The sequence below is a fragment of the Lipophrys pholis genome, assembly GCF_963383615.2.
Source record: "Lipophrys pholis genome assembly, chromosome: 1".
In the NCBI taxonomy this organism is placed as follows: Eukaryota; Metazoa; Chordata; class Actinopteri; order Blenniiformes; family Blenniidae; genus Lipophrys; species Lipophrys pholis.
In genome coordinates this window covers 5,435,979-5,580,157 of record NC_137635.1, presented here as the reverse complement: position 1 = coordinate 5,580,157, position 144,179 = coordinate 5,435,979, and the positions used below count along the sequence as shown (strand labels likewise).

Sequence of the window (144,179 nt, the reverse complement as noted above, 5' to 3'; positions counted from 1 at the left end):
ATGAGAGTTAAAACGTTTCAGCTGGAAGAAATGTTGAAGGCACGCGCACAATGCAGATTGCATCACACCCATTTTAAGGTCTGAACGCAGCGCCTGGTTGAGCAACTGCTAATTAGTATTTACACAAGATGACAAACAGCACTTTGTTTCTGAGTGAGTTATTGCTCTATGTCAGAAGGTCCTCACCTTTTAACACATGCAAGAAGGTCCAGATGTTGACAGGACATCTAACGAGACTGAGCTGCAAGTAAAAAGCTCAATAAACGGGTAAATCCGAGGTGAGAATACATCCACCTCGACTCTAACATCTCTACTCTATTTCCTGCTGTTTGTTGTTGCATGACTGCATCTTGTGTGGTTTCTAGTCATGTCTGGACTTCAATGCATACCAGAGGAGTGTTGGAGCTTTTAATCAAAAAAAAAAAAAAAAGTTTCCAAATTTATTGTTTTGTTTAAAACGGATCCATTTCAGCTGACTCGCACTGGAACGAGGTTGCGGTGGTTCTCAGTGACTGACATCCAAGTACAGGTTAGGAGACCTGTGGATTTTCTATGAAGTTGGTCCAAAAACAAACACTCCTTACTAATTATAGACTACACAGGGGAAGCACACTTTCCAAAACAGACTGCACATCTGTGGTTTATTCTGTCCCCATTTATTAAGCTACTTTCTTTGCAACTGGCTCAGTCTTAAGTGTTTTTTTTTATGTGATTGCACTATTTGTTAAAGAAATTAACCATTCCTTTAATATGATAACTGATAGGAGAGTGTCATCCATTCTTAGAGCACAAAGGGGATCTGTACAGGTTTGTCCTTTTTACTGGAACCATGATTCCTGTGCAGACAGAGCAGAAAAGGTGTTCATTGGCAGACAGGTAGTGGAAAGACGGAGTGATGGTGGGTGGAAGGATCCAGAGGAATGCTTGTGAAGAAGCAGCCAATTTTGAGACAGGTGTGTGTTTGTGTGCGTGTGTGCGCGCATGCTTGCCCCCCCCCCCCCCCCTTACCTGCATGCTCTGAGCTGTAACCTCCCCGGACATTAATGAAATCTCTTGTCTGCAGGACGCACCAGGCGATGCACAAATAGAGCATCTATGGGCCCCGGTGATGTTTATCAGCCCAGCCGGTGTGTGTCGGCTCCGCAGATCCATATCATAGACTCGTATTAAATAAAGGCCCCGTGCTGCACACAATTCTATCTCCGTCTCTGAAACACACAGCTTTTACCTACACAAAGGGTTTTCTTCAGGCACGTCTGTCGTCTTTGCCCACCTCAACTCACAAACATCGACACCGGCAGAACAATGTGGACAAGCTGGAGCTAATCAGTACTTATCTGAAGTCTCTTAACATCTCGTGTGTCCTCAACAATGACCATCCAGAATACGGACAGTTGATAGATGAAGATCGCCAGAGACTAATAGAATGGTTAAGAAGAGGCCAGATTCTTAACTCTATTGGTGGTTTATCTGCGCACGGCATTTTAAAGTCAACACAATATTCAAACAAGTTTCATCATTAAGGAAACAACAGCTTTCTTGTACAGTTTCAGAATGACAATGTGCAAGAGCCCCCAATCTAATATGGTTAAAGTGCAGATCCTAGTTGTAATACCACCCTGTGCCACAAGATGGTGCAAAGAGTCACAGTTCAAGAACAAATGTAGGTAAAGCCAGTGTGCGCTGAAGTTCTTGACCACGACAAAAAGCATTGTTAATATTTACTGTGTTTTGTTCTCGTGAGCATGTGTGTAGTTTCATTACAAAAACAAACGGTAGCACTCATAGTGGCCCAACATGAAAAATAGATTTTCAGTTTTTCTGCTTTTCCCGTGTAATCGGACATCGTTTGCAGAAGGTTGTAAAAATCCCACTTTGCAATCAGAAGTCATATTTAGGGAAGCCGCTCCCCAGCTGAACATGCAGTGGATCCCCCCTCTAAACAATGACAACCCCCACTAACACACTCTGGTACAAACTGTTGTTTAAGTCATGCTTTATCCAACTTCCGCCTTCCAGCTGCACGCGTCAAAAAACAGTTGACGTGTGGCGATAAGAGCTTGTGACCCAGACAAAACACTGATAAGCGCTGGTGTCAAGTCAGTGCGTTGATCTGTGGCGACATCTTTCTCTCCTGAATGATGTTTTGTGGAGGCGAGCTGAGATGATAAGGGTGATTAAAAATGCTTGGGTGGTCAGGCTTATTTATTACTGAGTGCTGACTTCTATTTCCTGAAATCAGAACGTTAACCTGGGTGAAATTTGGGAAATGAATCTTTGGTAGACTGTCTTTTTTTTTTTTTTTTAAATGCTTGACCTGCACTCCACTGTAAGGAAACAGTACAAATTACAAATGTGGAAACGATATGTGAAACCTCAACCTCATGGCTGTAGTGAAAAGAATCTCGGAAAAGATGTGTATATGTAACTTTATTTTGAAGAGCCAATATTTTTCCACTTCTGTGCGTTTTGCAGCTTTCTGTTTAATATTCTCGCTGAACGCGTTTCTCTTCTTTCCTTATCATTCCAGGTGTCCCGACATGCACCCTGATATCGGTTTCTCCCTCCTCCTAACGCTGCTGCTCCTTCAAGGTCGGCCGATTGATTTCATTACTGTTTTGCCTTTTTCTCTGGTATTCGGCGCCATTAGAGCAAGCTCCGGTTCAAGGAATGTTTGGTTTCTCACAATCACAGGGTGCACCAGTGTGTCGGGATTAATATTACTGGCGAATGGCCCCTCCTGGTAGACGGCTGAGGCACCGTGTTGGACGCTCTTCTGGACAAACTAAACCAATTTACATGATGTTTTACTGCTCGACGCTGTCACGTCTTCTCCTCTGAAGACTTTCCTTCAAAGTAATTTCCTGCTCCTTGAACTCCAACTTGTTTCCAGGCACGGCCAAAATTTCTTTTTATTTTTTATAGCATATCATCAGTTGTACTCGTGGACCCGGGAGTATCGGTATTTGCCCAAGGGGAAGAGGCGGGGAGTCACTCGGCGATATAATCTCTTGAGTTGTTTTCAAAAATGACAGCTTTAGCACCGTCTTAAGTATTTACTACTGGCCATTTTAAAGACTTTGAACTTGAGCAAACCAGACTGTGTCGCCTCGTCAAGACGCCCCCTCTGTCGTCCTGTGCTGACAACACAGATAACATGCTGCAGTCCATAATCCAGCCGCTCCAATTCAATTTGACAGGTAGACGGGAGCGGATCCAAAGTTTTATCTCTGATTTGAAGGGAGTGTTGGTTATATCTACAAAGGGATTAATGCCAATTGGACATCAGCCCCTCAGCCAGAGGAATTTCTTCTTTTTTTTTTTTTCTTTATTATCTTGTTCCTCATTTCCCTGCTTCGGTTTCTTTCACAGACTTTAAAGATAGACGGTAATTTTGCTGGAGGCATTTGGCTGAACAGACGGACTTCTTGTTCAGAGCTGTGGGGCCCCGCTGGCCCGGGGAAAGCTGCTTGCCAAGACCCTAAACTTTCACCGTCGGGGGGGACTCCGGGGCAGGTTTGATGTTAGGGATTAGGGCGCAGGATGAAAGGGTTAGGGGTCAGATTGGAGGCCTTTCTTTAGATTTAAGTATGTAATCTTTGATATTTATTGATCTTACATAGCTCCTTCTGTCCACGGAATCCAAGTTGTGGAGGTTAAACTTTCATTGCCAGAGAAATCAGTGTTTGTTTTTTTATTTAATTTTTTTTATTTATTTATTCAAAATTATTTCGGGGGGAAAACCCACAAAATTCAATGCTGACAAACATATTTGTTTTGCTCCAACAGAGCCCCATCACCCCTTCTATGGTTTATCGATCCAACATTTGACAAATCATAACAAATACATACGAATAAACGTGATTGCGCAACAAAAAAAACTAAAACTGAGGATATCTGCATAAGAGAAAAGAAAAACAGATAAAGGATGAGAAGTCAAGTGACAAAAGAGGCAGTCGAGTTGCAATTAATGAATATGCACGCAGTAACATGCAGTCATTGTCACAGAACTCCAATATCAATAGTGTCCATGTTTTTCTACATAACATTTCATTTATTTTCTACAATTTCACACAAACAACCAGGGATTTGGACTTGCGCATGAATTATGCGAAATCATGAAAGCTAAAGCTCTGAGTTTATCATGCTGGGGTCCAACACACCACAAACGTATCTCCAATGACAAAAACAGAAAATATATACAACAAACATTTTCCTACAAGAATGGTCATAAACACAATACAAAACAATAAACGACTACATTTACATGAATGTAATATTAATATATTCTACCTTGAATTGACCCATGTTCAGAGAGAAAGCAGTTTAACCCTGTGAGTGCTAAGCCGCCTGTAACCCACCTGAATATTTCTCCAGTAGTTGATTCTTCAGTTTTCTTTTTAATGTAGATCATGTGGCAGGTTGTCTTAAGTTGCTTTTCAGCTCATTCCATAAGTTTGGACCTCGATGACATATACTGAAACGAGTACATTTTAGTACAACCAGTAACTTTTCTGATCACAGTCTTTTGTCGTGTCATGTTTCAATAGTACAGATAAGGTGAATGAGTTTTAAGTATTGTAGATGTAACGAGTTGAACACCTCCCCTTTGCGTTTGTCAAATAAGAGGATATAAAGCTTGATGTCTTTTTCTAAGAGCCCCAGAGCCAATGGGTAGTTTTCATGTTCAGGCACGACGACTCCTTCGTTTGGCAGCTTTATTTGCCCAGGAGTTGGATATTTTTATTTATATTATTTAATTTTCTATCCACACACAACTAGAACAGATTAGTTTTGTAATAGACCTGTAATATTTTCAGGTCGCAACATATCTTAGTATTGTGTTGGGTTTTTTTTTTGTTTTTTTTGTGTGTGATCTGTGACAAGGGTGTCAAACATAAAGTACTTGAGCCAAAGTCCCACACATCTCTTAAACCCGAGCTGAGATATCGGTGATGCTGCTAGAAAATTTATTTTGAAAAGAATTTCTCTGCATAAAGTTATTCTATTCTATTCTGATTTTGTTAAAGTGTCTCTGTACTTTGCACCAGAAAGTTTAATTAAATTTGACTTTAAATGGCGACTGTCGTCATTTTCAGTTGTGATTGTTTTGGTTTTTTATTTCTTTTTTTAAATAGACATTTTAATCATTTATTTTCTGCTCCACAACAAAGAAAAAACTTTAAAGTTTATATTTAAAGGTTATCATGGCACTATTTTGGCGGCTCAAGATGAAATTGGACTGTATGAGACCCCTGAACTAAAATGTGTTTGACACACCTGTGATAGAAACCACAACAAGAGAAATTACAAATATTTTGTCATTGCTGATATTTAAAAAAAGCTTTTAAGACAATAATAACGATTGTCAATCTGTACTTTATTCCCCCCCCCCCCCAATCCTCTGTTTACCCCACGTCTGTAAATTATGATGGGAGCGGAAATTAAAACCATCGAACTTGTATTTTCTTTCTCGTTACTTTGGTTTCTCCGCCTCTTTATTACTTCACTGGGTTTCGTTGCCACCAAATCTACACCAGGCAGATGGTCTGGAGCGTCACGGCAGCGTTGACGGGGGACAAACAAACCCTAATGTGTTCTGCTGGAAGAGACGCACTGTGCTTTTCAGAGGGTGGAATTCGTATAGTGTGGCGCTGCGCGTTTTTCTAAGATCACTCAAGTGATTCGTCTCTGGACAAATGCCTCTGTGACCTGTCGGGGGTTACCAGGGGCAACAAGGCACGGTCACGTACCCCCTCCCCTCATCTCCGGGCCGAACGTGTGCCTGAATGGAGGAACGTCCTCTCGGTGAATGGAGCCGAAGAATGGTGCTCCTCACTTGTCTGCTCACATTAGCTTTAAATTCTCAATTAGAAATCGCAGAGCGGGTCAGGTGGGAGTGCGCTTGGCTTTGGGAAGAGCGTCCAATTTATCATTTGATTTCACTTCGCCAGTGCCAGCTTCTGGACGACAATAATTAATAAACCATCACGTGAATGTGTTCACATTAAGGGCAATTTTCCTTTTTCTTATTATCGTCACACTGACGTTATGCAAACACACTAGATTTTTTTAGCCTTAAGCATTCATGTTTTCACAAACTGACCCCAAGGGTATGTTTTTCATGTTAATGCCGTTTCTGTAGAACATTTTTTTATAAAAAAATTTTCTCCAACTCTCTCCAAGGTCTTAATTCTTTTGGCTGGTTTTGACCACATGTCTGACGTCTCTGTTATAAGTCTATTAAGCCAGTTATTCCCAATCGGGGGGGGCGGGACTGTAGTGCAGCATTATGTAATAATGTGGTGAATTTTCACCTCATTATGTAATAACGCCGCATTCTGTAATAATCTGCCACATGTAAGAAAATTCTTCAACGCTTTTTGTTATAACTTGTTGCATATTGCAAGTTATTACAAAATATAGATGTTCATCCTTTCTTTTTTAGACAGTGTAATAATTTGGTGCATTATGTAATAACTTTTGCCCTTTACCTGTAGAAATGGTTCATTCTTTGCTTTTGCTCATGTCCTGCCAACATAGCGACGGTAGAACTTTTTAGATCAGCTGTCAATGTGGCTGGTAGATTTTTAAAGTCACAAGACAATCAGTATTTATTAAGAACGCAAACCAGATTGTAAGTGGCGCTGAGTGCATTTAATCATTTAACTTTTTGATAACTGTGTAACAAGTTATTACAAAATGCGTTCAAGAATTTTCTTACAAACTGTGGCGTTATTACATGAGTTAAATTTTTTTAATATTATTACATATTGCGGCACTACAGGGACATTTCATTAATATATGTCACAAAGCTATGAGAAGTGTTTTTTTTGGTTGTTTTTTTTAATAAAAAAAAAAATAAATCTATTTTCAAATATCTACAATATACACAAAGGTAAGCTTGCAAAGTCAGTAGTGGGAGAAATTAAAAGATAGATACGTTATTAATCCGAAGGGAAAATTAAGTTTTCAGCATCCCACATAAAACAATAAAAAGGACAGAAAACTAGAGGCAGGTTAGTACCAGATTAACAAAAACACTAATGGTTAGTGCAGAAAACACTTTTAATAATAATGTATAGAATCTACACGAGTAAAACCCTTATAATTTCAAAATGTAAAGACATACTAAATGTATTGAAAAGTAAATATTTACAGTATTTAGACATTTCAAGGGAGTAAGTAGAGTAAACTAATGGTCGCATGTCAGACTGAAGATAGAGATGAATTGGTCAAAAAGGAAGAAGAATTGTAGTGCACCAGGTGATTTACAGAGAAGATGGTTTCATTGGAGCGATGGGTGAAATTAGAGCTGAATGCCGCTTCTGTGGTGAAAATGTGGCAAAAGAAAGTTTCAAACTCTAAAGCTGAAACGGCACCAGACGGAGTGTAAACCCAAAGAAGTCATCGTGACCGAACACGAAGTAGAAAGTGTGTTTTCCTTTTCCTATTTTTGTTGCTCACAGTTTTGTGGTTATACCAACGTCTTTTGTCACATTATGATGACGTTATATTGGTCCGGATACTTGTTACAGGTACAATGATTGTAGACGTCTGACTGATCTCCACGTTGCCTTGTGTCCCTCCCAGTTCAGCAGAATGCCTCGGTGCAGGAAATCCAAACCAGCCATGAAAACATTGTGAAGATCAACACTGCGGGAGAAAGTAAGTCCCACCTGAAGCAATTCTGGAAAGCAACATTTATTTCCTACACAGTTGGAACAGAAACATTAAGGCACTGACGTGTCGGCCTGTAATTGTGAAGCTATAAAACCTACAGGTATGTAATTGGTTGTTAGTCAGCTAACAGGCGCTCAATAAAATACACCAGTAAACCTTGGATTTCATGGTTAACAGACAGTAAATAGTGAGGTTGGGCGGTGACGGGACCGGGGAGGAATCCTTTGAGGTTCTGCTGCATGCGGAGGCGACTTTCCATGTAAACGGACGGTCGACATGAATGACAGACAGGCTTCACCCCCCCCCACCCCACCCCCCACCCCCCGCCTCTAATGGCCCTCTTAACAATCAGCTGCACATTCTAACATGAAGGCAACACCCTCGATTATTTATGCTTCCAGCAAGTGCAAACATGAGAGGCTGAGGGTTTGGCTGTGGTGTTAAGTGTGTCCTCCATGGAAAGACTGATGGAGTTTGGGGTTTTTTCGCATGCTGAGCTGGTTTGGCTTCTTATGTTGAAGTATATATACAAGAACAATAACCTGGCATTTTTTAGTTTTTGTGCAATATTGTTCATGTGCAATACCCACTCTGACCTGTGCAATACTAAAAATCTGCTGCTTTTAAGATACTGGCTATTTTGTTTTATGTTTTTTTCTTTCTTTCTTTAAAGAAATATTTTATTTTTTAACTACTTCTTCTTCGTCTTCTTCTTCTAGTAATTCTAAATATTACAGTAATTATACTGTTCTTATTGTTATTAGAAATCTATATTTTAGATTTTTTTTAAATATTTCAAATTTTGAATTTATTGCTGCACACAACTGTTAAATTTACATTTATATGGTCATTATTTGCCTCTTTTGTGTTTTATGTGCCCCTCTGGGATAAATAAAGTTTTTTTATCTGATGACTTTCATCATTGGATAACCCAGTGCAGGGATGCAGTGAAGACGATGAGTTTGGGACCACGCCATTTCTCTCCATTGTGTCCACCCGTCTCATTCTGTGTCTTGTGAAGTGATGCAGTGCTCGGCGGCCATGGATGTTCTCTTCCTCGTGGACGGTTCCTACAGCGTGGGAAAGGGGAGCTTCGAGAGATCCAAACACTACGCCATCAAACTCTGTCAAGCCCTCGCCATTGGACCAGACAAGGTTCGTTTTGTTTTTTTTTCTTCTTCTTCTCTCTCCCTCCTCATCCTCTGTGTGTCACGTCGGTCAACACGCTGCGCCTCCTGCACAGGTGCGAGTCGGCATGATTCAGTTTGGTTCCACTCCACGTCTTGAGTTTTCCCTGGACTCGTTCCCCACCAAGCCGGAGCTGAAGAAGTACATGAAGAAGGTTTCTTTCAGGTAGGCTTTTTTGATTTATTTTTTTCTTCCCATCAATATGCAGCATTTGAGCAGGACAGATCGGTCCTACATGCATACAAGATTGTGCAAGTTATCAAAGCATAAAAACACGTGAGACAAGCATTCGGAGACAAAAGTTAATCCTACTTAACGAATAGATCCATTCATCCTTCTTCTAAACTGCTTGTGGTCGCTGACAGAGTTTTTCTTCCTTTCAAGTGGAATATTTGTGTTTTTGTCTGTAAAATTCCCTTGAGATTACAGTGTTGGCTTTGGTGATATTTGAATAGGATGATTTGAACTGAGCAGTTTAATTTTGTAAGGCGTGTGAGTTTCCCTCTGTGCAGCAGAAGAAATACCCCGAGTATTTCTAATTTGTTTAAAAAAATTTATTTTATTTAAAAATGCCATTTGAGTTTGTCTTTACAGCAGATTTGCAGGTTTAATTTATTATAAAGTTTAATATTAATCAGCTCTATTGGTAGTTTTCATTATTTTTTTGTAATTTTAGATGCAGGATTTAGAATTATTTATACAAAGTGTTCTATAATAAAAACTCAGGAAAAGATATGAATGAATCTTGATTTCCAAACATGAACAAAAGCAAAGAAACAAAGTAAAAAGAAGAACGACCAAATGAGTATAGATTAAAAAAATAATAATAATTTGAGAATAAACATTAATATTGATCCACCAATAAGCTAAAACTGCATCGCCATGAACAGAAAACACAAAAAGATTCTTGGCTTTTGGGTGAAATTTCAGGATGAATCTAAAATATCCTGTAACCTTTCCTGGTGAACTTGATATGACCTTCTCTAAACTCTCTTAATTGCTGCTTTCTAAGGCTTTTTAACGGCAAAATTCACAGCAGTTCTTAGATTGAGTCGATCTTCTGGTTCAATGAGAATCTTCTGGAGTGAAACCTCTGGGTTCAGCTCAGCAGAGATGTCGCGTTAAAATGTGATCGGTGCTGAAATGTCCCAACAAATTAACACATTTACATTTTATACTGTAGTATACCCTCCACTGTTGTTTGCTTTTGTTTCAATAAATTGATTTAGATGCGGAAATCACCATTCCTACTTATAAAATGTCCCACTTTCATGATGTCACTGTAGCATGAAGTTTTTCCAATCAATTTCATGCGAACGCTAGATATCTGTAGTTGAATGTGTAAAAATCCACATCATCGGACTGAAGACACTCCTAAGCATTAAAAGAAATCCATTCAACATACAAAAGGACAAACGGCTCTTTTAAAATACAGGAAACTCTGTTGCATTTACAACATGAAGTGAAAATGAATTAGACCCACAGACGCATCTTGATGTTAAATCAATTTTCTCTACAATCTCAGTTATTTCATCTTCGTTTCAGTTCAGTTTTTTTTTCTTTTTAATTGTGCGTTTTTTTCAATATTTATATATATTTTTTTTTTACTAGAATAACTTTGGTTCTTGGAAGTTTTAGGAACCGCATGCTCGACTTGAATAAACTGTGGTTCTTCAGGTTTTGAATCAAGACGTCCCCGTTCCAGCTTCATAACGAGCCACGTTTTAGATCTAGACGTGTTGCCGGGTTAAAAAAAAAAAAATCAATCAAGATCAGGATTTTCAATCACGACTTTCTCCTCAGGTTTCATCACTCCTGATGTGTTTACGGCCTGTTCATAATGGTGGCTTCACTTTAAACCCCGCTGGAAAGGAAAACAAATTAATTTCAGATTAGAGGCGCGCCACCGCTGGTCACTGGATGTTGGGTTAGTGTGTAATACCAGCAGGGAGAACGTAATCTGATCAGACGTGTTATTTGAAGAAATATTATGACTTGCTGACCGCTCTGACGTGGCCACCCACGTTTCAATTCTCCCACTGCCTCAAGTCAAACTGATGTAATAGTCCAAGTTTGCATGTGGTGAATTATTTTGATGACTTTTGTTTGATTTATATTTAAAAATTTGCCATCAGGTGGTGGAGGAGGTGTTTCTCGCTGCAGTTCAAAGTGGTTGGATGTAGAGTAACGCATAAATCTGCACATTCCTGAACGACTTCAGTCTTTTTGATATATTGTCTTGTTGTTTCACTACTTCATGCAGCATCTATATACAGTTGGTTAGTACCTCAGTAGATAAGAGATTTTTTTTTTTTTTTTGTCGGTTGGGAGAGTTTAGGGCCCTTTTACAGCACCTGGAAACAAAAACTTCACCTTGTTGTTGTTTTAGCTCATTTATTTTTAACTATTTGGTGGCTTTTAGAGTTTTGCTCTTGCTCTGACTGTGCTTTTTTATTGTTTTTCATGTACTTTATTTTTTCTTTTAAGAACATTTTAGTATTATTTTGACACTGTAAACTTGTTTTATGTACTCATGCCAGGACACGCTTGTAAAAGAGATTATTAATCTCAATGTGGTTCTCCTGAGTAAATGAAGCCTAATGAAATAAAAAAAATAAGTTTATCTCCTGCTCTCACTGACATTCTATCTATCTATCTATCTATCTATCTATCTATCTATCTATCTATCTATCTATCTATCTATCTATCTATCTATCTATCTATCTATCTATCTATCTATCTATCTATCTATCTATCTATCTATCTATCTATCTATCTATCTATCTATCTATCTATCTATCTATCTATCAGAAAAAAAATCATGTTTGGTTTTCCTTGGCAGTAGAATTGCTCCCTTTTAGTGTGTCTCCAACAACAATAATTGATATTCTGCTTGTCAACACTTTCCCAAATGAACTATCTGCAGGGGAGGCAGCACCCAGACCGGACTGGCTCTGAAGTATGTCCTGCGTAAAGGTTTTCCAGGCGGCCGTAACTCCTCCAGCGTGGCCCGCATTGCCATCCTGCTGTCGGACGGGAGGTCTCAGGGAAACGTGCTCCAGGCGGCTTCGCAGCTCAAAGCTGCAGGCGTGGTCTTGTTTGCTGTGGGCTTGCGCTACCCCAAGTATGTTCGACGGCTGGAAAATCACTCCGTGGCCGGTAATACTAGATATATTGCACGTGCACGGTTGTTCGCAAAGCGCTGCTTTGTTTTTCCAGGTGGGAAGAGCTGCACGCCCTGGCCAGCGAGCCGATGGAGAGTCACGTCTTCTTCGTCGAGCATTTCTACGATGCGGTCAACGGCCTGTACACGACACTGAGCACCTTCTCCGTCTGCAACGCTACGCCGCCAGGTTGGACGGCCGCTACCGTTCAAATCTTTAAAAGTCACGATCGTCTGTCTCTCTGACGCCGTCCTGTCGTGTTTCCCAGGCTGTCAGGTGGAAACCTTTCCCTGTGAGAGGAAGACCGTGGAGACTGTGAAAGAGCTGCAGGGGAACTTCATGTGTTGGAAAGGCTCCAAGGGTTATTCCCCGTACACATCGCTGTGTCCATTCTACAGGCAAGTCTTTGTGAATGAAAAAAGATTCACTTTCTATTCGTTTTATAACGGCAATATGTGTCCCCATAGCCTGTGTTTGAAAACCCAGAAGTCAAGAAGATCTTTCATCTTCCTCACTTGCTGGCTCCATTTTTTTATTTTTTATTTTTAGCAAATGTATGCTCATAACAGCCGATTTTGCAATTTTCCCTTAATGACATCATGCGGGGAAATAGCCACTCCCTTTGACCCCCACACAGGTGGATAAAAATTTACAAAGATTACTGATATCCTGAATTAATTCAGTATAAAATGAAATTACTTGCTGCCTATGAAATCCACCGTGAACATGAGCACATCGTACGGGTGTTTTGGATTAACTAGTATCCTTTATATGTTATGACCAGCTTCCTTTAGCGTCAGTCGTTGCTGCTCGTTACAGCATTTATCCATTAAGATCCAGAAAAGGTACGACGACACTTGGAAACTTCATTGCAAATGTTGTTAAACGGCGTTCGTCAGGACGGCTACGGATTCTGTCGGGTTTTTAAAATCCGTTATCAGACGCTAAAGCGTCACCGGTTACCAGGGAAACCACTTTATCAGAAAGTTGTCCTCCCTGACACGGACCTGGAGGAGGACTGGACAGACACAGACTGTTCTCAGTAGAGACACTAAGAGGCACTTTTAGACTGACTGCAAGACCAAGGATGGATTTGGAGGAATACACTTTGAAAACCGTGTTGTAGAACCTCTGACACCAATGTGAAATTCTTCAAAAGATTGTGTGATATGGGACCCATAACAGAACTGGGAAGCTTTGAGACACTGCCTGCTATTTAACCTTGAAATCATATGTCACAGGCACAGGTAGAACAGGAAAATTCCACACTGAAAAGCCCAATAATAAAACATTATTGCTCTGACCTGATACTTTGGGACGTTGTCATCGGCTGTGAATCAGTTCAAGTATGTTGGAGGGAGGCTACTGATTCACTCGCTCTATTTTCTACACTCACATGATGAAATGTGATTAATTCAAGTATAGGTGATAATATTGTGTCGCTGCTTCATTGATTTTTGGAGGAAAATGTTCATGTTGTTTTTTTTTATAATATGACAAAAATACACAAACACTTAAATGAAGTTAAAAAATTTTTTACTCTGTTGTAATTACAGAACGGAGCGAGAACTCGTCCAAGAGGACCAATCATATGTTGTGCCTGCAAATCATTCTCATTTGTTCTCCCTAATCAGTTGCTGTTGTTTACAGGTACAACAAGGTTTACAGGAGACACCAGACCGTCTGTCATCGGACTGTATGTCCAGGTAACACCCTCTTCCAGCCAGCTCATATTCCCAGATTGAGTTTGTGGAGGTAACTTTTCTTTTCGGTAGATCCCTGCGACTCTCAGCCGTGTCTGAACGGCGGAACGTGTGTGTCAGAGGGTCCGGATGGCTACCACTGCCTGTGTCCGCCCGGCTATGGAGGAGACCCCCACTGTGGTCAGCACGCCGCCCTGTTGAAGAGACTGTAAATGCAACACGCCAAACCCTGCTCTGGACAAACTAACCTCGACTTCTCCCGCCTCTCCTCAGCTCCCGCGCTGTCACTGGACTGCTCTGTAGACCTGCTCTTCCTGCTGGAGGGCTCGGACGCTCTCACTTTGGAAGGCTTCCTCCGCCTCAAGTCCTTCCTGAAGCGCTTCCTGCAGACCGTCATCGGCTCCAACAGCCCCAGCAAAGTCGGCCTGGCGGTGTTCGGCGCGGAGGCTCAGGTCGAGGCCGCCGTCGGGGCGCACAACGGGAACCTGAGGGCCCTCCTCCAGGCGGTCGAGGCGCTGAAGCCTTTCGGCGGCGAGACGCGGACGGGCCACGCGCTCCGCTACGTCACGCGCCACGGCTTCGTGAGCGAACCCATGTTCGCCGACGTAACGGACGACCTTCCCCGCGTGGTGGTGCTGCTCACCGCCACCGCCGCCGTCGACGAGGTGGTGGAGCCCTCTAAATATGCACGCGACAGAGAGATCTTCCTGATTGGGGTGGGACCCGATGACCTGAAGGGGCAGCTCAATAACATCACAGGGAATCCGCAGAGGACTGTCACCTACGCCGCGCCCGACAGGCTCACTGCCAAGATCCCCGAACTCAAGGCCAAAATCTGCAGCGTGGACACTCAAGGTAAGCAGCGCTGCAATACAGGTTAACCTCCTTGTAGCGCCGCATTATGTAACAACGCCGCATTATGTAATAACTTGTTACATATAGCAACAGTTGTTACAACATACAGGTGTGTAGAGCCGCATTATGTAATAAATGTTTGTTTTTGTTTTTAATGCTTTTTATCATCTATAATAATTACATGAAATAATGCAGATTGCGCGTGTTTATATCTTGCAAAATTTCAGTGCACCTGTAATTTGTTGTGTCAGTAATAATTAGTGTAGCTTTAGTTTCTAGCTTCCGAAAACATTCTCCATTACAATGAATACAGTAAATTTTGATTTAGTCTTGAGCAATAAAACTTCCTACTAGTCCTACTGTTATTTAAAAAATGCAGCAGATTATCACAAAATGCGGCATTATTCCATAATGAGTTGTACACGCCCCCTTGTGGCTGGAAGAGGTATTCATTTCATTTTCGGTAGGTCATTAGGGAGGAGCCTATCCCAGTGTCCGTCCACAGAAAGACATTCACCTTTAAAATCATCATTTAACGATCATGTCTTTGGATTGTGGGAGAAAATGGAATATAAATGCAGCTACAGGACGGAAATAGCAACTCTGCAATAAAGTTTAAAAAAACAGGCAAAACTGGGTCCTGTTGCTATGACTTGAAAGTTTAATTTTGAAAAGTTTCTGTGAGTAGAAACAGAAACTTTTTTTAAAAGAGAAAATTTCTTTTTGTTTTTTCAATACAAAGTGGAAACGTCCGTCCATCGCATGTCACTGCTTCTACAAAATGCATCGCAGCCAGTTTAATGAAGTGGTGAAACGGTGCTTCAGGCTTTCGCTCATAAACACAGTCAGTATTAGTATTTTTGAAGAGACGGTGCCGCCTGCAGCCTGCAGCGCTCCATCTCGTGCGAAAGGCCGAAGCACGGATCCCGGGTGCTTATAAAATGTATTATTATTAAACAAAAGGAAACCCTGTGTAAAATCATACGAAGTAAACCTATATAGTCAGAATTAAGGCATTTAATGTGATTTTTCATCGTCCACTCACAAATGATGAGAGATAGACGTCTCCAGTTTGTATTTAGAAAAATAATAAAAATGTTAACATTTCAACTTGTTTCGCGATGTGCATGAAGATTTTTTATTTTTTATTTTTACCTCCAATATTATTCTTTTTTTGCTTCAGTGACCCTGAAAAAATCTCCACATTGATTCTCGATTTTATTTTTTTTTCTCTTTCTGGAAAAAGAAAATCTTGGCATTAATTTTTGACTTTTTTCTCAAAGTGCATGAGGATTTTTTTTATTTTATTTTTATTTTACCTCCAAATAAATTTTTTTCTGCAGTGGCCCTAATAAGCCTCCATAGTTTCTAGGCTTTTTTAAAGATCACATTTTGAATTGAGTTGCGTGTCGTCATTTCAAACTGAACGCCGTCACGTTTTCCAGGTTGCCTCGGTCAGGCAGTGGACCTGGTCTTTGCCCTGGACGCGTCGATGGGCGTCGGCCGCGACAACTTCGGCAGCCTGCAGAGCTTCGTGCGCAGCCTCACCGTTCAGTTCGACATCAACCGCGACGTGGCCCAGGTGGCCCTGGTGACCTACGGCCGCAGACCCGCCACCGTCTTTGGCCTGGACGCGTACGACAGCGGCTCCGCCATCCTCAAGGCCGTGGGCGACGCCAAATACATGGGCGGAGTGGCGTCGACGGGCACGGCGTTACTCCACATCCAGTCGGACGTCCTGACCGTCGCCAAAGGGGCGCGGCCCGGCGTCAACAAGGCCGTGGTGGTGGTGACGGACGGCTCGGGCGGGGACGACGCCGTGGTGCCCGCTCAGAGGATAAGAGACGGCGGGGTTTCTGTTTTCGTGGTCGGCATCGGAGACGTTCAGAGAGAGAGGCTGCGGCAGATCGCCGCCTCAGAGGAGCGCATGATCTCGGTGCCGTCTTACGAGGATCTCAAGTACTTCGAGGACGTGCTGGTGCAGATGTTGTGCTCAGGTAAAACATCGCCGTCTCGTCTCTACATGTAGATTCAAACAAACACACCTCGTCATTCAGAGTCAACACGGGGGTAATTTTCTGTTCTCTGGTTGTTGTTTTTTTCTTTTTCAGAGGTGAAGAAACCCGTAAACCTGTGCAAGCCCAACCCGTGTATGAACGATGGGATCTGCATCCTGTCGGGGGGGAGCTTCCGCTGCCGCTGTCAAGGCTATGAAGGACCGCACTGCGAAACAAGTCGGTGCAATAAACCTTTTATCCCCCCCACCCCCCCCCCCCCCCGATTAAAATCTCCGCCCATTCTTTTATCGCCGGACAACCTGGACTCGAGCACATGCAGCTTCATATCGGCTTGGCGGTTGTTTTCCTGACGTGCTCTTGTGTTTTCGGTTTGCAGGAAGCAGCCGGACTCCGTCCAGAGGAGATCTTCCCAGACCGGCGGGTCTGAGGAAGAAGAGCAGGCAGAAGAAGAACCACCGGGAGCTTCTGCATCACTACAAACTTCACCGCCGGAGACACGCGAACTGACACTCCAAAACAAAGTCTCTACAGGCGCATATCATACGAACACTTATTATATATTTGGGGGTGCACATGGAGTAAAAAGAAACCTTATACTCGCGTTACTGTCTATTTTTTTTTTGTATTTAAAGATGCAGTCAAGTTCAACAAGAGCCTCTCTACTGCAGTCGGTGTGTGGTGCAGCTGGTTAAAGTATTATGTTACTGTGTATATCTTTATTATTAGAATATTGTATTTTAAAGTAAAAGTCCAACAACTTTCTTTAAAGCAACCAAAACATTTGTAACATGTTCTTTTATTGTGTTTTGATATTATCGCTGCGCAAGTTTTTTTTTTTTTTTAAATCTATGTATTTCATCGTTTGGTGTAACAGGCGGTTTGTCACACACATTAAAAGATGACTTTGTGTAGGGTTAGGGTTTTTTCTTTCGATCACATTTTCGTAAACGACTTCACACCCAAGTGTTTTTGTCCGTATATTTTTTTTATTTGATTTGAATAAAAAGTGCATTTTTAGCTAGCAATACAAGCCAACAGGCTGAATAATGGTGTAAATATATTTACATCTTGGCTACCAGCATATATGAACCAAGCTACAATCTATAGAGTGTGAGGGGACAATTTAGTAGAGGGGGGCGTCTCCAAACATCAGTGGTTTTTTTGCATTTGAAACTGGCCAAAATGCTACAACTTCCCCTCTTAATAGTCATTGAATGTGTCCAGTGGCTGAAGGTCGCGTGTCTCTGTGGGATCATGTTTTCATAGTCTTAACGACGAGGGCAAGGTTTCCAGGGACGGGACGAAGTGGATGTAACTGTCTTAGTCTGGTTTCCTGCAATAGCAGGATGTGATGGATCGACCAGCAGGAATCCTCCGCTTGAAGTTCCTAAGTGGTGGATTTCTTCTCCCATTCCTACAAAAAATAAATAAATAAATTGAAGCCATGTGAGGGATAATGAGTAATTTGTTTTAATGTTTTTTTTTTATTTTTTCCTGGTGATCAGACCGACAGCCTCACCTTGGCTTTCTGCAAGACGTTGCCTTTAGTGGTCATGATGGAGGCCGGCCTGTTTTTCAGAGAGGAGGCGGAGTTGACCGGAGAACTCGTGTCTGCACCGCTGCTGGACGGCTGGGGAGGTGATGAAGACGATGATACTTGGGGATTTGGCAGCGTCGTTGCCTTAACCTGAGGGTAAAATGCAGGTAAGTGGTTTCTTCAGCATCAAGGATTATTAAGTATATTTGATACAAAAAAACATGTTGGTGTATTAAGGTCGACAATATTGTGTATTTTCAGTGTCTTTAATTTTGCAAACAGGATTTGTTGAAGCAAAATAATAATCAGCGTCTAAAGGCCAAAAAGGATCAATGTTTGTTTTTATAATTATTTCCACACCATAACTCAGATATGGAAGAATGAGGGAGTTACATAAGTTGAGTTACTTTTGATCGAATACTGATCTGATTTTACACATTATGCCTATATATATATATATATATGTATTTCTTTTTTTGGCTAATTTTGACTTCAGGATATTTATATGTGGCTTCCAACTGAGCTTTTCATCAAAAGTAATTGTTTTTACATGCACTTGTTCAATTTGTTTACCATTAAGAGAATGGTAAACAAATAGAAACAAAGCCATATGATACGATGCTAAATATATATGGACATATACTAGATGTATGGAAAATATATAAAATCAATTGGAAATAATGTGTAGAAGTACATTGTGCAGGATTTATTTTCTCCCCAAAAAATTCAGAAATATCTTCCGTGGACGACGGGTGCTACCATCTCAACATGCAGTCCTTATTTGGACTGAAAACAAAAGAGATTTGAATTTCTATATCAGAATAAGCAAACCAACCATCTGTGCTTCCTGGAGGCTGCTGTCCAGTGTGGTTCCCAGTGTGAAAGGCCCTGCCTCCACTTTCTTCAGACTCTCTTTCACCTCCACCAGCCGGAGCTCCACCTCCACCCTGCGGCGCTCCGCCTCTCGACACGCCTCCTCCCTCTGCCTCAGACGGGCTTCTAAGGACGCCTGCTGCCTGGGATCTGGAGACATCAGGGCGTCCGTCAGCCCCGCTCGCCTGCTTCAAGGCTGACCACGGCGGTCATGTACCACGGCGGAGCACGGACGTACCTTGGCAGGCGCCGAGCTCCTCTTTGGTCTCCCTCCTCTCCTTCTTCAGGTTGGCCAGGCTGCTCCTCACCTCCTCCCTCTCTTTCTCCAGACGATCGCGCTCGTCGATGTAGCGCCGCAGGTCCGCCTCTGTGCGGTTCTTGCCCAGTTTCCCCTCGACTGCACTGGAACACCCTGAAAATAGCACTTATAATTTTAGTTTCACCACGAGGGAGACGGAAGGCGGCGCGAACGCAGGGCCTGTGGTGTACCTGGGAGGCCTCCGGGATGATGTGAGCAGAATTCTTTAAAAAAGCGGTTAGTTAGTGACTCCCTACTATCAAGTCAACAAAGTGATAATATATACAATATTGTAATCGGTGTGATTTCAGGAAAGCTTCAAGGTCCCACATTATAAAGTTTTTCTCCAATTTCACGACAGTGTCAGAGGACCAACAACGCTGTATTCAACATGTATTTCTCCAAATCCAGCCTCGATTCTGAATTTCTATAAGTCTCTCTGATCAGTGTTGCCAGATTGGGTGGTTTTCCAGGAGCGTGTTTGTTTTCCCATTTTTCGTCATGTAGTGCAGTTGTGTGTTTATGGCAAGGTCTTTAATATGCATGAGTTTTTACAACGGTCGAGATTCGGGCTGGCTTTTATCGAGGTGAGCAGGTTTTACGTTGTGTTTCAGCTGGAAACAGCGACTCGGATCTGGCAACACCGGAAAAACTTCTCGGCACCATGCATTAATGTTTAACGCTATGTAGCTGCTGTTGTGGTTTTTGATATTCTACTGAATTTATCTCGTATATCAGTAATCTTTGTAAGTTTTTATCTACCTGAGGGAGGGTGAAAGCGAGTATCCACTACCAGAGGGAGGGGTTATTTCCCCCAATGATGTCATGAAGGGAAAATATAAGAATCGCCTGTACACATTTGCGAAATAGTGTAACGAGCAAGTGAGGGAGATGACAGACTTTCTTCACTTCTGGGGTCTCATACACAGGCTATGGGGACACATATTAGAAATCCATTAGAAAGGGAATTTTGCATAATATGGGACTTTTAAAGTTGAAACATATTGAAATGGACAAGTGAATGATATTGCCTGTTTGAATTTATATGTTCTGTACCATACTAAATGCACTGACAGAAATAAAACAAAGAAAGAAAGCTAAAAACTCATCAAAACACACTAATTCAAATACAAGTTGCCCAGTTGTGCAGTTGGCTGCAGTAAATACAGATGAGCACTAGAGGGAGCCATAGTAACAGTATACAAAAAGGCTCAACTCATACAGGCGTCTTTGAAAAGAATATAGTGAACCCACCAAAGTGATCTTCTTACCTAGGACATGAGCTTTGGGCCGTGGAGGTTGTGGACTTTGAGGCTGCACAGCAGCAGGCTGAGTTATCGGGCTCTTATTGATCTGTCCAGCAGAGGAGTTGATTGGCTGCGGGAGTCCCAGGCTGGTCTTCTTGGGCGTCTCCTGGCTTTGAGAAGGAGCCTTGGCGGCCTGAGTTTGCAGCTGTGTCTGGGTAGGAGTCGGGGGTTGTTCTTGCTCTGGTTTACTCGGAGCATGACTCGAACTTGTCCCATTGAGGGAAGGTGTTGACTCCGGCTCAGTGTGGTTTGTTGAAATGACCTGAAATTAATCAAATATTGAGTTGAGCTGAAAGTCACAGGCTGAATTTAGTCGAATACATTTGTTTGTTGAAGGGATCCATCAGCTATGAAATACAATTACTATCCACCTCGTGAGTTTGACAGGAAGAGTCTTTGTGCTCCTCTGCGTGTGTCGTGGAATGCGTGGAAGTCTCTTTGGTGGGGGGAGTTTTAACCCCAGGGGATGTGTGGAGGAAGGAGCGCAAAGGGACGAGGTCCAAGTAAACCCTGTTCTCCATGTCCGCCTCTGTGCTGGAAGGCTCCTTGGCATCTTGTGAGGATGTTTCGTTGTGTTCCTGGAGATTGTTCTCCTCACAGTTTGGCAGGCTGGCGTCTTCAGCATCCTGTGTAACAAGGGGAGGTCAAAAGATAGGCGGTGGCCAAATGTGGAAATAAAAGTGGAACTAAACTTTGAGGAACAATAGAGCAACTATGCAGTCCTTGGACGTCTCACCTCCGGATCGGCGATCGACGCCACGTCGTCATACAGCTCCTCGGAGTCGTGAGGAATGGAAGGTGGCGTTTCTATATAAGTGTTCGGCTCCGAATATCTCCTCTGCATCAAGCTGAGGGAAACAAACAAGGACTCATGAATGGTGTTTCCGCAGGGACCCTTCAAAACGGGCGGAACTCACTATAAGGACGTTTTTGCAGCGTTGACGATGCAGGAGATCCTCTCGGCGTTGACGTAGTCGTACGTCAGTTCTTCGGGGTCCGTCTTGCTCCCCGTCTGCGACAGCAAGAGGCCGAGCCAGTGACCCATGTCTGCGGATGTTTTAGCCTGGGAGGGGGGAAGAGAAAGAACCAGAACACACACTCAGCAGAAATACTACGCTTTCGTTTGCAGCCTCAAGGTTATTAAGCACTTAACACACCACTTTAATACTGTGCAAACCAATAATATAAAAACCTAATTCGTCACCCATAATGTACAAATACTGTAGAAACAAACTTTTGGGGAATTCTATGTAAATAAACATGTTGCTTTCATTTATATTTCACGTGCATCTCACACTAATATTCAAAAATGATCTAACATACAGGGTAAAAATAGCTAAAACAGCTGGAATTTAAAAAAAACTAACTGATAAAATAGTACTCAATACTACTCAAAATAATACTATAGCAACAACAGCTAAAATGGCTAAAATAACAAAAAAAAAAGTTCAAATTGCTCATATAGCTAAAAAAGTTCTAACCAGAATGATATACACAGTGACTAGAAATGGAAAACATGGCTAAAATAACAAACAAAAATTAAAACAAATAAAAAGATAAAATAACAAATGGCTAAAGTGGGAAAAATCCATGAAAATAAAGATGAAAATTGGCAAACATTTGCTACAAGAGCAAAACAAATTCAAAGTTTTGAGGCTCCAGATGAATTTTATTTGGGGGGAAATCACAGAAAACACCTCTTTTTAACTATTTAGATAACATAATTGATTGTGTCTGAAATGTCCAGATGAGTAGATTTTAAATCCATCTTGCAGAAACGTCAAAAACTAAAACACACAAAAACATTGAAAGGTGGAGAATGTGATCGCACGATTGTGTCTGAGAAGCCTCTAAAAGAAAAACATGGAATTCCTTTGGCTATGACCAAATATCCAGTGCAGCTGGGTGGTACTGGAAGACTAATGAAAAAAGGGTGTAGCGTTACTCCACGGAATCCCAGATCTTCCCCACCCTGCCCTACACACACACACACACACACACACACACACACACACTTATACAGCCTTACTTGTGGGGTCACGCGGTGACATAATGCATTTAATCTTAATAATTATCTGGGTCAAATAAACTTGAATTCTGACTTTAACTTATTCCTTCCTAAGTCCCAAAAACGGCACGTCCTGACTCATTAAAAGACATTTGATCTCCTTCGTTTTAGTCTCGAGTGTCTGGACCCCAAAAACCAGGTTAAACCAAACACGCACACGCCGCTCTTTCTCTGTAGTCGTATGTTACACTTTGTCTGATGTCAGCAGAAAATGAGCTTTCAAAAAGCAGCCGCCCGTTTTCCCTCTCTCTCTCTCTTTTTGAGAAGCGCTGATCTGATATGTGTTTCTGCGTTTCCACACGTTTCACCTCGTTTGGTTTCTCAGCTTTCAACGACACAACCCTGGACATCTCGTCCACGACACACTTTGTTTTTTGTCGTTATTGATTTGAAGGATCATTAAGTATATTTGACACAAAAACATGCTTGTGTATTAAGATTTTTAGCGTCTTTGATTTGGTAAACGGAGGATTTGTTGGAGCGAAATAATAATCAACTTGATTATGAGTCTAATTCTTCTTCTGAAGTTAAATTCTTTTTTTTAAATTGGATCAATGTTTGTTTTTCATAGTTATTTCCCCATATTTCCACACCATAACTCAGATGTTGTAGAATGAGGGAGTTATATAATAAGTTGAGTGAATTTCGATCTAAAACTGATCTGATTTTACACATTAGGCCAATATTTATTGCAAATTTTGACTTCAGGATATTTATATGCGGCTTCCAACTGAGCTTTTCATCAAAAATGTATTTACATGCACTTGTTTGATTTGTTTACCATGAAGAGAATCAAAGCCATATGATACTATACTAAATATATATAGACATATACTAGATATATGAAGGAAATATCAACTAGAAATAAACAATGTGTAAAAGTTCACTGCACGGGATTTATGTTCTCGTCCCACAACCCTCCGCAGGGGTTCAGGACGTCCATTGAGAAGGTGGAAGAGGAAAAGCAAAGTGTAGGATGAAGCGGGTGGTTGACCTCCAAGGCGGCCAGCTGCGTTCCGTCCATGTGGATCCTGAAGGAGTAGAGGCGCTCGGGGCTGGGGTCGGGCAGAACGCTGCAGCCCTCCAGGGTCACGGCCGGCTGGCTCACTTTGTTCTTGCCCTTGTCCTGGTAGAACCACAGTTGTCCGTTCTTGATGAGGCACCAGCAGGTCCGCCACTGGCTGTTCACCAGCACGTTGAGGTAGCCTGAGGGAGGAGACGAGGGAAGACTGAGACTCTGGTCGACTCTGAATTCCAGATGCATTGACACCGTTTGACTTGCCTGACGTGTCCACACATTTCTCCGGGCTCTCCAGCGAGGAGGGTTTCTTCTTGCCGATGTTCATGAGGTTGCTGAACTTCAAGCCAGCGCCGTACCTTTTCTTTACTGCGGTGGAGAGATGACTTCTTTTTAAAGAAGAAGGTTAAACGAAGACATAAAGCGTCACGACGCGACTCACCATCTTTGATTTCGGGAGTCTCGGCGTGGCCGTCGGTGCTGCTGCCGCTCTCCGAGGCGCCCGAGTGTCTCTCACTCAGCTCCCCCTGTGAGTTCACATCTTCCTTTTTAGTCATTTGTAAATGTTTATTGAAGCTATGGATTCTCACAGTATTTGACAGGCCCATCACAGAGTTTAAAGGGGACATATCATGCTAAATCCACTTTTTTAGCCCTTAAATGCATGTTGTTGTATATTTAGAGTGTTTAGAAGTACAGAAAAGTTCAAAGTAGTCTCTTCAGGTGCTCCGTTGATATCTTTATATTCTGTTTTGGTCATATTTTGCGATCGGTTTCGATTTTTCTATTCTCTATTACGTTTTTTGAACAATGACGTCACAGTATTCTCAGCGGAACTGCCAAATTAGGACATCGACATTTCGAGCAATCCGCCATTTTTGTTTCTCGCTGCGATTTTGTAGTCCAACCGAAGTTATGAGAGGATAAGTCGAAATGTTCGGTTGTTGGATGTAGTAACCCACAAGCGTCGTTACACCATCTCCCAGCATCAGAACCTTTTCGAAGTGCCTGGTTGAGTTTTATTTTTCACAGAAATGTACCCACATCTGTGGGTAAGGTCATTTTTGTGTGCGCGAATCACTTCAAGAATGACTGCTTCAGCAACCTCTGCCAGTATAAAGAAGGATTTGCCGAAAGACTTGGTCTGATTGAGCGGTCAGTTCCTTCTATCTATGGAGACGACGAACAGAGCACTTCGGTAAGCTGTATAAAACGCTAAAAAGTGTGATGAGAAGACGTCCCTGTCATTGTTTTGTTAGCATTAGCAGTTGCACCGTCTTCATATGTTAGCGCTGTGTGCTCGTTTTAGATTATAATGTAACTTCTGTGTTAAATAGTCGTTGTAATACAGGCAGTATTGTAGTAGTGGGCATGGATGGAGAAGTTAGTGTAAATATAGTAACACACCATTGCGTTACATCCATATGAAGACGTTGTTCTGTAGGTGCATCATCGTCATTTTCATCTCGCTCCGCCGGGTCTGACTCTGGCTCCAACATGTATGGCTGGATGGACAAATCTTCCCTTGTTGACATTTTGTAAATAATGTGTGAATATAAAGTTTCTGCGCCGCTAGATAATTGTATCTGTTCTATCAAACTACAAAGATGGCCGAACAGGGTGTAGTTGAACCAAGTGTCACCTCTGCAACCTGGAGAGGAGGCGGGGTATGAAGTGTCTCATTTGCATTTGAAGAGACCGCCCCAAAACGAGTTGCTCTCAGAAGCACATCAGAAAAGGAGTTGAAAAGGGGCCTGTGGAGCTCTAATAATGAGGAATTCAGACCCAAGCATTGCAGTTCCGCGTTGTATAGACCACAACTGTATGATTTATATGTAAAAAGGAAGGATTTAAAAGCATGATATGTCTCCTTTAAAGCACCTCAATTCTTCACTGCAGATGCTTTTTGCAGTTTTGTTGTTTAAACAAAGTAAAGTTTCGAGCTTCACTGCTCAGATTGGAACTTTTAATCTAATACCAGAATCCGTTGATGACGAGTTGACAATTGATTTTTTTTAGTCATTCCAACCCTAACGTTCCTCACGCTGTGCTTTATCTAATGCTCTCTGGCGCCCCCCGGAGGAGGGAAACCTCCTCTCTTGGTAAGTGAATAATTTTGACGTTCACCTTAGTACAGATGAGCCTTGGCGAGTCGGACGCTGAGTGTTGAGGGTCACAGTTTTCAGGTGGTTTGGGGCTGATCTCTTGAATAACCTAAGCAGCAACAAGACATGCATGTCATTACTTTTATTTAAAATAAATAATAATTTTAAGTAGATGATTGAGAAGTGCTGTGAATCTGTCACCTTCAGCCACTGCTCAATCTGCTCTTTGCTCTGCAGGCCCAGCACGATGGCCTCGCCTCCCACCGGGATGATCTTCAGCTTGTGCTCTTTCCTCTTCAGCTGCTTCTCCTTGTAGGTCACACTGCAGCCCAGCAGGCTGACGTCCAGCAGGGGGGTCTGCTCCTTGGAGCTCTTATAGCACTGACAGGGAGACACAACCGGTGCCATGAGTAACCAATGGAGAAAAAATGGAGGTCGATCTCCCCCCCCCCCCCCTCCAACATGACCATTTTATGTCATTTTGGAAAACATTATGATTAATCCAATCACACTTCATCTATAAAGCATATTTAAAGAGTGCTGTACAAAGAATAAAAATAATAAATCAAAGATAAACAATTCAATAAAAAACAAACTAAAAGGGATAAAAACATGCACGCCATCGTCACTACCATGATGCAATGCAGAAGCTTGTATGTGACCATCGTTAATCGAGGTGGATGCATGCATCCACTAACTGCACCTTCTTTCTGAAACACTTTTCCTTCACCCACCAGCAGACGATGGTCTTTAATGACACACAGCTGTTTGGCCCACTGGCCGAGCCACTTCTTCCTCCACAGGAAGGCGCAGATGCGAGCGTCCTTCATCAGCTCGATCGACGCCTCGGCCGACGGCCACTGGTGCTGCGCCGACGGCGACTTCCCCCGGGTCACCTCCTCCTCGTCGTAGGATTCGTACGAGCTGCTGACGGCCTCGCCGTCATCTGAGGAGCGGGAAACCCAAGAGGCGGTGAGCACAGCGTTGCCGGGGCGACGGGAGACGATCAGTGAAAGCATGAACAAATGAGGTTAATGTCTGATTTCCTGTTTCTCAAGCAATTAATCGGATAAATTTGATGGGTGACAAGGAGGTGAAGAACACGTATTTTATGATGAAAGGGTTGTCCTTGCTGTGGAAAGGTTCTGGACATGCCGGCCATGCTGGTCGATGGACTCATTTTTTGGGACATGCCGGTTTCTTTCTTATTTTGGCGCAACAAACACACAAACACACGGGTCCGAGCTACCCCTGGTAATAACAGCATAGACCACACTGTCCGAGCTGTGCACTCGTATCCACGGCCCCGAGGGGAGGCCGCAACAGTCCACATCTACAAAACGTCAAAAAAGAGAGGAGGAAGAGGAAGAGGAGGACAGTACCAACATTGGAAAGTGGAAAATCACATCAAAAAAAACTTCATCCTTGTTCTTCTATTATCATGAGGGAAAATATAACGAGTAAAAATGCCACTTTAACTATTAACATTTAGACTATTTGAAATAAGTTATATTGACTGATTATGATTTTAATTTATTGTTGCAAATATCCCAATTCAGAATAAATACTTGCAGATATTTCAATGTGTTTAACCCTTCGGCCCCTAAAGGTCATTTTTGTCTGTTTTGACTATACCTTCATATTTCACAATTTAAAAAAAAAACTGTTTAACTTTACGGTTTTTCTTTTTTTTTTAGCACAACCTCACCTATGTGATTGTACAATTATTCATTTTGACATACTGGATGAACACACTGTACCTAAAATCGCAAGCAAACAAAAAAAAACAAATGGAAGAAAATATCTTAAAAATGTATTTAGAGACACAAGCATGTTTCTTTTCTTAGTTTCACAACTTAGAAAACATATTAGATTAATTGGTTTCACAAACCAATGCAGAAATTCATCAAAAAATATATACATAAAAACAACTTGTATACAATTGTATAAAGTCACAGTTTTATTATTATTATTATCATTTATTTTACCGTCATATTTTACAAATTTAAAGCTGCTAAAACCTGAATTTCTGGTATCATGTTATTTTATTCCATCACTGTTGAGAAACTGTATTAATTTGAGCTTTTAAAATAACATACTTCCTGCAGATCAACGTGTAAACAATGTGTACTCAATCAAGTTGAACTACTCTTTCCAAAGATTTCCAATAGCTCGTGTTCGAATATGGAATTTTGTTAAAAAACAACTAGTAGAAAGTAACAGATCAGCTTATAGTGGTAATAAACATGGAGCTTATTGATCAGCTAAAATAAACATCAAAGTTGATTCAAATATTCACCAGTGATTTACAAAAATGTACCTTTTTGTGTAATAAATGGTAAACAAACCATTTATCATCATAAGATGTTAATAAGTAAAGGTTTTGTGTGAGTATTACGGCACAAGGTAGACGATCAGTCTGACAGTTCTTCTGCTGGGTCTAGGAAACAGAAGAAATCTTCCACTGGGTGAGAACTCTTACCGTTAACAGTCTCTTCATAGGGCTGAGCTTCCTCATAGTAACTCTCTGTGGCGTTTATACAGGCTGGAGATGGAAGGACAGGGAAAGGGAACGGCTCTCGATTCACCGCGCCCTGGCCGATCAGACAAAGATGAGGTAGAGAGGACAGAGTTAACTAAATAAATACATGGAATATGATATATAAAACTCAACATTCTATCCGTTCTGTTTTCTAACTACTGTCCGTATTGCTTTTATACGAGGGAGCCTTCAGGAGGTCCAGCTCAGGAACACACACACTCATTCACACACACACACACGTAAACATGTGTCATCCCTTCAGGCTGAACATGTGGTTCGTCTGTCACTTCAGGAGTAAGTCGGGAATTCCTCGTGTAACCAATCCTCGTCTGACCCTGCGCACACGGGAGTAACATGTTTGCCAGACGTGTATAACAGACGTGTGTGTGGGCACATGTATGATGATGGAAAATAGTGTGTGTGTGTGTGTGGGGGGGGGGGGGGGGGGTCTGTGTGTGTGCGTGCGTGTGTGTGTGCGCGTGTGGGCTCAGTGGCTTTCCTGAAATCAGCCTGGCTTCACTTTAGTTTTTTACCACACAGGAGATGACAAAAAAAAAAAAAAAGAAAGAGACATTTTGGGGCAGACAGTCTACCTAACTACAGTTGGTCAATCAGCTGCTCGACTGCAGGTATATTTTGGAGCAGCACTTGGACTGTTTTTTGAATATTGTGCTCTTCTATATGTCTTGCAAGAAGTTAATCTTGAAGAATTGACATTAGTAAACCACTTTTACCCCCAACGGTTACACTCCAGATACTTTGGTCACTCATTGCCACGTTTCCTAATACTGTTGGGGTTTCTAAGTAACATGAAAACACAACTTTTCAACTGGCGTCCTGGTTTGACCCTTAAGTTTTCTCCATTTGATTGTCTTCATTATGTTTAAAACCAATTCCATTCTAAAAAAATTTTTTTAAAAAGTGTTTGTTCAAATAATCCATTCTTTGCCTGTGTTTTATGGCGTTTATGACATTTGATGGTTTGAATCCCACCTGGGTCTTTGAGCAAGGGCCTTAATACCCCTACAGCTCAGGTCCTGTACACACAAACTGAGTCGTGGATCATCGAGGGCCCTTGTTCAGGATTGTTTCAGGAATCATACCTCGGCTTACTGGATGACGCCTGGGAATAACAAGTATTCAAAGGAAAAACGAAAAACTAGCAGCGTGTCAAAGGTCAAAGGCAGCTTTTGTTTTTTCCTCTTTGATATTGTGAAACTCAATATTCTCTCGCCAGACAAGCACGTCTCCAGTCTGATCCAACTTGTTAGCTTATCAGCATTAGTTTTTTTTCTTTTTTCTTGCAGAGGTCACTTTGGAGTTATTTCATCACGAGTGTCTTTTAACAGGCATCGAAAGTTCAACCGTCTCACTCATTCTCTGCTGAGACGTCAGCCTCCCGCCCGCTGGATTTGTCTTCATCAGAAAACACTCTTCATCTGCACAACCTGTGAGGAGATGAAGTCTGGCGATATCAGGCGGCGGCGGCAGACGGGAGATGGGAGATATGCAAGTTTGGTCTTGGTGCATCATGGGAATGAAACGGAACCGGCAGTTGGAGAAGTGTCAGATGAAATCTCCGGTGTGACGCGAAGCGATGGATGGTGGGGACAAGACTTCCTCGCAGGGAGGCTTCTTCCGAGGCCAGCAGATAAAAGTCTGTGAAGTGACTTACGGACTGTTATACGAAAACATTTCGAAACATCCAGCAGCTTAAAAATCAAAAACATTTAGGATAAGCCTCCTGAGGACACAGCGCGTATATTCTCGTCGGTGGGAACTGGAAGAAAAGCCTGCAGAGTGAGATGGATGAGAACAAAGCGTCTGAAGTTTCCTCCCAACACAGATCTGCACAGACTTTTCTTTCCTCCTTCATTTCTCACTTAAACCTTTCACATTATCAGCAACGTCAGAGACTGTGCTTTCTCTTTGTCAACCCAAGAAATGAAGGTTAGTGGTATTGCAAAGTCCAAAAATTAGAAAATTAATGTTTATATTCTGCATCAAAACATCACTAAAATCCTTATTTGTGTCAAAAAACAAAAAACATTCCCTGCGACTCCCAATGAAGAGGGACTTCCCTTTTTGCGAGGTTTTCCCACCACATCATGTTAAGTGAACGAACCCACTTCCAGTAACGCGGCGCAGATGCTGCAAGCTGCCATAACAACTGGCGTCATGTCGCCGTGACGAAGACTTGCTTGTGTAATTCTGCTGCGTGCCGGAACGCGTGGGGAAGGATTGACAGGGAAACGTGTGGGGAGAGATGTTATCGCCTCCTCATTTTGAGGAGGGTAACATGAGGTCTGCATGATGAGGCTTTTAAAGTATTTCAAAATGCAAGTGTCAGCAGATGCAACAGCAAAAAAAAAAAAAAAAAGCATAATCCAAGTTGTAATTTGCTTTAGAATGATGTCATGTTGAGACAAATGTAGGTTAAAATGTAAAACTGTGAGGTGAACATTAAGGTCACTTGGCAGGATTGAACTTCTTCAAACTTGCGTAAATAATAATGATGAGCGGACGTCATTTAGGTGTGTCGGCCATGTTGGCTCTGGAGCGCCACTGGAACATCCAAGTGACCAAATGGAAATTCAGAGGAAACTGATGTCATGTCCAGTAGGCCAGCACACAGTCACAGAGGTTCCAGGGGCGTATTACTCCAAACCTTTTGTAGAGTTTGGAGTAATACGCATGTCGGATCACTTGATCCACAGCAAATGTGCTGAAACCTGGAAAATACTGCTCGTGGTGTCAAGTTCCACACAAGATTACAAGCCTCTAAACAGGATGTATTCATCGAGGAAAGCTCTTCTGGTGCGAGGTCTGTCTGAGTATGAAGACTTTACTCACCAATTCAAAGAACAACAAAACAATAACATGGCTGTTAAATATCATACGACACACAACTCGGTGTGTTTTCAAAAAGCTCCACCTGGTGAGCCATTTCCAGAAAGTTTTGTTTTCAGCGACTTTGAGCGCCGTCATCGTGTGAACGGACACCCAAAATGCCATGAAAACTTGAATTTGTCTCAAACGTATGATGGCTCGTCCGAGTCAGCAACAAGGGGGGGGCGGGGCTTAGCCAAAGGTCAATTGTGGCAGGTAGAGGTGTCCAATATTAAAAGTTTACCGTTAAAATTGCAAAGACAAATTTGAAAATGCTAAAAAAGAGTTGGAGTAAAAAAAAATACATTTAAATCATTATATGCCGTAATATCAAACTTCTTAAAAAGTAACTTGCAGTTATTTACTACATTTTGTACCATTAAGTCATGAAATAAAATCATAAAATGTTGGCCACAATTACTGATTTCATCGATGTGGAGATTGTATCTGTGTCAACAGATCAACAGTGTCAACAGGAAATTGTGTAAAATGCTCCTCGGTGGGAAAGAAAACAAAAACAAAAAAAAAACAGCAGTTCAAACATCTGTTAATAATTAAAACAAAAAAGCCAGGAATTCCTGAGCAGCAGAACAACCCCCCCCCCGCCTCCCACCCTTCATCTCTCTTCTCTATACTTTTTCCCCACATTTAACGCATCTCTAAAGCTAACTTGTTGTTTGGGTCACGGCCAAAACTGAGGAGGTCATTCCTGCAGGAACTGGACTGATGGAAAAATAAAAAATAGAAAATGGAGGGAGCCATGCCAGGTGTGTGTATATTGTCTCCCAGAGGACTTCAGTTCTTTAATAGTCACTTAAGCCACTTCTCTCTCTGACACACACACACACACACACACACACACACACACACACACACACACACACACACACACACACACACACACACACACACACACACACACACACCTTCACCAGAGAAACATGGACGTGAAGGAATGGATTGAGGAGCCAGAGCATAAATTACACAGCAAGAAGAGGGAGGGGGGGGGCGGCCAGGGAAAAAGAGTGGGAAAAAGAGCCCAAAAGACGAACAGTCGAAGGAACATGGAAAATCCCTGGTTCCTATGCCAAGAATCCAGCACAGCGAAAACACACACACACAATGTGTGTGTGTGTGTGTGTGTGTGTGTGTGTGTGTGTGTATCTCCAAGCCTGCTGGGAGCAAAAGAGAAGGTAGTGATAAAAAAAAAAAAAAAAAGTAATCAACAGAGTTTAGCTTTGGAAGGATTCTGGAGAAATCTTTTTACCCATCCAGTATTTGTTTCGTACGTTTCTGTGGTGAAAAATACCCAAATCTAAGAGCAGCTTGATATAAAAATAGGAAAATATGGAGCACATGTGTGGCAGGAGGGCCGCGAAAGAGAGAGAGAAATTCACACGACTCCTACCGAGCATACGCTGTGTTTATTTTCCTATTATTCTCGGGAACACTTGGACCCCCTCGAAACCTCTCACGGTTTCGACTCCAGATTGATCCTCGATTTGTAGGCATGAACTTTTACAAGCAACAAACAACATGGAATTTATAACTGAATAAGAAAATAAAAAAAAACAGCAAGTACAAAATCTAAATAAGCGTGAATTTACTGGGATTCCAAAATCATGAATAATTCAGCGGACACTGGCGGTCATGATAATGACCAGTTGCCGACAGCCGCGTTGCCGCTTCCAGTGTGTGTCAACAGTTTTCCTCTGTCCTGCCTGACGCTTGCGAGTGGCGCAGCTGCTATCTATAGTCCGGCTCTATTTTCAGATCGTGCAGACAGGACGCAATGGAACTCACACAAACCTTTATTTACCGCGCTCTCCAAGGGAAAAAATGGCTGATCCACACGCGAGTCACACACTGAATAGTCGCAGAGGTTCTGCTTTACGAGATCATGGAAGAACCGGAAGGCCTGGGAGTCGCCCGGGACATTCATGTGGAGAATTCGACCCTCGATCTGGACCGGGCGGTCTGGGTGACGGTGAGGGTGGAGGAGAGCTGCTTCACGGTGGAGCGGGATTTTCTCAGGCGGCACAGCGACTTTTTCCGTGCTCTTTTTGAATCGGGAATGAGAGACAGCCGGCAGGCCGAGCTCCACCTGAGGGGAGGGGTGCACGCGAGGGGTTTCCTCATGGCGCTGGCCGTCTGCAGGGGAGAGATTCCCACCCTCGGCGAACCGGAGGAGCTGCTGGAAGCCGTGGAGTGCGCGGCTTTCCTGCAGGTCGCGTGTTTGGTCCGCCACCTGTGCGACATTGTCGACTCAGACAACTGCCTCCTGCTTTACCAAGCGGCCGCCACGTTCGGCGTCCACGCACTGTTTCAGAGCGCCGCTCTCTTTCTCTGCGACGCTTTCGAGGACCTCAGAGAGGCGGCAGAGAGCACGATCCCAGAGGAGCTGCTGGGATACTCTCAAGCATTGTCCCCCAATGCCTACATTGCTTTAGGGACCCACTCCCCTTCAGTGGAGATGCTGCACGACTCTTTCAGGGTCGTTTGCTACCTTGATGAAGACGCAGCGGAGTGGAAGCATCTGACAAACCTTCCGACTCTCTGCAGCACCTCCATGGCCGGCGTTGCAGTGCTCGATAATCGGCTGTATATCGTCGGGGGCGTGTACGGTTACGGCAAGGACACGGTGGACAGCAGCTTCTGCTACGACCCTGAATCAGGGGTTTGGACGACTCTTCCGGGCCCCCAGCAACCGAGATATGATTTCACCTTGGTCGGACACGAGGGCCGACTGTACGCCGTCGGAGGGGAGGTCAATCGAAGAACCATTTCCGCAGCAGAGATGTACGATGCCGCAAAAGGCGAGTGGACATTTATACGACACGCACCAAGACCCGTGGCGTCTGCAGCCTGCGCCGTCGCACGTCGGCGGATATTCGTCTGCTTCTGGAAACCGCCGGACACCACGGACATCTTTGAATACGTGCCGGCCAGAGACGAGTGGAAGCTGGCCACCACGATGATCCGACGTCAAAGCTACGGCCACTGTATGGTGGCCCACAGGGACAATCTGTACGTGATGCGCAACGGGCCCAGCGACGACTTCCTGCGGTGCCTGATGGACTGCTACAACGTCACGACGGGCCAGTGGACAGCCATGGGGGGACACTACATCAACAGCAAGGGGGCACTGTTCACCGCCATGGTAAGGGGCGACTCGGTGTTCACGGTGAAACACATGCTGACTCTGGAATACACCATCGCCGGAGACGGATGGAAGCCCCGCAGGCAGATGAAGGGTTTTCCAAAAAGTGGCTCGCTGTGGACGTGTTTACTCAGACTTCCCAAGACGGGGCCAGCGATACCACAGCTGGATAAAGAAGAAGAAGAAGAAATGCATTCGCCAGAAGCGTCGGGGGGATTTGCGGAAGCTGAGCCACACCTGTGAAATCCACTGTTATAAACATCTTTTTTAGCTCTGAAGCTTAAACTTAAGTCTTGGGCCTTAATCTCAATGCGTTTGCTTCTACATCCACACACCAAACCCACGTGCTCACACTAACCATTTCCCCTGATTAACAACAGCTGCTACTGTAGTTTATATTAGGAGAGGAGACTCTGCATGTCTGAGAAGTGAGAAAGGTTCAAAGGGCCTGACGGGATGTGCTAAACCTCTCATTCTTTGCCTTTTTGTTTTGTTTTTTCTTCCTGAAGTCACACTGGGCCGATTCAGGAGCCTTCAGTCTTCCAGTCAACATAAAAACACACACCGCGGCACTCGCACACACACACTCCCGAGCAATCACTTCTCCAGCGCTGCTGCTCCCCGGAGATCTTAAGTACCTGTTTCTGTGGGAGAATACATTTCACACAGCCTCGAGCTTGTGACTCTGAGGGTTGTGGGAGTTTTTATTTATAATTTTTTTTTGCTCGACCGACCAAAGCTCGCATTTATTTTTGTCGTGAAAGACTGACATTCTATCTCGATACGTGACATCGACTCATCTCGAGAAGGTGCTTGAAGACCGTGTTGATGTTGTGACACAAGACAAGACAGGAAGAATCTAATTTGTCTGTGGCCTCCGTCTTTACACGGACGGCTATCGCTAAGCCTTCCCACGCAGTGGCAGAGGCTTGAGCCGAATCATCTGGCATGATGGGAATGAGCTGGTATTCACTCACGGTCCTGGGAGGAGGCAGGTCGGGCAGGCTCTTCTGCGGCACAGGGACGTGTTTTGCCGTCTTTCCATTCACCAGGGCGTCTGGTCTGTCGTCTGGAACGTAAAAGATTGAAACGTCAACGCATAACAAGACATTCAGCTTTTGCAAATAACAGAATTCATTAATTATGAACACATTTAGGATCTTGTTTGAATTGATATCAATCTTTCACAGCAGGAGGACTGGAAAAATAACTATTATGTCGACATGTTGTATTTATTGTGAAAGGTTCTCAGGCAGGCCACTTGTTTATAGATATAGAAAGTTTATCGCCTCTGAGTTTTGGGTTGAAACATCACCTTCACTGGGGATGATGATGTTAAAAATAATCTTGTTTAAGAAAACTGTGAAGTATATTTTAGAAAAACGTTTCTACACAAGGATGTAGTTTTATTTTGAAATAGTAATAGAAGTAGTAGTATTTTCTTGCATGTTATCTCAATTTCTTAGAAGGGAGCATATCAATATCAGTGACTGTGACTGTGCAGTACCTTCCTGATTATACTTATCTGATACTTGAATATTAATTTGTACAAATGCCAAATGCAAATGAAAGTAGTAAAACAGAAACACAAAATGTCTTCATTGTTTTAATGCTTCTATCTTAAATATCCAAATTGAACAGATTGTAGTTGACAAAATGACTAAAATTGAGGTGGAGGTGGAGGAGATGGTGCTATTGTTGGGTCTGTTAAAAATGTCACGTTTGCTCTCGTACTCATCTGGAGCTCAATGCATAAAAAAAGGTCATATTTAAGCTATTTCTTTTATTAAAAAAGGACATATATACTTAGTTGTGTATGGAATGTGGAAAAGACTTACACAACTTCATGGGAGTTTATTTAGTTTTTATATTTAGAGAATACTTAACATGTGTGTGATCTTGGTCAAGGTCGAGTTCAATGGGAAACATCATTCAATTAGTTTTTTCTTTCGAATCATGTCACTCTTTAGTATTTCTTATTTTCCCCAACAGAAACTGGAGCCTGGCTCCTTCTTTGCATCCTTTGGAAGGTTTCCTGGTGAGCTGAGCTAATAATTTGCAGACTGTTGATTTAAGGCCGTTATCGACCTTCTTAGGAATGTTTCTCTTTTTCGTTTTTTTTGCAATATCATGCTTGTTAGAGAGGATGTACCTTCGCACAGCTTGAGCACCAAAGTACACACAGGAAAGACATCAGTTTGTACGACTCTGTCACGTCCTCTACTTAACCTGCATGCAAAAGTTTACCATAAGGTCAGTGATTAGGAAACCGCAGCTCGGCGTTGGCCCCTGTGAAACGAAGCTTGCCGCTTCGCCGGCGTCGGTGCAGAAAATATGTGTTAGGTTTAACTGCTCTGCTCAAACCACATTCTTTATCACCGTCCAAACAAAACAGGTCTCAGCCTCAGATTGTGAGGAGCTTCGCAGAAACACACAGGAAGTGGTGGGCGAGAGGAGGCGGGGGAGGGGGAGGGTGCGAGGGGGCCATTTCTTGCAGCTTATCATGTCTGTAATTCAGTGGAATCTAAATTGAGCATGAGATGTAATAACACAACAAGTATGTACTATCTGACCCACTTGGACCAAGTCAGAACTTCAGAATGAAACTTCACTTGCACTGTTTTGTTGTACATGATAGGATTGGTTTCTTTTAACAAGTGGAATGCTGGGTAAATTCAAACTACCATAAACAGTGTTTTGTTAGAACGTATTGAAGGTGTAAGCAGCTTTCAGGTTAATTTGATCATTTAAAGATAGAATAAAATTTACTTTTTTGATGATAGATTTAATATAATAACAATAAATACTAAACTAAGATTAGAAATGTAATGCAAGGTGATGGAGGAGTGTTTCGACTATATATGGGGTTAGGGTTAAACTCCTGGGATTGCAATGAATGAATAAAAGATTTTCTGGATCGAATATTTAGTAAAATAATGATACAATATTCTGATAGACAAACATATTCACAAAGGAGTTGGAGGAATTTATGAAAATTCGTTATTGAAAATAGAAAGTGCAGAAGATGGATGAATATTATGTCAGTTTGCAAACAGCAAGTCACTGTGAAACCTGTTCAATAATTGTTGTTCTTCAATTTCATCCTTTTGATCAAAGAAGTAGAAAGAGAAGTTCATCCTCTGCAGATGTAAAACAAACATGGTGGAAACAATTGCTGAAGATTGTGGTTGAAGTATGACACTGTTATCGCTGAAATTTCCATATTGTTTCCGTATAATTTCCGGACTTAATTAAAAATAAATAATTTAACAATGTCTTCTCAAAGAAAGCGTCACAGTTCAAGAAACCTTGTAAAACTCACACCTTTCTCGTCTTTTTCCTTCCCAGGAACTAGGACTTTGTTCATGTAGATGTACTCCTCATCAGTACCTGCACGCAAACAGGAAAGAAATGTGGTCAACAGTTGACAAGAAATGCACTTCGGCACATATCATCTGACGTGGTGTGGCTCCACAAGATCAAACACCATCTTAAAGATCACCATGTCGGAGTATCTATTGAAACTAACAGGTTTTCCAACCAAACTGCACATGGGTGAATTTCCAGTAAAGGTCTAATGCCGGCATGTCTGCTTGATGTCTCACTGTCCAGGACAGAATCTGAGGCGTCGCATTGATTTTTAACTGCATACAACACGTGTAACAAATGCATGAAATCTCATTCAGGTCTTACACAGATTGGTTCAGTTAAAAATCCGAAAGAACCAGAATCTTTAAGAGAAATCCAAGATGTGCAAAAAGTGTAAAATGTTTTGATTGAATCATTGAAATGAATGCGTGATGTCTGAGGGAGACAAGGTCAAATGATAAGATACGTTTCAGTGCAGGAAAATGTAAACAGTTAAGACCGATGGAGACTACGTCTAAAGACTTATTTGATTTAAATTAAAGGCGTCTAACTAAGAAATAATGATTAGGCTTTTTTTGTGTGTGTTAGGATGATAACAGCTATTAACAATAATATGTTGAAGTTCAGCATTGTACTAAAAATGATTACTTAAGCAAATGTAACTTCACAAATGTGTAAGAATCGATGGCTGAGGGACATGGATGAGTTCTTCCTGACAACCAGTGAAAGTCTTCATTCCAGTGTGAAAATATTTATACTGGCACGCTGTAAACGCAATTGGGGTGGGGGGGGGTGGGGGGCAAACACATATTTTTGCTTCCTTTATCTGTGTGACATCTTTTGTACTTCAGATGAGAAAATCTGATGGTACCTCAGAGCCAAGCAAACTTTCATCACATTTGTCGAAAATCCAGGATTAAAGGGGAAATTCACCAAAACAAGAAAGCCATTGTGTGGAAAGAGACGGGACCATTATTGACACCCACTCCTGCCACGGTGAGCGTTCAACAGACATTAGTCAGAGGACTCCTTGCCCGCACAGTGGATCACTGTGCCACTGCTATCTAAATATACAATCTGTTCATTCCTGAAGAGGAGCATTATTCCGAAAGAGACCGTAGCTTAGACCCCGTTTACACGGCAACGTTTCAGGTGACAACACCTAATCCTTTAAAAAAAGAGGAGTGTGTTTACACTGCAGCAGCGGACACACTGACAATGATGTAGTTAGTATGCCAGGCCACAGGAGGGCGCTGTTGCTCTGTGTAGTGTAAACAGCCCCCCCCCCCCCCCAAAAGTGAAGAAAGTTTTGCAGAAACACTCGTATTCGTTGTCGTGTAAACGGGGCCTTAGATTGGAATTATGCTTCAACTTTTGAACTACTGATTTTCTTAACCACTCACTGAAGACCGGATTCAATCAATTAGTTTGAAAATGTATTGCAGGTTTTGGTATTAGTTGTAATTTTCAGGCTACATTTCAAGCAAACATTTGCCGTAATGAGAATTCGACAGATCTGGATCTGGCGTTCAAAAATTATCTAATCTCCAGATAACAAACAAAGGTCAGAATAACTGGAATTGTAAAAAATTGACAAAACTGCGCAAAAAATGATAAAGGAAAATGTAAAAAATATATATTAAAATTGAGAGAATAGTCATTTTTAGGGAAAGGGTTAGGAAAACATTTGAAAGATTAATAAAAAAGGAGTCATCCATCCATTTTCTCCTGCTTATCTGTTTCCGGGTGGCGGGGGTGTCAGTCTGAGCACTGTCACCCAGATCACATTGCACCCATTAAGAGCCTTTCCTGCAGGTGGTGAGCCCACGGGAAAGAAAAAAAAGAAAAACAAATTTCTTTTTGAAAATTAAAGAAGGAAAAAAGAACAAAGGAAAGGAAAAAAGGGATGACAATAAATTAAGAAGAAAAAAAAAAGAAAACAATAGTACAGCTCACAGCTCTGACACTGAGTGGCTACAAACAAGCTAAAATAACCAAGATGCTTAAAATGGCAAAAGCGGAAAAAAAAAATCTCTTCCTTTCAGAGGAATATTTTTAGTTTGATTTAATCAAATTACAGTTTTCAAATGACAGAAAACGTCCAGATAGGCTGGGATTTGGAGTCTTGGTGGTACCGCTGCATTGCTTTCACTTCCGGTTGAATTCATAACAGTTTTTCTTCTCACAAATTTACTATTTTGACAGAATTTCAACATGGTCAGAAATGTGAAATGTATTTCAACTTCATACTGGATCAGATATTAAATTTAAGCACTGTTTAAAAACTGGCTTGACGTTCAAAAATAGTTTTTAACCTTTCCTCATTTTAAAGGTTATTTAAAATGTAATTTGAAGTCAAATTGTAATTGAGATTGAGACGGGACAAACTGATTTAACGGGGCTTTTTCTTTGTGCTGAAATCTAAATATTGTTGGTGTTACATGAGAATGAATCGGAAATACAAAACCCTCACGACAGAAACCTCATGCTCCAGAGAGGAAAAGTGTTTGGATTGATGCTACTCTGGACGCGGTGCAGTAATTACAAGCTGGTGGAGACATCGCCATAACACCGCCACACAAACCCTCTGGATGGACGTCTTTTCTCCAACAATAAACTCTGAGCCTGTGCTGCAGCGGGCGCCAGCTGTACTGTAACCCGCTATGGGAAGTTGTTCCGGCGCAGCAGCCCACTTTTCAGAAAGGTTGCTTGATTGAATTAAATATTTTGGCTGACTAAGCTCATACCCCGAGAGGAAATCAAACACAAGTCCCACCTTGGGCGATACTCTGGAGATACTCTCCTTTGAAACTGATATCATGAGGTGAAACCAAACAGCAGCAGAATAAAACTGATGTTTTGCCTGTACAGTGAAAACAGATTTTCAGGGGGGGGGGGGGGGGGATGAGTTGAAACGCTATTTATAAACTGCTGCTCAAAGGAAGTGAGCATCCCCAGAGGACAAACGCAGCCTCGGAAAAATGATACTGCTTGGAGCCAGAAGAGGAAGTATGGGGAGATGAGTCCAGGACCTGAACATGGAAAAGCATGACTGCTGGTGTGTGTTAGTGCTGAGCTCTGTGAGAAAGACCCAGGGCATGTGAAATAGATGTTTCTTTTTTTTTTTCTTTATATTTTCTGTCAACTCAGAAGTGAATTAACTGCAAAACATCCCAAAGTCATAAAGGTCAGCCTAATGATTTTGCAGAGGAGGCTGGAAAACCTACAACATCGGTCTAATCCAAGTCCTCCTTAGCAACAATGATGGGATAATGTAAGTCAGATCTAATGGGAAGGGGAATCTGAGTGTAATTATTACGTTGTGGTTAGTCGGCGTTTTAAATAGCAAAATAATAGCAGAGTAGATGGCTTGATGGCTTCGCTCAGGCCAAACTGTGAGCCTGTTAAAGTGTGGGAAACACAAGGCATGACCACACGTTACATAAGGTGCTCCGCATAAAGGCAAGACTACGAGTCGGTCAGTCTAAACAGCTTTTCAATGAATGTAAACAGTTGTGGTTAACCTTCAAACATAGAAACTGGCCACACATTCACTTAAAACCACAGTATTAGGAATTTATGGAGACAGCATTAAAAGGTTTGGAACTGTTTATTCTATTGGTGTGTGCTGGTTCCTCTAATAAGACGGTTTTAATGGTTCTCTGTAACCGATCAGCTTTAGCTTAAAAAGTCCCTTTGGATCAGGGATGAAGTGGTGACTTAACATTGTTTTGTTAATGGAAATCTGATGTTTTACACACACAACCTTTTTCTGGGCAGAACCAGCTCTATCAAATCAGCAACCTGCGTCTCTGGAGCCACATGAGGCTCTTCAGACCCCCCCGTTGTTGCTCCCTGAAGCTTTCACTGAATCATTTGTTAATAAACACTTTGCTTGCATTTTATTCGCATTATTTTTTCATACCACACTGATGTTCATATATGGTCTAATCTCCAGGCTAAAAACAGATAAATAAACAAAACCAGCTCAAACAACCAGAATAGCAGGAATTACCTCAAAATAAAATTTAATTGAATACAATTAAATAAAAAATTTTATGAAAAATGTAATTACAAATTTAATTAAAAATGTAATTACAAATTTAATTAAAAATTTTATTAAATAATAATACCCAAAATTGCTAGTACCTTTTTCAGGAAAATATTATAAAAAAAGCAAAAAAGGAAAGTAGGTTAAACAAAAAGGAAAAAAGAAAAAAAAAAAAGTTAATAAAGCTAAAACTTCTCTAACCACGAGGAAATGCACAGCTGCAAACAGTTAATGTGGCTAAAATAGCCAAGATGCATAAAATAGCTAAAGTGGGAAAATCCATGAAAAGAGAAAAAGCAAACGTCTTTAATAATAGCAACAACAGCTAAAAATGTAATAAAATATTTAAAAACATTACATTTTTTTCAGAGAAGGTTTTTCGGCATCAGATGAATTTTATTTGGTGGAAAATTGACAAAACGGCTCTTTTGGTCATAAAGGTTGCAGACCTTTGATGTTGTCCAACTATTATAATCAGCGTGAGTCAGTTTACCTCCTCGTGATGACAGGATCTTTCTCACTACTTCTTTTTCTTTGTTTTTACTTGCACATGTCAAAATATATTCCAAAATAAAAATCCCCTAGAATCTATTCCTGAACAACAACTGGTTTCATATTGAGGCTTCCTTCTATATTTAAACGTTTTCAGTGGAGAATTGTTAGATGCCTCATGGCGAACATCAGTTGAGATCAGATGTTTTCTAGACTCAAACCTGGTGGTTCGATCTTCATGTAACTCTAATTACATCACATTAGTGTGGAAGCACTTTGCATGGTGGACACTGCCATTAGTGAGAAAATGCATGAATAAAAAAAGGTCTTCTGAAGTACATGATCTCTCTACTCCTTTATGTTTCTGAGTGTTTGTTCTCACCATTTGACGTTCTGTAGGACTGGAGGAGATCCGACAGCAAGCCCTTCTGGATGGTGGCGTTCCCACTCAGAGTCTCCTTGTCCAGGATGAGTAAGAAGCGGTGGAGCTCCAAGAGGAGCTGGTCCAGCGCTGGAAGCACAGACAGACAAAAAAAAAAAAAGAAGTTTTTCATATTCCCAGAGACATTCCTTTGCAGGGAAATGTTTAGAAGCAACTAAACAATGGCATGAGACCAACACCTTTACAGTTCCCACAGTCGAGGCAGAGAAAAGCCAAACGCTATTATACTTTAATCTATGGCGGCGATTCCCTCCAACACGCAGATGTGTATTTTCATGCTGATTCCGGTTCCTAGTTTGCGGGCTTTGCCAGAATCCTACACAGGAGACACTATTGGAGGTTTTCAGCTGACAAACGTCAATAAAAACAGTCAAACATGACGTTCGCTCACTTCGCTCATCCGGTTGACAGTTGCGGGCCTGTTTGAGGTTGCTTTTGGGGGAGTTTAGTGAAAGGTCAAGTTCAGAGGAGGGAGGGGCTCGCCGCTGAAGTCTGGGTGCAGCCCACACACATCCTTCAGGGGTCAGCGCTGAGCTCACAGGCCCCTCCGCTGTGTGGGGAGCTCTTTGTGTTTCCCCTCCGCCGTCTCTGGGACGCATGAATAGGCCTCTTGGCCGAGTGGGCCTCAGTGTGTGAGCGCTTTACAGACGGGGGAAGACGGGGGGGGGGGCAGAGAAGAAAGACTCTATTAATGGAAAAAGGTGGGGCAGGTATCCCATTGAAAGAAGAGACTGTCAACAACTATACGAAACAGAAACGTCTGCTGATGATACAGTAACATAAACACTACGAACCACGATGCCACCATACAGGCAGTAACACCTAATATCTGGCATAATACATTGTGTACATCAAATGTGAAATATGGAAGTGGCGAGACAGAGGTTAATGAACTCCGCTTGTACCCAGAAGGTTCAATTCCCGAGAGAGCAACACATTTTGAGCCATGACTTATTCGTGGGCCTCTGCATGCTTTAAAAAAGGTCAAACGCAGATGAGGGATGAAACGGCACTTAGATTTGTTCAGCAATGGCTTTTCTGTTGAAGGACAACCCGATGAACCTCGAATGGCATCAAGATCGGGAGCTACATTAATTATTTAGGTATTAATAAATTATTTAAAAGTGAATATAATAAGAATTTCTTTTTTTTTTTTGCTGAACATGTCCAATTTACAACATTGTGAAGTACTTCTTCATTTTTTACTATTTATCTGTGGAAAATGTCTGATCCTATTGCAAAACTAGACTCTGATGCAAACTAAAAAAAACTGCTCGTTACTGTTTTAACTCTATTAAAATCTTGTTATAATGGCTGCTTCCGGCTCAAACTGCTACCGAGCCTTGTGTGTGTGTGTGTGTGTGTGTGTGTGGGGGGGGGGGTCCTTCCTTGGAAATCACACATCAAAGGCCGTCTTAAAGAAAAAGGGTTGTTTTTTTTTTCTTCTTTATTTTGCAGCATAAGGTGTCCGACGCCGGTAAGCTTTGCCTTAACAGAGATGACGCGAGAGGCTTTTTCCCAAAGCTGCTGCAAGCTGAGTTGTTTTTAATGACTCCTACTCAAGCTGAGTCAACTTGTGCCGAGAGGCCCCATGTGAGGAGCTTCATCGTGGAAAACATCTCCGGTTTGAACGGACACACATGTAATACTAATATATTTTCTTTTTTTAAACGATTACAAACGACTGAAAGGCCTAAATTTGACCACTGTGGGCATAAATAATGTGAGTTAAATGATTAAAGCCAGAGTGGAGTCCTGTTGTGCCGCTGATGTTTGGCTGCTCGGTATGAAAGTAAACATTTGTCCTGCCTCTCTTCCCTGTGTGTTTGCAGAGATTGACTCAGATGGCCTTTTGGATTGGAGGACCCTGGGAAACAGAGTCAGCTGACGGGGCAGGGAGGTCTGTAACCGGCCTTCTCTGCGGGCTACGGGCTGGCCACACGCCCACTGCACATCCATGGAGTGACCGCGGCCTCCGCAGCATAAACAGTTCACTTCTGTGGAATGGCCAAGAGGAATCTCAGAGACCATCAAAGTTCAAGACTACCGCAGGGATGTTTTTACTGTGGAGAAATAAAACAGTGAAAAAAAGCAGGTAAGAGCTGACTCCCATCATACTTTGAGACAAAAGTCCCCAAACTCCTACACTGTGCAACATTGCATTTTCTCTCTCTCACCATTTCCTGATTTACTTCAATATAACAGAATAACTGAGCACTTCTTTGTTCGATTCCTCCACACGTCCACACTTCCGTGGTCTGGTTGCGCCTGCATGGGAGTCACCAATGTGCTGCAGAAGATACTCGGTAGGGAAAACATCCCACCCTAGATTACGCTCAGCAAGTGTTTCCTGCATTATCAGCTGTCACAAGCTCAATATTTACACTGCATGAACCTGCCTATGGTCAACAAAAAAAACTAGAAGGATGTATACAAGTGCATGGGAATCACTGCATTTGAACTTCAAATCATATCTCCTGTATTGATTATTCACAGGTATCAATGAAGTGATATCCAATCCGATATACGGTATAGAATCAAGCATTTGGGCATTCAGAATTTTTCTATGTAAAATAACGTGTCGCTCTCAGGAGCTCAGTGAATTCCAACCTGGTGCAGTGATAGGACGCCACCTGTGCTATAAGCCATGAAATCTCCTCACGACTAAATATTCCCCAATCAACTGTCAATAGCACTGGAACAAAGTGGAAGTGATTGGGAATTAACTGAGCCACGAGAAATCAACAGAGGTGACCAAGTTTCTACAGAGTCAAGATCTCAAGACCTAAACTCTTCATGTGATCTTCAGATTAGCTCCAGAACGGAGCGCAGAGCTGCAGCTTGTGATGCTGCTGCGTCCAAGCATCACATCACCGAGCGTCAGGTGCAGTGGTGTGAAGCTCACCGCCACTGGACTCCAGAACGGTGGCGACGTGTTCTCCGGCGTGGCCAGTCACACTTCTCTGTCTGGCGATCTGATGGACGAGTCTGGGGTTGGCTGTTGCCAGGAGGATGGGGGTGTGGGGTTGGTATGGTGGAGACTTGATTTTCAGACTTGGCCCCTTGGTTCCAGTGAAAGAAACTTTGAAAGCTTCAGCATACATAAGACATTTTGGATCATTTCATGCTCCCGATTTTGTGGGAACAGTTTGGAGGCGGCACCTTCTTCCTGTGCCAACATAGCTGCACAGCAGAGCACAAAGCAAAGGTCCATTAAGACCCGGAGGCGCCACTTTGACCGTCCTGACCCACTTCACCTTCAGGGTGAATTAGAGTGGAGACTGCGAGCCAGGCCTTCTCGTCCCACATGAGTGTCTGACCAAACAAAGGTCACAATATTCCCTTAAACACTCCTAATCCTTGTTTAAAATCGTCCTATAAGAGTGTGCTAACAAGACTTTTAGCCCCTAACCGATTCATATAGCACAAAGATGTTTTTATTATCATGTCTGATTTTCTTTGGCAGGTAATTCTAATGTACTCACGCTGGCTGCTTTTTAAAGTTTCTCCCAATTCCCCACAACGTCTCCCTCCATCCGTCCTACTTTTACAGAAACTCCTCAAGTTCTAGCATATCAATCCTCGCTCCAGGATATTTCCTGTGTCTCACTGATGCAAGATTTGTGCTGCTCTCGAGCATTTTTACGACGACTTTGATCTGAACGGCCAAAAATTCAAATGGGTATAAAGTTAAAGAAAACAAAAACAAGTGGAAATATGAAATTATGATATCGCTTCAATCGGATGATGCAATGAGGACGGCTGCGATGTAAGCTCGACTCGCTGCTTTCTCGGCCTGGAGCTGCTGGTTTAAGGTCTGTTTGGGTGACTTCCTCTACTGTGGTGCAGATGTTGGAAATAGCTGCAGATGTGCTTGTTTTTCTTAAATCTGGGTAACAAGCGAAAGCTACATAGAGTTGTGACTATTCATACACCTCGCATCTAATTACACTTTCATGACGTGGTGATTTATTTCTGCACAGGTGTATATGTAGAAACAGATTCTCAGTCCAAACAGCAGCCCAGGAGCCGGTGTCACTCTGTGCCATTCAGTCGTCTCCGTTGAGGCGACACACTTTGACTCATCCTGTGACTCACACTCACACTGAGCAGTATCACCGAAGCCTCTTCCTTTTTACTAACTCTGCTTTGACTCATGAATTCACCCCAAGCATTCCAAGATTTGTACATTTGGGTCTGTGGAAATGCAGTTCAACAGAGAGGAAGTGTTCATTTACGTCTTAATGTCTGAAGCATTCCTGCAGTATTTTGACAGTATTATGAGAGTACTGTTCGGTTATCCTCTGTGTGCCTGCATGTGTTTCTCCAGATCCTCCAACTTCCTCCCACATTTCAAAGACATATGTGTGTGCATGCATGCCCAATGTCAGATGGAGTATGCTCCTGCAGCCCAAGTGACCCCAACTAACTTTCTCTCTCTTTCTCCCTATAAAGGTTTTTCTCTCAAGTTCCAATCTGTGAGTAAAGACTCTCTACCTGATGCCGGCTATTTAAATTGACAAATTGCCCAAGTAGTCACTGATAGACTAAAGTGTAAACATGAATTTTAATGTAAAAACAAAACAAAAAGAGCAATTTTCTTTCAAATCTTGCAGATACTTGTACCATCCAGCAAAGTGAAGCTGCACCAAACAATCTGAATTTATGATAGTGGTTGACAGTAAGAACTACTGCTCCATCTAAAAGGGAAGTGGCGGCAATAAAGAGAATTGGAAGCAAGACCAAAAGTAAAGCCTCTCGGTTTTGTTTAGTGAACAAGTTTCCACTTCAACACACAAACATCTTCGTGATGATTCCACAACATCAACAGTTACTGATCATGATTGGCAGCCGTCGGTTGCTAGGTTCAGCCGAGGGGCAGGGACGGCAGCGACATGACCGGGATTAATACAAGCTGTGTTTGGGTGTTATTGCCATAGAAACCAGAGTGAGACAAAAAAAAAAAAGCAGGTGTCGACCAGATGACCGGAGAAAGAAAAACGGGCCGCTTGTGTCTGATAGTGCCACTGGAGCAACCTAGGACACTGAGACAGAAAGTGAAATAAAAAGTGGAAGCAAGATTACATGTATATCCTGTCTCACAAGTTCCACCATTTGGAGGAAGACAAACTGGTGGTTTTAATATGTCGGTGAGCGCAAATAAAAAACACAGTAAACAAATATTGAGCCAATATTGTTATCACTGATTTATCTGGAACAGAGATCACACAAAAACTAAAACTTTGGCCTTACAAAGAGCCAGGAGCAACTGATAAATCACTCAAAGCAGAAAAATGTCGACCTTGCAGTTGTGAAAATATTGATCCACTTACTTCCCCATCGACTATTTATCTCACACAATGACTCCTGACCAGTTCACGCTCTCACGTTCACGACAGCAGTGTTCTGGTTCGCGGTGTATTGCTGTATATAAAAACCACCGGAATGTGGTTTTTAAAAAATTTTTTTTTAGAGGGTCCTCCACAGTTTCTCACACAGTGTGAGCATCCAGCCAAAAGACTCACAGCACGGGTACTGAGAGCACCGCGGGTTTCAATTTGATTCATTCCGAAGAAACTGAAAGGAATAACAGTTCTCAGAACACCATCAATCCAGACAATAGGCAGCATAAACAAAAACAGCATGCAGTCAACATATTGATGAGATTTGATTTGCAGATATGCTTATGATCAGGGGGTAAATTGTTAAAAAAACAAAACAATAAACAGGATGTGACAGATATGTGTGTGATCCTTAAGTTGATATGGAGAATTCAACCCTTATGTGTGAGTGTTAACAGCTCTTCAACTTGGAGTTTTGCTCGATCTGCTTATGAAGTAGCTGTAATCCTGTTAGAGGGAGTGAGAGATGGATTTTCTTCTCCCTGTGATAAATGTGTGTGTGTGTCGGGGGGGGGGTTACTGGACAAACTAGTACAGTTGCGTGTCATTTAAAACTTCCAATAAAGCTTTGACTGGCGGCCTGTCCAGCGTCATAAAAATGAAGACCTGAAATTTCAAATGAAAGTCCGCAGTGTTGAAAGTGTATAATATAAGCGTCCCCATTTTGTAGGCACTTGTTTTATCTTTCATTTTGTTGGATGAAAAGTAACAGTTCCCACCAAGATATGCTCCAGGCTTTCAAATGTAATAGAATAGATTATCAAGCAGGTCTGATCAGTGTGATCAGTGCGAGCAAGGAGACACCGCGAGGGGAGACAGAAGCTCCAATATCAGAGGAAGAAAGTGATCAAAGACAGAAGAGAAAGCAGAGGCTTCAGAAAGTCTGAGTGAGACAGAAGAGGGAGGATCTGAGGGCAGAGCTGCAGCAAATGTTTGAACACTGGGATTTTCCTCATGGGAACGATCCACCCGGACATGTTGAACCGCAGATCGAGGTGCAAGGGCACAGATGCCGAAGACAAAAGCTGTAAAGGGAAAAGTCACTCATCAAGTACTTTCTTTTGTCAAGTTTGTCTTCTTTCATCTTCCCTCTGCCCTTACTATTGAATCCTGCATTTATTCAACCCACGCTTCAACTTCAACAGTCGTCTCTTTTTCCACCATTGTTCCTTCTGATCTGTGCAGGCTCAGTTAGATTGAGTCTTACAGCTTGGCCCTGGGAGAAATCAGGCAGATTTAACAGCTAAAACATGCTAATGAGCAAACACAAATCCAAGTTAATCTTTGCTGTTTATTGGAAGGGGGCCCTGGTTTAGTTGGGCAACTTGGGCTTGATTAGGATGCAGTGCAGGTCTCTGCAGGGTGTGCTAAAGCTGGAGATTCAACGCGCCGATCAAGTGGCCTTGCACACAATTTGATTGCGATGCAAACGCCACAGAAACAGAATAAATTCCCAGAATTATACACAAATACAGAAATCTCTCTTGTTACGTGAATGCATTTCATTTGTACGATGTGTGTATTTTTGCCACTTCAGCAGCTTTAAACTGTCATTTTCACCTTTTCACACATTGGCGGCAAAAGTGGCGACGCAAAGCACTTCACACCGATTGGTGTGAGCAATTAGGGGTTTAATGTCCAATCACACACTTCAACACATAGACGTACAAAGGCAGAGATGAGACAGACTTTGAATCGTAGATTGACCCCCTGTACCACCTGAGCCAAAGTGGTAAATCCATTTTTTTTAACTTTAGCAGTTTAATGACAACTTTTTGTGCCTAATGATCGATTACATTAAAAGTTTTATATTAACAAGGATGTAAGTTTCAGGTATCTTTTTAAAGCTTTATTTACCAATGTATTAAATTACTTTTTAAAATCAAAAAACAAAACAAAAAAAAACCACAGCCGAGGATCTGCAGGATGATTTTGTCCTCTGCAGAGGTGGAGAAAATTTGAGCCTATGCAACATATTCAACTAGAATCTACTTATCAACATAAATGGTCAATGAGATTTAATATATAGCAAGATTTCACCGTGTCAGTGTGTTGTTAGTCACATTTCCTTGTTCATGCACATGCTGACAGAGTCCTCAACATCCAACTGACCAACTTGTATCAGGAAAGGCAGCTAATGTAAAAACTAACATCAAATCAATCCTATGACTCACGTGAAATTACTGTTGGACGAATTAAATCCGACAAAATCTTAAAGCTGCTCTCTGCCATTTTAAATAAGAAGCTGTTTGATATACATGGAATTACGTCAGATATCTCCGTTGCTGCATAACGTTAGTGTTTCCAAAAACAAACGGGTTCTGACTCTCTGCCTCCCGCCGACTTTCCTCATAAAGCCTGTCACAAAGCGAAGTAATCTCACTGTGGTTCTTCTAAATCCACCACCCCGTCTGCGTCCTGCCACTCTTTCTCTACTCCGCATGTCAACACGCGACAGCAGCTCCGCAATGTGCACGATGTACATCTAACTCTGTGTGATCATTACCCGTCAGTCGTTTGTCAATTAAAACATACAGCATGGTGATTACCAAAGAAAGAGGAAGAGCTTTACGAGCCTATCCACTCTTTCCCAGATGAGAACGAAAGTGACAGACGAGAAGCAGCTGCCGACAAATAAAAGGTAACTGGCGATGCCGCCTCAGAGTCACCCACATGAAAGCCTCTCTGCTTACCTATTATCCCACAGAAAAGTGGCTGGAGGGGGGGGGTGGCATATGCGACCCTGCATATGTGTGCGATTACAAGTGTGTGTGAGCGTCTGTTCTACTGTACTAAGTACCATTTCCATCAAACGTGTACCTGGTGAGAAGCAAACACAATACCGGTCTGATCCAGCGCTCCGGCAGCCAATAAACAAAGACATGTTTGATGTGTTGAAAATGAACACGGGTAAGACCCCGAGGGCGAAAAGAGGGCCAAACTCACACTGGGCACCCCGTCGCCACAGAGCAGGAAGACCCGTCTTTCTTTTCATCATTTTTATAGCCCAGTCCGGCTTCCTGAATTACTCGCTCTCCACTTCACTCCCCCTTTGGCAACTTCATCCACTGACACACATGCGAGTGAACCGGAGGACCCTGACGGCCTACATCTAAGCCTGGCCACTGCTGGGCTTATGGCAGGTCAAACCCACCGTAAACCCGGTGACTCTGTCACATTGTCATGCTGCTGTGAAAAGCACCTTTGTCCCAGAGTAATGTTGATTGACGCGATCATTGCTGTTGACAGACTGCGGGCTATGCTGAAGTGGAGTTGGTCTAAAACGTTATAGAGCGCTAAATAAACACTAAGGTACATACGCGTCAGTGAATTCATCCCGTTCATCAAACTCTGGTTCATTTTTTGGTTTTGTTGAACTAAAAGAAACGTAATCAATATGTACCTGACTGACTGAGTGACCTGACCTATTGTTTTTCTGTTTTGGACAATTTATGAAACTAGTATTGTACGGTAAGTGTAATATTTGTTTACTGCTATATTATAGTATCACACATCTAGGTTTGAATTCCATTTCTGAATAATGTCCATTACTGTGGGTTATGTAACAACATACATAAAGTTTCTCATCTTCTCATTGAGGACCATATTGAATTGTAAACTGATTTTTATTGAAATTGCACATTTTCATTGTTTAAGCCAGGAGTGTCAAACATAAGGCCCGTTGGCCAAAACCACCAAATGAACTGTCAAAATTTCAAAGAAAATGTTGATTTAAAAAAAACTGGAAAGAAATATTTCTTAAGATTGGCAGACACAATTTGGTGCAACAAATTTAAAGTTTAAATTTAAAGGTTATTATGACACCTTGACTCAAGCAGTCGCAATACATTTAACATGACCAGTCACATTCACTCATTCTCACCCACAATCATTCACACACTGTTCGCACATTACTGGAGTGGTGCAGCGTCTTGCCAGAGTACAGTCTGACACAGGACAGGGAAAAAACAGGTAATAATACGGGAAGGAAAGCAAGCATGGGAACAAGGTGGAAGGCACTGACTGACGAGGGAAGAACGATAATAAACACTGAAGAGGATCTGACGGAAAATAAATAGTGGCTTCTATGCATTTTGTGGGAGAATTTGGGCAAATTACAGGTTCAATTATTTTGTTTAGGCTGGGTGCACATGTATGTCATTTAGACACTGTTTCTTTTATAAACTGCTATTGCGTATATATGAAAGTAGGTAATAACTTCATCAGCTGATCAGTGTAGACTTCACGACACAGCTCGTGTCAACAAGAAAAAGAGGACTGTATAAATACTTCTGCCAGTGGGATTATTTAATAGTTGGTATATTGAACCATCATCACGCTGTAATTAGGTGTTGGCAAAATAAGCAGTGGGCCGATAACCAAGTAAAAAGTGCTTTGATTATCTCTGAAATACGGATTCTACAGCAACAACAATGTCCCGTCGTCGTCCAAAGGTCACTCAATCCAAACAATGCTCCTGGTGGCTTCGCTAATTTGGTCTTTATGCGAATCAGTGACATGAGCCGCTGCGCTGGAGAGAAAAACCTCCATGAGACCCGTTTCAGAAACGCACAACATGTCCAGCATACTGAATAATGCCACTCCTCGGTTCCCCTCTACTGTATCCCCTCCACTGGCTGTATCTAATCCAATGTCCTGCATACATCTGCCAGGAAGAGGACACTCCTGCCCTTATTGAACTTGAACACACCAGCTCATTCACTGTAATCTGCCACTACCAGGTGCTGGTTTCCATACTTGCGTCACTCCAGCTGTCAGCCCTTCCCTTCTCTGATCTAATGCATTCCCAGTTCTCACTTGTTGCCCTTCGTGGATGACGTAAAAGCAGTCTTTGGACGTATGACGCTAAGTTCCAATTCATTATTGCTGGAAAGGCAAAGAAATATACCCTAATGCGTTAACACAAAGCATTACAAGGTTTGTGATGTGAAATCATTTAGAAATGTGTATAAATGTAAAGAACAGTTAATCAAAGATAAGTGATATAAGGTTTATTTGAGCCAACCGATGCACAAAATGTCAAAAATCAGCGATCAAACTGAAAACCACATCAGCAGTTTGCATGAAATAAAAAAAAAGAAATGGCACAGAGGGCACCTCTGCATTGACTGCCTGCAACACTGACTATTTACTCTCAGACTGTGGGAGTAAACAAGCTGAGCTGTCTAGTCAGCTGGTGACCAGGAATGTGGCAGTAAGACTGTTTTCTTTCAAACTGTGCTGATTCCATTCCAGTCTGACTCGTCGCCATTGTTCCCAGTCCGGCAACTTGCTCCTGTCGTCCATCCAGACCAGTGAAGGCGGTGCTGGGATCTGCAGCGTCCTGGTGGCTTCTAATCCTTCTCCCAACAGTTCCAAAGATAACTCCCAACAAACCTGCTAACTTGCCTTTGTGTAGGCTTTTTTTTTTCTCTCCCTGCGTTGGCAGGAAGTTAAAAACCCTCGTTATTTTCCCAGTTGACATTAAGCAGATTGGCTAAACACACAATGTTTATGTCAATCACAGAGCATTAAAAGTGGCCTCACTCATCCCTCATGAACAAATAACCACTGGAATGCAAGGAATGCTGTGAGAACAATGTTACAACTATTGGAAAGCATCAGTGGCCACAGTGTAAACTATTTAATAGACCCCATTTGGACGTTTGTGGACAAGCCATCTCCTGCAAACATCTGACTCTGGTTTTCAGTTTGATGCAATGTTGTGGGGCTGATTGGCAACAGATCAATGGAGCCACAGGTAGCCAATATTAAAAGAGACACTGATCAAAACAATGCATCCCACACGCACAGAAAAGCCACAAACAAATCAAATGTATGTGAGGATGCTTTAAAAGTCATATTCCAAAGTGCATATGATCACATCGGCATTGATTTTCTCATCATAAGCATCCACATGAATGTTTTCTAATAGTTCACTGAGAGCAGGAGGAAGCCCTTTCCACTGAAGTGTGGCTGTGAACTATCTTTTTTCTTCTTACAGTTAAAGAGCGCAGCAGTGTCAGCAGTCAGTGTATCGTGGAAGTGACACACATTGAAAACCAAAACCTCTCTCTCTTACCTTTGTGCTTCTCCATTCGCTGGCACGGACTCTCGCACTTTCACCCGCTTTCCCTCCTCACATAAAACCAAACAATCCCCCAAAAGTTTACGCACAAGTTTCTGAGTGATGGGACAGAAACCTCTGCGGAATGCAGCCCAGCCCTCCAGCTCCCGACGACACACTGAGCAGAGAGAGAGAGGGGGAGAGCGAGAGAGAGAGAGAGAGAGAGAGAGAAACAGACACGGCGCAACAGCGCTCTCCGCGTCTTCCTCGTGTGTGTGTGTGCATCCTCCTCCCCTTCACCATCCTCCTCCTCCTGATCCCTGTTTGCAGCATCCACACAGCAGAAAAGAACTGAAATAAAAAATGTATATATATCATGCAACAACTCTATAAAGTTCATGCATCACTGTGCTGAGCCATAATCTAGAAATATGTGACAACATCAACATATATAGTTTATATATATATATACATATATAATATGTATATATATGTTTTCATGGCTTTAAATGCCAAAATACTGTGTAAAGCGCTTTGGGGGCTACTCAAACGGTGGAAAAGTGAGACCAAATACGTTTATCCCACCCATTTTCAGATATGTTTAACTGGATATATTTGCTATATGTGCGTGTGTATATAAATGTATATATTCACATGGATTATGAAAAAAACCCGAGAAAAAAAACCACTTGTTCGGGGATCAAATCCGACCGCAGACGTTAACACTTTCCTATATAGCAAAGTGTTGAATGGCAAATAAAAAGCTGCCTTCAACCAAACTTGAAACATTACTATATAATAGGGCTCCAATTACGATTTCCTATTCGATTAAAGCAGCTACCGATTGAGTACTTTGAACACCTTACACCACCATTGAACCTTTCACAATCCCTATTTACTTTCAGTCCTTTTAAAATCACAGAACCATCCAGAAGCCAAGTGTTTATTGATGTTTTCTCAACCCATGTGCGGCAAGAATCCATAGAGGACTTGATGTGAATCTGAAAGCTTCTGATGCCAAATTACTGACACTTTGCTTTTGTGCACTCTTCAGGTTGGTCTGAGTCCTGCTCTCACCACAGCAGTGGGCTGAACGGCATCCTTTTCAGTAAGTCAGCAGTTCAACATCTCTTTTAGAATTTGCCTCTGGCTGCCAAGTTCACCTCCGCTTTACAGACTCGCTCATATTTTTTGATGTGGTATTGTGCAACAGCCAATGGTAACGGACACTCTGGCACAATACCCTCCCATGGGTTGTGTTCAGGTGATGGACAGGGTCCAGGGAACAGCTGGACTCCACTTCAGAGGTTGGCTGAAAAAAGAACACTTGAGCAGAATAAGAGTTAGGAATCAGAACGGTAAGGACAGAGGTTACATGGAAATGCTCAAAAAAGTAAAAAAAACAAAACAACAGCTGGATATTTGAAATGGCGTATTATCCAAGAAATATCGGCCACCGACGTAAAGCCTGCAGCACTGAGTTGGATTTGAACCAACAATCTGAACTACCTGAGAAAATCTAGAGTTCTCAGTGTCTTTGTCTTTGCTCAAATTTCAGAATAAGGTATTTTATTTTCCACCGGTTGGAAAATATGATAGAACTGAATACCCCCAAAGGCAAGACAATAAGAACGAGCGCAGAAGTCTTCAGGAGAAACAGCTGAGTGGGTTTTAGAGGCTCATGTTTACACTTTCAAGGTTGTGTGTACCTGCACTGCATCTTAAATCACAACGGATGCTTGTGTCTGTACTGCGCTTCACTCCAGAGCGAGAGCAGTTCGCTGTGATAGTTTTTCTGCTCTTGAATTCACCTTCGGCCTCCGCAGGAGACACGGGGAGTTAAATCTTGACCTTGAATGTTGCTGGTCGAGGATTAAATCCCAGTTGCACCAGAACACCCTCCCTTGATCCGCCAACTTCAGATGATGTCAGTATTTTCTGCTCCTCGCCTTGTGACCTTGAGAGAATATCAGATGTGCGACTGTGAGTCAGACATAATGGCTCAGCATGAACTCCAAACGAGGGTGGTCCTGCCATTTCCCCCTTTCACTTGTGTGTGTGTGTGTGGGTGTGTGTCCACAGCAAAGGGAAAAAAAAACCCAAACACTTCTTGTTAATCCATTGGGGGAATTCCTGTTGTGCAGCAGACCTTTGGCAGCGTCTGGCTCTATGGGACATTTGAGGCCTTGAACTTCAGATTTTCAAAGTTTTTAAGATCATCCCATGTGCTTGCATGTGTGTGTATATGAGGTTTCTGTAAATTTCACGAAGGATGCCAAAGAGTCTTGAACATAATGATGTTACATCTGTATGTCAAAGGTGCAACTGTATTGGCAGAGGCTCCGCTGCAAAAGTCCAGCTGGGTGAATCACAAAGAGCATTCCTCTGCTGTGAATCAGAGCTGACAAAGGTCAGTGACTCAAGTCCAAATTAGACCCCAGACCCTTTAATTCAGGGGGTCTTCCTCATGTTTGCACACATTTGTCCACACACACAAATCCTCTGAAAGGAGACCTGACACTGATTTCGTTGTTTTCACCGGTACTAGTCAAAACCATCTTCTCAGTCTTACGGTTATGTCTGGGAATTTTCCGATGAAAGCTGAACTCCGACTCTGCGGCAGGTCACTGTTTTGTAGAGACCTGGCTGCAGACACACTACACCTTGTAAAGTTTGTGCTTGTTTTCCCTACAATGGAGTGGTGTGTGCACCTGACCGAACGCCAGCAGGCCGTCCTGCAGCCTAAGTGGGGGAGTGTTAGGATGCAGCACAATAATATTGTTTTTAGCTCACGTGTGATTGTGCTAACAGAACCCCCTGTGGAACATAAGCAGTGGTTGTTCAGATGTCAAAGCGGGTGAATGACTCATGATTTAGAGGCTGAGAAAATCTTGAGGCTCAACCTCTGTGACATCTTAAATACAAACCAATAAATCAAATGAATAAAATAAAACATTGACATAAGAATCAAAGACCAAGTGGTTCAGTAATTAAGACCAAAATACATAATCATTGATTCACATTATTGTTATATCTTATTCATTTGTGGAGTTCATATCGAGCAATTATTTGAAATATACATAGACAACTTTACAGACTGACCTGCAGTTACAACAGAAGTAAGATTTAAAAAAATAATGTAAACCCCCCCCCCCCCCCCCCCCCCCCCCCCCCCCCCCCCACACACACACACACACATACACCCACCCATATTGAGTGACACAGTGCTTTCTGTCTGTGTTGATCTGTGGCACCATACATGATCACAGAGGGATGACAATTCTGAAAAATGTGTCCTTAATAGCGTTCATAACTGTGTGCAACACTGCCACCTGCAGGCGTGACTGTAGAAGTGTCCCAGTTCAGTAAAAGCAGGGTACACCTTGGACAGGTCACCAGTCTATAAAAACACAGAGGAAAGTACAATCACACAAACACCATGTACTGGTGCCAATTAAACTCAGCTGCATGTTTTTGGATCTGGATTGCAGAAAGAATCAGGAGAAAAGCCATGAGTGCAGAAGGAGAACATGCAAACCCCACATAGAAAGCCCCGCGAGCCCGGGGTTGCTCTCGCTCTAAGGTGAACGTGCTGTATTACATCATTCACGGGTTAACACAGCCTACCTGTACACAAAGCAGTATCAAAATTCAAGGTTACCATATAGCAATCCCAGTCAGGAAACATTCACTACTCGCTTAATCCCATTTGCACCACGGCAACTTGCCTGTCACTCTGCCAAAGTGTGTAATAAACCAAGCGGCAACTCAGAACTCCAGTCATATTAAGTGAGGATGTCGAGCTCTAGCGGCTGCCGAGAGGACTTCTGTATGATAGACAGAGAAAGGAAAGGTGTCTCCGATCTGAAAACCCTGCGGCGTCTTTGAGCTGCACGTTCCACTTTCTACATGTCAGCGTCTTCAGCTCAGCAACACTCTGCCGAGTCTCTGCTCCCCCAGAGAGACACGCTGGATCCCATGTAGGAAACCGTCACAATAGAGCCTCTTCAAACATCACGCTGATGAAAGACTTCATCAAAAGGCCTGTTGTGGAGGCTCAACCCTGTCGCTGACTTAATTTTCCCCAAAATATTGTGTGAAGCATCCACATTTCTTATCAATTATAGACGCTTCACTCACAAATTGACTGAACAGTACAGTACATGCACAACAAATGCAAATAGTTAAGCAATTGTGTGTTAACTAATTTCCCCAAAACAAATGAGAAGATTCCAAAAAAGCACCACTGATTTCCCCGACTAGTTAATAAAAACATCTTAACAATCAACAATGGGTTTTTTTCACTTCATTTTATGAGACGAATTGTATAAAAATAACCTGCAGCATAGTCATTCTTTGATCGACTGTGACTCAATGTGTTTTACTGAATTTAACTATCTATCTATCTATCTATCTATCTATCTATCTATCTATCTATCTATCTATCTATCTATCTATCTATCTATCTATCTATCTATCTATCTATCTATCTAGCCATCCATCCATCCATCCATCCATCCATCCATCCATCCATCTAATATATTGTTTAAAAAGAAGACAATGTTGACATAATTCATTTAACAACCTGTGAATTTCAGTTATAAAAAGTTTAACAAGATATCAAACTAAAATAATAAATCCAGACAAAAAGTCATATACACATTTTGACAGCTTCATGCATTCCTTTTTTTTTTTTTTTAATACAAACAATGTCACCTTGATATCTATTTCACACAACGTCCTCATTGCTGAGAGAATATATCAAAAACCGTTGGTGTTGGGTTAAATCCCAGGCAGCTCACACTTGACAGATTGAAATTGAAGAGCTCCTGGATCCATTTGAGGCTGAGACAAAGAACTTACCCAAAGCAATAACTTTGACTATGCAATGAGTTTTATGCATCTATAAGCTACAACCTGACATGTAAAGTCATGGACTGAAAAGTGAATAATGGTGAGTGCTCTCACTTCAGTGTGATTGGGTCGTGAGTTCAAGTCCAGTCTCTCTGTGGGGAGTTTGCATGTTCTCCCTTGTTGTTAGTTTCGTCCAGCAGTCCGAAAAAAAACCATGCATATGAGGCTGATTAGTGTGTGTCTGTGTACCCCAGCCATTATTATCCGGGATCAGCTTCAGCACCTCACGACCTTGATTTGGAGAAAGCAGTATAGGAGGATGAATGGGCGAGAAGGTGAGCGCATTTTTGTCCAAATGGGATTTGATTTTTGTGTTTGATGGTCGAGGTAGAGGGGGTCATGGTGACTTTATTTTAACAGCAGACTTGAGCTCCTGGATATCAGCAGGTTGAAGCTATTTCACAAACCAAAGATTTTCTTTCTGCAACGTGAGACTAAAAACCACCAGAGTGCTCAGGCACTTGGAATACGTAGATCTTTCTTACTCTGTTGGTTTTGCACCTTCAAACCCACAATAAACACTTCTAGAATGATGTGATTTATTACAGTAAACTGCTACACAGTTGGCCTATTGGTTTGCGTTCTCTTGCCTCAGAGTGAGAAGGTTGTGAGTCAGATTTCTGTGTGGAGTTTGCATGTTTTCTCTGCGCATGGCTGGATTTTCTACACCATTCAATTCAATTGTCTTTGTTTCTATAAATACCACAAAGTCATTTCAGGGCACTTTCATAGAGAAAAAACAACAATTTCACATGAGCAAGCATAAGCGACAATGGGAATGAAAAACTCAGTTTTAACGGGGAGAAACCTGCCGACCCAAGGTAAGAGAATTTCTTCTGTTATGGTTGGGGTTAGGGGATAAGAGGAGAGAAAAGGATAGGACAGACAGACAGAAATAATGTAGGAAGGAATTTAATCCCTGGTTCGTGTAGAGGTAGGGATTCTGGTGCAAGCCGCCATGATGTGGCTTCCCATGTTGCAATTATAATCCACTATACTGGTCTGATTATGTCAAAGCGTCCTTGATTAGAACTGAATGCTTAACTCCAATTTGCTTCCAATGGGTTAATTAATTTATCATTCACGACATGGTTAACGCAGTCAGTCACATCCACCCACTCTCATGGCCAAAAGAAGGTGGTTGCACATCATCAGAGCCTAAACTGATGTTCAGTGTCTTGCCCTAAGAACACTGCACTAGGCGATCGGACCACCGACCCAAACTTATATCAATTGGGCCGCACCGTGGAACGGTGGTTAGTGTCCTCATCATATTGCAAGAAAGTTTAGGTTGAAACAATGGCTGGTGCCTTTCTGTGTGGAGTTTGCATGTTCTCCCATGTGGTCCAAAAACATGCACATGATGTTATTGCCCTAGGTGTGAATGTGGTTGCCCATCTCTGTGTGTTTGTCCGGAATCTGTCCAGAGTGCATCACCTGTTCAAGGATAGCTGGGATTGGCTCCAGCACCCTGGACAGGATTGAGTGGTATAGAAGATGGATGGATGGTACTTTTGGAATTTTATTGCTTGAACATCATCTTTGGCAAACTGGGATTCAATGTCTTTCGATAAGACCACTGACACATGCTCAGGGCTACCGAATAGCTAACTTATTTCAACTGATCACGATTTCTTCTATAAATTATACAAAAAAAAATAAAAATCATTTTGGGAAAAGTTACCCCCCCCTCCCCCAAATCCCTAGATTGCTTAAATCTGAGCCTCTCTAGCGCCGCTCACAGAAGGCTCAACACACACCTTGATAACATGATTAGGACTAAAGGTGTGCCCTTAGGAGTAAGCATTTGAGAATTTTGGACCCAGATAAACCGGTCCGAGACGACCTGCGGGCGTTTTAATTGACGCATTGAAGAGCTCGCGCTTCGGCTGCTGAATTACTCTGTCCCTTTAAATAGACGCGGGGTCCAAGCGCGCATGCGCAGGCTGTGTTTAGTTTTTTCCAACCTGAGGAACTGTCTGCTGCTGTCGCTGCGCTAGCAAGCAACCAAGCGAACCCGCCGCGGCCACTTCTGCTCGTATCCCCGCAGAAACGACGCCGACTTTCCCCTCACCTTTATCGAAGACCCGGAAAGTACCCGGCGCTACCCGCGAGGTCGCCCCCTCCCTCCCCCCTCCGAGGATGTTCGTGTCGCTTCGGGGATAGAGGGCTCGGCGAGCAAGTCCAAAGTGTTTGCTCGATGCCCCCCGGTCGGCAGGAATCGCCCCCCGGTTGAGCCACACATCACCCCCACATCCATGTTGACTGCGGCAGGCTGCTGCTGCTGCTGCCGCTGCGGGGCTCCGGGGCGACGAAGCCTTTGTTCGTCCGAGGACCGGATCCCGGGGGAAGGAGCATCGTGAGAGCCCGAGCACATCCCTCTCTCGGTCCGGAGGATTGTTTACGCATTAAAATGGCTGCTGGAAAGGCATTTGGAAGAGAATGATCTTCTCGAATCAACGCGTTACGTTACCGGGCACAGGCCAAACTGCAAATCAGCTAATTGTGTATTAGCTGCTTCTTCTCAGCCTGAAAAGCTTTAGTCAGTTTTTTTTTTTTTTTTTAATTCTTATAAGATGAAGCTGAATTCCTCCCAGTCAGAATCTATGCATGCGGTTTGAAAACAGCTAAACATTGGAATTTCTCAGCCATTTCTCGCCAAAGCAAATTTACGCGCAGCCATAATCTTGAATTATGTACGACTCTCAAGGAAACATGCAGGACTTGTTTGTTGTAGTTGAAAGATCCCGAGTAGCTTTTCTCACAAAGTAGACCCCCAAAGCCCCCCCCCCCCCCCCCCCACCACCCCTGTTGTCTCTCACTCGCCCTGGAGAGGAAGAAAAATGGATCCAGGGGGGAAGTGTAGGAGTAAACTCTTTCTCCACGGACCCAGACTGTCCGTCCACAGCAGATACTTGGTGGTCTACGTGTTGTTCCACTTCGTGCTGCTCGCTCAAGCCTCTCCGGCCAAAGCCTGTGACAAGAGCTGCCTCTCGGGGAAGTGTGTCAACGGGTCGTGCGTCTGCGACCGGGGATGGGTCGGGGATCAGTGCCAGCACTGCCAGGGGAGGTTCAAGTAAGTCTCTGCCCTCAAAAAAACAATCACCCGCATGTCCCACAGCACTGATAGCAGCCAGTGAAAGTAGGTTAGTTTGACCCAGTAGCAGCTGGTTTTCTAGTAAAGATCACTGTGCAAACACTCTGTGAACCCTGCTTTTTTTTTTTTTTTAGGAGAAAAGTACTTGTGACTGAATGAAATGGGGATTGTTTTTCTAAAAGAAAACAAATAACAGGAGAAATATAGTCTACTAAACCCAAGCCCACCTGTTGAATTCTAAACAAGACTCAATATTTAAAAAAAAAAAAAAAAAAAAAAAGTTCTCGATTTTATCATTGAACATGTAAAAGAGACATCACATTGTTCCACTTGGATCTCGTCAGTTTTTCTACCAACATCAGTGCAAGTAAACATCATTGGCACTGGGCCAACAGTCCTCTATGTACCTTGCTTATTTATATATTTTTTAGGAAAAAGTACATCTGACGAAATGGAAAATGAAATGCTTGCAAGGTGAAATACAAGGCTGCTGATCAAAACTAAGTAACTCAGTTCTCGGCACACAGTGTTCTACTTCAAAAAGTACAAAACCCACCTTAAGTACCAACCCAATTTGGGCGATTTTCTTTTTTCTTCTTTTATTTATTTATCAGGACATATAATGGTTAAGTACAGTAAAACATGTAATTTTTTCCCGGTTTATAATCTATTTTTGTTTTAAGAAAGACAAAAAATTCACATTTTTCCATTGAATGTGATGCTGGTTTATTCAAATTATGAAGAGATCCAGTCAAGTCTTCCAAAATGCCTCTCAAAAGCATCACCTTCATAGTCAATTCCTTAAAAAAAGCAGGTGAATTTTCTTTGATTAACAGATTAAAAAAAAAAGCACATTTCCTCATTGAATGCATCAAAAACTGAGCGCAGTCCAGTCACATGACCTATAATGCCTTTTAAAACACCACAGTCTTACAATAAACACCGAGTTGGGTGACATTTTTCCCAGAAAGAAAATTCAAAAACATAAACTCGGTTACTGCAGATGTGTGCAGAATGACAATTATCACATGCTTTATGTGTACTGGTTTGATTTTCTCTCACACAAGAAGACAAATTGTTGAATGACTGCCTTGTTCACTGCGATCAGACCAGACAATGAAGACGCCGCCATCCACCGTCGTATTGACTCGGTGCCTCATGCGTTTCCATTGATTCCGGATCAATCCCCCCCCCCACCCCTCAAAATCTCTTTGCTTTTTGCTCAGAAAGGCCCCTGCGTCGTTCAGGAAACGTCATTATCCAACTTTGATTTTACACCTGTTGCTACAGTCCACCGATTGCTCTTAGTGGAGGAATATGTCTTCTGGCTGGAAGCCATGACAACACACGACAAGGGACAGCGTGTTATTGGTTGTCTGCAGCGTACAGAACGAGGAGGCTGGAATGCAGCGGCAAAACTAATGGTAATAACAATCTTCATCCTGAGGAGAGCATCCTAATGGCCTCGCGCTGCACCTGAGGAGCACTCTGCGGTGCCGAGGCGCCTCGATCACAGTAATTACCATCACCCCTGATGTGTCCTTGGTTTAGCATGGGTTGTCATCAGGACAACCTTTCATCACCCCCAAGACCAGCCGCTGAAATCAAACCTTAACATCTTTGCTGTATCGGAGACGTGCGTATTAATACTGCGCCACCCGGAACCAACGCGTCCAAAGGGGCTTCGCCGATTCATGGCTTGTTTACTGTGTGTTAAAGTTTAGCAGGAGCAGGCCAAACAGCTTTTTTTTTCTTTTAGGAGTATTGTGTTTCCCTGGGAGGTCCACGGTGCAGCATGAAAAATTCATCACTCTTGGATGTCTACACAGCCTTAACTCATTGCCAGTCGCTCGCTGCTGGCTGTTTATGTCACAGGTGTTAAGCTGTCGTGAGTGCAGGTTAACTTCAAATAAAGAGGAGCAGCACCGAGATGCTCCTGAATATTTAGGAACATAAGGCCCGCTTCAGGCAGGTTATAAACAACAGGTTTGTTTGTTGTTGTTTTTTTTTGTTTGTCTGGAGCTGAATGTTCAGGGTGAATTTTATGTGTAAACATTTTTAGACCATTAACTTGTCAAGACGTCTGACATTAGAATATTGTGTTGTTAAAAACATTTGCCAGAGACATCATTTATACCAGGGATGGGGAAGTTAATGACTGTTAGGGCTCATTACCAGAGGGCTAAATTGTAATGAAAGGCTTTTGTTTTTGCAACACCTCAATTTTTTTATTTATTTTTTTTATAGCTGATGAGTATAGTCGCTGGTAATTAACCCACCTATGACATTGTTGTATGTCATGCTGTCACTTTGTCTTGGTTTTGACCCCCCCCCCCCCTCCAAAAAAAAAGAGAAAGCTGTATCAGCCTGCATCTTGGAGTTAAACTTACACCCGGAGCTCCTTGTGATCCTGGCCCAGTAACTCATTACTGAGTTCCTTTCTGGGGATGACACTCTAGTTCAGTCTGACAAGCCCTCTCAGGAGACCGCGGATTGAATCCTTTGGATGGCACAAAGTGACCTTGAGCTTACTGTCGTCTTTTTTTCTTTTTCTCTTTTTTTTCTTTTGGGGGCTTCTTATCCGGGATCTTTTAATCCGCAAGGCAGTGTTATAATTGGACACTTTAGTCGACGCTTCTGGGGTAGTCTTCATCAAGAATAGAGGTCAGCTGATCGGATATGGAGTCGCAAACTATTCACTTTTGGGGAAATAACTTTGTTTAGAATTGTCACAAGCAGAAGACCTTCGCCTCTACAAAAGAAGAAACAGTAATTGGTTAACCGTGGAAGTGTTTATTCAGCTGCTCCTACGCTGGATGCTCTTCATACAAGCAACCCTGATTCAGCCGCGGTCAAGACTTAACCCGGTGCACCTGAAATACTATTGAACCCGCTCCAGCAACAGAAACTTTGGAGTTTTTGTTCACCACATGAACAATCTGGCACCAAATTGGCTGTTATACCTCACAATGACAGGTCGAGGGATATAAAACGAGGAAAGGAGAACAAGTAGAAATGATAAGCTCATTGTAGATAAGACCATATCAGCATATACTTGTCTGTCTACTGATAAGTAGTAACAATCAGCTGCACAGTTGTGATTTTCTAATCTTTGTTTTTTTTCCACGATTGTTTTTAATTTGAGATTTTTGGCTTAAAAATACTCCCACCCCTACACAGTTTATCTTGTATCAATTAAAGAATAATATACAGATTCCCAGCCTTTTTAAGATGAGTTTATTTTAAAGCATATCTTGAAACTCAAGACTGAACACATTCAACTGTTTGAATTAAAACCATGTTGAAAAGATCCATTCTCTTCAACCACAGCGGCGAGTTTATTGGTTGTGGTCAAAGATGCTTCTGTTTTCAACACGAATCAACTCTGATCAGTACGTTATGCCTCTTCCCACTATGCGAGCTGTGGTGAATAAGCTGCAGATTAGATGAAAAGGCTCATTGTTGCCTCACAATATGAGTCTAAACACACCACAACCAACGGCCATTTAAAATAGTCCAGTCTTTGCAGAAACTCAATTATGTCACTGAGACTCTATAAAGTGTTGGTACTCACTGTTTGGGTTCTGTGTTCAGGTTGACCGAGCCTTCGGGATACCTCACCGACGGGCCCATCAACTACAAGTACAAGACGAAGTGCACCTGGCTCATCGAGGGCTAGTAAGTAATTGGGAGAATTGTCAGCCGATAGTTCACCATTCCTTCTCTCTCTCTCTCTCTCTTGTTCTTAGCAGTTAGAGAAATACAGAGTCTTCCTTTATCGTTTCATGCTTTTAATTGTCGCGACCGCCACTGATAAGATGGAGCTGTTTCGAAAGTGCATTACCGAGATGGCGATAAACAAAGAGCGGCCCGTCGCTCCGGGATCCTGCTACATTTTAGAAATGGAGAACAATGCACAGAAGGTCCATTAAGAGTTAAATGAAATCGATCCTTTGAGAAGCACAGAAGTAATAAGATGACAATTTGAATTTTGCTAACTTCCAAGTAGCCAGCGGTAATCGAAAGGCTGTTGATTGAGTTTTGCATTCCGTTGAAGGAACGTAAGCTCATCGCTTTGTCGTCTCTTCCTCCTGCAGTCCAAACGCGGTTCTGCGGTTACGATTTAACCACTTTGCCACCGAATGCAGTTGGGACCACATGTATGTCTACGACGGAGACTCGATATATGCGCCGCTGGTCGCTGTTTTCAGGTGAGAAGGTCAAAGAGATGGAACCTTCATTTCATTAGTTAATACGCTCACTGATCTCTGGTGGCGTCTGGTTTCTTTCCGTCTTAAGTGCTTAAGGATAGTTTCCATTAGTGGGAAAAAACCAGCATGCTGTCAAATAAAAAAGTTCAGTCAGTAAATGAGTTTTAGTTTGTTTTGAGTAATGAGTATGTCTGAAAGCACTAAAAGGTTAATTCCTGTGTATTGATTCTAGAACAGAAGAAGCACTGACTGTTTGAAAAATGTAGACATTGACTCCAGTTTTATTGCCTTTGTTTGTAATTTAGTCTCCATTGATTGTCTACAGAGAGATTTAATGAGAAGTTGTTACTGTAAAACCAAGGATCGAGTTCTGATCAAATCCTTTTCTGGGTTTCCTCCCAGCGGCCTCATCGTGCCGGAGGTGCGGGGCAACGAGACGGTTCCGGAGGTGGAGACGACGTCGGGCTATGCACTATTACACTTTTTCAGCGACGCTGCCTACAACCTGACAGGATTTGAAATATTTTACTCGTAAGTACCGTGAGCGGTTCATGCGTTGGCTCAGATTTTGAAACAAGCCACAAGATGATGTACATTTTTTTTTTCCCATGGACCCCAATTTCTTAGCCACAAGTGTTGAGTATGGGATGATTTGTGTGCCATTATAACCCACAATAAGCCATTCCATGCTTCTTCTGAGTATTGCAAATAACAGAACAAGTATTAAGTCCTTCTCGGCAGCAGTCACTGTAATGACCACTGGCCTGCTCAGTGGTTTTTGTTTTTCCTGCATCAGAAGTCTTTTTAATCCTACTAACAATGGCTAAATGTTAAATGATAGTCATCAGTCATCCCCAGCTGTGCATTTATTATTCTACTACATAATGACAACACACTGTATTTCTATCCAGGATCAACTCTTGTCCCAATAACTGCTCCGGCCATGGCAAGTGCACTCCTGGGAACTCGGCCGCCAGCCGAGTGTATTGTGAATGTGACAAGTACTGGAAAGGCGAGGCCTGCGACATCCCCTACTGCAGGAACAACTGCGGCAGCCCCGACCACGGCTACTGCGACCTCACCGGGGAGAAGCTTTGTGTCTGCAACGACAGCTGGCAGGGTAGGAGCCCCGACGTGTTGCATCATTTTGATCAGGAAGCTTCAAAGTGTGGGAGGATGAAGCTTCAACCCCATTCCAACTCTCACTCTGCATGTGCTTCATCTCAGACCAGATAGTGAGGAGAATTGATCAGTTTTAATCTGGGCTTATTTCTTCATATCATAAATACCTCTCAATAAAGGTAAGAAATACAACAACTGATGGTTGGGAAAAGGAACCCCCCCCTGATTCCTGACTTTACTTTTTTTTCTGCTGCTGTAGCATAACCTGAACCAGGGGTGTCAAACACAATTTTAGTTCAGGGGACACATGCAGCCCAATATATGTGGTAAAAATGTCTATATTTTTGTAAAAAACAAACAATTTCTATGGTAAATTACTACAATCTTAACATGAAACTAAATTTAATGAAACCTTCAAGTGCAAAATACCGTGAAATGTATAGAAATCTTCCCTTATTGCTGTTTTGTCACAAACTCATCCTGGTATCACCGATATCTCAGCTCGGGTCTCGGTGTTGTGTTGAGTCCGCTACTCCTATGAATTTCTTAAATAAAAAAACCCCAATGTTTTCATATCAGCGTTTCAATCATATGTGGTCCTGACACCTAAACTTGTAACGATGCGTTCCCAGATTCAAAAGGTTTCCTCACGGTTCTACACAATGTTCATTTGCAGTCATTCAAAGTGCTGCCGCAGCTCCCGTGTCGTCTGTGGTGATTGTGAAGCCAGTTGTAATGAGCGACGCCATCGCAGACGAGTGCAAACAGCTGTGTTGTGTTGTGTTGAGTTGTGTTGTGCTGTGCTGTAATGCTGATTGGTAACATGTCGATAAGCCCTGTGACAGTGCGTTATTATGCGCCTCCAGCTGGAGCGAGCCAAACGCTTCTGCATGATGAAACTTGACAGGCTCATTAGCGGAGGCATGTGCCTTTCTAGCATGGTCGCCGTTCACGCGGCTTAACCTATACGCACCTTCCTGCTTGTCATGTTCGTTTAAGGGGCGACAGTGCCTCTGGAAGCAAGATGTTAATAATGATTATTTGTTGCTTTTGTTTCTTCAATTTCCTCTCTTTCCATCCTGTGTTCTCCCCCCACCGACAGGTCCAGATTGCTCTCTGACCGTACCTTCAACAGAGTCTTTCTGGGTCCTACCCAGCGTGAAGCCCTTCGGCACGTCTCTCGCCAGAGCGTCCCACAAGGCCGTGGTGCAGGAGAAGGTCATGTGGGTTGTGGGTGGCTACACCTTCAACTACAGCTCCTTCCAGATGATTCTTAAGTAAGTAACTTAAACCCAAATGATTGTCTTCAGGAAACTTTTCTCATCAAAATGTACCATCTGTTTATTTGCTTGCTCAATGAAATTCAACACCCTTTTTAGCCTGAAAGAAAAGTGGTTTTGTGCTACTCCGAGCAGTCAACCGTATGATAAGATCAACTGATGATGGGCTTACGCTTACTGTAGAGAAGTATCCAGTGCGGGGACAATCAGGGGGAACACCGGGCAATCTGTTGCTTTTGGAAAACTGAAGACAATGACAGATATTCAACATCTCTCACAAGACTGTAGCGTTCAGAGCCACCCATGCTTGTGCGTTTGATAAATTTTTTATCTTTTTTTATTAATTTTGATGCACTGATGAGAGCTGAATGCATCTGTCTTGTCATTACTGTGAATTCCCTTTGATCAAACAGCCACCTTTAGTCATGAATCATACACTTTTCGATTCTTTTCTTCATACATCCCATTGATCTGCCGAACAGCTCATATCCTCAGTTTGAAGGAGGCTTGTACTGTGTGAACAGTCTGGTCTGTGGCCTTTATCATAAGCTTTAGAAATACATCCTGCGCAGCTGTTGTGGTCTATATTCTGGAGCATAACTTCCACCAAGATGTTGTGGGCTGTGCTAAATGTAACACAATACTTGTTGGAAGCCTGTATTTGGTCCGTTCAGAGCAGGGACTGGGAACTTCTTAATGATATAGAAATACTTTGTGGCATTAAAACATAGACTTGATTCAGAGTTCTAGATATTTATACATGATAATGCTATTATTTAGTTGTCTGACTCACATCAGTCAATCTTACTCAAGTCTTCATTGGGAACTGCTTTTTTTAGATAAAGTTTCCTTTTCTGCAGCATGTTTTGGATGTTGGTGCTTAAATGCTTATAATGACATCCGGCTGATCTTCTTACTTTGAGCACCTTGTTGCACCAAGATATTTTTTTTGTTGCCTTTACACCAGTTTCCTGTTTCATTCCCACTACTGAAGCCTTTCTGGTTTGAAGCTGTGATCAAACTCAATGTGTGTAAACATACCCTCTGACAAACTGTATCAACAGATAACCTCGTAGCTTTAGCAACACAACATCAATGTGTTGTAGTTTATGTTCCATTTCTGCATATATAAAGTGACTGAATAAATCCAAAAAAAAGGTTTAATATTCGTAGACAACTCTTTGGATAAATTGGAAAACTAAAATCTACACTTAGCCGTGTCCTATTTCAGGTTTTCTAACCAATGTTTCTCATCCTCATTGCTCAGATAAGCTCTCTCCATCTGCTCTGTGTTTGCTCATCGCTATACGTCGTGATTCCTGATGCTCCAAAAGCATCTTGTACAGATTGCTAACGTGTGATGACGTGACCAGGTGTTCTCCTTCTTTGCCCACAGTTGCAAACATTAATTTCTCAGCAGATGTTCAGAATTTCCAGCTAAAAATAAAGAAGGAAACTATGAGCGTTTGTTTCCCTTTAATAATTCAGGAGGTTATGAGGTAAACATCAATTTGTGTGAAGTCAGAGAGACGCGTGCAGTGTTTTGGAAGCGCCGTAGGTAATGGGTACATTCTGTGCACGCTTTGGTTTGTGTGTGTTGGTGTAACTTTTTATGTTGCTTTGCCCCGCAGCTACAACCTGGAGAGTGGCATTTGGAACACGGTGCCCATCAATAGTGGCCCGGTGCCAAGATACGGCCACTCACTTGCACCCCACCAGGTAAACGCAATCCAGAAGGCTTGTAGAAAACAGAAAGTGACCATGGGAGGGAGAATTGGATGTTTTATCGAGCTTGTACTAGTCTCTGCACATCATATCATAGGATTTTGTTGACTTTTTGTCTTTCTGGGTGCATATATAAATGGTAGATGTGTGTGTGCATGTTTAAAATATCCTTCACAAATAGAATTTTGTTAATTGATTTAACACATGCCAACTTAAATAACTGATGGTGATATATTGTAGATGGGTCAGACATCCAGAGTGATGCAATCTGGTGATTTTCTGACCCAGATTTATTCAGATCTTTTAAAAATAATAATATAATTGAACCAATTTTCCCATAAAAAGTCCATCATAACCTGCCATTTTTCCCCTCATGTTTTATTTCCATGAGGCAAACAGGCTCTAATCATTTGGTCAGATTTAACTATGATGGAGTCTTTTCAATAAAGAAAAGTCCCAGACTATGTCGAGTATGAGCATTGTTGAACAAAAAACACAGTATCTGCTAAATTAATGAAATATTGTTTAATACCAGTTTCATGCCTTGATTCTATCAGTCATAGGGCTGTATTATTATAAAAGGAATAGAGTGGGTAATGGCCTAGAAATCTTGCCACTGTGACTGAACATATGTGTAGGTACGGGAATGTCAACTAAGGCTTTTCAGAAAGGCACATTCACCATTAGGTTTTGACATGTTTTCGATTTTTATGACGGTGTGTGTCAACTCCTCTCATGTGCTCTCGTCATCTGCTCAGGATGATATTTATATGTTCGGCGGGAAGCTGGAAGCCGGCTGGGGAAACGTGACAGACGAGCTGTGGGTGTTCAACGTACCCAGTCGGACGTGGCAGAAGAGGAACCCCGTGGTGAGCTCTCCAGCCACGGCTCAAATATACGCTGTGGAGGGACACTCGGCCCACTGCGTCCTTCTGGACAGCGGCGAGGCTATCATGCTGGTCATCTTTGGCTACTCCCCAATCTACAGCTACATCAGCAACGTTCAGGAGTACAATCTGAGTGAGTCAATTCTACTAAATGACACTTGTTTATCTCAAGTTTTCCCCAATGTTCACATTGTACTTATCACATTGTTGTAAAATGTGTTTATTTGCAACCTCATGTAGCTTAAAATGAGCTTTTCATTTTCATTTCATTCATAAATCTGAATAAATAGAATAATAAATCAGCAAAAAATATTGCTAAGATCTGTCTTGAGTCATAGATGACTCCACAAATAAAGGATTTCAAGTGCTGCGAAACCGTGAGACGTTTGGAGCAGCTTCAATTTGTAGTTTATGTCGTTTCTTTATAAAAGCTTGTGCTATTTCTTTCAATTGTTTCTTAATCTTAATACACAGCTCAATTAATCAGCCACAGCAGACAGTGTGGCTTTGAATACGAATGGCAGTAGTAATTAGGGATGTGTACAATTAGTCGGCTAAGTGATTAAATGTTCACTTGTCGGCACCTGAAATACCGGTATTAGAGTTTCAAGCCCGTTCACATGAAACCCGAAAGGTTTCACAGGTTCATTTACACAACAGGGCCAGGATGCACAGCATTTACGGCATTTGTGGCTTTTCTGTGTGTGTGATCATTTTCAAAATGTCTGAATCTGAAACTTTTCTGAAACGAAAACTAGAAATGATGCCTTCTTCAGTCTATCGTTGTGGTGTAAAAGGAACTTTATCCCAGTATGAGAAGCGCAACCGTCATGCGACTGCCTGCCACTAGTCGGAGCTACAGAGCTGTCGGACTGCGGTTTTTCCATCAACAGAGTTTGTCAGCACTTTTATCTACATAAATTAAAACAAAGTACTGTGTAGGCTTCTCTAAATGCACTCAGTATTCGTTGCTGCTGCGATTACCGGTATGTGTTTTCGTTTCAGAAATGATTTGTGTTTACACGGCAACATTCTGAAGATTATGTCCGTTTACACAGCAACGACCAACCCCAAAAAACGATGTAGTGAACATGCCTGGCTACAGGTTAGAGCTGTTGTTTGTTTTTGTAAAGAAACTGCACTCACATGTGCAGAGAGCAGTACTCTATAAACATTAACAATGGAAGAAAACACGGACATTCCTATGGACAGACAGTGGAGTTGGATTGTTATTCCGGGTGACTCTCAACTGTAGAACCACCAAGTCCCAGGAGAAAATGAACTGGGAGTCTTGACACTTTGGAGGCCGTGTAAACGTGGCTCCGAAGCAACTCAAAGGCAATTGATATCATTTACCCTGAGACGGTGTAATCCCACCTGGTCTTAGAAGATAACACGGCTCATCACAACATTGACCTTCTAAGATTTACCTTCCCTTTACCTTTGTGGAAAGTAAAGACTTTAAGCAGTTGATATAATACGTTGAGCCTGAACACACAGCACGACATTGACAGTTGACAGTAAGCTTAGTCGACAAGTATTAATTTGAATTTTGCTCAGTTACCTGAATATTATTCTCTAGGACCATGTCTTGTGGTCTCTTCTTTCATTTTTTATTTTTTTTAATTAAAAACCTGTGAGGGAAGTTGTTGAGGATCCACCAACTAAGATGATCTGCAGCCCGTTTCTCTTTTGTTGTGAACTGTAAGAAAGAAAAACAATGAGAAGAAATCAGAACATGAAGTGCACACAGCAAAATAATGTTAGCTCCCCTGACAGTCTATTTTTGAAAGAAAGCTAAAAAAAATTAAACGGATCAAGGATGTTTATATTCTAGTCTCTCAATGAGAAGAGATTGTGTTCTTCTTCAAGGATACTTTTCTTAAATCGCGTCACTACTGAGTGCTATTTGATTTGTGGTACTTTTAAAGTAGAGGGGGGCATGTTCCAGATTTGATTGACATTTTCAGGAGCCGGCCACGCTGCATGTCAGCTATAAACAACCGCCGCGTTATTATTGATGTAGAAGAGAGAAAATGCAAAGCTGCGTATGTATTTCTCATGAAATGCAGATTTGTGAAATGCCCTCGGTTTTGCAACGAGCCATCACACGTTTGATACCGTTTTTATAGGAAGATGGTGTCTTTAAAGCTCTCCCTTCATGCTTCATTAACAGGGTCCAACACGTGGTTGGTGCCGGAGACCAGAGGCGCCATTCCCCAGGGAGGCTACGGCCAAAGCAGCACCTACGACAGCGCCAGCGGCAGCGTCTATGTCCACGGCGGCTATAAAGCTCTGCCCGCAAACAAATACGGCCTCGTCGATGACCTCTACCGATACGACGTCAACACACGGACATGGTGAATCAACACCTTCCTGTTCTGCTCACCTCATTCATTATGCATCCCAGAGGCTGTGTGACACCCCGTATTACATGCCGCCGCTTTACAGTCGTCCTTGACACCCCCCCCCCCGTGCGTTCCAGGTTCATTCTGCGAGAAAGCGGCTTTCCACGGTACTTGCATTCAGCCGTGCTCCTCAGCGGCACCCTGCTCATCTTCGGTGGCAACACACACAACGACACGTCGCTCAGCAACGGGGCCAAGTGTTTCTCCGCCGACTTCCTCGCCTACGACATCGGTAGGCGTCGCCACGAGGGATGAATTATGTGTTCTTGTCACTTTGTCATCACATTTACAGATTAGTTGAAACAACAATGTTTTTGGGTGAAGCTGACAAGCGTCAGGATTTCCTTGGGAATTGTAAATTATTTACTCCATTAGCCTGAGGTCTTGTAGTTTTACTTATTCATTAATGTGTTATTGTGATTAGAATGTAATAATCACTGGAATACCTTCAAGTAATCACATTTTTCATTATCCTCTCTTTAACTCCAACTATGACAAGTATTAGAAACCTTTTACGTCATATGCTACAGAAAACATTAACTTATTAAAGGTGTTGATTTGGTGATGAATCAAATTTTTGGGCTATTTTCAGATGCAAAGTTTTGGCCAGTCATTTTTTATTTTAATTACATTGGATTTTAATCGTGCCACAATGCTTCTTTTTTTTTTTCTCCTATATAATCGTTATGAATTGATAACATTCACTGAAAATCAGACAGAAAAAAAACTGCTTGTCCTACTGCTTAATTTTTTAATTTATATTTTATGTGGTTTGTCAGTCTTTTATTTATAAATGGCACTTTTGTCAGAGCCTCAGTCCTGACGTGACCTGCTCGTACAGACGAACAAAAACAAGATGTCACATAAAGAACACTTTGTGTCTGAAATCAAATGTGGAAACCACCAAAGTCAATGTGTATTGATTGTTTTTCAAGTAGTTATTAGACTGAGAGGACTTGGAAAAAGACCAGAATTTCTGAGAAAAGTCATTTGTAAGGCAGTGGATGCACATGTTTGTGGTGTTGATTTATGCAGTGTGTCCAGTATGCAATTGGCTGGATTTTAGTTTTTATGTACATTGTATTGTAGTGATTTTTGGCCTCATTGATTTTCACCAACTCAGATGAATAGAAGAATTGGCCACATTGGAATTAATCAAACATTTATCAGATTTAGCAGAACATCAGTGTAGCCCAGATCTGATTTGTAATACAAATGCCTTTTGTCACGTGTGCTGTTTGACAGAAAAGTTGTGGAGAGACACCAAGGGACAAAAAATAATTAGATTTGGGCCACATTCTGCTGCAGTCTGGCTGTTTTTGTTCACAGTTTAGGATTTTAAAACAGTGGAAAACCAAGTCACTTACTCACACTGCCTTGTTTTTTTTCTTTTTTTTTCTCAGCGTGTGATGAGTGGAAAGTCTTGCCAAAACCGAATCTGCACCGGGATGTCAACCGCTTTGGTCACTCTGCTGTGGTCAGCAATGGGTGAGTGCTGGATGTGGAATTCTGCACACTGGACAGATGGTGGAATCTGCTTCCAAGTCTGTTTGTGGTCGTGTGTTGCTTTGTTTGATCTGGTGGTGATATTTCTGCTCTGTTGATGACGTCTGGAGCCGTAATATAAATAAATCAACACACCATATACAAGGAATAGCGACAGTGGTTTCAGCTCTTGCTTTTTCTTATTTGCTTTCCTCATCAGGTCCATGTATGTGTTTGGGGGCTTCTCCAGCGTGCTGCTCAACGATGTGCTGGTGTATCGACCTCCCAGCTGCCAGGCCTTCTTGGCACAGGACCGGTGCGAGAAGGCAGGGCCAGGGGTTCGCTGCATCTGGAGCAGGGGCCGCTGTGTCCCCTGGGAACCCAGCATGGCTGACGGCAGCCTCAATCCTGCCCCGTTCTGCCCTGCCAAAGCTGGTGAGGAAAAACATGAACAAGTTTCAAAGTTGACTTTCACATAAAGCTCCCCGCCTGCTAAATCTCTTACTTGTTATGTGTCCCAAGCTGGGTTTGTATTTTGACTATCTGTGCGCACAGACACTCCCTCCAACGCTGCTGCTTCTTCTGTGTTTGTAGTCACGGTGGACGAGTGGTGCTACAGGTTCTCGGACTGTGCCAGCTGCACAGCAAACACCAACGGCTGCCAGTGGTGTGATGACAAGAAATGCATCTCCGCCTCCAGCAACTGTACATCTGTGAGTTCTCCAACAGGGGGCACCAAAGCACTGCTGTTTAACATTAGTCTTTCAGAAACACACACACACAACCCCCCCCCCATGATTTTCCTGAGCTGAGGATTTTGGAGGGAAGAAGGATTTTTGTGCCGTATTTCTTTATACTCTCTGAATGAGTGGCTTCTTCAAAAATAACAGATTTTGCTTTTAACTTTTTTTTTCTTTGTGTCTTTCTGATGCGGTAGAACGTGAAGAACTTCACCGAGTGTCCAGTGCGGAACGAGCAGGTGTGCAGCAAGCTCGCCAACTGCAAGAGCTGCTCACTGAATCTCAACTGTCAGTGGGACCAGAACCACTCGCAGTGCCACGCTCTGCCTGGTAAGCTCCACCTCAGACCCAGCAAGGGTATTCTTATACGAAAGAATCACACTGAAGGCTTTGGATTTGGTTTTGAGTTTGACACACACATGCACACATACAGTCAAGGACGGGTGAAGGTAAAACAAATTTTTTTTTCTCTCTTTGTCGATGTCAATATGGTGCTTACATTTGGAGATAGACCTAACGTGGTTGGTTCCATAGCATCCACCCAGCTTCTATACTGCTTTAGGTTCTTGGGAGCAGGAAGTGGATCTTAACTGGAAATGGGTGAAAGCAGGGTTCAACCCTGCATAGGTTGCTGGTCCATCACAGAGAGATGAACAACCACACAGGAAGACCTTGCAAACTAGTCAAATTGGGAATAATCTCACTGTGACGCGATGTTAACTACTACACCAACTTCCATTTCAAAATATCCATTAAAAATGCTGGTATAATTTCTAAAGCGATGATGACTCCATGTCCAGTAAAAAAAAAAAAATTTGTGGGGTGCTTTAGAGTCCAGTATGCACATTAAGTGGAGAGAAAGAAAAGGCTTAACTTCCTACAATTATGCTTGAGTCTATAATTATTGCAGAAAATTCAAAGTAACAGTCAAGTTTAGAGCAATTAGCTGAAGAAATCCTTTTAGTCACGATCGACCAGTCTAAAAGCTTTTTCTCAATGTACATCTAATTTTGCTTGTTAAATTTCATTGATGTGACTCTGTCACTAGTTCATATTAAAAAATGTCTTAATCTTGAATAACACTGGTGTAAAGAACCGAAAAAAGATGTTTTAGGATTGTTGTTATTGCATTATACCAGAAGTTGTGAGATATTGTTTCAGGACTGGATCATTATGGAAACATAACGGAGGGAAATATTCACATTATTGACATGTTCACTGTAATGAACAGCTTCACTGACGTCTGAAGTAGAAGGGGATATTAAAACAGACATTCATTGATTTTCAGAGTTGTCCTTACTTGATCAATTTAAGAACAGAAAGTGAATCAAATCTTTTCGTGACTTTTGCTTTTGCTGATGTTAAAAATGATTTAACGTGGGAAGTTTTTGTTTCCTTCTTTGGCTGCAGTTTAAACACTATCTGCCGAGTGTAGAGATGCATTTTCAAGATGTCATCCTGATGTTGTTTATCAGACCTGGCAGTGCATTTAGTTTACCTCGCACCAACTTCCCCCCCACCCCCACCCCCGTTGTTGATGTTGACGCTGGCTGAATCTGGAGAAATAGTGCTGTCACTTTTTCCATAATTTTCAGTTCATGAAGTCTTGTCGCCTGAGGGGGGAGTGCAGTGGGAGCTGCAAATAATGTGTATATGCACCTGCTTGTGTGTGTGTGTGTGTGTGTGTGTGTGTGTGTATGTGTGTGTGTGTGGCCTGTACATAAATTTCTAATGCCTGAATGTAAGTTGCTCATCGCACACACACACAATGCGTACATTTAGAGCAAATCGGTGCCAAATACACACATGCAAAATCAGCTACACACACACACACACACACACCGCCCTAAATCTTTCGTCCCCTGTGATTTCTGATGCTTGCTTTGCTCTCCGTTTGCAGCCGTTTCACCCGGGGTATGGCGCTCCCCCTTCAGCAGTGTTTAACTAACAGTCTCAGTTAGTGATTTCAAATATTGACTTCAAAGAATTTCTCCTGCCGCCCTGTAAATGTTAAGAGAGTAATGATTTCACTACCACCTCTCTCTCTCTCTCTCTCTCTCTCTCTCTCTCTCTCTCTCTCTCTCTCTCTCTCTCTCTCTCTCTCTCTCTCTCTCTCTCTTCCACCCCCCACCCCCATTTCAGCCCAGCACTGTAGTGAGGGCTGGACCCAAGTGGGTGAGGCCTGCTTGAGGATAAACTCCAGCCGTGAGAGCTACGACAACGCCCAACACTACTGCAAGAACCTCAACGGCAACATCGCCTCGCTCACCACCTCCAAACAAGTGGACTTTGTGCTCGAGGAGCTCAAGAAGCTCCAGGAACAAGACAAGGTAAAGAAAAATGAGTACATGTTTCCCTGAGCTTGTGACCCCCCCCAGCTGCTCAGCTTGTTTCGAGTATCCCGAATAAAACTTGTTCACACCTGATCTGTTGTGTCCGAAACACATTCTCTCTCAAACAGATGATATTAAGTTACAGGTTTTATAATGTGCACACTGTGACAGGTCAAGTTTACAGCACCGTGTTTAAAAACGAGTCAGGAGTATTTATTTTCTACCCCCCCCCTTTTTTTTTACTGGTTCAGCCTGCAGAATTCTTTTGTCTGTCATTCGTCACTCTGTGCTCCAACCTATATGATTTACTCAGCTTTTATGATTTCTCTTCACTTCTGTCAGCAGTATAGAGCAGACTTTGCGGTAACGGTCATAAACATCATCGCCAGTGGTCTCTAACTCGGACCTTTACAGCCCAGGTTGAACAGGAGTGGGCTCAACCTGTAAAAAGTTAGCACATTGATCTATAAATAATGTTTTGCTTAGTAGTGCCATGAAGTATGAGTATGTTCTGAAATTCTCTTTTTTTGTTTTTATCGCCTGAAGAAATTTAAAAAAGCACCCCCCAAAAAAGCCAGTGGAAGCCCCAGTGGAGGAATGAGAAACAGCAGCTACTTTCATTGGAAAATTATCTAAGACTTGACAGCTGATTCTCTTCTGCTTATAGTTTTTACTTTGATTGGCACTTTTGCTGTAATGTCGAGCTTAGTTTACATTTCCTTATACAAATACATTTATACATGCAGACTGGACAGCTTGCAGTTCTATTTTGGACTCATAATTTGAATATATATTCTGCACCAGAAGATCTCAATTATGACTTTATTATTAAAATATAAATCCCAAATGACAGTAGCAGGCTCATCATTCAAGCCTTTTCAGTTTTAATGAAATTGTTGAATTGTGCTCTCGGACAAACACTCACCTTCTTGTCCCTCACAGATACAAACGTTTCCCGCAGTGACAGACGAATCTACTGATGGATTTTAGTTTGGTCATGCCTCCTGCATTCAGGAGAATACCATTTGTCGTCAGTCTGTTGAGTTGAAACTGGGCTGTTTGTTCTGAGCAGACCCTCGCCTTACCGTACTGCATCATTTTCCCATTACATTTAAAGTTGATTCCTGAAGGCAAATAAGTAATCATATCTGTGAAATTGTTTTTAGTAGACTTTTAATGACATCTTTGGCAGTGTAACTGCAGCAGCTATCCAGTGTTCTACTTCTTTTTTTTTTTAAATAGCACAATTGCAGAGAAAAAGGAGGCACACTTATTAACCTTTTTTAACTAATATTTGAATGCCAGTATGTGTTGAGCCTTTTGTTTTGTGTCCACAGCGGTTGTCTCCATGGGTGGGCTTGAGGAAGATCAATGTGTCATACTGGGGTTGGGAGGACATGTCTCCCTTCACCAACAGCAGCCTGCGCTGGCTGCCAGGCGAGCCCAGCGATTCTGGATTCTGTGCCTACCTGGAGGAGCCTCAGGTGTCGGGTCTGAGGGCCAATCCGTGCACGTCCACTGCACATGGCCTCATCTGTGAAAAAGCAACTGGTGAGACGCGCACCCTAACAACTACAGACACATTTCAGTGCTTTATGGCAACAATACATCCGTTTTTATACATTTCCTGCAGAGTTACATGCCTACAACTTGGCTAATCCTAATGATAATCTAAACCTAACGGAAATGTGTGTGTGTATATAGACTTTAGGTCCCGACAACAGGAATTAATACACGTTCACATGTGTTACACTCAACAGTGGAGACGGGATGTTTTTATGACTGCTATGGCGCACAGACGTGTGGAGCTGCACCCTCGACACACTCCCACTGTCCATAAGCATTTTCTAACACCATATTTCCCACGTGTAAGCACCAAGCAGAGTAAAATTAAGTCAATTTTTAAACAATGCATGCGTGTGTCTGGGTGTTTAAAGTCTCCGATCACAGTGAGAAGGGAGTATCGTCCTTCCAGGGAGCTTTTTAAATTGACATTCATTTGCATTAAACTCATCTGTAACTAATAGTCCACACTCATGCACATTATATCGACTTGCTCTTCCACTCACTGTTCATTTCCTGCAAACTCACTTTAAACAAAGCTACTTACCTAATCTTTAATCCTTCAACCAAACTCAAAATATCTTCACCTGAACGTTTATTTGTACGATCTTGATGTCACCCCAATAACTTGAGCACATGAACAGAATAAATACACAAAATATTTGATGCCTTTGAGAATGGTATCTTAAATGCATTTCTGTTGTTTTCCTGCCCAGGAAACCCCAATCAGAGCTCCCGTCCGTCCTGCAAGAAACCTTGCCTGCTGCACACCAACTGTGCCAACTGTACGAGTCAGTCCATGGAGTGCATGTGGTGCGGCAGCGCCCAGCGCTGCGTCGACTCCACCGCCTACGTCATCTCTTTCCCCTACGGCCAGTGTCTGGAGTGGCAGACTGCAGATTGCGTGGGTAAGAATGTTTTACTGAACTTAATCTAGTTGAGTCTTCTTTGAAGTCTAAAGTCTGGCATTAAGGCGGCTGACAATAAGCTCTCCCAGATCGGCCTTCTGTAAGCAGCCAATATTCATCACCTGAGAGAAAAGAGGTTACGGGAGGAAAACGGCTTAAAGTGGAAGGTGTTTCTGGCAGAGGGGGAAATCGTATTGGTTTTCCCGTGATTGGCTTTGGAAAGTGTATTTGGTTCGTAATGGCCAATTACTTCCGCGTATAATCTCACACCAACTGTTAGATTTCCCTGTTGACCCAGGCTATACCATTAGCTAAGTAGTTTAAGCAAAGTCTCGCGCTGAGAAGGAGAGATTGCAAATAACAGTGAATGTGGGTGTTGTGGGAGTGCACACATGTAGTCCTGTGAATGGGAATGTTTTTGTGGTAGTTGTGAACCAAAATACATGATAATATACCAACAAAAAGTTAAATAATCCCATTTCAACAGCATGAATGTATTTTAATAATGCAATCACGATCATTGACCAACACAAGCTTCTCCAATTCAACACAATGCATCAGTCCTCTTCTCAGCAATACTCAGAATGAAGCATATAAGTAATGTCTATTGTGCATGTTTGCATCATCTGCCTGAGCTTTAGAGCAGAAGTCCTGAATGTTATAATCCCTCTAAGGCGTCACATAAACAGGTCTGAAGGGCCACAAGTTGTTCAGGCTGTTGAAGTTGAGATTACACTTAGAGAATCCAGAGGAGAAAGCCACAAAATGAAAGCACTGCTGGAGACAGTTTCACATTGTTATTCCCCAGATGATCATGTTCAGGACTGATCATCCTAAATGCCGGACGCATACAAAGGCCAAGCAGTATTTTCCCCCGTGTGGGAGCGAGTTGACTTGAGGGCTCCTTCACTTGAAGGTCGAGGTAGCCGCCGCCTCGGTGCTGCGTGATGTATGAATACCAGCCACTGTTGTGGCAGACTGTAAAAATATCTCTGATCAGTTTAGCGAGTAACAAATTTAGGGAGCCCATGAGTGCTGTCCCTAATTCATTTGTGTCTGCCGGTGTGGGCTAATGCAGACAGAGATGCGCGGTTCGCCATGGATGTTTGTCTTGTTGGAGTCCCTCATGGCGTGAAGGACGGAGAAGGGCGTCCTCTCAATCCTCTCAGCAATTTCTTCACTTTGTTTGTTCTGTCTGACGCAAAGTTTCAACCGCTGCCTTGAGTCTTGAGTTTTGCAATCTACTTCCTCGTTCTGAGTCCACTACATAAATGCATTTAAAGCTACAAACCTATAAAAAATAACTTTGTAACATCACTGCCCGCTGGGAATAAGCTAGTAGTGATTTCTTTTTTTACTGTGTTAAAGCTTGTAATAGCTTCTCGCTTTTCTCTGGGGAATAAACTCTTCATTTACAGTATAGCCTTCAAATTGATAATCCAGTTTATCTCTTCACTTTCTGTGTAGCTGTATCCGACTGGATCAAACGGCCCGAGCCAAACACATGGTCATCCGTGCCATAAACACAGTGTCTGTCTGTTTCATCATGTCTGGTCCGAAAAAGCAAACCCCCCTCCCGGCTGCGTTTAGTTCAGACAGAATTTTAAACATGCAAGGTTGAGTTGACTTTGCCTTTCACCTCGAAGCGTTTTCCACACTCTTTGATTCTGTCTTTTCCCTGGGATCAGGCTTGTATGCTCCTTACACCAATTCTACTGTTGGTGTACAGTTCGGGAGGTTGGCTTGGCCTGAGCCAGGGGTTTTGCCAGACTTTCATACTGCAGAAGCTTTTTTTGATGAATTCTAAACTCACAGTATATGATGATATAGTTAACAGCTGTTGGTATCTGTAGACATAAAACAGCTAAAAGAACCTCTTGCATGCAAACACACTATATATGTATAGATGTCTTGATTTGACTTCATACATGGCCAACGCAGTGAGACACAGGGACCAGCTTTCTACGTTAACGAGAGTCGTCACGTCGGTGCAAAAAAACAACAAAAAAACAGTAAAGCTACATAGATGGAGGACTTCACACGCTCGCAGGGTTAAATGCAACATTTGTCATTTGTTGATGGCGCTGAGCAACACAAAGCATGCCGAGACCCAGAGCTAAGCTGTTCCCCTCGCATTTCTCTCAGATATGTAAAAGAGACACTGAAGGTTGTCATGTTGATCAGCAGTCTTTTGTAGTGCCTGTGAAATCCAGGAATAACAATTTGGAGGCCGCGAAACCGCCGGGAGACACAAATTTAAGCAGCAGTAGCCACAGGGGACTTTAAAGTGGATGTACAATACACTGATCTTCTAAAACCAAATCTTGTAGAGTTTGACCTCTAAAGTCACATTTTGATGTAATGAGAAATGGAACATGAAAGTGAAAAGTGGAAGTTGGAAGTTGGATTCATTTGCATTTGTAAATCCACTTTGAAAGTCTGTACAAATGAATACAGTGTGTTGCTGAGAGAATCGGAGCCAGGCACAGATATTGTATTTGTTCAGCTAATAAAAACTGGGAACGATGGATAAAGGGAGATTTTTTATTTTTATTTTTTTCTGTACAGACGCCGCTGTATTCAACATCCAATTTATCACATTTTGGCCGTTCAGCCCCACATATTGATTTAACCGTCAAAGCACAAATGAAAGATGTGGAGTTTGATTTTCGTTGAAGATTTCAGGTTACAACGTGCTTTTGTGTTGTGGCAAGACAAAACTCCTCATCCAGCTGCTCTTTTTTCTTTTCTTTTTTTTTTTTTTAAGAATGGTATGTTCCTGAGAAATCCACCACTTATGTCTTGTCGTCTAAACAAACTTAAATGGCCTTGCATTGCACTGATTGCTTTTGTGTTGTCATGGTTTCACATCCATTAGCAGAATAGCTGGAGATCTGTTTGACATAAACTGAGGTAAAAGCACTCAATGTTTGTCTCCTTAAAGTAGTAGTGGCATTTTCTCCGCTGAAGTGTCTGCCTGACAGGCGAGTGCGGGTGCTGAAAGTTGCCAAACAATTTAGTGGCTGTGAGTGTTGGTCTCTTCGGCTGACAAAAAAAAACAAAAAACGGCATTGCTCTCTTGGGTTGCACAGTTTAGAGCTCGGGACCGCTTGACACGTTGTACTTGATCCCCTTTGTTGAAACTTCTGCTCGCATCACAAACTTTTCTACCAGTTCTCCTCTGACACATTCGCCGTCTTGCTCAGTGGCCTCCATTAGCTGTTTAACACTCACTTTTTATGGTTCTTATCCTCTTATCTGCTTTTCAAATCTGTTGAACTCACTAGATAACCCATTCGTGTTTTAGTGCAAAGCGCATTAGCGCTCCTTAATCCTCGGCTTCTGTAAAAGCTAAAGAAATGAATGGAGCTGTCTGTGTAAATCCTCCAATTGAAGAGTCTTAGAAACAGTACCCTGTTAAGAGTTTACCTGCAGAGAAAATAATGTACTATTGCTGCTGTTTTTATTGAATTTGTCATCCATCCATTTATGTCAAATACCACTTTGCCCAGGGTCACATGGGGTGGAGCCGCTCCCAGCTCGGTACGAGCAAATGGCAGGGTGCAATATGGATAGGTGTCCAGTCAACCACAGGGCAAACGCAGGGAGGCAGTAACACCAATTAACCTGGAATATGATTTTCTTTTTTGTTTTTAACTGAGAGAAGAATCAGACAAAACACACAGTCAATCAAGGTGCTCGCACACCATTTGGACCAACTTGGGGTTCAGTATTTTACCCAAAGCCCCGTTTACATGACAACATTTCAAGTGAAAATTCAGCGAATTTGCGTTTTTGTTTTCAGAAAACATTTGCATTTACACTGCAACGTTTTGGAGGAGACGCTGAAAATTATGCTGTTTTCATGTTGGGCCACTACTTGGTGCTGTCGTTTGTATTTATTTTTTTGTAATGAAACCGCACACACTTGCTCAGAGAACTATATGCTATAAACGGTTACAAAGGGAGTACACAGACACTCGTATGAACAGACAACAAAGTTGGATTGTTATTATGGTGACTCTCAACTCGTACTACTACCAAGTCCCAGGAGAATATGGACTGGGAGTTATGACACCCTGGAGGCCATCACCTATTCGTGCACGTGCAGAAGAACTATTTACCCCGGGCGTGGTGCACAAGTTCCAAAAGATTTGGTTTTCACTTGAAAGCGACCCCTCTCTAACTGAACCAAAGCCTCTCAAAGTGTCACTAGCCTCCAACATTTCTCAAATGTTTTCTCCTCTTCAGCCCAGAACTGTTCTGGCCTGCGGACATGTTCCCAATGCTTGGAGCAGCCAGAGTGCGGCTGGTGTGGGGACCCCAGCAACACAGGGAAGGGCCTGTGCATAGAGGGCTCGTACCGTGGGCCCATGAAGAGGCTGGCCAAGCAGGGCCAGCAGAGCCAGCAGGGCCAGCCCCACGACATGAGCCTGGATCCAGGCAGCTGCCCCAAAGACAAAGGCTACGAGTGGGCCTTCATCCACTGCCCCGGTGAGCGATCCACTTCCTGTCCAACTTACTGAATTACACATCAAGGGGTTGTAAGTTTATCTATGTGAGAGCTTGTTATTACCTATTGACTGTCACGGCTCAAGTTTGAGAAGCAAAAGGTCGTGTTACAGCCTCTCTATGCAACCAATCCCTCCCTGCTGACTCCATGCAACCTTACACTAGTATGGCATTTAATGCTTTCATTGAGCGCCTGTCTTTACAACCCGCTCATATTAATTTCAGAATCTTAAGTGTTTGGTTATATGCTTTAACGTGGATTTATGTACTCCATAGTTAAAATTTAGGAAGCTTTGAAGAGATTTCAGTGACTTTGTGCTTTTTTCTTTAACCCATATTTAGACAAAATGTCACTCTTTACAATATGATATAGTTGGTTTTACAGGTTGACCTTGACTGTCCTTGATTATGTTGTATTGATACAAGAAGCTGCAACTGAGGGGTTGACTTTCTTTAAAATTAAAACCTCCTCTCATTCACTTTGGTGGGAAAACCAACAATACAAACAAGGTAATTAACACATTTGTATTTCCAATTGGAGATTTATTGCAGGTTAATTAAAAGTTGCTGCCATTAAAAATATTTCAACAGTTATGTCTGAATAAATGGTAATTAATATGACACTGCAGACACAAGTTAGTGACAGCCCTAATGGGTCGCTTGCATTTCTCCGGAGCAATAACAACAAGAGCAGTAGGTGTTAAATCACTCACAGGTGCCTATGTGACTTGCAGACAGATAGCAGACGGGAACGCAGGCATGTTGGCATAAAATCACCTGTCTTGTCTCAGATTGTTTAGCCTGGACTTGCCACAGCTGAAAGCAGCTGTGGCAGAATGAAAGCTTTCGCCGCTGCTGTTGCATTAATCCATAACCTCCCTTGTTTCCCTCGCAGCGTGCCAGTGTAATGGCCACAGCACGTGCACGAACGGCAGCGTGTGCGAGCAGTGCCGTAACCTCACCACCGGCCCGCACTGCGAGACCTGCATGCCCGGTTACCATGGAGACCCGACCAACGGTGGCAAATGCCAGGGTGAGTGCCGCATCGCCGCTTCACATTGGTGATTGTGCAAAACCAGATGGTTTTTGGTGGTGCGGTCAGCTGATCCCCAGCCTGCCTACAACTCATTTTCCAAACAAGACATCAGTACTATGTATAGAATTATCAATACTCTTGTTTTTTTGGGGAAGAGACTTGCTGTGTGTAAGTGATAAACAAGCTTTCGGAAGACCCACCTATTGAATTCCAATCAGTACATTTTGATAAATACATTGTAATATGGCATCAGAACAACAGAGGGCACTGTTGCACATCACTTTGCATTTCTGACAAATTGTCCTGCTTGATTAATGATATTGAGTGTGTAGGTTTCAGAAAGTGTTGGACAGAAAAACAACTATAGGCATCAGTAGTAGTTGCCAGGTCTCAGTGTGTGAGTGCGTGTGTGTATTATTGGCTCTGCTGCTGCACTCTCTTGAAAGGCACTGAAATGTCAAATCATAAATGAACAAGTGCATGTTGAGCATATGTGGTGCACTATGGGAACTGCAGGTGAAGCTGAAGGTCAGTGTGCTTGTCTTGGGGATGTATTTTGCCTTTTACGGGAAAAAGAAAGGACTGCTATACATCTCCCGCCTTGCTTTTGCATTGAATGGGTGAAAGCCACCGGGAGCCGCATACATTCAAATTTCAACCCCAAACCAATTCCAACGGATGCAACGCATTGGTTTGATTGTTTTGCTAATTTTCGGGGTGTGATGTTCAGTTTGTTATTTCTCCGTGGTAAAGTGTTTTGAGTGAGTCTTTGAATAGCGCTTGAAGCAGATTTATTAGCTCACTCTCCTGCCCAGCGCAGAATAAATTTTCTTGAGTGACTGCGACCCATAATTTATACAGGATCGCTGTTTTCTGAGCAGTAGCTCATGATGCCAACTGAATTTAATATGGAGGAAGGGTGTGAACACCGGACAGGAACGGGCTTTAAATCAAAAGTAAAATGAGTGTATTAGTATCTGATAACTGTCTGAGTTGTCTTTGTGTTAAATGAATTACAAATTTATTGGCGGCTGGTGACACAGGTTCTTTGTACGTGCACCTTTTTTTAAATTTTTTTTTTTTATATGATTAGCATTCCTGGGAAATCACATGTAGGCTTCTGTTTGAAGTACCGGACATGGGAGTCACACCCCCACAGGAGCTTTACGCTCCCGCATACCATCTGCCATTGCACAGACTATAGCCGTAACCTGTAAAGTGAAACTACAGAGGTGAGCGTCTGTGAGTATTCACTCTTTCCCTGAGCCCCGGGGGACAAAAATCATGAAGTCATTATGACATGTGCACACATCCATGCTTGGAGGTGACGGCAATTCATCAGTGTTCTTAACAAGCATTTCACTCACCCATCCTGCCGTACGGCGAGTGAGTCTCATCTCGCCGTGACGTGCTTGTGGTACGATTGAATTCCTGCGTCACCAGCTGTCAATAACAAGCAGCGTATGTGTGAGGACACTCGGGGGGAAGGAAAAAAAACCCCAAACATTTCAGGTGCTTAAAATATTCAAATGTAGCATGTTGTGAAATGTGCAAAGATTGAGGGGGCTTAGCACTTTGGAAGGACGATGGGGAGGCGGGCGGTGGAAGGTCCTCTGGCCCTTCAGTAATAAACCTTCTCAGTGTTGTGAAGCATAGTGAACTGAAAGGAACGGGTCACTTTCCTTCCTGCAAATGCAAACCTGAAAGGCTGACACACTAGAAGCACTCAAACAACCAATTCACTCAAGTTTCACACCTCTGTAGCTGCACTGTCTGTCACACACACACACACACACACACACACACACACACACACACACACACACACACACACACACACACACACACACACACACACACACACACACACACACACACACACATACAGCTAGCGGCTATTACAGACTCTTATCTGGGGGTTGAGATGGTGGGGCGGGGGGTGGGGGGTGGTCTCCTTCATGTTTCTGATCTTTGAAGTTCAGATTGGCCTTTTGGGAAATACAGTTGTTTATCATCTCACCCAGATCAATAACTGTTTCCTCTGTGATTGTCGACCAACTTGGTAAAAAAAAAAAAAAAAAAGTTGCTCACTTAGTGCTTAAATGCTGGAAAAGCAATTGTTGGGACATATGTTCAGGAGATTTTTGGCATCATTTCAACCTTGTGGACGACATATTTCAGATGTTGGACTTTGTCACTTTGATTACCAATCATAGGCTTATTTTGGGTAAATCCTGGTAGTACTAATCAATTGTGTCCCTACCACTGTGTTTTTTCTTTTCATCAAACTCGCTCTTCTTTATGCTCTTTTTCTTTTCTTTTCTTTTCTTTTTTAATCATTTCTTTTTATCCTGTTTCAGCCTGCAAGTGTAATGGACATGCAAGTGTGTGCCAGGTTTTAACTGGCAAATGTTTCTGCACCACCAAGGGGATCAAAGGAGACCAGTGCCAGCTGTGAGTACACCAGCCACATGTTCACACACACACACACACACACACACACACACACACACACACACACACACACACACACACACACACACACACACACACACACACACACACACACACACACACACACACACACACACACACACACACTTTAAAATAAACCAGTATGTGCAGTTTTGTGACTTAAAAGAATAAAATAAAAATATATGGATTCATACTCCCAAACATGGCTTAAAATGTTTCACTGGCATTGACTAATAAGAAATAAAGTTATAAACTTTCCATTAACACCCCAGTATGCAGTTGAAATTTAAGTTGAAGGACAATAGTGGAGTTGGTTGAACACCTCGCTTGTCAGATGAACACTCAGCAGAGGTGATATGTCCCCTCTTGTGTGTCCTGTAATTTCGAGTACCATATCCTCAACCTGTCTTTACATATAAAAGTTTACCTCTACCAAATAGCCAACAAAGCTGGTGCTAGAACATTTGAAGAGTCTAACTGAGACTCTACCAGATAAACAAGAGCTGAATTATGAATGTGCTGCTGGTTGTTTGTAATCATTTTCCATATTAAATCAAAATATAAGCTTTTTACTCCAGCGGAGCTTACAGCACTGCATTTAGAAGCGCATTTCTAAATATGAGTTTTCTCCCCGTTTCACAGTTTATATTGTAATATACATACCATTTTAGGATTTAGAGTTGCAGGTTATCAATAATAATCTTGAGCTTCTCGGCTGCTGTAGCTTTCTATCCATACATCTTCTACACGGCGAATCCTGGGAGGTGAAGCAATGGCCACCCTGGACAGGTCGCCATTGTCAAACACAAACTCACGTTCATGCATTGTAGAAATTAAGAGGAGGCGTTGGGGCTGTGGGAGGATACTGGGGAGAACATGCAAACTTTACACCAATAAAGAGCCACTACTGGACATAAATCAGGGATTTTCTGTCCAACTATTTCCTGAATATCTGGCTCCCTGGAAGTGTACTGCTACAACCCATTAAGTGTTTGTAATTTGAAACTAGACTCGCTTCAGCAGCTGCTTCTGAACAATGTGATCATATGTTTAAAAAAGAAAGAAAAAAATCCATTGTGAAGTGATTTCATCCAATCAGTGGATTTTCTCCCTATTGTCAGGATTGATCGGAGGGTGTACGGGACTGAAAGTAACGTAGACATCGTCCTCAAAACCACTGATATTATGGCCTTTCTACAAATTACAGAAAGTCGTTGCGGTGGTAGGTTAATGACCCAAGGGTGTGTGAGGTTTTGCAGAAGAAACCCCCTCACATTTCAGATATATTGAATGTTTTCTCCCCTGAATCAGTAGTTTTGTTTGAGCGTCCAATTCGAGCAGCTCACTCGGTGGTGCCTGGAGTCCCATCAGCGATGACTCAAGAAGGCACTAAGAACGAAGCATATCGACATTAAATCAAAATTAAGTTGATCCGATTTTGAGTAATGACTCAATCTGACTTTCAGTAACCTCCTTTTGTTTAAATTATGTAATGTGATTTATCATTATGTGATTAATTCACTGCAGTGATTCATAATTCTCCTGACGTGGTTATGAGCATTGATTTCTGACCACTGACAAGCAGCCCTGTTTCTTCTGGAGCGGAGGCTCTGGATGCTAATGATCAGGTGGTGTAAAGAAAACGACGGCGCCGTCAGCTGGCGCGATCGGCCAACGCAAACTCCACCTCCTGGATTTTCTGCTGACACGGGTGGATTCCACCAGTGTGGGTGGACCATCTCCTCTTGGCTGTCTGCTTTGTCGGGTAGAAGCAGAGTGGACACTGTTTTTAATAACCCTAATGCAGTAAGAGTTATGGAGGGGGGGGGGGGGGGTCACCGGCAAACATGAGCACGTACACAATGCTGTTATTGTTCCCTGCCTCTCGCCCCCCTACCCCACATCGACACTGCATCATCTCTGAATATTCAAGTTTATCATAACCCCCCCCCCCCCCCCAAATATTTATGGAAATTCTTCAGGCAAATATCATTTTAGATTTAGTCTGTTTTCTGGCACGTCATACTGATTCACTTGAGACACCTTCTCGCTGAACACAGTGACTAAATGTTAGTCATCAATGTGACATACAGTAGTCCTGACACCCTGAGAGACACCCGGCAGAGTCTTCTCGTAAACAAGCAAAAGTTTTGCCTGGTTTTTCTGTCATTAACTGTATTGTTGTTAATTTGTTTTTATTTATTAACTTTTTCAAGCCAATTTCTTGACTTTGTCTTGTAGATTAATGGTTGACATGTTAATTCTCAGGCTGCTTGTGGTCAAAAGCGTCAGCACATGTTGACAATGCACCTCAGAAGAATACGAAGGATGTCAAGCGAGACAGGCTGGAAGAGAATGAGGTGTTTCTGTCAAATTAGGCCGTAGATAAATGACATGTTGCCCAATTGAAAAAAAACTCAGATTGATTTCTGCTACCAGATGGAAGGCAGTGCACTACAATGTGCCGCAGCTCAGGAATAGCAGGTGGTTTCACCGTTGATGCAAACAACTCATTTTCTAACCAGCAGAGTCCGATTGTGTGTGTGTGTGTGTGTGGGGGGGGGGGCGGGGGTTCTGAACAGGCCAGCACAGACAGGCCAATTGTCATCAGCCACAGAGGGAGGATGTGCCCATTCTGCTCTGGAGCCAGCTCTGGGACTGTTCCTACCTCCCATTACTGATTATCAGCTCAGAATCCAGCCAGCAGTATAAACCTCCAGAATGTGTTGTTTAATCAAACCAATTTGCAGACTGTAATCAGGCCAGTGTGTGGTTTCTTCAATTTCAAAATCAAAATGCAGTTTCCACATTCCATCCTGCGTAATGATTCAGGTTTACAAGAATTTCCTTTTTTGATTTGTAGTGTAATTTGTGGTTCTCATTAAATGCAATCGGTGTTTCCCCAAGCACTGGCAGCCACTCACTCGCACCATCCTCAACAGTAACCCTCAAACAAAGACCTCTGCACAAGGGTACTGTGTCGTTTCAGCAATGTACAAAATAGCACACTTGCACGCTGTCACACACGCGCGCACCGCAACCCCCATCTATGCCATTAGGGCCTCCAAATAATAGCAGCACTAATGAAGTGAAAGATGCATCAGTGCAGAATAAAATTGTTTTGGAAAACAATTGATGAGGTATACGCTGCGTTACAGCCGTGAGTGAGGGAACATTTTCCTATTATAGCTCTCATTTGAATGCATCCAGTATTCAGGATACGAACCTCTGAGAGTTCATACATGTGCGTGTCAACTTCAGCCTGTCTGTCTGTCTGTCTGTCTGTCTGTCTGTCTGTCTGTCTGTGTGTGTGTGTGTGTGTGTGTGTGTGTGTGTGTGTGTGTGTGTGTGTGTGTGTGTGTGTGTGTGTGTGTGTGTGTGTGTGTGTGTGTGTGTGTGTGTGTGTGTGTGTGTGTGTGTGTGTGTGTGTGTGTGTGTGTGTGTGTGTGTGTGTGTGTGTGTGTGTGTGTGTGTGTGTGTGTAAGACATCGTATGGGTTCAGAGCACAGTTTCCCTGTTGGTGTGTTTAGGTTTCGTCTGTTAAATCAGAGTGTGCACATACAAAGGTTCAAGCCCAGTGTAGATCAAATTAAGATACTGTGCAGGAGCATTGCCTGAAGTTCAGATGTGTGCACGGATGCATGCAAGTGTAGATTAAATTAAGATACAGTGTAGAAGAGCTGCATTATACCGATGAGCGTGCCGGGCACCGTGTGTATTTTGCCAGCTGCAAATGCCATGCAGTGCAAACGCTCCAGGAGTGATGTTCTGTGAGGTTGAAAAGCCTGTGGCGCCATTTGTCCTCTGTCCTTTGTACCGTGGTGAAAGTGCACTCTACCCTGTCCTTGCCTGTTTAACATTAGAGTGCCGGAGTCGGCTCCATCCCAGCAAAGTGTGCTGCCCCTGTAAGATCTTTCAGAGCAGCGAGCCTCGTTCAAGATCTGCTGGTTAGATAAAGATTTACCATCCATCTCAATCAGTCTGAGTGTCTGTGAGTCCAAACAACAGCTACAGTATAACAGCTGTGAGCAGCATAAGACATTACAATATATTAGCATTAAAGCAGTTGTCAAAAAAAAAAAGCTGTTCTGCAGTTAAAACGTATCCCTGGGTCATAGTTTAACAAATTTCCTTTTTACGCTTTCCTGCATGTTGATGGTTTTCCTCCCAGGTGATGTTTAGGGTGTTGAAAGACGTTGGATGTGTTACACCCACCCTCGTCTGACTTTTTTTTTTTTTTTTTCTCCCCCTCGACGCGGTGGTTTCTCCCGTATCCTAAACGCTGCAAAACAGCCGATGCCAAATTATTTTTAGACGGGGAGTCATCCTCATTCAATGTCACATCACTAACAGCCACCTCCTCCTCAGTGGCGTTCGTGTTTCTCATTCGGCCTGATCCCCCCTCCTCCACCACCACCACCACCACCACCTCCACATCCACCGTCTCTGCCGACTCGTCAACGCCTCGTTGTAACAAGTTCAACTGGTTGTCTGCGAGATAACACAACTGCACAAGAATAGATATTGAAGGTTTGGACAGCAGTGGGACTTTGACGTTATTTATTCAGTTGTAGTACAAGTGTGACATCAATCAACTCAGTGAAGTTGGGAGTGAAATGTTGACGGTTAAAATGCAGAAAAGTTTAGGAGAGACGAACTGAAAGAAGGTAAATAACGATACAAATACTTGCGTTAACATGACAGGCTGGAAAAAGTACAGATTTAACTTCTAAAGGGTCTGTATTGTACGAAAGTTAAAAATAACTTTTTTTTTATCTTTATTGATACTCAGTACCTTTTTTTTTTTTTTTTCCAAAGGCATTTTAAACCTTTTTTGTCAGCATTGATGAAGCAGCTCAATCATTAGTCATGACGCAGCTCACAATTCAACTTGTGTCATAGTTTCAAGTCCAGAACTAAAACAATTTTTGAGATGAAAACAAAACTTTGAACTGGACTTTATATAAACTAATTCCTTCCAAGGTGTTATACATTTGAGAACAACCTTCATTATTGATCCCAGAACAGGAGGTCTTGACATTCAGTCTTTATTATTGTAACTTGAACCCTCTTAAATTCTTTAACCTCTGCAGTTTTAGGATGTATAACTGTTACCGTCACTGAAACGTCCTCATAAAGGTGAAAACAAAGATCGAGCCAGAATTAGGAAGGAAGTTAAAATACAGTTATTTGTGTTTAAATGTAAGGAGTTAAAAATAAAAAACATATTCTTGAAAAATGCTCAATATCTGAAACATCTAATTATGGTTTGGTCAGGAAGTACAGATACTTAGTTACTTGACACTGAAGAGTTCAGTGAGCACACCGTATGTTCCTTCGCATCACAAAGCGGCCTTTTGGAAAGCCACAAGCCTGATAAAACACCCAACACACACACATTGAAAGCTCTCACCACAGTTGATGGCACTCTGGATGCTCACAAATTATTTTGCTTGGCAGCACTTCATTTAAAAGTCAAACTATTTGGCTGATGCCACAACACCGCTGTTGCTGAGTGGAAACACACTGAACTGATGAAAGTGCAGCAGCGTGAGTGGACTGCATGAGCCCAGTGACCCCGTGGACCATCCCACATTCTCACATATAACAAACACAGAGGGTCTTTCACTTTCTTACCCTTGATTAGCTCATCGGGAGCAACTTTCAAAACATGTTTTTATGATCATTTATAGCGTGTTTCACCAAATGCACGGATTGAGGAATTGAGGGTAGGATTAAAAGTAATGGGACAGTCATTTAGCAATCAAAATAAACAAGTTGTGCTGTGAGCCTTTTGAGGAATGAAATCCAAGTTATGAAATCTTGGCTTAAGAAACCTGAGTGAAACCAGCCCCGGGCTTTGTCTGGATTATTTTAAACTTTTGCAATCTCTCAATTCTAGTGGTGTAGCTCTGAAACATGATTGTTTACCACTTTATCTGATTCTGTCTTTCAAATTACTCACCTTGATCGGTGGGAATTCTTGATTTGGCTTTCCCTTCTTGGTTTAGGCTTAAACAATCAAGTAAAGAACTCATTTCCATATTCTGTGTTTGCTTAAAGGATTTTTGAGGGATTAAAATTTGGCGCGTTACTTTTTGACGCCGCTTTCTGTGATCAGGTGGAAAAAAAAAAACTTGAAAAGTTTTGCCGCATGTCACTGTGCTGCTTTGATAAACAAAACTTCCATTAACTTTTACAAACTATCAGATGTAAGAGACTTGATGAAGCGCCAACAGCAGGAGCTAATGCGCTGGCACTCGGCGCGCACACACGGCTCCTGATAAGAGGTATTCTTGCTCTCAATCTGTTAGCGCTCGTCTTCATCTTGTTCTCTCCTCTCTGTTTTCGGCACTGCAGATGTGACTCAGAAAACCGTTACCTTGGCAATCCACTCAGAGGAACCTGTTACTGTGAGTAATTCTCCGCTGGACAGCTACTTGCTGGGGAGACGGCACACACACACACCCACACACACACACCGACGAACAACCCCTTGTTTATTCTTGACTTTTCTCTCTCTCTTTCTTTTTCTTTCTCTCGCTTTCCTTCTCCACTTCCACTCTTCCGCTCAGGGCAGATGGAGCATTTTAGCACTTTGGCACCAGGGGCGCTTGTTCGGTGACAGAATGACTTGTCGTGAAAATGTCAAGTGCATCAGAGGGAATGAGTGATTGAGCTAATCAAGGAGACGGAGGAGTAAAAAAATTCTCCACTTGTCTACTCACTCAATCACGCACCTACTCATTTATTCATTTAAAAACTTGACTAAACGGTAGTTTGACTAATAATGGGAAAAATTGGGGGGGGGGGGGGGGGGGGACGGTGTCCATCAAGGTGCAAACTGCAGTAAGATGTGGAAGGAGAACAAAACATCATGAAGCCTCCGCCGAGCCGCCGAGTGGAATCACATCTGTGTCCGCCTCCCTGTGTGTACTGTACGCGCTGGTGTTTGTGCTCGGTGTGTTTATTTGCATGACTGTGATGTCCTTCACGGTGCTTCAGTACTTAGCGATTTGTTATCTGCCTTTCAGCACTCTGCTACTGACAACAGAGCCTTTGCCAAGGTTTTGTCCCCCCCCCCCCCCCCCCCCCCTTTTTTTTTTTTTTTTTTTGAAATGCCATAGCCTGACAGCAGGCTCAGTGAAGAGAAGAAGACAGCAAACTGAAAGCCCGAAGCTTGTTTTAACCTCTGGACACAACTGGAACTTCTCGAGCCCCCGTGAAGCGCCAGTGCAAACGAGACACTCCTCACTGTCAGAAAGGCCACTGCCCATTAGCTAATGTGGAGCAGCACAACTTTTGAATTATATTTGACTTTCACGCAAAAATCTTGTCAGATTCTGAGTTTGTTTGAGCCAAGTGGGTCATTACAAATATGTGCCAAGGAGTCAGAGACATTTGACTCTGCTGTGCAATTTTCCTCTTTACATACAAGACGTTCGAAACCCAATTTGAACTCCTTTAAGAAATGATTTTGATTTCTACAAACGAGTCTGTGTGATTTTCTTACCAATAAATGCCTCCTGGCATGGAACTGAAACTTTTACATTTTTAAATCAATCATCTATCCTTTATACATTAAATTTCCAACTCTCTTTCTCAATAAGTCGGTCCAAATTCTTCCATTTGTGCCAATGATATTGTATTTTTATGTGGCATTACTTATTCACAATTCCAATTAATTCACATTAATATCAAGGGATATTTGCATGTTCTGTGCTTGGTGAGAAAAAAATTGTTCCCCCTCCACATCGCCATCTTTTCTCTTCCAACTTCATGCAGCAGCTGGTAGCTGTGATTGTGTGCATTCTCCAGTTCTGACTTAGTTTCTTATCCACTGTCCCGTGTGATTTTTTTCATAACAGATAACCTCCTGATCGACTACCAGTTCACCTTCAGCCTCATCCAGGAAGACGATAACCACTACACCGCTATAAACTTCATGGCCTCACCTGAGCAGGTAACGAGTGTCGTCTTTCAAGCAGCCGGGGCATGGATGATGATTTCTAATAATCTAAACGAATATTACCCAGATAATGTTTTATTGCACAATCTGAATAATCTCTGCTTATTTAATTGCTCGGTTTACATTCTGTTTGGCAAATTTTGTTTTGTTTTCCCTCTAAAGCCAAACAAGAACTTGGACATGTCCATCAATGCATCCAACAACTTCAACCTCAACATCACGTGGTCGGTGGGATCAACAGGTACTGGGTCTTAGCCCCCCCCCCCCCCCCCCTTTTTATTTTTTAAACTGAGCCTGTTTTTTTTAGGTATCAAACAAATCAACATACCCCCATATATCCTGTATTGGTTGTATGAGCCAACAAAACGATGCTCCAGTTACAGTTGGACTTGTTTATATGATCTTGTAGACAAAACTCTCCTGATTAATCTGATGTGTATCATCAGTGTATTTCTACATGATTAGTGTTTTGTTTTGCAGAGCTCTGCCTCTAAGAGGCTCTCGCTTTTAAAGGGATAAATGAATTTGTAGTGGAAACGCCTCGCATTCAGTTAGTTTTGCACAAATTTGAGTCGCATTAGCGTGAAATTATTAATGAGCTCTTACAAGGCTTTACTTCTAAACTAAGTAGATAGCTTATCTGTCGGATGCTGGTGGACGAGGAGTTTTGTTCTGTGGCGAAACACGAAAACACGATAATTATCGGCCTGATGTTGGATTTGATATTCAATTTGTTCCGAATTCTGATAACTAGAGCCAATTATAACGCAACCTGGTTTGATGTAATTTATTTTAGGAGGTTTTTTCCTCATTCACTGAGCTTTCGTTCTGGGAATCATTCATTAGTTTATCGGTTTTGTTGTGATTTAGCAGATTCTAACAATTTCAGAGTCAGACGCAGTTAGACTGTTAGATTCTTCTTTGCCCATTACATCTCAGTCTGTCTTACACGCAGGCATGTACAGTGAACTGTCGTTAAATATTATCTGTATCAGGCATCAGAAGGTTGAAGTTAGCAGATATTTGTATTAAAAACAGTCATCGTGCCTCCATCAAACTGAACGTTACAAAACTATTTTGAGTGTAGTCATACTTGGATCCTATGAATATTTATGCCTTTTGTATCTATGAACGTTTTTAATCCTTCAATAGTGGTCAAATTGAACTAGATCTTTACTTACTCCTGTTGGAATGTGATGAGATTATTTAATCTTAACTCACTGCCAAGAAAAGCGCTGATTGTCGTTACATCCACAGTATTCAATGTTGTAACAGACGATGACACTCAAAACTTTTCATCATCACAAGCCTTGGATTTCATAACTTCTATTCATGTTATGTAGTATGAAATTACTAGATCTGATTTGTATTAGTGAGTATGATGTTTCCTGCTGATATTTCGAAGGAAACTAAAATGAAATCATTCAATATAAGGTTTCATGTATCCATCTTTTAAAATGTGTGTCAATCATATATTTATTGCGAGACCTGTAACAGGAACCATGTTAGACCCTCTGTTGTTTGAGTGCACTCTGTCACTGTTGAGTGGATATTATTGGTCCCCTGAGAAGAGACACCCAAGGACACTGCAGTTGTCCACTACCCCCTGTTTATCCCCCCCCCCCCCCCCCCCCCCCCGTCCTTCCCCCGACCTGCCCTCTCAAGTCATCTGCCACTTTGCCGCGTCCCCACAACACTGACATTTTCCAGCCACTAAAACACGTTAACCTCCCGCGCTCCTCTCCGCCAACTTAACCTTTTCGGAGCACCGTCATTAATATTTGATGTCGGGTCCCCTTCTCCGCCCGCAAAAAAAAGAAAAAAGAAAAGAAGATACCGTGTCTCAGAAGGAACGGGAGCCTCTTCACATTCGACAAGAGCACGAGGCGCCTTTGGGTGGGTGGGGAGGTGGGGAGAGGGTGCGGGGGTGATTTCAATTAAGATAAACGTGCGCACGTAGACACACTCAAGCTGTCATTTTCAATGCTTTTGTTTCAGAGCTGTGGGTTGGAATGTCAATGCTGAGGACCCGCTGACACGAGGAAGAATAAGAAATGACTCGGAACGTTTAGTTAGATGGAAAATAGACTTTTTTTTTTTTTTTTTTTTCCCTTCCAGAGTTTGGGTACAAAATAAGTTGGCTGTGCTTTCATGAAGGGTATTAAGGATTGTATATAAACAAGACAATTTCTGAGATTTACACTTCAGCTTGGCATCAAAGAAAATGCCATCATCCTGACTTCCAACAGACGTTGCGCCTTCAAACTAACTACCAGTTTGTGGGTGTTGTGATATTCTCCCAGAAATAATAACACACTGCTCACGAATACTGAAATTGAACGAACACAAACAACAATTCATAGTGATAGTTGCTCCAAGCAGGCTTCGGTTGCCCTCGTGCTTTGTGTTTTTACCCCAAGGACAATAAATGCAAATTTCTCGATCCTGAAATACACTACAGCTCTTTTTCCTCTTAAACTTTTTTTCCCATGTTGGTGCCTATTTAACAATAAAATATCTCCATCATGTGTAATCATGCAATAAAGCTCCACTCTGCTGTCGGTTAGCGAAAAAAGAAGCTGAATGCAGTAAAGACATAATAATAATTGCTCATGAGAGCTTTTCCTGTTGTTCCAGGCGGCTTTTTAAATCCATTAATGCAGCCATAATAACATGTTGCAGTAGGTCCAGCCCTTCTCTCTGTGTGTAGGTGCTTCCCCCCCCCCACCGAGCGCTAAATGGCATCGTGCTGAATGTGTCCTCTTGCTTTACTCAACAGCTGGAACCATTTCTGGAGAGGAGGTGCCCATTGTCTCTAAAACAAACATCAAGGAATACAGAGACAGTTTCTCCTGCGAGAAGTTCACCTTCAGAAGCAACCCTAACATTACTTTTTATGTCTATGTCAGTAACTTCTCATGGCCCATCAAGATCCAGGTAAGGACGGCGCTCTCGACCTTGGGCTGCCTCGTATAAAACACGGCAAACCCATTTCCCGCTACATACAGTGTTGTCATTTTGAAATTGCTCACAAGATATACATTATACCGGGGAAATAATCTATAGAGATCAAATGTATAAATAAGAGGTCCCAGTGCAACATGGATGTAGGCGCGCAGGCGCAGCCGTCTTTGCAGATGCAGAGCCTCATTGTTGCTCAGGGTGATTTCAAGTACACTTCATTGTAATTACAGATTTAATGAGCGATAGTTAACGTGCATAGGTGTGCAGCTGTTTCTTTAACAGGCAGAAGCAAAGCACCGTTATACATTTCTGCACAGAGGCTCTGATGGGTGCAGACATTACAACACTGAAAAATGTGATCCATTTGCTTTTTTGTTGTTTTGGGTGGGATGCTAAACAGCAATGAAAGAGTAGTTAAAGAAACAAACAAACAAACAAAAAAAGAAACTCCAGGTTTAGTCTTTAAAACAATAAAAGAAAATGAGCGATTTTTTATATATATATATATATATATATATCTCAGTAATGTGAGGGACGACTGCTGAATGACAACGCGGAATGCTGAGCTGCAGTGTGGTGCAAGTTACTGAAAAATAAGAATTAAGTTGGAAATAATTCATGACTTACTTTGTCTGCTTTCATCATCATGTGTGTCAGTCTTATATCTGATTTACACATTACATTCAGCAGAAGGTAAATCAGCTGTGAGAGGGAAGATCAGAGTATGGATAGTGTTAAGGACTGTTAAGAAGTTATATAAAAGATCTCTACTGAAGTAATATACATTATGAACAGGAAGACATGTACCAAGAGATATAAAAGTTACTTCACATTTGATGTATTTGAGGTTTTTGTGTTGAGGAATGAACAGTGTAAAACTGGAGTTTAGTGAATCGGCAGCTGTTGCTTCCTCACACTGGCTTTATTCAACCATCCTATACAAAGTCGAGAAGTTGGGATCCTATCGCAGTGAGATTTGGACCTTGAATCTCTGAAGCTTGCTTCTCTAATCTGTAGAATACAAAATGTCTAATTAGACTGATTGGAAATTCAAGCAAAGTGCATTGTTGCCTTTTTTATTTTTTTTTTTTGCAGTAAGTTTTTGCAACACTACTGAGAAGGTTTTTTTTTTTTTTTTAGGTTAATTAAATGGATAAAATTGGGTTTCTGTTCACTCAGTCAAATTTTCATTGTAGAGCACCTTTGCATGGTTGAAAGTAAAATATAAAATACACTTTATCAGCAAGATGAAATCCCAAATACCAGCTACTGACACTTTAATGTGAACTGTGTCGCTCCTTTAAACACACAGACCTGTCATCAGCACTGCTGAAACGTTGCAGAAAGCAGCAAACGTTCTGGCTAAGAAATGTGATACAATGAGATAACTATCATTCCTAATAACAGCACAGAAAACCCATTTTGCTAATTAACCCACTCTCAACCATTGATTTTTATATTCCGTCCCACCTTTCCACATGGTAGATGAGTGGATCACCTTGGGGTAATAATATCTCTGGGGTCAGCCCATCTGAGGAGGTGGCCCAGTAATAGTTTTCTATTAGATTTTCTGGCCAGCAGTCACTTAAATATTATGGACTGGCCGGTGCTGTTGGAGCAAATAGCCTCTGTAACAGGATAAGCTCTCGCTTCCTCCTCTGCGAGCCTCAATGATGCAGGTCTGAGACTGTAAACCTCATTGAGATAAAGCAGAATTTGAGAACGCACTTATGAGCTGTCGTATTTACGATCCAAACACATGGAGGAAGCATCAAAATGTGGACAAAGATGAAGAGCTGCTGTGAGCTCAGACTATTTCAGTCACATTGTGGTGCCTCGGTGTAATTGCGATCCAACAGACGGCTCTGCGTAATAAAAGTCCACTTGTAATAGAAGAAGACTCTGGAATGATGCGATTGATTGGAGGAGATGGATGAATTGAAATTAAATTAACCCTCCACGTATTGCTTTGACCTCATGTGAAAGCACGGTGGCTAGCGATAAAAAGAGACGTTCCGTGTATTAAAAAGCTACCAAAACACCTGAGCAGAGTGTGCGTTTGAGTCGTGTCACTGAGCATCTCCTTTCATATCAGCGATTCTCCTTTTGCTCTTAATAAGGGGGAAAGGTGGCTGAAGATTAGACAGCTGATGTGGTCGATATAAAGCATCCAGAGATGACTCTTTGAAGTGTGAAATATTACATTCAAATAACTACAATGTGCTTATAACTGAAAAAACAGACAAATATTTAGTTTTCTGTGACCTTCCAACACTTACAGCAAGTACAAGATGACCTTAAACGCTCTCATTCCACGTCTGCATTGTCGTCTGTAAAGTCGTTATATTGATGAATACAGAACTTCCTCCATTGTTTCTTATCATTGTAAGCTTTTGAAACCCAGAGATAATGACGATTAGAACGCTTTTCTTGCTAGGGTACGTTACACAACAGCGTTTTCAAGTGAAATCACAAACTTTCGTTGCCTTTTGCGTGTCCCATTTACACGTGTTCATTACAAAAACAAACAACAGCACCCACTAGAGGCCCAACATGAAAGTTAAACCGTTTTCAGGATTTTTGCCGTTGCCGTCTAAACGGACATCGTTTTTTTCAAAACGTTACCTTGTAAATGTGAAACTTTTTGGAAAGGAAAATGCAAAAATGATGCGTTTCAATGTTGTCGTGTAAACAGGGGCTAGTCACATGCTCGGATATGTGTATAATGTTAATTAGCATCTATTGCACTTAAATCAAATTCACTTTTATAGATAACTTTGATTGACTGATAGCGTTGCAGTAATTTATTGCTCGTCTTTTCTTTCCGAAGCCTGGGATTCTTTATATTTTGGCTTTATGACTCGTTAAACCAACAGATTATGTCACATTTGAAATTTTAATCCAATGCAATGGATGGAATTCAAATAATGTACCTCTAAAAGCCCCCGGTGCCCTCGCTGATCTATTGCCGTGCTGCTCGGAGGATGTCAGTCAGCTACAGCAGATAATAAACTTGTCTCTATGATATGGCCGCTCATGTATGAATTGGCTGCCAGCTCTGTGCGTAATCTGTCTTTTAATGAAGATGAAACATATGCGTGACCCATTATTCACTGGCCTCGTGGATATAAACACATGGCAGCTATGGGAGTCCTCCCCCATGGAGACAGATGTCAGTTTATCTACTTTTGGAGTCCTATAGTACTTTATTTGTATTTGTTTCTTTTGTAAACATTGAATGGCACTCTGATTTCTCTTTCACATGTTATAGCTGCGTCACACAAACAATGCAGTAGGATTCAACTTCTTTGCACCTAAATCATTAAAATAAAGCTTTTCTGTACCTCTTTCTTCTTTATCCCAAATAGATCGCCTTCTCCCAACACAACAGCATCATGGACCTGGTCCAGTTCTTTGTGACATTTTTCAGGTGAGTGTTTACCCAACCCTCGGTTTCAACTGTTCATCAGTCAGAGAAACCTGATCCACCAGCTCTTTATTCTCCACTCTATGCCTCCCAAGGGCGCTTCTGGAGTTACTTGAGCCTGTTGGTCCAGTTCTGTTAACCAAGTGCGTGTAAATGCTTCTTGTATCTTCAAGGCAGCGATTTTCCTCTTTTCTTCGAGTGGCAAAATGAACTGCCGGTGGCAATTTGAATAGGTGCATATTTCCCTGCGAGTGCCTTCTGAAGAGAAGGCGTGGGCGATCAAGATATGAGAGCTCTTAATGATTTCTCATCCTGAGAGCCGCAACGGAGGTCTTTCATCATTGAAATGTTTAAAACGAGTCGATTGGGCCGTCTCAAAAGCACACCAAAGTCTGAATAAGTGAAGTGGATGTGAGGATAATTGCAAAATTTGTGCTTTAGTTTGCATATTTGCATCTTTGAAAAGCTTCCAGAGGAGATCTCTTGCAAAGCCTCGCGTAACCGGAGTCGTACCTGTGCCCTTCAGAGCATCTTTAAACCCCAACACATTAGCTTTGGTTTTCAGCTCGTCGTTGATGGGTATGAAAATTATTTTTCCTAACGCCGATAGTCAACAGCTTATAACCGATGTGCAGTTTTCTCCTGCAGTCTGTTTGTGCGTGCTCTTTTTCTTCAAGGTGTGCTGCCCACAGTAGCTGATGGACTAACATATTATCTGTGTAGGTGTCGCAGAGGGAATAGAAGACAGCCTTTGCCTGAGGCACCTGTCCATCACTGCCCGGTCCACAATAACTTTCCCGAAAAGCTGTCAGACAAGCATTTATCTTCTGCCTCCAACTGATCACGTTACCGTTGAACAGCCAAAACTCGGGAATCCTTGGGAGGGAAGGAGGGAAAGATGGAGCTTATTTTATCTAAAATGTGTCAGACAGCTGCTTACATCAGTTTGCACAGGAAACTATTTTAAATGCGCCACAATTATGCAAAGCAGCTCCAGTTTTAGTCTTTTTTTCTTTTCTTTTTTCACTAAACATTTCTTGCTTTAAGTAAGTTTATGTTTTCGTTTGAAAGAGTATCGGTGTCTCATGCAGGTTAATGCTCTCTCAATTCAAGGGACATCAGTTCAGGCTTTCCATAATACAGCACGCATCTTTTCTTTTCACCTGTCTGAATCTATTCCCATTAGTATGCAATGGATTTTTTTCTTTTGTTTTTTTTGTTTTTTTTCTCAAAGTCACGCATTTTCTATTAATTCTGGTGAGCCTTTGTTTGCATCCTTGTCCAGTTGTCACTGACCCAGAAACTGAGGAAAAAAGTGAAAAGCCCTCATGCCATTACAAAGCGTGTGTGTGTGGTGTGTGTGTGTGTGTCTAGAAGATTTGAGGAGGGCTAAACCTGCGGGAAACGTAATCAGCCTGATGACAAAATGTCAAATCACCCCACAGGGTTTCCAGACCTCCTTGTATGCAGGATAGAGGGTGAAGAAATGACGGCATGACTTGTCTCTCATTGTTCTGTCTTCTGATTTTATTCGAGTGTCGTCTCCCCTGCTTTGACTGCAAAGCTACGAAACGCCCTCCTTTTTGTCCAAACTCCATGTTCCTCATAGATTCGGCATCATAAACAGATACTTGTAGCATAGCTCTTCCTCAGTATTTATTCAGTTTTTTTGTGTGTATTCTGATCTAATGGAGTGCTGTATAAACCCCTTTTTATTCATTGAAATCAAATAAATGCAAATATATTTTCCTTATAAACGTGGCAGCATCAAAGAAGAGAGACTTATTACGATGATGCATTGTTACGACAAAGAAATAATCTACTGCGTCTTTATTATGTAGCAAAATAGATTAAAAATGTAATTTAAGTACTAAACTTGACCAGAAACATGACTCCAGCATGACCGCATACTTCTCAGCGGTAATGTAAAACGGATGAATAACAGATGACGACATTCGATAACTGCATAAGGGATTTTCTGTGACTCTTCTGTGACTTTCCATGAAACATGCAAACAATGTGTATTTCAACTATGTCTGTTTCTACAGAGTATTCCAATAGAATGAAAGTACAGACACCATTTAGGTGAAAGCAAGCTTTATATTTAGATTTCTATGTGTTAAACACTTCAGGAAGTGTGTGCAGGAATAGTGCGAGACCAGCTTGCTGTTATGCTTTTCACTCGTGTTTAACTTCAAAGTGAAAGTACAATACCCGATTAGCACTAACTGTTGTACATGCTCTTTTATGTTCTGCTCATAAACCCCGTCGTCCTTTGTCGGAAGTAATTTTTTTCAAGTTTTAATCGTTGTCCTTCACGTAATGAGGCACAAATGATTACATAACTCTTCATATCAACTGCAGAAGCAAAGGGGATTTAAGCCGCTTTACCATCTAAAACACAGACAATGTAAGCCAAATATCTGTCAAGGAATTTCTGTCACTTCTGACACCTCAAACTCAAAGCCTCCGCGGCCCCTCCTCTACTTTCACCGTTATCTTCAAAGGTGTCTCAGATGGTGCGAGTACTTCTAAAAGAGGGAGATGCTTTTACACCTATAAAATAAATTCCACCTGTGACACTTTAATCCCCTTTTCCCCTTTTTTACAACCCCCTCACATTATTGCCTGCTTCAAACGTCCCCTCCAACGGGTTTAACAGGCCTGAAGTTTACATATCAAACAAATTGGCCCTCGACATTAGAGCTGGTTATGTGTCTATAGTGAAATGTGTTCATTGGACCAGTCTTCCCATTACAGAAATGTGGCACTTCCCCTAAGACCGGGGATTACTGCTCATATTACATCATGTGTTTCAAATCTAAATAGGATGGTCTTTGTTCGCGGACATAAGTGCTGGTTCGTGTTGCCTTTAATTACAGACAGTGGAGAATAACTGCAAGAAAGTTTGACACATTTTACGTTGCCCAACTTTTGGGTTCATGTAAAAACAGAAGTCCAATTTGACCTTTACTTTTGAAAACGGTTTTAAGCATGTTAAAGTACACAGAAAGAATATTGTGGTAAATATTTCCTAAATACTCTCCTGATGAGCATGATACGGATGAATTATGTTGAATCTGCCATCCTCAAAACTAAAAGATCTTTTCTGCATCACAGCAGCATGGAAATGGAGAACTCTGCAAATATATATGAGAAATATTTTCTTGCAGTGCTCACATATAATCCAAACTGGCAACAATACAATTTTTTCCTCACTCAATTAGTATTTTTCTTTCAGTTACACTGAAATCAGCACAATAGTAGTTTAATTTTCTTTATATGAATACATACCTCACACAGACGTGGAAAAAAAAAAGCTTGGTCAGTACCCAGCCTCTCATGAATGGTTAAAAAGTGCCGAATGTCTCTTTAGCTCATAATAATCTTCACATTCTCGTCTGTCACAGGGATAATGAAGTGGGAGCTCCCAATCACTCATACTTTTCTATCCCAGCAGTGTCGCTGAATTTCCCTTGACTAATGGTCATGTCGTTGGATTATTAATTGAAGTAATCGGCCAAAATATTCACTCTTCTAATAAATGAATGATCCTTGAATCATCTCATTCTTTTTTTTTTTTTTTTTTTTTTGGCAGCTGGATAGAACCATTAAAGATTTAAGTTGTTTCTGTTTTGGCGTGTGATGGTGTTATGGTTTAACATGAGAACTGTAAAGTGCTTATTGGATATAAGGAATCACTGCACCATCAATTCTCAATTGTTTAACTGAATTTAAATATGTTTTAATCTTCTTACAGTGCAAATGGACTTGTTATAGAGATGCATTGTGGGTGTTTTCCATTTGACCAGCGTAAGTAAAAGATGAAATGAAAATCTGAGAAGTTGCACTTAAAAGGACTCTAGCTGCGGTAGAGTAGCTGCAGTAGTTCCTGTGTTAGTAGAAAAGGAAAATGAGTGAACAAATCCGTCCATTACTGGTGGCCCTCCAGGTAAATTTGTTCAAGCACGGGATCATGTGACAGTGCAAAGCATTGTGGGACTGATCCACTGATCGAATCGGATGATATTCTTGGTGCATATGTAGGAGGAGGAGGAGTAGTAGTAGTTTATTTGGTGAACCAAATACATGATGCAACAAAACAGAAAAGGAAAACAAAAGCAACAAACAAAAAAACAAATGAATTATCCCACACTCATTCCGATCCCGTGTTCATGTAAACGGGATAATCTGATATCAGGATGAATTCAGTCAACCAGACAAAAACTAGTTAAAAATGAAGGACTGGACTGGAACCCAGCGGTATTAGTAGTACTGTATTCTCCTCGTAGGGGAAATATTACTTCTAGAAACAGCTGTTATTTGTTATTGGTCCCTTTCCTGATATTATCCCATTTCTTTCATCCCAGTTGCTTCCTGTCCCTCCTGCTGGTGGCTGCAGTGGTTTGGAAGATCAAACAGACCTGCTGGGCTTCACGCCGCCGAGAGGTAAGTCCATCAAACACCTTCTGTTGACGTGTAAAGAATACCTGACCGCGGCAATGTGCAATTTGCCGTCATGTAGCCGTATACACATACTTCTCACAAAGAAATGCTAATCCACACAGTTTTATTCATTCATTGGTTCAATGAGAACATTTAGTTCCTCTCAAGTGAACTACACTTTAGTGTGAAAAGGCTGTTTACAGGAAGGAGGAGGAAACAAAAATATGTGTAGACGGGCATTTTCAGGATGCTTTTAAAAAAGAACAAAAAGAAAAAGCCAGTGCTTGAAACTTAGTTTCAAACAAAATTCTATGTATAATTATGGCTTCCAGATAAAGAAATAAATGTTCAAATTAGAAGAATAATCTAGTAAAAGGTGTGACATATTTCAGTTTATGGTAAAAATATATATTAACGATATAAAGGGTTCACAGTTTGTATTATATTATGTTGGAAAATGTACTTTTTCATAGTTTTCAAATTTTTTGATAACCATCCACCAAGCTTCAAAAATATTTAATCCAATTTTGGGTGACAGGGACATTTATGGGCATTCCCTGTGACACCAAGTCGGATAAAATAATTTTAAAGCTTGCTAAATGTATATTGAAAAAATATACACCACAATGAGGAAGTAATTAAAAAGCTGAACCCTTCACGTGTATTTTTAACATAAACTGAAATATTTCACACTTTTACAAGTTTATTACTTTTAATTTGAGCATATGCGTTTTTAATTACCTTACCCAGAGGCCATAATTATACCAACATAAATTCAGTCTGAATCTTCTTGGTTTATATGTTAAGTTTAGAAACAAACAAACTGAAAAACATATTTAATTTTCAATGATAATCTTAGTTTTTGAAATGCATCTATGTATTTACCAGTTTTCGCAATGTTTCCCTATATATATTTTATTTATCAAGTAGAAGCTTATTTTTTCCACAATCCCGAAAATGTCCATCAAAAAATGATGTTTTCATCAAAATAATTTGAACATCCTCAAAGAGGGAAAAGCCCGGAGTACCAAGGAAAAATTAAGTTGTGAGATCCTGTGAGTGACTTGAGGAAAGAGGGGATATTACTCATTAGAATTCTGTGCCAGCGTGAAAGACGGGGTGGCAAATTATCGGGATGAAAGGAGGTGAGAGATGAGATGATTGGCAGGAGAAACGATAAAAGATACTGTGCAGGCAATGGAAGACCAAAGCAAAATGTATGCAAATTCACCCCACTGCCCTTAACTTCCGCTGCATTGAGGGGTTTCTGTAAGAGCAACCGTCATTTCCATCTCCTCAGAGTCGATCCGATATTCTCCTCCTTGCCGTTTGATGCTCAATGGCGGAAAGTTTCATTTGGCGCACCTGCAGCCTTATGACCCGCCGCCTCCTAATAAAGCTCTCGTAGTTTATTTCCCTTTTGGGACGACACCGATAATCGCAGGATCTGAATTTTATACCCTCTAATTGATATATGAAAATAAACAAGAATGATGGCTGCCACGACTCCGAATCAGGCCGATCCAAAAAATTAAAGTCAATAAAAATTAATGCAAGCAGATGGGCGCACGCTATTGAAATTCTACTCACTTTTCCTGTTGACTCTTGCCATGCATATTATTTGTTCGTCAGCGTCCTTCAGCTGTCACGCGGAAACAAATAGAGTTCAATAAAAAAACCTTTGTGTCACACACCCAAAGGTTTTGTCACAAAGGCAATAACTACATTTAATGGTTTTAGTTTTTTTTTTGTATTTCAGTGATTCAGTTCTTCAACTACATTGATCAGTTTGATTTTGCAGAAGTGTGTTTTCAATGCCATTTCTCTTAAAGCTCTCGCTGCGGTGTCTCTTCTCTGCTTTAAAGTCCATCTCGTCAACGCTTTGGCTCTTTCCCCAGCAAGATGTGTGTTTTTTCACGTCTGAGGCCGGCCACAAACTGCAGTTTTAACAATTGTATACTCGTGATGCTGGCGACAAGATACGACATGGAAGTTTGCTAGATTCAAAACGCAAACTGAATTGCAGCCTACGATGTCCACGAGCAGAGATAGCGCCACGATTCTCTCGAAAATTGCATGATCTAATGTATACTGTTTCTTACTCCGACACTCGTATTATACTTCTAGGTCTGATTTTGTTCGGCTGCATAAAACCTTTTAAGATACTGTTGTGATATTTCCTTTTAAAGCATAATTTGGAAGGCAAGTGTGGTTTTTAATAAGAGAGCTCGCCCAATATTTATTAAATGATCAATTATCCCAAAAAGATATTTCCGGTGTATATTCTTAAAAACGTGTAAGGCTTTAAAAAATCTTGCCCGCAGGCTCTCGATGTGGCATTTCCAGGTGCCCTACTTTTAGAGAAACATTGTTAAGAGAGAGTGTGTGTTGGTAACCTTTCCCTGAAAGCCGTAGCAGCCTCAAGGGTGTTTTATCAGTGCCGCTACCGTTGTATTTAAGTAATTCTTATGTTGGGTTTCTCTTAGCTACTCTTCTACTTCTCTCAGATTGGTGGAATTATCTATAGAGCTCATTACCGATCATCGACGTTCTGTTCGATATCATGTCAGACTTGGGATTTTTAAATGTCTGTTACTTGACAAGCTACTTGTCTGAAAATGTCTATGAAGCCATAAACCACTTTGAATATGCACTTGTGATAGTTTACAAAGGTTTTGTGTCGATACAAGCCTTTTTCTTCAGTTGTAATTTTACCCAGAACTTTCTTTATACACATTGCTAACACTCCTCGGCTTGCAAAGGGAAAGCAAATAGTGTTGTTTTTTTTTAAATATTGTTATTGTGTTTTTTTCTGTCAATAGAACCTAATTTAAAAGGAAATCATGTCAATCATGAGGTGGACTGTCATCTCAAAAGTGATGAACCATCTTGTTCTTTCCTCTAAGATAAACTTAAGCCGTTTCAAATAAATTGCTATCCTGATTGATGGAGTTGCACAATGAAGTTTTGGACTAAAAGTACCTAAAATGCAGATGTGTATCGATGCTCTATTTCTCATACACATGGCACAATTATGCAAAAAACTTTCTGATATACTTAGTTTGTCTTTATTTAGTCCTTTTAAACATGTTTTACTAAATGTTCAACTATTTTATCGTCAGGTTTTTTGTCGTTACTGACTTCATCCCAACGTCTGTTGAAGTTATAAAGTTATAAATTCCAATGCCACAAAACTGGACCTGTAGCTCCTTAACATTATTTCATGCTCCATAAATGCATCCAACAGGCAGGATGTGTTTTACTGAGAGAGAGAAACTCTGTCTTGTTGCTCGTCTCATTCCTGTAACGATTACAGTTACTAGACAAAACACATGTAGTGATTGTATTTTAAATACCAAGTATTTGGTATTTCAGTGTCGTTCTCCTCGGCGAGCTGGCGTTCATTTTGAAAACGTCGCCATGTAAACATGACCCATTTCTGAAACGAACACACGAAAACGATACCGTCTAATTTGAGTCATCATCATGTAAACAGGGTCCGAGTCTTGGTTGATGATTGATGTCTCTATTTATTTATGAATATCCACAGGCATGATCAGGGGAGTGTGTAACTTAGTAAGTCCTGATCTACATTTTTCCTTATGAATAGCACCTTGATTGTAGTTGTATTCATGATGTAAAGAATTGCCCAATCATTGGAACAAGTTTGTGCTGGAATTTCGAGTGAATACTCTGTATATTGCAGGCGGCATGCTGTGATCCCGTTGAATGGATCTGTAATGGGAGAAAGACTTGTGTCTCATTGGTCAACTGATTGGTTCTTCACTGAACGTCGTGTCCAGTTCATTTGAAGAAGTTGATGCGCAGCCCCTGCACTTACTAGGCTTGTTCAAACTCAAGGACGTGAGGATTTGGGCGGTGGGCCACCAAAGCCTCCATGTGACAAAAAGATGTGTAATGAATGACTCATAATGAGGCTTTCAAAAGTGGCAAAGACAATAATGAGAGGGAGTCGCAGCCAAATGGCATATGGATGACTGCTGCTGAACTTTTTCTGGCTGGCTATCCAAGGTAAAATCTGTATACAGAGCGGTTGGGTAACTGTGATGGGTAACTTTCTTTCAAAACATTAACTGACCATTTACCACAATGAAGCAAGACTTAAAAGAGGGCTTTCTTCATGTTTTCCGTCTTCCCATGTAAGGGTGTGGGAGCACGGCGGTTTTGGTTCAGGATAGCTGACGAGTGTTGGATCCTGAGCAGGAACAAAAAAAGGAAGGTAAAGCTGTAAATGCCAGCCAAGAGGACGAGGGCCTGACCCCTTTGAAGCTACCTGTGGGGAGAACAGATGGGAGGGGGCGCTGACATTTCACCAGACCGCAACACCAAGACGTTACACACAAACATGTGGCTTCATCTAACGCGGCTCTGGTCACACACAACCTCCTACGAACACACGCGGAAACCCGTTTGGTAACACATGAACGTATTAAATAAGCTTTGTTGTCATTGTGTCATTAGTATTTGTTGTTGCCAAATTCTGCTTTTTGGTTTTATTTTTGCTTCCTCTATACATGTAGTTTTTGCTTGGAGCTTTTTTTTAAAGCTTCAAAAGATAATTATTACCTAGAATTGAATATCATAATGTTGAATAGCTGATATGGTTGAACCTTTTACTTTTTATTGGATGGGAATGGTTGGATTCAGATGTTTGGCAGCTGCTGGCGTGGCAGCAGTCTCCCAGCAGGCATCTGGACCAAGAAGAAAGCCCTGCGTGGGTCAGGACGTGCTGCTTCAGGTTCCCGTTTGAGTAATAGATTAGTCGGATTGAAGCCTTGTCAGACACGGAATAATGCACAGCTTTTTTTTTTGTTTTGTTTTTTTAAATCAGAATCATTTCGCCAGCTCTGGAAAGCGATCACAGTGACACACGTTCCAGGTTTTTCTGTAGCAATCACAGTGTCAACATTCACATTACCGAGCGGTTAACTGGGATTGCATGTATTTGAATGGCCAATGACTCTGTGAAACGCTTTTTTTTTTTTTTTTGTGTCTTGGCTAAGAATCCCTGCTGCATTTACCTAATTTAAATAAATGAGGGAGCTGCATTTCTTTTGTCTGGAGCAGAATTTGGTCAACTTCACTCCTTTTATCTGGTAAATGTTCCGACACTGCCAGGTTTGTTTTGTGTGAAACACCGTCATCAGTGTTAAAATGAGGGAAAAAAAACCAGCCATGTTGATGATCTGATTTAGTATTGTGCTTGCACTCAGCAGCACATCATTAACCCCTACGGCCGTGATGTGTCTCACCTGTAACTCGGAGGCATCCCTCTCTGCTCTTGAAGCGCTCAATCAGAAGTCATCGATTGCGCCAATGAGATTATCTCACTCTTAAGCCCCTCATCACCTCAATCGTCCTTTGTTCAGTTAAAAGTTTGCACTCTAATCGTTTTCGCTGAAGCTACAGGGGGAGTCTCTCTGCGATAAACAAGCCATCGCTAACCTTGGGAGTGTAGAACCTGAGATGCATGTTATTCATATTTAAAGATTTTATTTCAAGTTCTTGCGACATCGGCATTGAAAGTAAGGCTCAAGCACACGAGTGTCGTCATGACGAAATGGTTCCTGACCTTTTTTCTTTTTTTTTCTTTTTTTTTTGGAGTTTTAAGCATCAGGCCCCTGATTAGAAACCATTGGTGAGAGTCATCTATTGGATTTCTTCATCTGTTGATCACAAGTCCATTTTTCCACACATGGAGATCATGAGTCCGAAACCTTCGCCACCAAGACCTCGCTCTCAACTCGGGGCCCGATCACACGGCGATGATTTGAAAATGTATTTTCCTTATTCAGAATCAGCTATTTTCTTTTTTCTTTTTTCATGGAAACATTTAATTTCAGTAAAAAATAAATAAAAATCCCCCCTCTATGGGAACATTTTTAATTTTTTTTATTCTACAAAAGCCGGTGGGCACAAGCAGTGATCTTTGAAGGGGGACACGGTGACCTGCCTAGGTGTAGAATATGCTCGGAGGCGGGATGACACCCACCCTTTCATAGACTCCAGTGAAGAGAACAAAAATGCTGTATTCACTCGACGGATAATTCATGCACTCACTTGCCAAATTAATCAAGTTGCATAGCAATGCACTTCATGCCCACCCTTATCACAACCGTGAATGGCTCCAGCTTGTATTCTTGACAAAATCAGTCTGTCATTGCACAGGCGTTAATTGGTTTTACAGAGTTCACTCTTGCCTATTGTCATTAACTTCATTAATTCATTTCTGGAATCTCTGTGGTATTGTATTGGCCCTTTGACGATTGTATTCCCGGCACTTATTTATTTATTTATTTTTTCCCCTCGCTGCATGTTCTGGACACCAAGCAAAGCGCCGGCGTTCCCTGACTTTGCTTCTGCTCTCTCCTTGTGCTTTGTTGCTTTAAATGAATTCTGCAACATGATAAATAACATTACTGCTATCTGACATTTAGGATGAATGTTGTTGGATTTGAAGCTTTTGTGTTGGGAACCATAATAAGCCGTGAGCTGTTTTCTTGTTTTGCAACAACCTCGCAGGGCCCTCCATCCTCTGTTTATCTTTTCGAAAAGGGCAAAATTTCTCATTTTGACCCGCGGTGGCCCAGCAGCTCAAATCTATAGTTTTTTTTTTTTTTTATTGCTCGTTTGATGTTTAATAGTTGAGATGTACAACAATCGAACATGAGACTTCAGATATAAAGTTGGAAAATCAAAGCTACAAAAAGAAAAATCAATCTGGTGATCAATCTCAATTTCACTTGGCTGTTGTCGTTTCTTTTTTTCTTTTTTTTTTTTTTCTTTTCTTAGCTTTACCTCCCCGGGGGAGGATTTTCAAGAGTGAGTCAACACAGCACCGCTACTTTCTCCTCGTTCACCTCTCGACAGAGAGTCTGCACAACACCAAAGGTTCAGTGTCTAAAAAGCATCAACACGGGCCCCATCAACATTCAGGATGCATTATTTCTGATCCGGAGGATGTACAGAAAGCTCTGAACATATTTTTCATTTGCAAACTTTTTATTTGACGGACAAGTCTGAGAGGAGGGAGAGACTAGACAGTTGACAAATCTGTTCTGCAGCAAAGGATGATGGATGGTTGGCTTGAGCCAGCTGAGACCCACCCAAAAAAACTTTGTCGGGTCATGTACAAACACATAGTGTCCTGTCCATTCCATCATTTGGAATACAAAGTTTAATTTCTTTCAGCTTTTATTAAATTCTGGTTATTACAATTGTAATTACAATGCCTTAAAAGTACATTTATCTAGTTTCTAATCAAATTGTCTTATCATGCATTATATATTTTGGACTTATTTCAAGCAAAATACAACTAATACATTTTTAATGTTTTGCAAATTGTCGTCTGTGACCAAAAGTAAACCAATAAAAAACTAATGTTATATTCAATTTGAAATACTGTATTTTGTATTTTTATGACTTTTGAGATAGAATTGTTAATAAGACAAAAATGCATTGAAATGTGTAATAGATCAAATAAAACAAATATCCCATGTTCTTGGACATTGTGTTCCATTTGTCTGTACATTCATAGATCTTTTCTTCGGGAACTATTACATAATTTTATCTGATGTTGTCCAGCAGCTCTGCTATAAATTTTCAAAGCTTGTTCAGTTTTGTTTGAGATCATCAAAGAAGTGTAAATGGGTATTTATAATAATGAGCTTCTTTCATGTTTTTTTAATGTGATTGTTAAAATGGTCAGTAACGTTTGAGAACATTTTATATTGTATGATGTTCCGAATCCACAAACGATTGACACTTTCATTGACGTTTTGCCTCAGTAATAATAACAGGCCACCTCCAACTCCTTTTCGCAAACTTTTTTTTGTTTCCTAAACATCTTTTTATGAAAATGTCAAATAGAATTATTCACTGATGTACTGGACACTGATTTGAATAGTCTCCTGCATTTTCCCGCTAACATGTTAATTTCCTGTGTCGGCCTCTCTGGACCTCATATAAATTTTGTCAATTAGTAGCTGGACTAATGAACACTTAATTATGTTCAGAGTGAGTCAGGGTGAGGGTGTGTGGAAACATGATTTTCAGGGTTCATTACTACCCCAAGGACACATTCCTGTTCTTTGACCCACAAGGCATTACAATCTTATAAAAGGGCTACTGCACACATTTTGTGTCATTTGAAAACCTGAAAGTTTGAGCAATTAAATGGATTATCATTGGAATGAATGAATGACTTAACTTTTTCTTTTCTTTCTTTTAAAATACTGCTTATTCATTTGAATCGAGGTGGTTGTTCATAAATTGCCTGGTTGTTTCTGAGGCAATAAGTCAAGAGATTTTATACAAAACCAACCTTTCATGTCTGAAGACGTTATTTAAAGGGCACGACATTGATGTGGTGGTGAGTGATTAGCACTCTGCTCAGCAAAAAGAGTTTGGGCCTTGCTGTTTTGAGTTTGCATGTTTTTTCTGGGCAGTTGGGCAGTTTTTATTGGTGCTCCAGCCTTTTCCCCCCACAGTCATGCTTGTTATGTTAATTTGTGACTCTAAATGGACTGGGAATGGGAGCAGAATGTAACCTGCCTTTCTTCTGATGGATGGATGGATGGATGGATGATTGATGGATGGTTTGCTGGTTGGATGGGTGGATGGTTGGTTGCTCATTGGATGGATGGATCGGTCATTTAATAGATGGATGGAAGAATGACGCATTGAATAGATGGATGGATGGATGGATGGAGTGTTGGCTGGGTTGTGATGTCATAATTAAAGAACAGTGTTTTTCCTGTTGGTTAAACATGAAAAGTCGTCGAGAAAACACATTTCTGAAAACTTCAATACCCTCAACATCTTAAAACCAGCAGCAGAGTCACAATTTGGATTCGCTGCTGCACATTTGAATGTTTCTCTAATAAAATCGTATCTTTGTGTACTCTGTGTACTCTGTGTGTTCAGGAAGGAGAGAATCCAGGTTATGAGGCCGACTGTTCCCGCCACTTGAAGTTCCTTGTAATCTGAAGTACAATTAGATCTTAATGCGGCGTGCTTAAGCTCATCACAAATCCAATAACAATCAGTGATGTCCTTGGTGTTAAAATGGCGGCCTGGTTAGATATTGATCAGACGATGCGTCGCTGATGAAAGTGTGGCGCTAGTTGTTTTACAATATTGATTAGTGGGCGAACACGAGAAGCTATTTTCTCCTTCGTCTGCGCAGCAGTAACTGTGTCGCTCTGAGGTGGAAACCAGAACCGCAGCCCTTCTGAGTGTGCAGGAACATTGACACACATTTAGTTTTTTTCTGTGATGGAAAAGAAATTGCTGTAAATCTATCTTACACTGTGTTCATCAAATCAATGAATACCGAATCAGATTAAACACAAAGTGACGCCGTCTTGGTTGACGTCGGGTGCCGTTTCTCTCTTTGAGCGGTGATTGTCAGTGTCGTTTGTATTGCATCAAAATGTTTCTTGTTTTTTGTTGTGAGCTACGAAATTATGCCAACGTTTTGCGGGATGTAATTCTCCATTTCCCGAGGCCACGGATGTTCTTTCCATGTTTTTTCATTGGTGTTGCGTATTGATTTCCAGTTTCGTAGCGTAATAGTCCACAGAGTGCAGCTTACAGTCTATTAAAAAAAACACATTTTCCTTTTTATTATTTTCTTGAAACATACTACTATAACATGTTTTAAGAGACTATGTGGGAAAAATAAAACAAAAAGGCTTTGAAATAATGTCAAAAAACGGTTGATTGTCATTATTGCTATGGTTGGAATCGGCAAGCAGTTTTAAGAGTGTGGTTTTACCGTAAGGAGGACTTTATAGCAGCGTTTTTGACATTTTAATTGGCTTTACCGATGATGCCATCATTGCTTGGTAACGTGTTTTCTCACAAGTCTGTGCACTGCGCTTTGCTCATCCATCATCTGTGTTTGATATTACAGCAACTGATGAGAGAGCGTCAGCAGATGGCCAGCCGTCCATTCGCCTCGGTCTCCGTGTCGCTGGACGCCAGAGGAGAGCTGACCGAAGTGTTGCAGCCCGTGGTTGAAGTGAGTCTTACTCACTCGCTTTCACACAAACACACGCCGATGCACACAAACACGTTATGCCTCCATACCTCACAGGAACATTATATTGACTTGCATTCATTTTCCCGCGACTCCGTCACCGGCGTCGCCACTGTCCAACCTTTCAGATGTCTTAACCAACACATACACCAACATGCAACAACAGTTTAGCGTTTTCACTTGAAGTCACCTACACAGTTAATGATTTTTATGAATACACTCCATAATTTCTGATGTCCACATAGTATTGATTTACATTCATTTCTTTCACAATCTTAAAAGCTGTTGCAGTTTTCACTTGTGCAACTTTGTACAAAGACAACAAGTCTTCAAATATTATTAACGACAAGCAAACAAAGGTCATCAAATATATGCCGGTGCCGTTAATTAACTTTTAATATGGATTACAACTACCACCTTGATGAATTATCAAATGTTTTCATGAGTTCTATCTCAAACCACAAGAGCAACATTGGAAATACCCATTTTGATGTACGTCTACTAACATTTTACAAGTTTAAAAATTGTGATTAGAACCACCTACATATTGAATTTATCGTAGTTTTGCTCTCATCCGGCCAATTCACTCTGCTCCTCAATCTTTCATCCAGTCTATTTGTCAACCAGTTATTTTATTTTATATATAAAGTCTCTTTTTTTGTTTACATTTTCACCATTTGCTTGGTGGCTTGGCCGGATTTAAGAATCTTGCCGTTCGATTTTGGCCCAAGGACACCCCTGATCTAGAGGAATGTCATAGTGACAAAATTATTCTTTTGAACGTATATTTTCTATTGGTACTTTTAATCTTTCAGAAAAAAACAATAAGATGTCCTGGGAAAAAGCATAACTGAATTAGAGAGAAGTTGATTGTACACTATTTACATCAGGACTGCTTTCGGAACATTTAGTATTTGTTCTATGTCCCACATGTTGTATTTTAACTCTGTTTTCATTTCACCTAATTTGTCCTCTTGAGTTGTTTACTGGGAACATGCGGCGCCGTGTTTTAGCATTCAGCCTGTGATTGATTTATTCGTTATCACACGCTGGATGCTGATGTGCTTCTGCACTAAATTATTCTGTCCACTCACTGCTGCATTTTATTTACCCCTCAGATACTTTGAAAGTCCGGCGCCAAGTACGGCGCGGGGCTCGGTGCCACATGGAGTAAAAGCATAGTTTAAAGCAATATTGAGAGCCGCGTTCTCACAATGACAACAGAGGAGCAATAGTGACTCCTCAGGCGGGACCGGCCTCGGTGTCGGCTGCTTCCGAGAGAAATAAGATCACTGTGGCAGCCTGCGAAGAGGCCCCATAATGCACTGCTGAGTGGCGCTCACTGTGCATTATGGTATTGTGAAGGGCAATGTAAAGAGAGAAAAACAATGCTTCTCGGCTCTGAGTGCCCTATATTGTTGCACTTGGGAAGCAGTGGGGTAGAGTGGAATTCTGAATGGTGCTTTGGCTGAATTTTTAAGCGAAGAAAAAAAAAGGCAATTACACACTTGTCAGTGGGACGTGTGTCCGTCCAGCGTCTTATTAATGCATCCCAGCAGTGATCCTCACTTTCTTGCACAGAAATCAAAGACAGTGGTTCCCGTTAAGAGGCACGGTAAAGGAGGGTGGCGGGATTTCAGCCACCAGAGAGTCTCGCTGCAAACGTTTCAAGCTGTTTTGGAAATGATAACTGGGGGGAAAAAAAACACATTAGTCTTCTGTTGCTCGACCCTTTCAAGGTGCGGCGTGGACTTGTGAACGTGTGACTTTGAATACTTCGCTTGGGTGTCCACACAGCTTTCTGAGGGAGGCAGCATTGCAGAAAAAAAGACCAGGAAAGTGTGCAGGTGTTTTGAAAGAATTTGCTTTCACTGATGCTCAATTTGTCGCATTGAAATTTTTTGTTTCCTTTGATACTTTATTCCATACTTTAGTTTAATGATTCCATACAGGTGTTGTATTTAGCTCTTCTCTATAATGAGATGTTAATACTAAATATCTTCCACATTACAGCTCTATGTAAGGTCACGAGTTGTTCCTTTAAGGGAAACATAAAAACAAAATACAGCTGACTTAAACTGATTTCACCACAACAGGGGTGCCCAAACCTTTTGCACTTAAAGCCACTTACAGAAAAGTGTACCACTCACTAGAGGTGAAGTGTTTCCCCATTTCTTTTTTTTTTTGTTTTTGTTTTTGTTTTTGGTCACCAGCAGCAATGTTTCTTTGTGATTATCCCCCTTTTTGTTCAAACTCTGGCTTCTGTCATGATTCAGAAGCACCATACAGTCAAGTGCAAGTTGTATAAAGCTTCTTTATGAGAAGCGGCATTAACTTCTGTAGATATTTGCGCTAAAATAGCTCGTATGTTGGATTGAACCACACATGTAAGCCTTGGCCACCCGTGACTCTGTCCCTGCTCATTTTACTTTCTTTTTTTTACTAGCTATTGACCTCTGCAGACCAGATAAAAGAGCTGCAGTTTTGGAGATATCATTTAGCCATCACACATTCATCCATCTATCTATGCATTCATAATCTACACATGCTTCGTCCTCTTTACGTCTTTGGTCCTCGTCAAACTTTCCCATTTTTCTTGATTCTAACACACCCAGTTTGAGGTCAAAATGTTCACTTGCTGCCTGATTTATCTCACTATCGTGTGCCATTAAAAATAATATATACATAATCAGTGTTTTTCCTCTTCACTTGCCAGTGGTCTTAATGTTATGGCTAATCAGTGTATAATACGCATTCCCTTGCATTTGTAATGCATGAGCAGCTCTTTATGCCACTCGCACAGCTGCTTTAGTTATTATAGTATTCTTATGAGATGGGAGGAAATCATGCTTTATCAATCGCCTTGGGCAAATGATTCCTCTATTTTAACCAATCCTATTCAGTTAGCCTGACTATAGGAAGTACGTTGGGCTGCCACGGTATGGCGTTCCTCAGGGCAGTTGGGGGTCAAGAGGTCATGCTCATGGAACCCATCATCAGCACTCCCCCACTGAGACGTGTATCCGTGATTTCTGTCCGTTTTCTTTGAACATTTCAAACCTCCATGTGTTGAAATAATATTTCAGTGAGAGCACGGCGCCATAATGAAGCAACGGCTTTCCAAATGTGCTGGACGATTGTGTCTTTTTCGGAAAATCAAATCTCCGCGTGTCCAAATTGTGCAGATGAAAATGTTGGAGCAGTGCATGCCTTGGCACCAGCTGAAGGTGAACTATACGGATCGGGCCTAATTCTCTTTTGTAAAGGTTAATTGGTTAGCATCTGGCACCACTTAACTAGTGGAAATATTGTTGGTGCCGAAGTGGACACTGATGCCAGCCCTTTTTATGTATTTACATCACCTCCTCCATACAGACTGCAGCGAAGCTTAAAAGCTCAGAATACAATTTTAAATGGCTTAAATGATAATGGATATACTAATAACTGGTGCTCTTTGAATAGCAATGAAAACACAGATGGGCCACGGGTACCAGAATAACTCCTCACACCCATTCCGGACCTTATTCTCCGACTGTGATGTCGGCACTGATCTCGCTGCATTACTTAGTAGCGCGCCCCCGTCACTACTTGACCGACCCTCCAGCTGGTCTGAGAGCAACTATTTGATCCGCCTCCGTGCCCATTTCTCCCATTTGGCCAATTTCAAAGCCCCCAAGATGGACATTGCCTTTAGTGACCAAGATGTCAGCAGCTGTTGGGACGGAGAGGCGTTCGGGGTCTGGACGCTGCAGGCCGAGGGCTCCGCATCCAACATATGGAAGCACTAACGAACAGCTAGTGTGATGGATGACACCTGTCAGCTGGGAGAGGGAAGGAGATGCGTGTGTCTGTGTGTCTGTGTGTGTGTGTGTGTGTGTGTGTGTGTGTGTGTGTGTGTGTGTGTGTGTGTGTGTGTGTGTGTGTGTGTGTGTGTGTGTGTGTGTGTGTGTGTGTGTGTGTGTGTGTGTGTGTGTGTGTGTGTGTGTGTGTGTGTGTGTGTGTGTGTGTGTGTGTGTGTGTGTGTGTGTGTGTGTGTGTGTGTGTGTGTGTGTGTGTGTGTGTGTGTGTGTGTGTGTGTGTGTGTGTGTGTGTGTGTGTGTGTGTGTGTGTGTGTGTGTGTGTGTGTGTGTGTGTGTGTGTGTGTGTGTGTGTGTGTGTGTGTGTGTGTGTGTGTGTGTGTGTGTGTGCGTGTGTGCGTGTGCGCGCGTGCGTGCGTGCGTGCATGTTTACTATCCTCATGCTTGATTAATGCCGAGTACATTTGCAGGCAGCATAAACAGTCTTTGGAGGATCTGGGAATTGGTCACGGCATTTTAAAAGGCGTTGATAGAAAAGGTTGAACAGGCATGAAATGATTTATTAATGTCTTTATTTTATTTTCTCTCCATTGTGGGATCACTTCTGTTGTTTGCCCGGATCAATAAGAGCAATTTCACACACACTCAGAGAGAGAAACAGAAGAAAAAGGATGCTGTCTCATTTTTACTCAAATTCTCAGAAATAGGTGTTTTATGGTGTAATTACTGAAATGTAGGTAAGATGGTAGACTACTGAGCTTAGAGGGGAAAAAAAATCCAAAAGCATGTTTTCTTTTTTTTTTTTTTTAAATTGGCTCCATATATGAGAAAGCTACCAGTTAATGCCATTATACGCCCTGAAGTGAGCAAATTACTACTTCACAGTGAACCCTGTTAAAGAAAAAGCTGGATTTTCGAACTTATATGTTCAGTCAGAGGGTTAATGATAGGGCTCGCGCTGAAAACACAGAGGATGTAGAAACTTGATGGACAGATGGGTTGGCTCCATATTTAGTTCTGTATTTCAATCTCGTGATGTGTGACATGGAGCAGTGGTATAATGATGAGTGCTCACCTCGGGCTCCAGTCCTAATGTTGTCTGCATGTTCTTCCATTACCTCTTTGCACATTAGACATAGGATTATTTTTTTTCCCCCACGTTCCACGGACTTGTATGTTTGTTAGGTTAATCGATGACTCATCCATTTAATTTTATTTATTTATTTGGACGGGACAGTGCATATTAATGAACAAGCCATCTCTACATGCCGGATTTAGCACAAGGCTAATTTCCATCCGTTGTCCCATTAAAACCATACAAGGCTACAAACAAAACAATATGGTAAAACAAAGATGATAAAGTAATTCTTCCTAAAAAACCTACCACGAAGTGCAAATATTAAAGTGCTTACTCAGCAGTCTGACATAGGTAAAGTGGCATTTTAAAATTTTTTTAATATATATTTTAAAGTGCATGATTGTCCTAATGATCACATGTTTGGTTGTTGATCAGCCATATCTTGTCGTGTTTTTTTTAAAACCGACTAATGTGGAGCTTTTTCAGCTAACTGGAGATACAGTATTCCAGTTTCTGCAACCTTTACCAGATAAGGCAATCTGGGTAAAGGAGGACTTTCTAAATTTAAATTCACAATCACCTGATATTAGTAAGGTTATTTCTTTTTTTGATATCCCATCCCATTTATGGATTTGTATATTAGGCAGGCACTTTTGAATAATTTAAAGTTCTCAAAACTGACAAGTTGATATTTCTTTAAAATTTCACAATGATGTATACCGACTGTGGCTTTTTGTCAAATGCCTTTTGATTTTTTTTTCTTTTTTTAATGGAGCTGTTCAATAGGTTTTAGTGCAGAGACACTAGCAAACGTCCAGGTTGTGAAGCAGAACTCCATGTGAGAGAGGCTCATGCAGTGGAGGTATACGATTGAGCAGCTTCAGTTGTGATGAAGGGCCGGACTTGTTTAACAATTTTGTGAAGTTGATTATTGAGTTTTTAGTGTCTGTTTACACAACAGCGGTGCTCAGAGCCACTGACGAAACAGCTTTTTGGAAACGGCTCCCGCGTTGGAACCGTTTGAAAACGGGACTTTTTGAAAACACTCTCCTTGTTGATGGTGGAAAACGCTGCTCCGAACCACCACGGCCATGAACTGGCGCCTCTTTGCAGGCTGATTTCGGCCCACAGGACTTCTGGTTTTATTTAGTTTTTAACTTTCTTTATTGGTTTTCATTTGCAGACGTGAACAAGTTGACAAATAGAAACCTACTCAGTCCCACCCCAAAACCAGAGGGGGAAAAAAAGGCATAAACATAAAAAGAAAAGAAAGAGAGGGTAAAAAAAAATGTATCTTGCACTCAAATCAAGTCTGTACATCTATATGTTCAAGGTCACACTGTTTGGATGTCCTCAAATACAGGCTTGTTGAGGCATTACACACCACAATGTACAAGGCAAAGAAAAAAATGGTTTCATACATAGCGGAAGGCGTAGCCTGAATAATCAGCGAACCAAATCCAGCTGGTCGTCCATATGATGTTGTTATTAGTGTTGTTAATGAGAGGTATATTCTCAATAAAGTCTATAGAGTCCAGGTTTGAATGAATTTACGGCTATATCTTAATTTCTCAGTGGGATCATAGAAAGCTCCTCCCTGACCCAGCGTGCAAATGATTGTGAAGTTGTATATTGTTTTTCTGGGGGTGTTGATCTAATTATGCCAATGACCTGATCGGGATGTACTGTGACGCCATGCGTGTGCGATATGGCCTTGAAAACTTCTATCCAAAAGCTGCTCAAAGACTTGCATGCATAAAACATGTGGCTGGATCATGGCTTCATCTTGGACTGATGTCGGGATAAAAACTGTCCAGTTTAGAGTTTGAATAGTGTAAGCAGGGTACCACTTTAAAGTGAATCAGGCCATATTTTATGCACAGATGTTGTGTGTCACGGGTCTTATGTTTGACTCCCATCAACCAACGATAATATTACTATTACTTTGACAATGGCCGTGTTAACATCTTCGCTCTCTCTCTCTCTCTCTCTCTCTCTCTCTCTCTCTCTATATATATATATATATATATATATATATATATATTTATTTATTTATATATATGTGTGTGTTTGCACCCACACACTCTTGCACTTTTGTGAAGTTTAATTGAATTTATATTTAGTTTGTATGCAGACCCGTGTTATTCCTGACATACAGCAGTGCTGCAGATCTCTGTCACCCAGTCGTGCATACACAGTCTGTAAATCATCAAAACTGATTCTCTCGCATAAAATTGGCCCCATTGCACGAACGTGGTTTGTTATTCTATAGTTGTTCGTTAGCAAAGTCACCGTAACGGTCATGAAATGGTCTGCAATTAAATTGCTCCTCGTACGGCGGGGCTCCATCTCGTCTCCAGCATGTAGCAGATACATGAGAATATTATGCCCTGATTTGCTTTGTGTACCAATGCATGTGGACAATCTGCTCCTGAGTCACACACAGATGTTTGTTATGTGTAGTTCAACACCCAGATCTCCGACGGCATGTTTGCACAAGGTGCCGACGGAATTTTCTTTAACTGATTCAAAGCGTCAGGTTTACGCTTTAATTTTTGGTTTGAGGCGCAGAGAAGTTGATCCAAGATACCGGAGGCGACCTGGATCCATCCCAGGTTGTTCTCACATGCTGCACGTAAAGTAGCTTTTAAAACATTAAATAAAGGGAGAGGTGTTTGAGCAGTGTGTGTACGTGCTCACTTCTTAGAACACTTTAACAAGCGATTAAGAATCTGAGTTTTCCTGTCACTTCGGTCTTTGGGTTGCCCTTCCTTATCCATTCTCTTTCCTTTTTTTTTCTGTCTTCACCTTTGTCCTGCTCTCTTTTCTCCCAATCTTTCTGTCTCTCTGTGTTAGTTCCAGCTGATTAGTAGTACAGACAAATGGAATACAACCAGGGCCGATGCTGACAGCGTTCATAATTGCAAGTTGTTTGAATTCTGCAGAGGAGTCACTTTTGATGAAGGACAAACGAAGTCAACACTCATTTTGCATATTTATTAAAGTTGGCCAAATGTGATCATTAGATGACGGCACGTAACTGATGAGATGTTGATTTCTTTGACAACACACTGGATTTAAGCAGTTGGGTGACTATAAGGTGATGGGCTGCATTTTCTTGGTTTTTTATGTTATTGAATCACTCTCTTAGAGAAAAATCTGCTCAATTTTAGTTTATCGCACTTTTACTAAAGTTTTTTCTTTTTCAGTGACTCATACATACCGCTCTGCCATAATCTTTGGAGTCACTGGGTTGTTGTTGTTTTTTTGAAGGAAATATCAACTGGAATGACACAACCTGTTGTTTTTCTTCTCTCGAGGAAGGGCCATTTTGAGATTGAGCTATTTTTCTTTGTGGTGTAAGGGGATATTGTCGGGGGAGGGGAGTATAATAGTCAGGTTTCATCCCAGATAGACGATTCCCATTTAGACAATTCCCATTTAGACGACTTATAAGTGAATTATTTGGAACATTTTAATAACCTAGGATGAATAGTAATGTATCTTTACTAATGTTTTTTATAATAAGTCGTCTAAATAGGAATTGTCTATCTGGCAATCGTCTATCTGGGAAAAAACCCACTATTGTCTAAATTGGAATCGTTTATCTGGGATGACACCAATAGTCAGAAACCTCCCTGTGTAAAAAGATACTGATGTTTCATGGAATTGAATCCGTTTAAAATGTGTAAATAGTTGTTTAAATCGTAAAAAGAAAGAGCAGTAAGTCTATTTTTGTTAAAACTTTGCTAAAATACTGGTTGAAATAGATTTAAAACTGAGTAAAAAGCAGATTTTGAAGATAAAAGGTATACAATTCATAGAGTTTAAAAGTAAAGTTTTTATGGTTTAATATGTTTTTCGCATAGTTTATGTTAGAGGCTATGTTGTGGATTAGGTTTGGTTGATTTGAAGCCAGCACCTGAATAGTTGTGCTCAAAGTCTGAACGTCACCCGTATGTTTGTTGTGTAAATTAAAATTGCAAAAACATCTTGAGTGTACCCCGCGGCTAGCTCAGTTGGTAGAGCATGAGACTCTCAATCTCAGGGTAGTGGGTTTCGTGTCCCACGCCGGGCACCACCTTCCCGTGGGCTCACCACCTGCAGGAAGGTTCTTAATCGGTGCAATGTGATCTGGGTGACGGTGCTCAGACTGCCACCCCCGCGACTCGGAAACGGATAAGCGGGAGAACATGGATGGATGGATGGATCTTGAGTTTATTAACTGTTATAGCAACGAGCTCTTGTGGGCTCGTTTTGACACGGCTGTTAAAGATTCAGATTTTAAAGAAAACAGGGTAAAAGTAGAGTAAATAAAAGCTTGTCTTGTGTTTTAAGTGAATATTTAGATCAGAGATCAGTCTAAAAGCAGACGAATGGACCAAACCATTTTGTGGTGACATCTGTTCTTGATATGTTAATGCTTCTTTTGTTCTGCGTATTCAGCAAAAGTTTAGTACTAAATACTCCAAAAATTCCTTAGATGACATAAATGGAAACCAGGTGCCTAAAGTTAAAAGATTTTTTTTTTTTTTTTTGAACTACCTTGAATCACTTTTTAGCTTATCCATAAAGATGAACACGTGAACACCTTCAGTCTGACATAAGCGAGCAGCAAAGCGAGGCGTCGCAGTCGTTCGCGGTGGCATTTCAAATGGCAAACTTAATTAGCAGTCGTATGGGGAAATTACACGTTGTGCGTCAGGAGGGGGAAAAGACTGCACTTCCACTAAAAGACGCTTGAGTGGGCAAAACGGTGCTTCATCGCGGCGGCTTTTCTGTTTATAATTAAATGAATTAAAAGTCATTTATGGAAAAACAAGTTGCGCATGTTTCCTGCCTCCTTGATCGTTGACTCACTCTGCATGTCGAGTTGATCAACAGTTTGAAATCCATGAATTGTCATCAGCGGTTGAATTTTAAATTTTTGTTTTTTTTTTGCCGGGTGAAATATGTGAGGAATTTTTAGAGGCACGTGTAAAAAAAAAAAAAGCCAAAACGGCTGCATCCCACACCTCATTCTCTCATGTTTTAATGCATGTAATTATGCAGCTTTTCTATCATTATGCCACGGGTGCCTCACTCATCTCGGCTTTAGATTCAGCCCGACAGAAGAAAGAAAAAAAAAAATCCTCAATTCTATTCAAACGTGTCATTATTGCACAATTTCTGTCCTCTCTTCCACAACATGCTGTGAAACCCTTGACATTCATTATCAGGATGACATGTTTTTCACGCTTGAGACGAGCAGTTTTTGGCCATTAAGTCTGAGGGGGAGGTCATCGCCTCGACACGTGGTCCGTCTGACGGCGACGCAAGTGTTTATGTGGCCGATTGAAGCCTCGATGGTGGGGGGGGGGCGGGGGCTTAAACTCCTGCAGCTCATGCAAATGATTTTGTTCTGGGGAATTCAGCACCACAAGATGATTCAACAGGGATTTTTTATTTATTTATTTATTTTTTTTGCAGGGCGCACCGAAACCAGTGGCGATGGAGCCGTGCTCAGGAGGGAAAGCCGCCGTGTTGACCGTCCTCATGCGCCTGCCCTCCGGACCCTCGGGCCTCCCTCCACCTGGACAGTCAGGTGACACAACCCGTCGACATGTTTCTGGTTCAGGCCGTGTCGGAGCCCGAAACGTCACCACGACCCGAATGTTATAAAATATAATGGAATAAAACCCGAAATGTAATAACTGATCAATAAACAAAACGAGACGCTGAGTCCAAAGCTTTAAATATTAAATTACAGGGGCAGGCAAAATATTTTATTACATTATAAAGTGAGTCAATGATTTATGGTTTGAACTTTGAAAAACACTGAAAGAATGAGCTCTAAAAGTTTGTACTATTTGTTTCTAAGTCTATATATCTTTGTACATATTCATATATTATTGCTGTTGCCCAAGTCATTTATCGTCTCTATAACCTGTAATCTATTTCTCCGATCATCAGTACAAACTCATGTATAAGCATCAAACATATTAAGATCACATTTAAATTCTTGTTAAATCTTTTTACATCATTGGCCAGTTATTACATTTTGAGGTGTATTACATGACATTTTAAAACAATTTGCGTCGTTGATACATATCGGGCTCTTAACTAGGCCCCTTTTTAGGGGGCAAAAAAGTTGGGTTTCCATGGAGACGGGAGTCGGAGCGTTACCGAAAAGTTGCCCCTTCCTCCGTTTGGTCCGACATTAATTGAAACGTTGCATTTTTATCCGTTTCCACGGAGACGGGAGTCGGAGCGTCGGCGAAAAGTTCCACCTTTTTGGAGCCGTTTTTCGAAAAGTTGCATGAACAGACGTGGGAAACACATCAAAAGTTTTGCGCTTTCATTTGAAAACTTTTCAACGTAAATTCAGCTCCAGTTTATCGCGGGACGAACTTCATATTTCATCTGTGCAATGATTTTAGGAATTTGTACATAAAAATGCAAATATTTCAGTGAGAAACCGCTGAGGGAGTAAAAAGTGCTTTCTGATTGTAGTGCCTTAAACTTAAAAAACAAATAGTAAAAACTTTTTTAACTTACCTGGAAAACTGATGAAAAAAACCCATCGTATGTAGATCCTGTTTGAGGGAGTGATTTATGGATTTTGATTTTGATGTTTTCACAGGTTGTTTTTTTTTTACGTCTACAAATTTAAAACTTGATTTTATACATTTAAAAGAAGAATACGCGCGATAAAAACTAAAGATAGATGTTATGAAGCCAAAGGCCTCTATTCACGCTGCCTGCTGATGGTCTGTTATTAAAGACGTACCTTTCTGTCCCAAGTGAGCAAATTAAATAGGTAATAAATATTTTTTAAACTTGATTTCTCCTGTTCTTCAGGGCTCATCGTCGCCAGCGCGCTGATCGACATTTCCCAGCAGAAACCGACGGACTTCAAGGACAAGTCGCAGGCGTTGAAGAACCGGAAAGCTCTTCCTCCAGCACACCAAGGGACCTGCGTCTGAGCCGGCGCCGCCTGCTGCTGCTCTCCCAACGCCGTCCCCGGGTTCCACCGCCGATACGACACCAGACTCCGTCCGGCTGCCGCCACTTCAGTTTTCGCTTCTGGAGAGCAGAGGCCCGTTACGTCTTCTCCCGACTTCTCCCCAAAACCGGCTTCATCTCGGTTAACGGCGCCAGCGCCGCCCGGCCGGGAGTGACGCCGCAGACGGATTACCGGGGAGAGTCTGAACCTTCCGAAGCCTCCGTTGGATTTTTCCCACTCGCCCAGCATGAGTCGAGATCGCTTGATTTAAAAAAATAAAAAAATAAATAAAAAATCCATTCCCGCCGCTCGGTGCTGGAAATACAAGGACGCCTGGTCGATGTCCCGTACGTGTTGCCTCTACACTTTTTTGTTTTGCTTGCCAACAGGTGGTCTTTTATGGTGCTAAAGCATTTGATTATTTTTCTTTAACTTTAAGTCTTTGCTATTTCGACTGTACGCCTTTTTTGTGTGGGCGGAAGAAGAGCCACGCTCCATCCAAAACCCCCCAAACCCCCCTCTTCTTCTGCACATATCCAGCCAGCTGAAGCTAAAGTCTGTATTTTCAGCGTGATACATCAAAACCACAAACTGGAAGAGGCTCGAATGAATTTTCTATTTTGTTTTATTTTTTACATTTTTTTTCTTGTCGCGACAAGAAGAAGTAACATGAAACGGCGATTCTCGACTAGTTTGGATCGTTTTGCTGTGCGACTCGGACGTCGGGCTGCTGAACTGGAGGAAGAACGTCTGCGTCAGACTTCCTGCTCTCTGGCTCGTTTACTGGTCGTTTAGTTTTTTTCTTTTTAAACTTCTCGCTGCGCCCACTGTAAGAAAAAAAAAGAAGAGAAAAACGAAGACGCTATGACTTCATCTCAAACCTCGAGTGCAAGGACTGACCTTTTTACAATGCCTTGGCTTTTCCATGAACTCTTTTGGAGGGGGGGGGGCACGCCACCCGGGAGAAGCTGTTTTTAAGCTCCGCCCCCACTCTGAGCTGTACAGTGTCTCGTTGGATCAAATGTGAGTCTTTGTTACTTGTATCTCTCGAGGTTTTCACGCGTTTTGTCAGGTTTTTATGACAGAACGCTGAAAGATTATCATTTATTTTAAGGCCTCGTCACCGGATACTATTCTAAGACTATTAAAAAAAAATAAAATGTCTTTTGCTACAAAGCATTTCTGTTGATAATTTGTTTTGATATTTAACAGGTTCCTGTGTAATAATGGCGCATTTAACTTGATTTTACTGTTGACTTAAATCAGTTTTGATGTTTTGACTTGCGCATCCTTAAAAGGACTGTCTGGGCATTGTCTCGCTTTTTGTTTTTGTTTTTGTTTTTTTTGTTTTTGTGTCTCAAAGTGGCTGATGTGTTTTTATTTCATATCAGCATATCAGTAATATTCTGTGTATTTTAAAGATGGACATCATGCCAGAAAATGAAAATAAAAAACTCCAGACCTGAAAACGTTCTGTGCATTTATGTCTTTTTTTTCATCCATTATTCTGTCTGTCTGTCTGTCTGTCTGTCTGTCTGTCTGTCTGTCTGTCTGTCTGTCTGTCTGTCTGTCTCCCCTTCACTCTCTTCTTTCTCTTGCTCTTGCTCTCACCCTCTTTTCATCTATTTTTTGTCTTTCTTTCTTCTATTCTGTTTTTCTCTCTGTTTCTCTCATTCATTTTCTCTCAAAGAAAGAAAAAGAGAGCGAACTCTTTCTTTTCATCTCTGCAGCTCAAACCTTCAGGTTGTAATTACTTTCCAGCGGTCACCATTAAACGCAGCCTGATTGCCTCGGCTGGAGGTAATTATTCCCTCTGAAAGTGATCGAGAGAGACGAAGGAAACAAATCTCCGACTTGAGCTGTGATGCAACTTGTGTCGGCGCGAGATAATTGTTGCGCAGGCGCCTAACAAATTGTGTCAGGGGTTAAAAAACTCCGCCGTCATTTATAAATACACCCACTGGATGGCGGAACAGAATAACTGCTGGTTGTGGTTTTATATCTTAATCACATGACTGCAGCTCGACGTCGACATCAATCAAACTCGTGCCTTTCATGAAGGTTAGGCGATCCACCGTGCTCGAGATGATTGACGAGGTGATCACACCTTTGTACATTAAAAGAGGATTGATATTGCTTCATGTATATATATTTACTATTAAGATATAGTTAAACATTTAAAATGAAGTGGCAATAAAACTAATAAAAACTAATCAAGGCCTCTTTACACAACATTTCAAGTGAAAACGCCAAATTTTTTGCATTTATGTTAAAGAAATATTTCTGATTTACACGCCAACGTTTAAAAAAAAACGTGTGTGTTTACACGGAAACAGCAGAAACTCTGAAAATGATGTAGTTCGCATGCCAGGCCACTAGTGGGCACTGTTGGTTGTTTTTGTAATGAAACCAGACGCGAATGGATCAGAATTTCAGGTTAATCAGCTAGATGAGGTATGTATTGATAAGTATGTGTGGGTATACTTAAACATATATATTTTCATAAGCTATAATTTAATTATATATTATCATCAAATGGTGTCTATATTTTGGTCGTGTGTGTGTATATAGGGATATTGGTTATGTATGTGCATAAAATGTTTGAAATGTCACATGCCTGAAATGAATGAATGGCCATGATTTTTGAGTTTTACAAATAATTGACTTATTATATATTATATTATAACAAGGCGTGTAATTGGGAAGCCTCTATCTGGGATGTTTTTGGTCAATCAGTTACTCCATTTCATAGATTGAAGCATTTTTCAATGGATGTTGAATAAATCTTAAAAGGCATTTACATTTCAATTCTTACTTTAAATTCAGGATACATTAGCATACGTATTTTCTTTGGCAAAAATGACAATCTAGACTTCTAGTCACTTCATTTGCATTGTTCTTTTCCAAAGAGGCAAAAAAAGAAACAGAAACGCCGGAATCCTGCCGGACTGAGCAGAAGTTTCAGTGAATTAAAGGTCGCCTCATGTCTCGCACGTAAAAACCCAAATTACGCTGCAAAAACTGTTTGAGCTGCACGCCAAAATCTGAATATAGGAGGTTTCCTATGATGTAGAAAAAGGCTGCACGCGTTGCATTGATGATCTGAGGAGCTTCGTCCTTCAGCGTCTCAGAGTGCCTGTGCCTCCTCTCCAATGTCAGCGATGTGCATTTTTAACGAGGACGTAAAGAAAAGAGTCGCAGCCTGCCAAAGTGCTACTCGGGATAATCCTCACTTACACTCAGCAGTGTGTACTTATTAGCTGCAGACGCTCTTGGAGGAAAGCCACTAGTCCGCTTAAAAGGAGTGTGGAAATATTAAAAACGCTCCGGAAGGCGACATTAGGTGGTGTTGTTGGCGCGTTATATATAAATATATATATATGAAGGGCAGACATGTAACTGCACTTTTGTACAATGTGCCACTTGAACGAACAATTTTCTGTTTCTTTTATCCCTGTCAGGAGTCAGAAGTAAACTTTTGAGCAGGTGGAGTCGTGACCTGCGTGTGGCGAAAGTAGAATCTACATGTTGTGTGTTGCACTTGGGAGTAAAGATGAAAAAAGAAAAGAAAAAGAACGGTGACAAGTGGACTTAGAGGCTCCATTGTGTTTCTGCAATCTTGTGCCACTTGCAGCTGCCAGTTGTAGTCTTGAAGTCCCACAGAGTCGCCCGGCTGTTTTTTTTTTTTTTTTTTTTTTTTTCAAAAGTGGACGCGACGAAATGTTTTTAAAAAAAAACAAGCGCGTCATTGCAATTTCTTGCCATCAAGAGAGTGATGACTTGTAAAAGGAACCAAACTCCAGTTTCATTCCAAAATTTGGAGCGGTTCTACGTGGAGTTTGAATGTTGTTGATGCAAGAAATCAGGAGGCCACTGCTACTGTCTTCTTCTACAGGTTTATACGGGTACAACTCCAGGTTCAGAATAACAGTGGTTAAATTAACTGTCAAAGTTTAAGTTCAAATTTAATTAAATTAAATTAAATTGAAATTGAAATTGAAATTGAAATCGAATGAAATGAAATAACTACATAATAGTTGAAAATACTTGGTATTTTTTTATTTGTTTGCATTCATACTGAGCAGTCAGAAGGTTTCTAAATGGTAAAAACAAGAAAAGTTTATCCGACAAGGAGTTGTGGGGGAGAAAATACAATATTTTGGATGCCAATTATTCACTTTTACTCGAGTAATATTTACTTTTTTTTTTATTATTACACCCTGGGTGTGTTTGGATTTTGCTCAGTGTTTTTGTAAAGTCTTTTATTTTTGTTTTTGTGTACCATAAAGTACAACAACAAAATAAATGCATGAAGAAACAATGAAGCGGAAAGAACGTCTGCAGAAGCGAACAGTTTCTCTGAAAAGGCCTTGAACCCTAAACCAAGAGGCAGAAGAAACAGAGTCAGAGAGAATTTATGAATCCTGATTACGGGTTGATGAAACGTCGCCACAAGACAGACTCGCCGTTTTCCCCCGCTAATCAATCAACCGCCGTTCCATTTCAGATTGTGCGACTGTGAACGCAAAGTCGGCGTTTAATTGATCTCAGGAGAAAAGTTTCCGGGCGAAACTTGCATCTCAGCACTTCGGTGTTGTTCTGATGAAGAGCCGCTTGTGTTTTCTGCGTCGGTCCTGCGGTTTTGATTTCAACATGCAAACTTATGAGATCCTCCCTGGTGAGAAACACGGGCCTCCGCCAGGCTTCCAGCAGCTGAACTGGTTTTTATTGGTTACTGGTTGCCTGATTTTTCTCCAGAAAGTGAGCGGAGGTCACTCTTATAAGAGAGACGAGTGTTTGCTTTTACTAATTTTGACGAAACTTTTATGTGACGATGCTCAAGGTCCTTCTATGACGTTGCATCTTGTTTTTCGATTTACCTCGAGGGCCGGTTGCCAGGTTCGGTCACGCGTTATCATTGCAGAGTTAAAAGTAGAAAATGTGAAATTCCTCCACAGCTGGTAACTTTAGACCCCGTTTACACATTTTTATTAAGAGCTTTTTCTTTCTACTCCTCAAATTCTTACGACCAGACCGAATTTTGGCGCTTTACTGTGTTAAAAGTGCATCACTACTTTTTGTAGATGGTAACAGTAAAGAAATATTTAATGATACCTTACCCAACTCAGTTTTGTTCTCAGGATATTTCTATTTTACAGCATTTAAACAGATCTCTATTATATAAATTCTTCAATTTATCAAATATAAGATTAATTGACCAAAAAAATAATTATGTAAGAACTTCAACACGGATTATAAAACTGTACTGATATAGTTTGTGACGGACTTCATAGTGATTCTTTCGCAAACCAACCAAAACACAGTTTTTCTTGTATTTTTTGTTTGTAATAATAAAATAGAACCGCGAGGCTCGACGACACTATGAAGTCAGTGATTATCATGGATGGAGCTTCACGAGAAGTTCTTTACAAATCTGGTGCAGATGGACGTCAAGGCGTTAAGAAAATAAAAGAGTGAAAAAGCGGGACTGAAAGAGAAGCGACTTTTCATTATGGGTGATTGTCGACGTTCCGTCACTCCAGCGTTTGAGTCGTGTTTTGTGTTTGTCTTCCTGTGTGCTGATTACAGCTTTCTTGGCCCTAATAGTCCCCACCTGTGTCTTGTTAACCTTGTTAAGCACGCCTGTGTGTGTGTGTGTGTGTGTGTGTGTGTGTGTGTGTGTGTGTGTGTGTGTGTGTGTGTGTGTGTGTGTGTGTGTGTGTGTGTGTGTGTGTGAACGTTTGAATCACCCTGATTCAAATGAAAGGGTCATGATTAGACATCTGCAGCAGTTCATGGCGGGAGGGATGAAAGAAGTTGAAAGTGAAGAAGTTCCAAAAATAATCTGTAGTTTTATAATGTTTTACCTGACATGCTTGGGTTTTCACTGGGGAGGATAATTGATGAAGTAGAAATTGCCTGAGGGTCTTGACGATGACGAGACCCGCGTGTGATGGTGGAGAAGCTGGACCTGAAGAGGCTGGACAAACAACAACAACAACAAAATCCCCTGAGAAGGAACGACCAGCTGCACAAAGAAGGAAAACCTTTGGATGGATGTTGAACATTTCAAACTGGAAAGAGAAGAAAATTAAAGCTGCAAGCAGCGATGAGCGGGCCTTCGCACACCGGTCAACAAAAGTAAGTAGAATTTATTTTTCGCTGTTGGTTTTATTCTGCTGCTGGTCGGCTCCAGGGGTTCGGCTCAGCTCAGAAGTGCTGCTTATGTTTACCAAATTTCCTGGACTGAGGTGAAACGTGTTTGCCGGAGTCGATGCTGCAAACTGTCAAAACAGTGTGTGTGTGTGGGGCGGGATATAGGGGGCGCTATGGAGACATTTTGCCAGACACATGCGTAATTTACTATGAAATCTAAAAATCTTCACCTTGTCTGACGTGTGCAAATTTTCACAAAGGTTTAGTCCGTCAAAATTTTAGTTGTTTTGGCTGTAAAAGTAGAAAAATAATAATAATTCCTTGCATGATATTGGGGTCTAGTGCAGCTCGGCTCGGCTCGGACTCTAATGAAAGAAAGCACTCAAGTTAAAAGGATGGAGTTTTAAAAGACGTCCCAGGGGAGCCATGGCAAGAATTTGTCCCTCAATGTTTTGGGAAATAAAATGATGTAGCTTCTTCTATAAAGTGTTAGAAAATCAGTTTTTTAGGAACTGACTCATATTTCTATATCGCAAAAAACAAAAAGTTCAGAAGAAACTTTAAAACTCCTGAGAACAGTTGGAGGAAGTTCTCTTTTTGCTGTTGTGAATAAATAACATTGTTTGAGCTGAATTCCAACTCTAAAGCCTCTAAAATCTCCACATCGGTGGATCTTTGTGCCGAGATCTGCTGCGTCTCTTCAGCGAGGTAAAACTCTGGAAGTTTCTGTGTGTTTGGAAACAAGTAATACTGCTGTCGGCTCGAGTATCCGTCTGATATGAGTGAAATGTAAATATTCTTCCAAAACTAGAGCAAACTGCTCCCCTCACTCGTGTCCTACACAATGTACACGTTTAAACCTGCTCCCACTTTGTTTTGTGATATGCCGTTACCAGGGAATTCTCTCCTACTGTGAGGTTTGCGGATGGTTTAGTTTACACTTCATAAGCTATTTAAACCGTCATGGAATTTTGCTTTATTTTTAATAGAGTGGCATTCTTCTGTGATTCTTTGTGCTGTAGTATTTTAACTGGTATAATGGTAAAATTCCCACATGTAAGTGGTTTGCAGTACTTTTTTTTCCCTTGTAGTTGATGTCTTTTAAGAGATTTGATTTCCCTAAATCTATGAATTTGTAGTACATTGCTTCCATTTTCACGTTGTACTCGTTATCATTTCCATCTTGATTTGTTGGTTTTGGATTCGGGAATTGGCTCCTTTGCAGTGCAAAACAAGTAAATGATAAAGTAAAATACACTTAAAGGGGTCATATTATGCAGAATCCACTTCCTAAAGGTTTCCCATCAGTACTAATCATCCCCATACCTGGACTGACGCCCCAGAAGTGAAGACAGTCTGTCCTCTCTCTCCCTGGCTTGTTTCAAGTTTTAAAAAGTGTGTTGCTCCAACCAGCCAATTAGAAATCAAACCCTATATAGTGTCATCGGGGGTTTAGCCAATCCCAATCAAGGTAGGCCCTCCCTTTGACTCCTCCCACAATTAGGCAGCTCTGCTCTGGCACATGGCACCACAAGAGGAAGTACTTCCTCCTCTTCCCAAGATGGGCATGTGTGGGCGGAGCCAGTCCAGCTCACACAGACACAGCAGATTCTGAATGCAGCTCCTATGATCCAATATTCAAAATGGGTGAAAATCGAGGAGAAGCTAGAAACTTTGTATTTGGACCAACGAGACAATGTGAAAGTGTTGAAAACCTGGATAATATGACCACTTTAATTTAATCCTTGTCAATGTTTGAGGGGATTCTTCAGCTGTAGAAATGCAGAGAAGGCTTTCTGCTGGTTTGTGCACATGCTCTCCTCAATAGTCAATATTCTGCTTCTGTGGTATTTGTTTGTATATATTGTTGTGTTCTTCCCCTCTACAAACTGTAACTCGGTGGGTGTGGATGTTAAAAGTCCTTGACTGAAACACACACACACACCATACACACCTCTGCCATCGTGCGAGTGAACGGGTGAATGTGACTGCTCGTGTAAATCTGCACTGAAGACTGCTGAAGCGGTGAAAATTCACTATATAAGTAAAGTCCATTTCTCGTTTATCCTTCGTGCTCCATTGATTCAACAAGGTAATTTTACTCCACGTCGGCGTCACTCAGCCGCTGCAGAGTTGTGGGGAGGACGTCTGAACCTGCTCGCTGTGTTGGTGAGGAGTTTGCATGTTTTTCCCCGACCCAGTGAAACTTTCCTTCTGGTGTGGGAGATGGATGGATGAACCTTCACTTTCCGAGGCTCTTGGAGTGCAGCGAGTCTGAGATGTTGAGATTATTGTGCCTTGTGGCACATCACATTACCCCGCCGTGCTCAGGCAGGTTGTGTCATTTAAATGAGGCTGAACTGGTATTAAAGAGGCACAACATGTGCCAGGAAAATACTCCCCTGACTATTCCATCAACAGCAAACAGGCTGGAGTTGATCCGTGCTGGCTGTTCTGCATGGACCTGTGCTTTCATGCTGTTTACGCCAGATTTCAACCTGCATTATCTGAATATTGTAACAGGAGCTCATTACACCAGGCAGCAGTTTCCAATCCTTCTTTGTCCAATTTTTGCCAAGCTTGAGGCCACTTGCAGCTTCACTTTCTTATTTTTGCCCATTTCCTTCAAGGTGTTGTGAGAAAATACACATTTAGCTTGTTTTAAGTGTTTTTTTGTTTTTTTTTATCTTTCTGTTTTGATGGGTAATGATTGGATAAATCTGCTGTGTTCTTTGTCCCTTTTTCTTTTTAGCTTTTGGAATTATCCTCCTGATAAATACGAGGCTGAAAACCGAAACTTCCCCTTCCTTTCAGTCATTTTAAAGGTTTCATGTTTCAGCGGCGGTTAACCGCCGGCCGGCTGTACATCCACCGTCATGAAGGACACGGCCACTTTTAAGGCAGTGTTGTGTATCACGGTTACTTCTAAGACCTTGAAATGTGCGACGTCTTTGTAACCTTAACGTGGACAAAACATTCGGACCAAGTAGAAAGAGCTGCTGCAATTCCAATTTGTTGTACTTTTTAATAAAGTCGAAGGTTTGAGCAAACGGGCCTTACAAAAGTGCACGGACTCTTCCCCATGAGGAGAGCTGACACGCTCTGGACCCTTCATGGTCGTAGGTCACCGACGGAGAACCCGGGCGAATCCTCATGTGGGAGAGTCATTAGTTTGATTGAGAACAGCTGGTAGCTTCACCCTCAGACTGGCCGCCGTGGAAGCGGCGCTCTCCGTGGTGCTGAACTCGCGTCGCCATGGCTTTTCGCATTATTGATTCAATACAAGCAAAACACATCAGGATGTAACGCAAAATCACACCTGTTTCAATTTATAGTCGACTTAATAGAAATCATATTACCCATACTGACTTCTCTCAACTAGTCTGATAGAACAAACAATTGTACTTAAATGGATGTTGGCAAAAAAAACACATTAAAGTAAAGACTAGAAAAGGGGAAAAAAGTGTGGGGGGGGGTGATTGTAGTATTGGTTTCCATCTTCTCTTAAATTTCTGTAGTTTCAGTGATAACAACAGTTTTTACTCTGTTCATCTACTGTTATGTTTGGGGGTGGGGGGGGCTACCTTCTCTATCAGATCATCAGGTAATATCCCAAGTATAAATGAGTTTCAGTCAAGATGTGGCTCAATACCTAGAATTCTTTTAATTTCCCTTTTTTTGAAGAATAACTCTTATTACAACTTGTTATTATTTTGATATACTTTACTGCAGTGAAGTTCTACAATATAAAGAGTAAATCATTTATGTGGTTAAAACGTGTTCAACTGAACCGTCACTTCCGTCGTAATTTAGCATATAAAGACGATAATGGGAAATTACTGTTGAGCTCTCGTTTGTGTAAACATCCTGGGAAAATGTTTTTTTTTTTTTTTTTTTTTAAATCGGGGTAATCACGACGCTAATAGAGAAGACAAAAAATAAAATAAACGGAAAACATTCAGTCGGTGTCCCCTGCTGATTATGCTTGTGGTCTAAGTAACATGTTTCCCATATATCTTCCATATCACTTTATCCAAGAGGCTGGAGCTCCTCCCGACTGAGGATGGGTGAAGGCAGGTTACACCCGGAGCAAATACAATCAACCAAGCATATACTGATGTACACTCCCACAGTCCATTGAGAGGCATCAATTAACCTCGCATGCATATTTTTGGTCTGAGGAAGGGAGCACATGCAATCTCATCAGGGATTTTCTTGCCGAGATTTAATAGTTTAACCCAGGGGTGTCAAATATAAAACTGGCCCACAAGAGGCTCCAATCCAACCAAAAAACATTACACTCAAAGTTTTTTGCTTTTCTTTAATTTCTATCTATTTGAATGTTGGATCATAGGAGCTGCGTGGAGAATCTGCTGTGTCTGTGTGAACTGGACTGGCTGGAGGAGGAAGTACTTCCTCTCGTGGTGCCATGTGCCAGACCAGAGCTGCCTAATTGTGGGAGGAGTCAAAGGGAGGGCCTACCTTGATTGGGATTGGCTAAACCCCCGATGACACTATATAGGTTTTGATTTCTGATTGGCTGGTTGGAGCAACACACTTTTTAAAAACTGAAACATGCCAGGGAGAGAGAGGACAGACTGTCTTCACTCTCCAAGTATGGGGACTCATATTACCGTTTTTTTTAATAATGTGACCGCTTTAAAGTTGTAATTCAAAGATAATTATGGCCCTATTATTCCTATTGGGCCCATATTAGATGCAATTGAGTAGTTTAAAATGTGTGTGACACCCCTGGTTTAACCACTAATGTTAAGCCTCATATTATTTTTATACATTGAACTATTGTCGTTTCTTCAAGTTGCAGGATGATTTACGGTACATCTTGTGTTTGGGACGTGTGTCATAAATGGTAAATGGATTTCACTTCTACAGCGCTTTTCTGCCACGTGAGGCGGGACTTAAGGTGCTTTACATTGCTGATCTCTTTAGGTTCAAGAGAGGGAGACGTCTAATACATGCAGGACATTGCGTAGTTCTCATTTAATCATTTAGTTGTCGCTGATGCCACATTTAGTAACGGTTGCTGGTCGCAGACTTCTACCACCTGATAAACGTACAATCATTGCTCCACGCGGTTTAGTTTTTTTCTCCCTCTCCAAATGGGAATCAACGATTATGTTTTGACTTAAGTGATCAATTCTTGGTCCAGACTGAGTGCTTCATGTCTCTCCAGGCCTCTCGGTCTTCTCTCTGCTGTGTGTTATTATCTCAAATCTATTCAATTTTTTTCTCTTTTATCCATCCAAGAATTAAAAGGGTTTGTCTTATGCCACTATAAAAATAAAAAGAACCGCAGCTGGAGCTTATTGACTTTGGCTTAAGCGTGCAGTCGAAAACCTGTATTATCATCTCTTATCTGTGACTCCGGTGCTGCTCTTTAAAATAGGCGAAGAGGAGCGCCTCAAAATAACTGATGCCATTGGAGTGTTTACTGTGAAAAGTCAGACCGGCACTGACATTTGGGCACAACCACAACAAAAACAAGGTAATAAAGTGAAATTGCTGCTGCTCTCATGGTTAATGGAAAAGGTGAAATCCAAAGTGTTTTTGTTTTTTTTTGTTTGTTTTTTAAGGCGCTGAAACAATGTCGCTGCAGAGGTCAAAGTTTCAGTAATTAGATGTGATCCCTACCCGGCAGAGCTGCTGTGATTGAACCGTTTTATCAGTATCCGCTTTAATCTGTGTCCAAAGTGAATGTTTGAATTGAGCAGACCTGGTTTATAGTCTCAAAACATTATCACCCGGCTCTCAGGAGGACCGTAAACCAGGAGAGCAATAATATTTATCATAGGTTTAATGACGGCGACATGTCCCGAGGGCTCGGTTAACTGTGTGATACAGTTTTTTTTTTTTTTTTTTTTGGTTTAAGCTTCAGTAGTAAACCTGTAATTATAGTCACTTCATATCCAGTGTACTCCAACATCTAGTCACTGTTGCACTGTTATTTTATTCCCTTAAAACAAATCCTCACAGTTTATAAATACCGACCGGGGCCTTTTCTGGCTTAAAAACTTTAATGTCCATGTCCAAACCTGTTCAGCTGAATTCGAATTCTAGTGGGAGCAAATGAAGGATTGTACACTAAAGATGGTTATATCCACTCTATTTTCATTTGTGGTGATTCAGCATTGTGCAGGTCTCTCAGTATTCTGCAGCTTCATCACAAACGTGGGAAGAAGATTTGCTGGAGTTTGTTTATCGGCAATTTTCCTAAAAACAAGCGAGAAGACAGCATTTACCGGGAACTATGTTGTGCTTAAATAACTGCACTTATGATGCTCGAGTAAGTTAATGAACAGCTGCTGTGTGATTACATGGATTTCACTCGGAATAAACGACCGACGCTCCCGCCAGGCGTCAGTAATCCAGAGGAAATTTTTTTAAATATATATACCCGGGGTTTGGCCGCATTTACAAGCTACACTTGCTTTAATGAAGTTGCACAAAGACGATCACCGGTTGATGTTTAAAAAAAAAAAAAAAAAAAAATGGAATGTATAACTTTTAAACTCATTGGAGTCCCACAAAGGTTTATAGTCCTACAAAACACAAGCAACAAAACAAAGTCGGTAAACATGTGTTTGTTAGAGTACACCTTATAAAAAAAGAGGCCTATTGGTTTTTAAACATCAAGCTTCTGGAAATCTTGTTTAAGGTTTGAAACATGCAGAATTGGGTTGAGCTGGTTAAGTTGGTCCAAAACGTGGCTAAGGCCAAACGTATCTTGAAGATGGAGAAATGGCAAGGGTTAGGGTGGCAGCAGGTCAGAGGTCATGAAGGTCAGAGGTCTGCAACCTTCATGACCAAAAGAGCTCTTTTTGTCACTTTCTACCAAATTAAATTGAACAAATTAGATTTCACAAACAACACATCACATATATATGTACAAAAACTGTATCTTGCGTTGCTTTAATAAAGTGTGAATCACACTTCAGGATGGTAAACATTTTAGTTTTTAGCAGTTTCACGCTTTTATTTTCAACATTTGAGACAATTTTGACATTTGAGTGGTTTTAACCATTTTGCCTCTTTTTTAAAAGCAGTTTTGCATGTTTTATTTCCATTTCCAAGCTTTATTTTACTTTTAGAAATTGTAGTCAACGTTGCTTTAACAGCTTTTTCTCAATTCTTGTGAGTTTAGCATGTTTTTGGTTCTTCTGCCTATTGTCTTCTAAGGATTACTCTGTTGCATAGACAGACTAAAAAAAAAAAGTTTTTAATTACGCCTCAGGTAGCCACTACAGAAGAACCGAGTTGCAGACCTTTGGTCTAGATCCTTTGCGTGGGCACAAGAACTAAAAAGAGTTGAGCTAAAACCAACATAGCATTGTCTATTGACAATCCTTAACAGGAAGTGGTGTTTGTGTCTTGCAATGCGAGTTGACGACCACCTTATCACACTGTAATGTTTGTTCACATTTGATATATGACGAAGTGCAGGTGCAACACATTTTTAGATGAATTTCATTATACTGAAGACGATGGAGGACGTCGGTCGTCTTAGAGCGTCTTTGACGAAAGGATGAAGTCAAACAAAATCTCAATGGAGCTCAATTGTGTTTGAGAAGTGAAAACACCCTGCTTTAAAGAATGTGCTGCTTTTTGTGGCTTCAGTCTATGTAGAATGTCTCCGGTATCAGGACGGACAGTTGTCATTTCCATCTAATGCATAACATGAGGAGGATCGTTTGGCCCTTTTAGTTCTCTGACATGTCCAATAAATCTTCGGCTCTCTCTCTAGGTCAAGTACTCAATCACTGTGTCCCAAAGCAGGTGAGCCATGTTGTCGGCGATACGCGTCTCCTTCCTGTCCTCTATAGGTTGTGTCCTTGTCCATCTGTGTGTGTGTGTGTGTGTCAGTTTGCACTGATGTAACCTGACTGACAACGGCGTTCAGCGTTGCCAGGCGCTATCTTATAATCCTGCTTTACAGGAATTCCTCCTCGTTGCTTAAAGAGAAGATAAACTACCACAGGAGGGGAAAAGGAATAATATCAGCCAGGATGCAATTATCAGCCGCAGATTGTCGAAACCAACATGGGCCACCGTTTTACTTTTATTTATTTCAGCTCTTCGGAAAACACGGAACAGATGCTTGTTTTCATGGTTACTCGTACATTAAAGTGTCAGCCTGTTTGTGATGCCTTCAGGTTTCTGCTGGCTGTATATATATATATATATATAAGGAGTGAGTCTGTCCTTTGTTCGAAACGCCACAATTAATGAGTAAGTGCATCATACCAGACGCTACTCAAGATGTCAACAGGGATTATACGCCATCGCGACTACAATAGAGACTTTATACGTTGTCAGAAATGGTAAAGCTCTTTTCAAAACGAGCCTTCA

At 41.7% G+C, this 144,179-nt stretch overlaps 4 protein-coding genes across 4 annotated transcripts in view; 3 read left to right on the top strand and 1 right to left on the bottom strand.

Annotated features, from left to right (window-relative positions):
* vwa2 (von Willebrand factor A domain containing 2) overlaps positions 1-18,070 on the top strand; it is an 18,241-nt gene extending 171 nt beyond the window's left edge. The window contains exons 2-14 of the mRNA XM_080458289.1: positions 2,531-2,592; positions 7,594-7,668; positions 8,705-8,838; positions 8,927-9,036; positions 11,798-11,995; positions 12,091-12,224; positions 12,304-12,433; positions 13,686-13,741; positions 13,811-13,918; positions 14,012-14,593; positions 16,039-16,590; positions 16,705-16,827; positions 16,988-18,070. Of these exons, the coding sequence (XP_080314415.1) occupies positions 2,541-2,592; positions 7,594-7,668; positions 8,705-8,838; positions 8,927-9,036; positions 11,798-11,995; positions 12,091-12,224; positions 12,304-12,433; positions 13,686-13,741; positions 13,811-13,918; positions 14,012-14,593; positions 16,039-16,590; positions 16,705-16,827; positions 16,988-17,118 (2,385 nt within the window). The 5' untranslated portion in view covers positions 2,531-2,540 and the 3' untranslated portion in view covers positions 17,119-18,070. The remainder of the gene's footprint in view (positions 1-2,530; positions 2,593-7,593; positions 7,669-8,704; positions 8,839-8,926; positions 9,037-11,797; positions 11,996-12,090; positions 12,225-12,303; positions 12,434-13,685; positions 13,742-13,810; positions 13,919-14,011; positions 14,594-16,038; positions 16,591-16,704; positions 16,828-16,987) is intronic.
* Positions 17,604-54,510, bottom strand: afap1l2 (actin filament associated protein 1-like 2). The gene is made up of 19 exons (XM_080458277.1): positions 54,247-54,510; positions 42,703-42,831; positions 37,733-37,798; positions 35,386-35,477; positions 28,300-28,411; positions 26,552-26,763; positions 26,019-26,198; positions 25,840-25,926; positions 24,155-24,239; positions 23,977-24,081; positions 23,689-23,900; positions 21,544-21,689; positions 21,363-21,474; positions 20,998-21,252; positions 20,591-20,888; positions 19,260-19,433; positions 18,984-19,171; positions 18,131-18,298; positions 17,604-18,025 (listed from the first exon to the last, which is right to left on the bottom strand). Exons 1-19 carry the CDS (start codon positions 54,260-54,262, stop codon positions 17,999-18,001), a joined length of 2,664 nt encoding a protein of 887 aa, XP_080314403.1. The 5' UTR covers positions 54,263-54,510; the 3' UTR covers positions 17,604-17,998.
* Positions 33,031-34,684, top strand: LOC308106513 (kelch repeat and BTB domain-containing protein 13). Its single transcript, XM_080458299.1, has one exon. It carries the CDS (start codon positions 33,149-33,151, stop codon positions 34,649-34,651), a length of 1,503 nt encoding a protein of 500 aa, XP_080314425.1. The 5' UTR covers positions 33,031-33,148; the 3' UTR covers positions 34,652-34,684.
* A 7,478-nt stretch (positions 54,511-61,988) lies between the features above and the next one.
* atrnl1b (attractin-like 1b) lies at positions 61,989-131,129 on the top strand (the record flags this gene model as incomplete). The annotated part of the gene is made up of 29 exons (XM_080464704.1): positions 61,989-62,221; positions 65,837-65,920; positions 66,340-66,453; positions 66,856-66,984; positions 67,365-67,573; positions 68,678-68,852; positions 70,487-70,574; positions 71,339-71,600; positions 73,644-73,827; positions 73,953-74,107; positions 75,279-75,363; positions 75,581-75,795; positions 75,955-76,073; positions 76,298-76,430; positions 78,243-78,430; positions 79,771-79,984; positions 80,713-80,904; positions 85,156-85,398; positions 86,312-86,449; positions 88,813-88,906; positions 95,288-95,340; positions 96,796-96,890; positions 97,059-97,137; positions 99,676-99,833; positions 103,229-103,290; positions 107,658-107,736; positions 117,671-117,778; positions 128,141-128,255; positions 129,512-131,129. 29 exons carry the CDS (start codon positions 61,989-61,991, stop codon positions 129,634-129,636), a joined length of 4,128 nt encoding a protein of 1,375 aa, XP_080320830.1. The 3' UTR covers positions 129,637-131,129.
* Positions 131,130-144,179: the final 13,050 nt, after the last annotated feature.

Coding starts and splice junctions, on each gene's coding strand:
- LOC308106513 (XM_080458299.1), top strand. CDS start 33,149: ATGGAAGAACCGGAAGGCCTGGGAGTCGCCCGGGACATTCATGTGGAG.
- afap1l2 (XM_080458277.1), bottom strand. Junction 21,690..23,688: donor CGCAGCTGGCCGCCTTGGAG/GTCAACCACCCG, acceptor CCCCCCTCCCAG/GCTAAAACATCCGCAGACAT. Junction 21,475..21,543: donor GCTGCAAAAACGTCCTTATA/GTGAGTTCCGCC, acceptor TGTTTCCCTCAG/CTTGATGCAGAGGAGATATT.